This window comes from Ctenocephalides felis, unplaced genomic scaffold (assembly GCF_003426905.1).
Source record: "Ctenocephalides felis isolate EL2017-DRISC unplaced genomic scaffold, ASM342690v1 CF-g0.4_SCAFFOLD_03571, whole genome shotgun sequence".
Classification (NCBI taxonomy): domain Eukaryota; kingdom Metazoa; phylum Arthropoda; class Insecta; order Siphonaptera; family Pulicidae; genus Ctenocephalides; species Ctenocephalides felis.
In genome coordinates this window covers 69,828,744-69,972,922 of record NW_020539725.1, presented here as the reverse complement: position 1 = coordinate 69,972,922, position 144,179 = coordinate 69,828,744, and the positions used below count along the sequence as shown (strand labels likewise).

At 28.0% G+C, this 144,179-nt stretch overlaps 2 protein-coding genes across 3 annotated transcripts in view; both read right to left on the bottom strand.

Annotated features, from left to right (window-relative positions):
* Positions 1 to 3,357, bottom strand: part of LOC113386655 (probable zinc transporter protein DDB_G0282067) — a 3,386-nt gene extending 29 nt beyond the window's left edge. The window contains exons 1-2 of the mRNA XM_026624419.1: positions 3,265 to 3,357; positions 1 to 798 (exon numbers count right to left, since the gene is read on the bottom strand). The exon at positions 1 to 798 is cut by the window's left edge and continues 29 nt beyond it. Of these exons, the coding sequence (XP_026480204.1) occupies positions 1 to 798; positions 3,265 to 3,322 (856 nt within the window). The 5' untranslated portion in view covers positions 3,323 to 3,357. The remainder of the gene's footprint in view (positions 799 to 3,264) is intronic.
* A 33,406-nt stretch (positions 3,358 to 36,763) lies between these two features.
* Positions 36,764 to 119,493, bottom strand: LOC113384790 (terminal nucleotidyltransferase 5C-like). Of its 2 annotated transcripts, none has more exons than XM_026622546.1 (2): positions 119,216 to 119,493; positions 36,764 to 38,426 (listed from the first exon to the last, which is right to left on the bottom strand). In XM_026622546.1, the coding sequence occupies exons 1-2, from the start codon at positions 119,249 to 119,251 to the stop codon at positions 37,173 to 37,175; spliced, it is 1,290 nt and encodes a 429-aa protein (XP_026478331.1). In that variant the 5' UTR covers positions 119,252 to 119,493; the 3' UTR covers positions 36,764 to 37,172. The 2 variants fall into 2 exon arrangements, with proteins under 2 accessions (XP_026478331.1, XP_026478332.1); XM_026622547.1 differs by lacking the exon at positions 119,216 to 119,493 and adding an exon at positions 53,189 to 53,219.
* Between the last annotated feature and the right edge of the window lie 24,686 nt (positions 119,494 to 144,179).

Genomic DNA, 144,179 nt, shown 5'->3' with positions numbered 1-144,179 from the left:
GTTTGTCATGGTGATCGTACTTGTCGTGATGATCATACTTGTGATGATCATCATCGTGATGATCATCGTGATCGTAATGGTGATCATGATGATCATGTTTATCATAATCGTGGTGATCGTGTTTGTCGTAATCATGGTGATCATGGTGATCATGTTTATCGTAATCATGATGATCATGTTTATCATAATTGTGATGGTCGTGATGATGATCATAATCGTGGTGTTCGTGTTTGTGGTAGTCATGATGATCATCGTGATCATCGTCATCATCATCATCGTCATCATCGTGGTGATGATCGTGGTGATAGTCATGCTTGTCGTGGTCGTAATGTTTATGGTGGTCGTATACTTTAGGTTCAGGTTTTCCTACAAGTTTATGTTCACCACCAATTTCACCACCGCCTATTTGTCCTAACCCTCCTTCACTACCTTGCTGAGATTTGTCTTCACCAATACTGCCAGATTCCAATCCACCACCCAATTGTGATCCTAATCCACCGTCCAGATGAGATCCTCCTAATCCAACATTTTCTTCGGTAATTTGGCCACCGCCTAATTGAAGACCTTGATCACCGCCACTAGGTTGACTTTGGCCAAAACCTTGTGCACCACCCTCGTCTTGAGGGTTTTGACCAAGACCAAGTCCAACATCTTGTTGCAATTCTTTGCCACCAACTTGGCCTTGTTCTAATCCAATTTGTTGTCCACCAAGTTGTTCTTGGTTTCCGTCATTTTGTTGGAAAATGTCTTTGATTGCACTGTCAACGGCTGAGTTGGAATTATCTTGCTGTGCCAATGCTAAAATAAAGATTAAATGGTATAAAAAATAAAAAAATAATTTAATTAGAGTAAAGGGATTTGGATGGAGTAGAAAAAAAAATCCATATAGGGTAGCAAAATAAAATCAAAAACTATTAGTAGTAAGTATTACGGGTTGAATATTTTTAAATGCTAATTTTATTTTAGAATTGCAAAGTTCCAGAATATTTTTTTATTTGAAATTTTATAACTTATGGTTAGATAAATTATTATTATATTTCGTAGTTTGATAAAAATTATTCTGAAAATTCATCACAAAGTCACAAAAGTTTTTGTACGAAAAAGCACAATTGACTTTGTACAAATTATATTTTAAAAATATAAGGAGTATGTTAAAAATTACGTTGAAATTATTTTATTTAAAAAATGTGACATACAGAAATATTAATAAACTTTATAGTTATACTTTTCGTAGAAATTTAGAAAATTAAATCAAGAATTAGTAGTAAGGATTAAGGGTTGCAAATTTTTAAAAGCTAATTTTATTTCAGAGTCCAGAGCACCAGAATATTTTTATATTGTTAATAGCATATTTATAGTTACAAAAGTATTTGTTCAAAAAACCACAAGTGACTTTAAACCAAAAATTAAACTGTAAATGAAATAGATGATGTAAAAATATTTAAAGTTCAGTTAGAAATTCAGTTCAGATTCTTTTATTTAAGAAAATAAATTTGAGTGATATTTAAAGATATTAACAAATTTTTGAATCATACTTTTTATTGAGAGTTATTTTTCATTACGTTTTGTTAAGAGAAGTTAGGTTATTTTGTAAATGTACAATTTTGTATTGTACAAATGTACAACAGATTTTTCAAAAATAAAATCATGAGTTGGAGTAATTGTTTTAAATTTGAAATTATTAGAAATCTGAAAAAATTATAAGTCCTTAGTTAAATGTATCTAGCACAAAATATCAAATAAAAATAATTTATTTAAAGATTGGTTCAAAATGGACTAATATAGACCAAAATTGTTATATTATATATTTTATACGTAATTGCACTTTTAAAAATTATTCTATGATCGCGATCTAAATTTTATTTAGATATCTAGAATTTAAAAAAATCGCCTAATTAAAATATTGACTAATTAACAAACCAAGAAACGATATATATAAATTTAAGAAAATAATAATTAACAAATTAGGAAAGCTGGTAAATATAAATAAGGAAAATATAACATTTATCTTGATAAATTATGAGATAAATCGTTTATTTTGATGATTTGTGAGAAAATTAAACATAACTTTTAGACACGTGTTAAAATTATTTTACAAATATTAAGATAAATTTTTAAATAAGGAATTTTGGATATCTGAAAAGATACCTAAATAATATTAACAAAAAATTAAATTTCATTATAAATAGCGTATGATTAATACATTCTGATACAATATGAGACTGATTTTTGGATTTAGTATTAATATTTTTTTAATGGTTTTAAAATTTTATACTACTGTTGAAAATAAATCTCTATTTGATATAAAAAAGTGCAGTTCAAGCACAACTTTTAGAAAAATGTAAAATTTATTTTAAAAATATAAATATGATCTAACAGGAGATTTATGGATATCTGAAAGGATATCTAAATAATATTAACAAAAATTCAAGTTTCATGTTTAATAGTATGCTTAATTTATTTTGATAAAACATGAGACTGATTTTGGATTTAGGTTTAATATTTTTTATGGTTTTTAAATTTTATATTAGTTTAGGAAATTAATTACTAATTGATATAGAAAAGTACTACTTAAGCACAACTTTTAGGAACTGCTTAAATAATTTAAATATAGTAATGCCTAAATAATATTACCAAAAATTATTTATTTCAATATTATAAGTGAACTTTAGAATTAAAAGATTAGAATTTAAAGGTTAGAATTAAAAATTAAAATCTGAATCATTTTCAATATGCTACATAGAAAAGTTAAAATAAAAAACAAATATTTTTCAAATTTTGAAATAAAAAAAAATTTGCTTTCGCCAAAATTTAATTTTATTGTAACACTGACAACAAACATATTTTTTTTAAAAATAGGATGCTCTGTTTCCACAAAATCCTTAATTTTTAGCATTTTTTGCTCTGTACTCCCAAACAATGTTAATAGTATGTTTAATTTATTTTGAAATGAAAATGAAAGTGATTTTTGGATTAAGGATTAATATTTTTGTAATTGTTTTAAACCAATTTAGAAAATGAATTTATATTTGGTATGAAAAAGTGCTGTTTGAACACATCTTTCCAAAACATGTTAAAATTTATTTTAAAAATATTAGGATGAACTCCTAGATTTTTTTATACCTGAAAGGATATCTTGAATTTCAATGTTAATAGTATGAATGAAATGAAGGAGTGGAATAAAAAACTTCTAGATTTAGGCAAGAAGGTTTTCAAAATAGATGTATAAAAATATTGAATATAAATAAATAAAATAATACTTACGTATAGCAGCAGTCAAAGCACACAGTCCAAAAAAGACACAAATTAACAAACTCTTCATTTTTCTTTGAATATATAAAATTTTATCCCAACCAAAAACAAACAACTAAAAATCCTGGTGTCTATAAACAATTTTTTACTCTATGTTGTCTCCAACGACATCAATTTAAATGTGTCTATTAAAAGTCGGGCCACTTCTGTTTATATTCTCCCAACGGTTCTGTTTATGAAATACAAAAATTCTGAAAAATAAACGATATTTTACAACTATATATAGAGATACCGCGAATTGCGTTCGTCTTTTTCAATGACAAATAGTATGGGCTGAGATGGGATGGAATTATCAGAAGAAACCAGTTTCCCTCCTTTTGCAGACGGTTGAAGTTAAAAAAATATATATTTTATGTTAATGGTTCACCTGTGCGTCATACGATCTTTAGGTGTCCCATGTTACTGTAATAATAAATGGTGGCTTAGTTCACATGTAAAAGATAGATAATATGTATGAAATTTAGAGCCCAAATCTCAGATAAAATAGAAATGCTATGTTCGGGTCTATCTTCGTATGAGTTGCTGAGAATAAACTAAAATTTGTGTGCCATCAGGCGATTCAGATAAGTAGTCTAATTTCACGTATGTGCTAACAATGAGATATTTTTATCAACTAAACCAAAAAGCATAGTTTTGATTTTGAGTATCGGCTCGAGCACTAACAATACTCAAATGTCAAGATAGTATTTTTGATTTTTCATATATACTATATATATGAATACAATAATAGGCTCATAATCGACAGTTTTTTAACAGTTTATTAACTTCCCGAAGGAGAACTTTCTTTTCATAAAGAAATCCGATTTGCTAACTTTATGTTTTTTCGGCGTTTCAAGCCATTCTGAACCGATTTCAAAAATTTATAAGCCATTCGATGCATCTCGATCAGGACTATTAATTGTCAGTTTTGTGCGACGATCGGCCAAGCCGTTTCTTTATAAATCGCAGAAAAGTGAAAAATTTGTCGTCCACGTTTTATCCCACTGAATCGATTTTGAAAATTCAAAAACTATTCGTAATATATTGATTGGGAAAGATACATTTTCGTTTTCTTGTAATAAAGTGTTAAAAAAAAAATTCGACGTTTTTTTTTTTTGATGGTAGATACCATAGTCTTATAGATCAGGGGTCGGCAACCTGATTGCCGTTAAGGGCGCAAAACTAAATCTGAAACTTACCGAGGGCGCATCGGTATGAAAAAAAAAGATTTTTCATAACTTTATTATAAGTATGTGTGTGTGTATATATATATACATATATATCTTAGTATAATAAAATTCAGTACATCGAAGAGTGTGATTTAATAATACTTAATTATATACATATAATTTAGTGTGAAACTTGTGTGTCCGTATTTTCAGCTATTTTTTATAATCAGGAATATAATTAGAGTACCCTGTCCGCAAACAGTTATCTAAAAGTGTGTCATTTAACTTTGTACGGCATTTTGATTTCAAATATTTCATATTTGAAAACAAAGACTCGCAATTGTATGTTATTGCACAGTATGAGTAAATTTTTAGCGCACATTTCCTTAAAATAGGTACTTATTTTCATCGACTAAATTCCGAAACATTTTATCATTACTATGTGCTTTTAAAATATCATTTTGCAAGTTTATTATTTCTAACTCCACGTCTTCGATATTACTAATTTCGAAATACACTGAAACACTTTGCAGAAGATCATCTTCGGCAACTTTGAATGGGTTTTGTAATAAAATCCTAGAACGGGTTCTAGTGCTGCGAAAATTTTGAAATCTTGAGCAAAACTCTTCTGCCAATTTGTCTATAACTTCTAAATATGATGTAGTAGTAAAATTTTCTATATTTATTTTTAGACTTTCAATAATATGCCTTATATTTGGAAAATGTGAAATTGATTTTTGCTAAGGTTATCATACATTTACATTAACCGAGGGCGCATCTAAAGTTGATCGGGGGCGCCATGGCGCCCGCGGGCGCCGCGTTGCCGACCTCTGTTATAGATCATACTAAAACATATGGCTCTACAACAAGTCGTTTAATTTTAAAAATTCATCAAAGTTTGAGAAAATGAGTAACGTTTGACGTTTGTTAAAATTAAAATTAGATTAGATTAGAGATTAGAACGAAATTAGTACGATATTCAACAATATTCAACGAGATTCAAACGAGATTCAACTAGATCCAATGAGATTCAACCAGATTCAACGATATTCGAGCGAGATTCGAATAAGATTCAACTAGATCCAATGAAACTCGATGAGATTCAACGTGATTCAACGAGATTTAACTAGATTCATTGAGATTCAATAAAATTAGAACGACATTAGAACGATATTCGAACTATATTCAACAATATTCAAACGAGATTCAACTAGATCCAATACGATTCCACGATATTCAACGAGATTCAACAATATTCAACGAGATTAGAACGAGATTCAACAATATTCAACGAGATTGAACGAGATTCAAATGAGATTCAACTAGAATCAATTAGATTTAATGATATTTGGAGAGATTCAATGAGATTCAACATGATACAACGAAATTCAACGTAAATCAACAACGTTCAAACGAGATTCGAACGAAATTCAACAGGATTGAACGAGATTAGAACGAGATTCAACGATATTCAACGAGATTTATTGAGGTTCAGTTAGATTTAACAAGATTAGACTGAGATTTAACAATATTCTTTGTAAATCAACCGCCTATCGTAGGCCTATAATATTTTAGTGGGTTATTTTACACTATGGAATCCATTGTCAAAAAAATTTTCATCAAGATTTTCAAAAACCTTTTATGAGGATACTGTCCAGCAGATCTTTACGAAAAACGAATAATTGAGATTCGTAACACATAATGAAGAAATAAAGTTATGATTTATCCTGTATTATATAATTTCAAACAAATTATTAAAATTAAATAGAAATTAAAAACTAGCACTTACCGATACCTTGCCATTATCAATTTGCCCCATCTGAAACGAAAAGAGTTATTTTCAATAACCAAATTTTGATAGTTGTTTAAAAATATTAATAATCTTATTTTAACTAATGATAGATAATAGATCCATGTTGTTTAAATTTATGCTTTTCTTTATCACATAACGTTATACACTGAAATATTTTATTGTTCTTGTTAATTGTCCAAAAACCATTGATATTTTGAACTATCTAAAATGTTTTTTGGATTTATGGCTAATGTAATATTTTGACTAAATTGTGATTGATTGTGGTTTTGAGCAAATGAAATGTAAATCAGAAATAAATTTATCTCAAAGTTTTCAGAAACATTAACAATTGTCATTTCACACTGTTTTCTTATATTCAGAACTGACAAAATTAATTGAAAATTCTAAAATTTTAGTATTTCAAATTTTAAGTGCAATTTTTGATATCGCCTATAACCTAAGTTCGATATTAATACACATAATGAGCTAATAAAAATTAGAATTGGTTCATTAGTTTAGAAGTTCATTCTGGACCAACATCATGACACCAAATTGGCTACCAAAATTGACAATCGTTGTCTTTTTAAATTAATTGTGATATCCAAAATTTTATTAAACATCGTTTATAAGAGTAGTCAAATTATCATATTTTAATCGTTATACGCTAGATGAATGCTATAGCATCCACGTTAAGTATTTCGATTCTATTTTACGCAACATGGGAAAAGTTAAAATATGAAATATGCCTAAAGAATCTGTTAGTCATTACCTTGACAGGTTCAACATAAATTCAACATAATTGACACCAAATTTTGACTGCTATAGGTATTCTTCATCACAATAAAAGTGAATGCTCTAGCATTTACGTCCGCGAACGTGTTAAAGTATAAACCAAGCTTTACAAATTTACTACATCGTCCACTTAGACATTTTTTTGCATTCAACGATTATGTATATTTTATGTCAATGTCTAATATAATCCAGTTTACTACGAACCTATCCCACCAATTTTTGTTACAGGCAATTACTGACTACTACTACTACTACTACTACTAGTCGAATGTTGTTTTTATTGATTCAATATTTATTAGGTTTTTCCGCAGTTAGTTATCAATAGAAATAGATTGAAAAATATAAATGATACGGTTTAAAATTGCGATATTATTTAAAGTAGATGAACAGGGGATTTTTGCTGGAATTTCTGTGCAGTCATAAAATTTATACTGCGGATGGGAATTGTACGAATTTGGTTTTGTGGTCGGAGGAGATATATAAATTTACCACTAAACGATTGTTGTTTTTTCTCTAAATTAATATAGTTAAGATACCAAAAGTTATATTGTGAATAAATATTTATTTATTGAAAAAAAAACGTATAGGCATAGGAGAAACTGGCGCTGGAATAAAGAAAGAAAACCGTACAAATTTGATTTTTAATAAGTTTTTGAAACTTAGATAAATTTTGAATTTTTTTATTAACTTTCCTTAGGGTAAGTTATAGTAATCACAAAAAATCTAAAATATTTTTTTGCATATTTTTACGTTTCAAATGTTCCTGAATATTTAGGCATACCTTAGGAAAAATGGGTGTATGTGTATGTGTGTGTATCGGTGTGTATGTGTGCGGATACAAATTTTCCTCGACAATTTCGGGAACACCGATCAACCGATTTGGATAATTCAGAAACATTCGATTCGTATTGGTAAGAAGACGTGCTGATAAGTTTTTGGCGAAGGCAGGTTTAGCCGTTCCGAAAGTATGGGGCAAAAAGTGCCAAAAACAGTAACTCAGTTTATAAGAGAACGGAGCGTCCGATTTGTATAATTCAAAAAACATTTTACTTGTATTGACAAGATGAAGAACTGATTAAATTTAGGATGGCAGGTCCAGTGGTTATGGACTCTCAGTAAAAATAAGTTAAAAAAATGTCATTTGGCGGTCAAAAATGTTTATTGGACATATGTACATCAAATTATCAGATACTTTATAAAAAATTTAATAATGTGTACATTTGTGTAAATTACTCTGGGGACCGTACCAAAATTTAATAATAACTGTACGAAAAGTTCCAGCAATTTGCCTTAAGGCACGATGCCATACACCACTAGTTTTTTATTTTATTATTTTAGGACCTTACTAACTTTGAGCATTTAGCCACCTACTGCAATATATTATATTCTATGCAATATCGTTCTATTCTATACAATTTTTGACAATATATGAACATCATTCTTCAAATTGTAAATTACATGTATGCAATTTCATTAAGTGTTTACTAAAATTTTGTTTAATTGACTATGAAATTTATATAGTTATTATATTATATATATTTCATATAATTTATACTAAAATTTTGTTCAATTGATTATTAAATTTAATCATCTTGTTCGTTGATGAAACCTGAAAGTTTTGTATTAACAAAGATTTTTTTTGCTTAGAAAATTAAATGATTATATTTAAAAATGCAGCAAAACATACTAATGGGTTTAAACCCAACTTTATAAATATACATAATATCATCAAAAAGAAGATATTTATTTGTATTCTTAAAGTTTTGAAATTCAATATTTAATAAATCAAGTATTTTCTGCCAAAAACCTAAAAATTATACTCTTAAAATGTGGCAAGAAACAATCCCATGTCTAGATATTAAAAAAAAGTATTATAAAATTTAACCTTGTATAAGGCAGAATTAATAGCATAATTTGTTTAGTGTCATTACCTTTTATAATAACGAGTTCTAGAACAGTAAGCAATTATAAATTTAGGTCGATCTGGTAATTCAGAATCGTAACACAATTATTTTTCAATGTTAAATGTAATAATTATCTTGAAAAATTTAGAACAAATATTTTTACATGATTGGAAGTGTATGTTGTCCTCTGCAATAAAATAATATTGTCTCGTGAGGCAGATTTGTTTGATTATTTGAAAATATTTAAAGTAATTATTTATCATATTTATTGATTGCTGGTTATTTTTCGTTCTTGCATGTATAATTATGCCACTTCTTTAAAATGTTTATAATTTATATTGAACATTAATTAAGTCACCTGTAAGGTAAAATTTATTTGTTGATTTTAGCCACCTTTTGAAGATGACAAGTTGAATCGATTTGTTTTATCCAAAAACACTGTATTTTTACTTATAATGCTAAATTCGTATTAATTACAACTGTTCTAATTGTTATTACCAATTTATTCCACAATAATACAATATCTTAATAAATAATACATATATTATACACCAATAATTTTCTTTGCTTTGCCAAGCCACAAATTTTGCAACCCAATATTATATATAATATATATTATTTGAAACAATTGTTTAATTTTTTCTTAACAATAATAGTCATCATAATAACCATATCCTCCATACATTGGATAAGGGTCGTAATATGCGGGATAATATGGTCCTGGAGGATACCTTGGCGGAAATTTTGGATGGTGTTTTCCATCTAAAAAAATATAATATTGACTCAATTCATATCCAAAATAAATATTTATAAAATGATCATCTAATTAAGACTCAATGTATTTTTTTTCTACTATGTACTATTCCATATGGAACATCAGCAAATTTTTAGTTTATTATGGTTTATTTATAAAATAATTAGTTAAATAATTTTGGAAACAACTAATTTCTGACCAACAGTAAAGAATTTCATAAGCACTGCTTTTTACATCAATAAAGGTCATTTGCTCTAATAATTACAGTATATTTTTATATTAATTTTATTATTTTTTTGCTTTATTTTTTCTGAATTAATTGTAAATATATTAGCAATTCCAGTTTCTCTCAGCAATTGCAATAAATGAATAATCTAAATTAATGCAATAACATGCAAAAGCTTTTAAAATTACATTATAAACATAAAATAATTTTATATGCATATTTCTATATAAAAGTAATGTGATCTCAAAAGGTCAATTAGATTTGCATTCTGTTTTTTATGGTAATTATATTAATAGTACGATTATATAATTATTTTATATTGATATTATAACATTTAGTAATTAGCTGTATAAATACATAACGGTTTATAGAGTATTTACAATTAGAAAAAAATGGAAGAAAAATAATAAATCACAAAGTATTCATACATTGTGCAGAAGTTCTCAGTAATAGACAAATTGTATAGAAAATTATTAGTAAGTATTTAGAAAATAATTAGTTAAATAGCTAATTTAGTGTGCTTTAAAAAAAATTAAAAAAATGGTTGAGTTTGTAAATTTTTTTGTATTATGTTTGACTAATTTATTAGTTATTTTCTCGAATTAATTTTTTACCAGCGATCCTCGGATCGATTCTTGGCAACGATATAACATTTGAAATGTTCAGTTAGAACTTTTGAAAAAAAAAAATTTTATTGCCTTTTGATTTACACCATTTGGCCAATTATTTTAAAAATTAATTTATTAATATTGAAAAAAATTAAAGTATGAAATAGTGAGTCATGCTAATTTTATCTTCAAGTTTTTGCAGTTTGCTTTAAATCAAAATGCCACTTACAACTAGTTTAAATAATCAAATTAATAATTAGTTAGTGTACTTAAATTATTAATTAGTAATTTTTTTCTACTTACACATTGCAACCGACAAATGTACTGCAACCAAACACAAGAACACAATTGCCAAATATTTCATTTTTAACAAAATAAGAAAAATCTTGGATATATTTTTATTAAGAAAAATCAAGTAAGTATGAATTTTCAAACATCAGATCTCATATTTTATACCAAAAGTCAAAGCAAATAATTTTGGTAATTTGAATAAATTATTTTGTACGTACAAAAGATCACAAATTAAAGACAGAATTTTTTGTATGTAGAACAATATAATTAATTTTTGAATTCATTTGATATATTGTTGTTTGTATTTATTTTAAATTAAAATAACAAACACAGACAATTTTTACAAAATACAAAATTCTATTACATTGATGATACATAATCGAAACAATATAAATTAATTTTCAATTAACACATTAATTGCCACTATAGCATCAGAAAATTTTCAGTAGTAACTACATTAGACTAACCATAGTAAATTGATTAGATAATTTAGTTAGAAAAGTATCAAAAAACTTGTTTTTTTTGCAGAAAATCCTGGAACAACAATATTGTTTATGTCAGACTCGCATGGCGTTTAACGAGTTAAATATTCAATCAGTGTATTACAATATAAATCAGCTCTGTCAAAGACGTTTTTTCTATATCAAAACAATACTAAATTTTATATGACAAAATATGTAAAAAATAAAATAGAATAATAATACTTATTGCTAAAAACTTTAACACCATAATTTTCAAATTTTGTGGTAAAATTTTAAATTTTACTTTCTATTTGCAAAATTAGAATTAATAATATTTTAGTACATTTTTGCCATCACATTGCTAAATTATTTTTAATTTTAGTCATTTGTTGTAATTTATTATTAATAAAATTTAATTAAATTAAATTAAATAATTTGTTTGGGTTTAATGACATTTTTTTCTTATTCTTCGACGTCCACCATGTCTATGTCTGTCTGTAAAATGAAGATTTGGATGAAAATATAAAACAAAATCATAAATAAATTATGAAAATCCTATATATGTGTCCCAATGGGATACAACTTATTTTTGTCGACGTTTTCGGGAGCATGGATCAACCGATTCGAATATGTATCAAAAAATAAAAATATGAAATAAATTGTTTCAATATTATCTCCAAAGCAATTTAAAACAATGTCCTTTATACAGAATTAAAAAGTAGAATTAATGTAGATAAAAAAATTAGTTAATATAAAAAATTTACTGGACTATGATATAAAAATAACAAATATTGGGAGATTCTCAAACACTCAATATATAATAATATGAATATAATAATATTGTAAAACAGATAATTAATATTTATACTAACTAGCCAAAGCTGCCATCAACACAAGAATTACAAAAAATTGCTTTACGATGTTCATGAAACAAAAAAATAAAATTATACTGTGGTTTCTGATTAATTCATTAAAGCTTACTGTCAATCATAAATTTGATTAAATTAAGAATGAGACTTATCAAAATAAACATAAATTATATTAACCATAGATTTTTCCATACGCCGCTAAAAAAACAGCTGAGCTAATATTTACTGTCTGCGTTTGCAAATTTTACTATTTTGTTAGATATAAAAATATTTATTTATGGTTTTTACTATGCTAATAATTACAAACTACTTGATTAAGATTTTTGTATTATATAAACATATAGTGTAATTTTACTAGGATATATTCAAAATTTAATTTTTAGTAAGTGATGATAAAAGATATATATTTTGTCAGATGTTAATAGTAAAAAATAGTAAAGGTTATTATTATTTAAATATAAAATTACTAATTATTTTGATAAGTTTAATATTGATATGCAAGATTATGAATGCTGTAATTTACTAGGATTTATTCCAAATTTAAATATTTATTTAATAAGGGATAATGATTAAATTTGTCAGAGGGTAATAGGGAAAAAATTAGTAAAAGATATTTTTATTTGAATATAAAATTACAAATTAATTTAATAAGTTTAATAATAATATGTAAGGTTATAAATGCCCAAATATGTTTGTGCATTTGATTATTAATCCACTATATTTTCTTTTTTTTATTTATTTATAACAACCATATTCAAAATGACTCTATATGTTAAATAGCTGATGTAGTAAGGTAACTATAATTGAAATAGGTATTATAAAAAAATTAAAATTAAAAATAACCAACTATTTAAAGATAAATTTAATTATTTAATAAAATTTAAAAATAATAACTAATTTAAAATAATTACTAATACTAGTATGGTTAGGATATTTAATAGTATAATATTATGATCTTTACACGTGGTAAGTTCTAGTAGCCGCAAAAATATCTAAAATATTATTTTTACATATCTTTACGTTCCAAAACCTACTGAACATTTTAACAAACTTATAAAAAATGGATGTATGTGTATATATGAGATTAAAAATATTTGTCGACGATTTCGTGAGCACGGATCAACCGATTTGAATAATTGAAAAAGCAATCGACTCCTTTTTGAAAAAGCAATCGTTTATAGGAAGAAGTGCTGATCAGTTTTTGGTAGAAAGAATGATTTTAAATTATATGATATTCGTTCTAAATAACATTGTGAATAGAAATTTACATCTATTCGAATTCATAAATTTATAACAGTTATTTCAATATAAAAACGTTCTGACATCTTACAAAGATTTGATGAAATGATATGAATATCAGATTCAAACCACAAGATTCTCGATTTACAAGTAATTTTTGCAGATGGCAGAGTTCTGATACTATTTATACAAATAATATAATAATAATAAAAATTAACTAGTTGGAAGTGGCATTTTGCCTTAAGGTAAGTTGCATGAACTATACGTGGTCAACTTAAACAAAACCGAAAAAATACGTTAGGTTTTTTCTATTTTTACAACAGCATTTTCACTTCAAAGGGAATCTATCTTGTAATTTTTAGCATCTCTAATTTTTTAAATATATTTTTGTTTTTTGCCATTGATTCACCAACAGTTGTTGAAAGCAATTTTTTGTCAATATTTAAGACTGAATGACAATTCACCTGCTTTTTGTTTGAAGCTTTATTGTGTACGAAAAACAGAAAAAATTTTTCAAAAGAAACTAATTTTTTGGATATTTTTTAAAATAATTTTTTCATTGAATAGCTTAAATTAGCTATTCATATTCGCTAATCTGCTATATGAACAATTATATATTCTAGTATCATTAATTCTAACTAAATCCTCAAGAATGTATCTACACACATGTGCATCTTCATTACGAACACACGATTGCATTAATATTTAAATGTATTTATAAGAGTTGATTATAAGAAATAATTTATACGAGAGATTTATCTATCCGGTAACTAACTAGTTTTGCAGAATTGCAAATCTTGCTTCTGGTAGGTAGCTGGTTAAATGCTACCAGGTTCTTGCACACAAACAATAATATAAACATACTTGTTTTACTCTTCAATTATTAATAATTATTCACTTTTGGCTTTGATATGTAAGATTCAATGATATCAAATAAAAATCGATTTTTCTTTAACTATTATAATGCCAGATTTCAAACAATTTTCACTTCAACTGCAAATTCAACTGCAACTTCAATATTAGCAAATCGCAATCAAGTTAGAATTCACTTAGAATTTAATAAACTAATGTTTAGTAAAATTTAGTTATATTTTTGTCATAAAGCAGTCTGTTCGACTCAAAAGTCAATTAGAATTTGAATATGTAATGTTAAGTAAAATTTTAATATTTTATTATAACAAAGTCGTTTCACATTATATTTAATATCTAAAATTCTACATATATGAAGTTAGAATGAACGTAGATTAGAATCAGAATCAATTTATAATTAAAAGAAGTAATTTTGCATATGAACCCAGTTAGAATCAAATTAGAATCCACTTTACAGAAGGAGTCATGTTCTTATCCCCATTGGATTACTGGATTCGTATTAGATTCACATTGGATTGTTTGATGATTGTTGGGTTCTTACTAGATTTTTATAAATTCTTTACTAGAAACAGACTATTACTGGGTTCTAATTATATTAGATTGTCAAATATCTCCCTTCCGCCTTTTTGTATTAAACCAAGAGCAAAAAAGCGAAAGGGAGATATTTGACAACCTATTATTCTATTGGGTTCTCATGTTTTATTATTATTATTGTGATTTGATTTTTGTTAGATACTTATTGGATTCGAACTGACATCATTTCACCTACAAACACACATAATTTTACCATATTTGTTGTCATTCGATCCAAAATCCAATAATCTAGTTGGAATCTATAATCCAGGATTAAGCAATCCAATAATCAAGTTGAAATCTAGTTAAGAATCCACTTAAGATGTTTATTTTAGTATATTTTTAGATTCTGGTTGTAATGGGAAGTTGAATATAGTTAGAATCAAGATTGAAAATTGGATGAAATTGAAAGTGGCTATAATCGTCACATGGAATATAGATTATTTACATATAAGTAGTAGATTTTAGTATAATTTCAGGCATTGTAAAGTTAGAATTGCGTTAGAACTTTGAAATCATACACATTAACACAAAGAACTAACTAACTAGTATTTTCTGCCAGAATCTACTTATGAATTGAATATTCTAGCCCTATTTCAGTAAGAACTAAGTTAGATCCACTCCTACGGTGTGGTATGGTCTACTCTACGATGATCATAAATATAAAACTATTAAATACATTTTATCCAAAAATCCCAATTTAATTCAGATGCATTTTCAAAACCAATTCTGCAACTTGGTGCAATCACACCAGCACGTTGCCATCATGTTGCAAAATCCTTTGCAGAATTATAATAGTCACGATTTTTGTCTCATCTTGGTTAATCCAGGGATCAACAAACTTCATTAATAGTGAGTTGAAACAAAATTAATAATTTAAGAGCTGGAATTACTAAATATTGACGGCTGTGTAGGGTTATACCAGATATTACTAAATAGCTATCAAAGTTTGGAAGTAAAAGTGTCTTATAAAGGAATACTGACTCTAAATAAAAAAATGGACTACTTGTAAATGACATTTACCCTTAAGACAAGACATTACCCTTAAGACTTGCATAAACATCCTGATACCTCTTCTTCCTGATACCTCTTTTCCTGATACCTCCTTTTCCTGATACCTTCCTCTACCTCTCTTTTAATATTTCTGCTTATTTTTTAAAAATCGACATGTATAGATCTCTTTTTATAATATTTCTGCTCATTTTTTAAAAAAACGACATGTGTTGCATACTCTTATTCCAGCTTATTTTAAAAAAAATCGACATGTATAGCTCTCCTTCTGTCGCTACGAAAAATAACTTTCGTCTCGCTCGCGTATCGAAATAACCTTAAATCGAGGCATATCTCTTGAATATTCACCCGCTCATTTACATAGACTGAGTTGCTTCCTAAAAATTTACTTCACCTAATATATATTATATATATAATATATATATATATATATATATATATATTGTTGCAATTATTTATCAATCAGGCAAAAACCAGGAGCTAACTATTGACAAACTACTGGTTATCGTTTGTTATTTATTATTGTACCTTATTAAATGATCAGTAGCATCATTTTATCGTGCAATCGCATATTCTTGCAAAATGGTGAACAAAAGAAATAATTGGCAATTAATGCATATTTGCAGATCAGAAAATTGTGGTTGATTTCAACTAAATAATAATTTTCACAAACGTTTCGAGACTAGGTTTGTCTCATCATCAGTCTGTTATAATTTAAAATTTAAAATATGGAAACCTAAATAAGCATTATGTGTTATCCGTTACAAGTCGTTCGATATATATGTAACGGATATCACATAATGCTAATTTAGGTATAAATAATTTATGGTTGAACTTTAGTATTTTGCAAATTTGCTATATATGAATTTAGGACTTTTTTTTAGTTTCTTCTTCAAATATCTTTTAATTTTGGACATTATGATTAATTTGTATTAGTGAAAACTAGATAATATTTACTAATATTTTGTAAAAACTGGATATTAAATTTTTTATATAAATCCTAGCAGAAATGCAGACTTTAGGTGATAATTTGCTACATATGAATTTAAGACATTTTTTCAGTTTCTTCAAATGATTTTTAATTTTCTTCTATGACATTGCAAATTATTTTAAAAACTAGATAAAATTTACGAATACACTCGTCATAAAAAAATTACAAAATTTCGTATATCGACGTATATATTCGTCACAAGCTCGATTCGGACACAAAGTCAATTATAAATTGAGTTATTAGCAAACTGTTATAGACATTTACAAGCTACATAAAATGTTTCAACCAGATTAGATAAAATTGTTTAAATATTTAAAGTTTCATGTTTACATTTTTTTTATCTAAAAACACTATTTCATGTTATTTATTGCACAAAAAATTATAGGCTAATTCACGTCCGGTTGATAATTAAAATATTTGTAAATATCTTTTTTAAACATTTTTAAATACTAGGTCTGATTAAATAACTTTATATACAATTTTAATAAAAATTTATACAGAAAATTGTTTATGCAAAATTGGAAACATTTGCATTTGAAATTTTCTAATCCTTGTAATTAACTTTTCTCAAGATGAGTTATTGAAATAGCAAAATAATAAATAATTTTTAAATACTAGGTCTGATTAAATAACTTTATATACAATTTTAATAAAAATTTATACAGAAAATTGTTTATGCAAAATTGGAAACATTTGCATTTGAAATTTTCTAATCCTTGTAATTAACTTTTCTCAAGATGAGTTATTGAAATAGCAAAATAATAAATATTTTTACATTTCAAGGATTTTTGATCATTTCGGAATACCATAGATAAAATGCAAATAAAAATTTAATTTATGAATATATAAATAGATAAAAAATAAAACTAGTCGTGCATGTCATCGCGCCTTGAGGAAAATTGGTGAAACTTCCCGCACCAATTTCTGAGAGCTTTAAAATTTATTTAAAACTTTAGATTTTTGAGAATTGACATTTTTTTTTAAAAAAAATGACTTATTTCTTTTATATTTTGATCATTTTGAACTATTTTCAAAGCAACAAAATTTTCGAAGCAATTTAACATCAAAAATCTTGATACGGAACCCGTTTACAAAATTTGTATTTATTACTAAAATCTCTATAAAATATCTGATAATTTGATGTACATATGTCTAATAATCATTTTGGCCATTTTTTTACTATTTTATTGGATCTCCAAAACCGCTTGATCTGCCTTCTAAAAATTTAATCAGTTAATAAAAATAAAATGCTTTTTGAATCAATCTAATCGGTCGCTCCGTTATCTCAAGCACTCATTACCATTTTTGGCAAATTTTGCCCTGCAACTCCAAAACTTCTGAACCTGCCTTTGGCAAAAACTAATCAGCACGGCTCCTCATCAATACGAATCAAATGAATTTTTGTAAAAATTTGTATCCGCACATACACACAGATAAAAATGATGGGCGGAGGTTTTAGTAGGTATTTTACCCATGCGTTATAGAGTCTGACATACCCAGACAAAAGACCTAGTTTGGGACGCATAAATGCTTTTCTTCCGCGTACATCCATTTTTTCTAAAGCATACTAAAAACCTCAGAAACCTTTGAAACGTAAAGATATGCAAATATTTTCAATTTCGATTTTTTGCGATTACTATAACTCATTTTAATCATAAATTTACATTTTCCATCGATTCTCTGTCGAATAAAGTTATTCATAATCGCTTGTTCTATTATTATATTATATTAGATAAGTGTTTTGCGCGTTTATCAAGGTCAGAAGTATTAATTGGCATAAAAAAAATTATCATATTAACGCTGTTTTCGGTTTTGCGATAATAATGAATTCATGAATTTCATTCCCGGTTATCTGTTGATATACAAGTATCAAAAAACGCTTTTAGCAGATGTTGCTAAAAATAGAATTAATTTGAATGATGGAAGGATTTTCTCTATAAATGTATATTCAAAAATAATTGTAATAAATTTTCTATATATTTATTTCAAAAATTGTTATATATATAAATATTAGTGAACTCTTGCATATCATATAAAATCGAAAATGAAAATTTCTGCATATCTATACGTTTCAGAGGTTCCTGAAGAAAAAATAGATGGATGTGTGTGTGTGTGCGGATACAAATTTTCGTCGAGAATTTTGGGAACCGATTTGAATAAATCAGAAAGCATTCGATAACAATAGTGCACAATTTTTTCATTACCCATTACTGACTAATTTGCCTAATTTGTATATCGTCCTAAGTACTCCAAAGAGACAAACAGATTTCTTTCTACCAGAAATGTTTCCTTTAAGTAAATAAAGAGACCCAAAGAGAAAATTCAGGATAATGAATTAAGCAAGATAAAGGTCATTACTTCAAGTGCTGAGATCCTTGAATATTTTAACTTAAAAAGGTTGATAGGTATTATCAGTATTATCACAAAAAGAGCAATCCACTCTGATGATGTTGAGTCAAATGAGATGAGGAGGAACAACGCTCGAAAACACTCTTGATGACTATTGAGACTCTTTTACACGGGACTTAAATGCCGGTCCGATATCGAAAACAAATTGAATTAGTGGGGTGTATGGCATTGTGCCTTAAGGCAAATTGCTGGAACTTTTCATACCGTAATAAAAATCTTGGTATGGAACCCAAAAAAATTTACACAAAATGTGTACACATTATTACGTATGTCCAATAAACATTCTTGACCGCAAAATGACATTTTTTTAACTTATTTTCATTGAGAGTCCATAGCCGCTGGACCTGCCTTCCCAAAAATTTGATCAGTTCTTCATCTTGTCAATACAAGTAGAATTTTTTTTGAATTATTAAAATCGGACGATCCGTTGTTTTAAAAACTGAGTTACCGTTTTCGGCACTTTTTGCCTCATATCTTCGGAACGGCTAGACCTGCCTCCGCCAAAAACTAATCAGCACGTTTTCATATCAATAGGAACCGAATGTTTTTTGAATTATTCAAATCAGTTGATCGGTGTTCCCGAAATCGTAGACAAAAATTTGTATCCGCACACACACATACACACACACATACATCCTTTTTTTCTAAGGTATGCCAAAATGTCCAGAAAACCTTTGAAACATGAAGATATATAAAAATGTTCATTTTCGATTTTTTGCGATTACTATAACTTACCCTAAAAAAGCATTTTGCCTTGAGGCAAGTTGCAAAATTTTCCCGATTTGTGTAGTAATTGACTCAATCAACCAAATTTTTAATAAAATTCTAAATTTAAATGTTTATATAAAAATTTCAACTGTTTATTTCAAAAATAAAGTTTTCGTTTTTAATTAGATTAGATCTTATTAATTTGGATCTTACCAAGGCGATTTCCAATATAATTTTCTCAAAATTTACAAAATTATCTGTTTTAATTATATGGCACAGAAACGTGTGGTTGAATGTCCAAAAAGTGCAACCTATTATTTCAATTTTAATTAAGTTATAAAATTAATCAAAAAATAATTAAATATTTGAAATTAATTAATTAAAATTGTTCTAAATAAAATAAACTCTGATTGAATTTTGTTTAATGGTTTTTAGAACTAAAATTGGCATTAACAAGTGTGTATCTATTTTTTTTTTTGAATAAAAGTAAAAAAAAATTATATTTAAAAATGTAATATTTTTATCGAACTATCATAAAAATATTTATATTCTCATATGTGAAAATGATGCATAAATAACAAATTTTCTAAGTTATTTCAACATTTTCAGGTCAACTGTTATTTCCTTGTTCTACTAATTAAAATTAAATTAAATTTGTTTCCTATTCAAAAATTGAACATTAAATGAATTCCGTCAAAAACTGCTTTAAATCACACTAATTTATTTTGTTATTAAAGAATATTTGAACAAAAATTGGTTTTTTATATAAAATTCACAAACCGGTTAAAACCGGTTTTCTGGAAAATTTACAATTCGAAAACCGGTTTTCTGAAATGTCGGTTTTTGTATAAACCCTATTCCCAACCAATATTTTTCGATAACTTTTTGTATTAATTGGAATGTAATAAAATATTGTAGTTTTTAGACAAAAATTCTACAGTGATATTTTTCAGATACAACTTTCGAATCCCGTGCGGTTGCCTGACAATTCGTGTAAAATCGTCTTTAATTCATGATATGATGTAGTAGTAGAAAGGAAGGCTATGTGGGCCAGCCAGAACAGTCGACGAAATACACACTCATATTGGCGTTTATATCATAAGGAGATACTCCGAATAGGGGAAACCGGGGGCTAACGACACCAAGGATTAATATTGATGACAGCTTTAATATTATATGAACTTTCAAACGGCGGATGTAAAGGTTTTCAGTCTATAAATGAGCAGAGAAGTTAAACTGACACAGGTAAATTGAAACGTTTTGTGAGAAAATTTAGGGATAAGAAATTAAAATATCAATAGATACCAAGCTAGGAAAAAACACAAGACACAGTTTTTTAGCAACTTAGACACTTTCATGAGAAAACAATATAAAAATTGAATTAATACATTAAAAATTAAATAATAAAATTATGTAGTGAGCCACATGACTGACAAATTGTAAAGTAAGTAAGAGTTTAAAACAAATCACTTAAAAATAAAATTAATTAAAAAAGTGATATCAAACAGACTTACATTTGAAAAATTTTTCTTCAAAAACAACACAAAATTAGAGTTATTCACTAAACAAATTATTCATAAACTACAAACAAGAATTTTTTATTAATTTCAATTCTTGTCATTTTTAAATTAAATCATTCAGAAATTATATTATATTTTACTCAAAGATAAAAAATATCAAAGTGGGGAGTGATATTATGAATAAAAATTCAACTATTTTTGAAACATTGTTTATTATGATTGATTATTTTCATAAAACAAAGGTGTACCTATCATTCCTATTGTTATACTATTTTTCTACATTTCAATGAAGCATGATTCTGCAAAACGTTTCTGAGACCTATTCGTCTCCTGAAAAAGTAGTGTAACAAAGCCAAAATTCAAATAATTATTACAATTTTTAATATGACTTTTAAAAAATAAATTGCTTTCAAACTGTTAATATTATAACACAATCAATACGTCAACTTCTTTTAAACCAAAACTGTTCTAGTGAATAATTATTAAAAAGTTTAATGAATTAATGAACCCAGCAGTATAATAAATATGCATATAGTAGAACAAGGCGTAAAAGTCCACCGTTATTTCAAAAACAAGTTTAGTATGACATTTTTACCAATGCTATTTTAAAGAAGAGGGCAAAAAATGTATAAACATTTATTACCTTGATTCTTACAACGTTGCTAATAGCAGATAAACGGCATTGTTTAAAAATCCATAACAAAAGTATTTATTTCGTTGTTTTTTTTGGTTTTGAGCACTGTTGTTTAATTTATGACACATTGATATAATTTTAATACACTCGTATACGCCATTTAATTGTTTTATATGACGTATTTTTATTTTATAAGTTAAATTCAACTGTTGTTTGATATATAACATAAATCGATCAAAGCTCACTCATGGGTGGGGTAAACGGGACCAACTGAACTTTTACCCTGGCAAAAGTGTAAAAAATAAAACATAATAAATAAAAATTTCAAATTAATTAATAAAGATTTACAATTTACAAGAAAAATCAAATTAATAGTTCAACTATGCTTAATATGAGTATATCAAGGTTGTATACAGTGTTGTCTATGTATGAAATTTGTATTTTGCATTGGTTGAATAATGTAGCTATTATTTCCTAAAACTCCTTTAAAATTAAAAGTAAGACATTGGGTCTGCTTGCTCCCTGGCCAACCCATTTTACTAGGCATATGCGATAAAAAGAAGCAGGTGACAATTTTTTGAAAAATAGCAAAAAGAGCATATTTCTACAATAATGATTTGGCTGGGAATTTTATTGAACATAGTCAGATAGCTATTTGCTTGATATTGTTCATTACTATATAATATGTTCGGTTTTTACAGTATATTTGCTCAGAATCAAATTGGACCCTTATGCTTCGCCCTTATACGATGCGTCTCCAACCAAAGACATGCAAGACTTTGTGATGATTTTATCCGTTGTCCCCTTGTATATATATACAATATATTTATGTATATTGTATATATATATATCGTTGTTGTATAGAGTAAACCGATCGACCTTGCTTTCGTTTTTGATAAAGTCTGAAACAGGCGCTTATAATATTACGAGAGCCTGTCCCCGAGGTGTGCCTGACACGCTCGCTCCGACCAACGGCGCAGAGACTGTCATTATGCACAAGAAATATTCAACATTTTTAACGAGAATTCAGAATTCAACGATAGACATTCTAAAAAGAATCTATTTTCAGATTTTTCAATAGGTTCATACTTGAACCCCAATCTCCTGCGGTAAGGTAAAAGGATGGAGTGGACCGGTTGTTAGATTTAAGGCTGACCAAATTTGGAAATCTAAAGAAGATGTTTACAGAAGCGCACCCAATACACGTTAGATATATTATGGGATGATAGTGCTCTTAACTAGATAACTGTGGTGCTTACATCGAACAATGGGCACAAGTTTGTGTCGCCAAATCGAGCTCATGATGAGTATATTTGTCAATCACATAGTAAACTGCTGCTGATTTACTTTACTAAATTGGGCTTACTCCTGGGTAAGCAGCCAGAACGACAGGACTTGATTCAGAAGTCCTGGGTTCGATTCCACTTCAACTAGCCTATTGTCAAGCAGTACTGACAAGAATTTTCACTTGGAAATATATATATCAATATGTTTCCAATTGAAATTAGCCCTTATTTCGGAATTGCTGCACCAATAAAAATACTCTCCCTATTAGAGAACTTAAAATAATAATATATCATACGGAGATAGGACAACTATTAGAGTTGCCATCTGTCGAACAGACTAGTATTAAGTCAAATCTGCACAACAGCTTACAGAACTATTAAGTTCTGATTGATGTTCAAAAAATAAAAAATAAAATAAAAAGTTTACAAAATTGAAAAATGTTATTTCTACATTTTACTTCTTTGTTGTCATTAGTACATATTACATAAGTATTAAACTAACTAGCAGTGCATGGCATTGTGCCTTAAAACAAATTGCTGGTACTTCCTATACCATAATTAAACATTCGAGAAATAAAAATAATCATTTATCAACTCGTTGCTCCGTAGCTTTTTGCACCAGAATTTAGAAAACTCAAAAAATGATGCCGAATTAACTTGATCCAATAAATTGTATCTAATAGTAATTACCCACTGGGCTATATTTAATTATATTAAGATGGGCGTTCATTAATCACGTGAGGTTTTCAGGGGGAGGGGGGGTTGAGAAAAAATCACAAAATATTATGTGGGGGAGGGTGGGGTATAGTAAGTTATAATGTGTATTTATTTTAAACTGACTTTTTACAAAAAAATCAAACATTTTCAAAAAAAAAAACAAAAACTTTACAGTTTCATCACGTAACAAAAAATGCACGTGATGTTTGGTGGGGAAGGGGGGGTAATTTTGAATATCATCATGTATCACCAAGGGGGAAGGGAGATCAAAAAGTCCTTGAAAACATGCTCACGTAATTAATGGACACTCCCTAAAATATTTATTTATATTCTGATGGTTATTGATAAATGAAAAAAAAAAAAAGTTTATCAATGACTAATAACAATTGTTTTAGATATTTTAAAATAATTATAATAAATTCGGTAAATTTTATCGCAACTTGGAAAACGAATGAAAGGTTATTATTATTCTTATTTTGATTTATTCAACATTTAAATATTAACAAGAACTAGTTGGTTTGGTAATTAGCCTTGAGGCAAGTTACATGAACTTCCCGATATGTGTAAATAATCGACTTAATCAAAAAAGTGTAAATAATATACTTTATCAATCCTACTTTGAAAAAAAAAAACGATAATAATTTTAGCAAACTTTGACGAATTTGTAAAATTAAACTACTTGTCGTAAGGCCATAATTTACAGTAAGTTCTATAAGACCATGATGTATATCGCCAAAAAAGTTCCATGAAAATCGGCTTAAATTTTTTTTTCAACAGTTAATTACAAGAAAACGGCTCGGTAGATTTTCACCTAAAATTAATCAGCATCATTCCCAAATGATATCTTTCGAACAGTTTTTGATTTTTTAAAATCGGTTCGGTAGGATGAGCTTAAATGTGGACGAGAATTTAACACTTTTTTTCAACAGTTAATTACAAGAAAACGGCTCGGTAGATTTTCACCTAAAATTAATCAGCATCATTCCCAAATGATATCTTTCGAACAGTTTTTGATTTTTCAAAATCGGTTCGGTAGGATGAGCTTAAATGTGGACGAAAATTTAACACTTTTTTTCAACAGTTAATTACAAGAAAACGGCTCGGTAGATTTTCACCTAAAATTAATCAGCATCATTCCCAAATAATATCTTTCGAACAGTTTTTGATTTTTTAAAATCGGTTCGGTAGGATGAGCTTAAATGTCGACGAAAATTTAACACTTTTTTTCAACAGTTAATTACAAGAAAACGGCTCGGTAGATTTTCACCTAAAATTAATCAGCATCATTCCCAAATGATATCTTTCGAACAGTTTTTGATTTTTCAAAATCGGTTCGGTAGGATGAGCTTAAATGTGGACGAAAATTTGACACTTTTTTTCAACAGTTAATTACAAGAAAATGGCTCGGTAGATTTTCACCTAAAATTAATCAGCATCATTCCCAAATGATATCTTTCGAACAGTTTTTGATATTTTAAAATCGGTTCGGTAGGATGAGCTTAAATGTGGACGAGAAGTTTTTTCGAATTACAAAGAAACGGCTTGTCAGATCGTTGCACAAAACTGACAAACGATAGTCCTCACCGAAATACATCAAATGGCTTTTAAATTTCTAAAATCGGTTCAGGCGTTTTTGAGAAAACGTCGATCAAAAGTCTAATTTTGACAAATGCCAAAAAGACCATACTGATTTTTGCAAACTTTGACGAATTTTTAAAGCTGAACCAGTTGTCGTAAGGCCGTAATATTTTAGTATGATCTAGAAGACTATGGTATCTATCGTCAAAAAAATAATCATAAAAATCGTCGAAATTTTTTTTTAAAAAACTTTATTACAAGAAAACGGCCCGGCCGATCTCTACCAAAAACTAATCAGCACGATTCCCAACCAATATCTTTCGAACGGTTTTTGAATTTTCAAAATCGATTCAGAATTGCGGGCTAAAACGTAGACGAAAAATTTCTCACTTTTCTGCCATTTATAAAGAAACGGCTTGGCCGATCGTCGCACAAAACTGACAAACAATAGTCCTCGTCGAGATACATCGAATGGCTTTTAAATTTTTGAAATCGACCCAGCCGTTTTCGAGAAAATGTCGATTTACGGCAAAAAATCTGTTCACACACACACACACACACACACACACACACACACACATACTTTTTCCAAATTTGGTCTCATTCGATTCCGAATGGCTTGAAACGTCGAGAAAACATAAAATTAGCGAATCGGATTTTTTGATGAAAACATAAACTTCTCCTTCGGGAAGTTAAAAAGAACTTTAAAAACAGATCATAGATTAATATTTTAACTTTCTGTAAGGTAATGTATTGTAACCGCAAAAATATCGAAAATGAAATTTTTTATGTGTTTTTACGTTTCAGAAATTTCCGAAAATTTTGGCATACGTTAAAAAAAAATTGATGTATGTGTGTGTATGTGTGCGGATATAAATTTTCGTCGACGATTTCGGAAACACCAATCAACCGATTTGAATAGTTCAAAAAACATTCGATTGGTATTGATAAGGAGAGGTGCTGATCGGTTTTTGGCACAGGCAGGTCCAGCCGTTTCAGAGATATGGGTCAAAAAGTGTCAAAAATGGTATTTCAGTTTTTAAGATAACGGCGCGTCTGTTTTAAATAATTCAAAGAACATTTTACTTGTATTGACGAAATGAACAACTGGTGAAATTTTTGTAAAGTCAGGCCCAGCGTCTCCAAAGACCCAATAAAAAAAGAGAAAAATAATGCAAAAGTCAATTTTTTTAAAGTTTAAAAAATTCTCAAAAATCTACATTTTTCCAAGTTTTGAAAAGTTTTTTTTTAATAATTCCAGAAATTTCCCTTAAAGGACAATGCAATGCACCACTTTTCATTTATTTCAAAACTTCCTGAACACATTTTGGCAAATCTTCAAAAATCAGATCAGATTCAAATTTGAATCCAGTAGATTTGAATAAAAGCCACAGGAAAGCGTGGCCGGGTATGGTAGTATATATACATATATATATATGTATATATATATATATATATATATATATTGATATTATTTAAGAGTAAAGTTATTTTTAACTCTAATACTTTCAAAATGTTGTGTTTGCGCAAATCAAATATATGCGTTCAACGTCCCGGCACGTTTTAGAATGTCACATGAAAGTGTTTTAATAAAATAATATAAAAGCAAAAGGCATTATAATATCCATATTCGAATTTATTTATTTAGTTTCGTGGGCGATTGCATTTGCAATGGAAATATCATACTCGAGATCGATATTTCAGTTGTTCTATCTCACCAGGGAAAAAATCATATTTTACTTCTTATTCGTACATAAAACTTGTGTTGAGAAAGAATGCCACTTACACCTATTTTTAGTATCGATGTATAAAATAAATTGAGACATACGATATTTTTCATCTATCATATAATTATTATTATTACCGCCAGAATCTACTTTTAAATCATTCTGCCGACATAAAGTCGGTTCTAGTACAAAAGCAAAATATGTTAATTTTATGCTGAATTTGCTCAGTGGAAATACGTATAATTGGTTATTATAATTTATTTATAATATTTAACGGAATGTTAACCTTGTGCAATATATCATTACCATTTACAAACTTTCATCTGCTGAAGCTGTAAAAATACTCATTAAGGTAGCGAATTGTAAACTGTTTAAATATTGAAGTTAGGAAATGCAGAATATTTGGTTGCACACCTTCATAATTTTTTTAAACCAAAATAAGAATAATTACCCATGATTCATTTTTGCCCCGTATTTCCGAAACGGCTAGACCTGACTTGGCTAAAAACTAATCAGATCATCTACCCATCAATTAATCAGTTCACGATATCGTAAAAACACACAGACATACATGCATTTTTTGTTAGATTAATATTATTGAAGAAACTTTTTTAATAATAAATGAAACTGTTAACCTAAAACTTAAATGTTAAGTTTTGAATAAAAGATTATACTGATATTCTTTATATTTTTTTATATTTTTTTGATTAATGTAAACTAAAAATAGAAATCAAGACTCCGTGAAACACTTATTTGGAGTGCTTATAAAAATGTTAGGTCATTCTAAATTGATTAAGTTGTTAGTTTAATCCAATGTCAAAAAAGCAAATGTTAATATATGATACCTATCATATTTGGTGAGCTTGACATTTGATAGATTTAAAGTGTTTATTCAAATTATGAAACATAATTGCAACTTATAGAAATTCAACCAGATAACTGTGGCGCTCATATCAATTTTTTCCAAATTTTATTTTATATAACAATCGGTCACAAAATTCTGCTACATATAAATGGCAAGTATATTTGCCAAACAAAGTTAACTAGTTAATAAACAATATTAAATTTGAAGTCAGTCAGTATAACTGCAACATTTTTGGAAGAGATTTAAAAAACATATTTGTTAACCCTCTATAGGCAAATTTTTTATTTTATTTCTAAAAAAATTTGCAGAGCAAAAAATCAGTAATTATAAGCTTATCGACGCAAAAAAAAACAAAGAAATCGTTTACAAAAATTTTTGGTGTTAATGAATCATGTGTTTATCTAGTCACAGGGTTCTATGATTTTTGCACGTGTGTGTATGAAACTGTTATTTTAGGTCTGGCAAATAAAATGCAAATAAAATAAAAGTCTAGCAAAGGTAATGATAATGATAAATAATATAGTTTGTCTTAACAACGTTCCAAAATTCAGATATGCGCCATTTCACAGAAAGTTCCACAATTATCTGACTTGAAGGTCACTTGGGCCCATGGAGGGTTAATATCAAAAAAATTGAATCATTTATTAATATAGCTGTATATGTTTCAATATAAGTTAGCTCTTCCTTTCTCTTACACTTATTTTTTTATCATCCAAAGATTCCATCTGCATTTATCTCCGTTGATGTTGCATCAGATTTAGTTTCGTTACAGAAACAGCATTCCCGATGCATCTGTATCGAATGGAAAGATATATAAGCGATATATACCTAATATTGGCACAACAACACTATATACCTAATTTCGTAATTCAAACTCATCGATGAAATAGATAGATCGATAGATCGATAGATCTATCCATCGATCGATTGTATATTGCGATGTCGGGATATCCAGGTAACGTCTTCCAGTAAGCTTAATGACTATTCGTGATCTCTGCCAACGATAAAAATACAACATTTCAATTACCAGTTATGGAAAAGTAGAATCGGAGCGGAGACCAAGTCAGAGGAGAATTGGAAGATGATGGTAATAAATGAGATCTTAATTTTTCAAAATTTGAACTAAAGCAATGATATACATTCCACACTTTGGATAACTAAGGGGATCAGCTTCCAAACCAAAGGTCTTAAAAATTTGAAGATGACAAAATAAATTATTGCAAGAATTTTTATATACATGAAGATGTATCATATGTACATCAGCAAGGTAACCATGGAAGAATATTTTATTCATTCTTATTTACTAACCCATATTTACTAACCAGAGACAAGATAACTCTGACAGAACTACACCAAGACCAGATTAAAAAAAGTTCATTCTACCTTAATTTCTGTAATCTCAAAATCACCGACAATGGTCAAACGATAACGTCTGATTTCATTAATTCATCAGAAAAAGTTAAATACTGATACCAAACTAGGTGTAAGTGGCATTTTGCACCAAAGCAAGTTGCATGTACTTCCCGAGATGTGAAAAAGTCGATTACATGGATATATTAATTTTTGAACGTCAAATGATTTCATATTTTTTTAAATCTTTACCTTTATCCCTAAAATTTCACTTGTAGATCAGTTGTAAAAATCATTGTCCAGTAAAAATATACCATTAGCATCTATTTTATCCAAGTAAACTGTGATTGACAAATATACTCGTCCGGAGAATTGTCAGAACTTTGTGTATCGATGTGTATATTTGTCACGTGTATAAAACAGTGAAAACCACAAAAAACTAAAAAAATCCGTGGATAGATACCTTTAGATATTTTATATGAAAATAAAAACGGCAAAACTTTATCAAAAAATTTGTGGATACATCTATAAATCTTTAGATATTTTATATGAAAATAAAAATGGCAATACTTTGTCATAAAATCCGTGGATAGATATCTTTGGATATTTGATAAGTCCCAAATGACTAAATATGCAATTCCCCATGAAAAATCTCTAGGAAAAACATTTTTATATGACTTTTTATAAAACCACTTCTCACGGGCATATAATATTTGAAGGCGTTCGTTTCCATTATCAAACCTACGGGACAGTCTATGGTTTTTCACTCAATTCAAAACGTGTTAAAACATCACATTTTCACCAATTTTTTTCTTCCATTTTTCTCCAAATATATTTTTTTAATTTTTTTTCGAAAAGTTTTTTTGCCAAAAATTATTTTTCGATCTTGTTTTCCAATTTTTTTTTATTTGCCCTATTTTTTTTCTAAAAAACTGTTTTTTCTAAAAAAATTTTTCCCAATTTTTATTTCGAAATTTCTTTTTGTCAATGCTTATTTATACATCTAGATTTTCACTCAATTCAATCTTGTTAAAAAAATCAAAGACTATATTGCATGGTTTTTCACTCAAATCAAAACGTGTCAAAATATCTTCATTTTTCCCACACTTTCCATATTTCCCGATTTTTTTCTGAAATCATAGTTCTTCGCTAAATCATTTTTGCAATTTTTCCTGACTTGAATTTACATTGAACCAGATTTTTCTCTAAAACATCTACATCACTATTTTACTCATATTTTCCATCAGTTTCAAACTACATCATCATAATCCACATACTGCAAAACAATCTGAAACTTTTCAACAAAATAAAACAAATTTAAAACTTTTGTTGTAAATTTAAGTTTATTATGAAATAAACTCCATTATGTAAATGAACAATATAATAAATTTAATTAAATATCCAAGTAATTTGAAAAATGATTAAACTAGAATAAAAAAGTTCAACCACTCATATTTCATTAGGACAGTATAAAAAATAACAGTTTCTATTCATGATGAAATTTTCACAAAAAACGCAGTCGATATTTACAATATGAAATATAATGCCAAAATAAATTAAGGTAAAGGATGTATAATTACTTTGATTTCATTTTATTAATTTGAAAATTAAATGATTTGTCGTCGACTTAAGTACTATCAAGGATATTTTGTCAATGTAACAGAATTATATAATTTCATTTAAACACATTTTTTAATTATCTATTATAATTGTCAAAATATCCGATCTACTAATTTGCAAATTAATATTTACCCTAACAAATCATTTTCTCAAATAAATAATAATTATAATAATTACATCCAATGTCGAAAAACCAAATGTGAAATTCTAGATTGAAGAAAATTAATTTTTACTATATTTTCATATTGTTTACAAACAAATCCAAAACAAAATTTATAATTATTTAAAAAACTAAAACGAAATTGACAAGAAAGATATTTCATCGAAAATTAGACTATATACAGAATTATACTATATTAATATTAGAGGGAGAGCCAACGAAAGTGGACCATTTATTTTGGGACATTTGTATGAAATTATTTTATTTTGTTGGATGGATGTGTATATATTTATATATATATATATATATATATAATTAAAAATAAATATAAGTATATTCAAAATATTTTACTTGTATATATGAGTGCATAATTGTACATTTCTATATACATATGCATTATAAGTGAAATTTATTAAAAATAAGAAAAAAATTATCTACATTCTTATTTTCGAGAATTTTGTAAAATTATGTCAAATTCAGAGTAAAATCTAAATATAATTATAATTAGAGATTTGTAATCTCACAACAATTTATTTATTTATTGAGAATTTCATTTAATGTTTTGAAAAAAAATTATAATCTGAATAATAAATAAATAAATTGTCCAAAAATTATAGTTTAAATTTAACATAGGAATACAAAAAATATCAGATTTCTAAATTTTAGTTTGTATTTATAAAATTGTTTCAATATTTCTGCCAATAGTTTATGAGTGTTTTTTTTAGAAAATTTACTTTTTGCAACGCACCGTCTTATAAAAACAAATATCAAAATATTTTGAATTTTTTTATTTTGAATTAATTAATTAATTATTTTTTTTATAGAATTTTGTAAAATTATGTCAAATTCAGAGTAAAATCTAAATATAATTATAATTAGAGATTTGTAATCTCACAACAATTTATTTATTTATTGAGAATTTCATTTAATGTTTTGAAAAAAAAATATAATCTGAATAATAAATAAATAAATTGTCCAAAAATTATAGTTTAAATTTAACATAGGAATACAAAAAATATCAGATTTCTAAATTTCAGTTTGTATTTATAAAATTGTCTCAATATTTCTGCCAATAGTTTATGAGTGTTTTTTTTAGAAAATTTACTTTTTGCAACGCACCGTCTTATAAAAACAAATATCAAAATATTTTGAATTTTTTTATTTTGAATTAATTAATTAATTATTTTTTTTATTCGAATGTAGAGACAAAAGATCAAAAATTTTAAATACATTTGTATTTTAAATAGAGTTTTTAGTAAAATTATGTCGAATTTAATTCAATTATAATTTTTTTTTCTATATTTATTGGTGAAAAATTTAATGTTCTAAAAATCATTTATAATCTCAAAATGTAATTAATATAATATAATTTCTGGACTGCAAAAATTGCAAATATAAAAAAAATGAATTATTTTGATATAAATATATTTTATTTCAGATTGTTCATGCAAATTCTGTAGAAAATTAATTTTATTACAATTTGTTAAACGAAAGTATCAAAAATATTTTATTAAAAAAATTTCTTGTTTTTTTAAAAAAATGGATTTGTAATATTTAAAAAAATTAAATGGTCTGGCATTTCATTTGCATAAAAATAAATTAATAAGACATTAATGTGACAAAACTATCACATTTTCAATAAGCCTTTTTTTAGTTATAAAAATTTGGATTTAGAATATTTAAAAAAATTAAATGGACTGGCTTTTTCTTATCAAAACAAAAAAAACTGATTAGAAATTAATTGATGATTATTGAATTTCGTTTAATTTTAATCAACGTCTTATATCAATAATAAATAACTATTTTTCAATTTTTAAATTTGAATTTAAAGATAAATGATCTTATGATGGTTCGTGAAATACTTCATACAAAAACATTAATTGAATATTAATATTTGACAAATATAATATTTTTAAATTCAGTAGAAAATATTCGTAATTGCGTTCAAAATACCTTCATAATTATTTTCATCATTTTACGAAGTAAAATTTTAAAAATTAATTAATTTGGCATTAAATTGTCAGAATTTTGATAACAAACAAATAAATTTTCTTTAAATTTGAAAAACCGTCTTATATCAAAAATATTGCAATTTTCAAATATATACATTACATTATACATTATATTTTTACAGTAAAAAAATCGGCGAATTTTAAGCACCGTCTAATATAAAAAAAAATTTTTTTGGAAAAACTTTAATTTAAGGCCTTATCAATGATCAATAAAAACAACAATCATCAATTAAATTTTACATTAATAATAATAATTATGAAAAAATTTAATACTCAAAAAATTGCAATATTTACCAACAAAAAATTTCTAACTTTTTATTTGCAAGATGATTTGTTTGTAAGAAAAATTTGTAATTTTAACTGGATATATATTTCATACTAATTTTATTTATAATTCTTCTTGTAATATCAACATTGTATGAACTCGAGCCTTGATAAATTTATAAATATGATATAAATATTTATTGTATAAAATTAAATATATTAATATTATGATTATTATACAAAATATTCAATTTTATAACAACCGCAAATTTAGGCGCTTATTTTGAAAATTCATTATTATATTTAATAGATATATTTTGTAAGTACAACGTATCAAATTAAAGATAAATATCTTAAAAATTGAAAAATTAAAAATCACCAAAAAATTTTGTTGTATCTGACTCCAATAACTTTTTCTCAATTTTAAACTAAATAGTAACAATGTGTTACTATACCATGCATTTTGCAACTTCGCAAGGATTTTTCTTAGGAATTTTAACAATATAAATACTTCCAACAAAATTCTAGAAAATTCATCCAAAATGTCCCAAAACATGAAAGTCCATCAAATTTTCTAAACTCTCCTCTCCTATGCGTATTTATAAATGTTAAACATATATAATATACTATATGTAATCCATATATCAATATATATATGCAGTAAACCATTTTCAAATCTGCGAATATTATTCTATAATAGTTATGCATAAACAATTCCACAAATAGTTTAATACATTCACATATCTGAGATAATTTGAACTCACAAATTGAAAATATATTTATATACATATTTTATTTTATTATTTAGTTTCAATAGTAATCACATTTTTAATTATACATAACACTTTAATTTACAATTTAATTTTATAAAGAGAACATGTAGAAGTCATTATTAAAAATGATTATTTTATTTAATTAGAACTATTTACGAGTCGCTTTGGGTAAAGCGATTTTTGCCTTTTTGCTGAGGAGAAATGTAAAAATAATATAAAAATAATAATTAACAATATAGAAACTGTGTTTTTAAAAATAAATTTTTGACACAGTCTTTGAAATAAAATGACTAACACACAAAATTTGGATCTTCGTGGTAAAAAATAACAAAAATATTTAAATAACGTAGAGATGTAAAACAAAAAATTAAAAATTGCTTGCTGATGATGAATTTTAGTAATAATAAAACAAACTAGAAGTTTCATGAGCAGAATGCAAAAATCAAAATAAAAAAAAAATATTCCGATTGTCCGAAATTTTCTTATATCGAATATATTGAAATTTCCAGATATATTTATTATGCATTATATTTTTACAGTAAAAAAAATCTGCAGAGCAAAATGAGCAGAAAATTGCAGAAAATATATAAAAATTAAAACAAAGGTATTTGGTAATAGTTTGACGTATTTTGATAAAAAAAAATGGGAATAAACCATGAGAAAAAGAAAGTAGTAAATTCGTCTACATAAATTTAGAACAAAATATACTTTAGCATAATTTTCTGCTTGAAAAGAAATTTTTCAAACACTTTTGGTAAGCCAAATTGAAAAATCTACAAAGATTTGTGCTAAATTTGATAAATTACAAAATCCAAAATTTTCTTTAAACAAATTCCAAAGAAGCAATAGAAGTTGGTCTTGATTATTCAAAAACAATGTCTTTATAACCAATTTTATGAAGAAACTTAAACTTTGTGAACTGGAATGCCAGAAAAATGGAATTTGATGCAGTATAAACAGATTTTCATATAAAAATCATCTAGAGAATATTTTTATATCAAGATCGATTATTATCAAGTAAAAATTAGAACCAAGTCCTTTGGATAGTTTGGCAAATCCAATAAATCCGTTTTAAACCAAAATTTAAATAAATCTTAAAGAAAACAAGAAGTAACTTCATATGTATAAATTTGCAGTATAATGGATTATTATATAATTTTTTGTCTGGATAGAAATTTTCAACCAGGAAGAAAATTTTAGACTTTTAAATAGAAGAGACTCTAAACTATTTTTTTTCTAAAATATGGTAATAAATTGGCAAATCCAAAAAATCTCTTGATAAACAAAAAATTAAAGAAAATCATGAGGGAACCAAGAAGTAACTTCATTTGCATAAATTTTTAGTAAAAACAAACATTACATAATGTTTTGTCTGGATAGAAATTTTCAACCAAGAAAAAAAATTAGACTTTTCAATAGAATGGACCCCAAAATATTTTTTTTCTAGGCAGAAAATTTTAACCAAGTCTCGGTAAGTCTAATATACAAAAAGATTGGTACTTTTTTAACAAATTCAGAAATGGGCCTTGTTCTTCAAGAACAATATCTTCCTAACCAATTTGGCCCATGAAGTTCAAGTAACTTTACTACCATCAGCAATCAACTACAAATAAAATTCAAATTTTCTCCAAACCAGCAAAAAAGCGTCCAAAAGTCTGCAATCTACACGTATCTCTTCACATAAGCCCAAATTTTGATATATACTGTTTTTCTGAGCTTTTCAACAACAAATTTCGATCCATTCCAACACACTACATCATTATGATATAAGTTGCACGATAATTAATTTACACATATATTTTATAAAGTATAAAATTACTTAATAACAAATTGATTATAATAACATTAGAAACTTAGAATCTAAATTTTTTATCAGTAAACATCTACAAACTATGTGCACACAAGCAATTTTTTGCCATTTTTCAAAAATCGCGTTATAAATGAGCATCAGTCTATTATCAACAAACAGCGGACTAAAAAAATTGCGCTTGTTTCTGTATAAGTTTCTGATAAAAATTGGAAGATGAAAGAAATAGAATATATCCATAAATATAATCTAAATTTATTTCACAACGATAAATATAGATCTATATAAAAGACAAAGATTCAGCGTGGAATTTAATTTCAATTGAGCGTTTCACATGCTGATCTTGTATCTTTATCAACTACTTTATAAGATTTATTTATATATAATTTTGGACACATTTTTAAGGATCAAAAATACAATTTCTTTATACAATCATTGTCAAAAATGCTTTTTAAATTCTATTTACAAATGTTACTAATAAGTACAGTTTTGCATGTACTCTTAATATAACACCTAATAATATTAAAAATATTTTTTGAGCTTTTTATTTACAAGTGCCCAAGTCAAAAATCAGAAATTTATCGTCTTCCACTTGCACTGTGATTAATCACTGGAATCGTTATATATTTTTCCAAACCGTGAAGTTCTTCTTATATTATTTCCTATGATGCACATTTACACGATTTCAGGTAAAAAAAGTTGATATTACATCAATTAAGATAGCAGCAAATGCGCACACACGTAGGCACACACAAACAAAAACACTTCGATGACTTGGTGAAAAAATACGGAATATTGGCCAGATATCGAAGCGTTCCATACAGACAGATATATATTTTATTATTGAATCTCAACTAATTTATTTTAATGCTAAGTCCTATATTTAACTATTTCCTACATCTCACGAACAGGCCATCCAGTTAGTCTGGGTACACGTGCAGTAAGGGATTACTGGCGCGTAGTAGTAACCATTTGCGTATAGTAAAGCTGGTTGACCAGGTTGCTGTTGACTGAATATCCTTTGTTGTTCCTGGAACACGACATGGCAAGCTAAGGTTTCGATCAGGGATAAAGTTTGTCTACGTTCGTGTCCCATTAGACAAACAGTCGACTCTTCTACTACGCTGTGCAACAGCATCAGGTACGGGTATTTCAAAGCTTCTTCTTCAGGTCCAATGAAATGATTCAACAAATATCCTTCCAGTTTCAACCTTTGTTGACCTATGTCCGGAAAATCGATGAAGAACCGCGAGCACATATACCGCTCCAAACTTTTGATTTGTTCCCGGTGTACCGGTTGGTATCCACGTACTAGAAGATTGCAGTATTTTAGAAGACCTCCACCGCGTATTTCTTCAGGTTGCCGTGTTGCTATAAGTTTTTTGTGTAGGTGGTATAAAGCTTCTTGGAAATCTCCGTACACACTTTCGCCAACAACGGTTGGGTAAAAGTTTTCGCCCATTGGTAAATCACTGCACTCGTAGAACAAGAATAAGGAGTCCAAAGCTATTTGGAAAGAATCCACGGAGAACTCAAACTGCCTCCTCATGGTGTCGACGAATTTGAGTTCGACATTCCTGTGTCCCCTGGAGTTTCCTAAAGAGATCAAAGACCAACGGTCTCCGTCGTTATTAACCTTGACCATCTTGGCTACGTAAGCTTCTTTCAAGGAACACGACGTTATCCTTTTACGACTGACACCTTCGGGTAACAAATCAAGCAAAGATCCAAGCACAGCACTCTTAACTCTATCATAGTGTCTTCCACTGGAAAACTCCACAGCAAAAATGAGATCTAAGTCGTTGTAAGGTTGGGATTCGGTAGCCAAGACGTGTGTGGCAGCTCCTCCGTTCAGTCTGATATCCCTGACTGGCATGTCGGCTTCCAATTTGGCTCGTACCACCGACACCAGATCCCTTAGTCTGACTTCTAGAGTTGGAAAATTGCCCCTCCCGTGTATGCTCACGATGGAGTCCATGACGTCGCTCAGGCGGCGCACCTGCTCGTAGCTGAGCACCGCCGCCCTTTGGGATGGCGACGGCGAGTGCGACACCGAGGAGCTGATCGATGGTGACGGTGATGTCAGCGATGGTGACGAACAGAGCGGCGTGTCAGACATCGCGTCAGATGACTGCATGTCGTCCGAGTCCGAGCACTGGAAAGGAGAAGATAGATTTCAGTAAAGACGGAAGGAAGAAAAAATACAGTAGATAGAAAAGAATCTGGAGAGATTCTTTTCAGAAGAAGGATAAAGATTTATTCAAGCATTAAAATCAGGGCGAAGGTTACTTTAACTCATAATGGGCTGTAACTTCGCTAAATTGTTTAAAATACAATTATAAGAGAAATGTCAAAAGGCCTCATCGATCTGATGCGAGCTAAAAAATGGCACAATGTCAAAGGTAAAAAAAATTACCCTTTTGCATTTTTTAGCCAAATGGTCAGTTTTATCGCAAAATGACCCGAGACAATATTGTGGAGTATAAAATTATCTACAAAAAATGCATTAATACTTTCACGCTCAGAGCAACTGTTTTAACGATATATCACTTTGAAAAGCTAGGTCATCTTCTTCAAGCAAAACGATACGAAAAACTTGTAGTAATTTTGAATATTATGACACCCATGAATAAATTTAGTTGTTTTTTTATAATTACCGCTTTTATTTGTACCAACTCAAAGTAACAAATATTATTTTCCAATAGTTCTTTAACAAACAAAATCACAACAGACCCATGAAATAGGCCTACTGGAAAAACAACGTGGAAAACGAGCTAAGCACTCTACCTCGTAGGCGTTTAAACGTACTTTTCAAAGTGATATATCTTTAAAACGGTAGCTCTGAGCAAAAGAAGTATTAATGCATTTTTTGTAGATCCACAGTATTGTTCAGGTAATTTTGCGATAAAACTGAAAATTTAGCTAAAAATGATCATTTTTTTGCTCTTTGACATTGTACCATTTTTTTAGCTCCCATCGGATCGATAAGAACTTTTGAGATTACTTTTATAATTGTATTTCAAATTACTTTGCCAAGTTACAGCCCATTATGAGTTATAGTAAACTTAAATGCGTAAATCGACCGGGCTATTATTGTACAAATAAATACTGCTTCAGAAAAAAAATTATTAAGTGAAATATCAACAAAATGAAAAGAATGGTATTATATTTGAGCAAGATTGTTATAATTAAAATCTATATATAAAACTTCCAAAAAATAAGTTACAAGTAGTGATGTGCCGACTCGAAAAATTCCCGATTCGAATGATTCGAATCAGAAAAAAATCTGATTCGAATCATGATTCGAATCAACTCGAATCAAGTATATATATGGACAAAAAAAATCATGGATGTATTAATTTAGTAAAAGTGATCCAAATTTATAATCAAAATTGTCAGTTCAACCAATATAACCGACAAAGTAGAAATTGTAATCATAAATTACTACCAAAAAGTATATTTTGAAAATTATTAAAAATGATATAATTTTGAAGACGGCTGAAACATATCTTCAAATTAATTTACCATAATAGATTACCAAACAATTGTGCATCACTAAAGTATATAAAATAATATTTGGAATCATGGGTCGATTGTTTATTTTACTATGTAATCAGTAAAGGATCGCATCTAAACTGAGAGCTGAAAGTTAATTTAATTAATGTGAATTTGCCATTACTTACATAATTAGAAGTTAACATATTATTTACTGACTTTCTGGTGTTTAGTAATTGTTTCAAAAGAGAATTATATTGAAAGATTCCCGAAACTCGTTTCATAATTTCGAGTGGTTTATTCTGATAACATTTAAGATCTAAAACACTTAATTATTATCAAAATTGGGTATTGATATTTCACGAACAAAATCGCTCGCAGCTCTTCGTAAAATAAATAAACACGCAAGAACGACGACGCACTGTATCGCCCATACGGTTAACTCATATCGCTCGAACGGCTTGAAGTCGGGATGATTCGAATCAGAATTGAAGTCGGAACAACTCATAACGCCGCTTGATTCGAGTTGGCTCATAATAAGTCGGAATAACTCATATCGCCGCTTGATTCGGTTTGAGTCATATGAAGTCGGATGATATAGTTAGTCGATAAATGCGGTTAAAGTTATATAAAGACGATTGGAGTCGGCTGATACATTTAAGCATATTAAAGTCGGGTGGCTCGCATGATTTAATTCATTATTTATTTTTTATATTTATGATATTTATTTTTTATATTATTATAATATTGAATTAAATTAAAACATTTTTTTTATATTTATATTTATGAAAAATTTTATATTTATAAAAAATTCGTGTTAATACATATTTTATCACAGTAAATATTTCGCGGCTTGATACGAGTTGATTCGAATCAAGTAAAATCTGATTCGAATCAAGTCGTTAAAGGCTTGATTCGAATGATTCGAATCACTTGATTCGACTTGGCACATCACTAGTTACAAGTAACTAGATGCAGGTTTAGTGACAATACTATGGGTGCCAATTTTCGGATAAAATAGGTATGTTATGGTGATTCTATTTTGATAGATGCAGGTATGTTACATGTCTATAATTGTATGAATTTGTAGTAACTGCTATCAGGGTGTTTTACACATAAAATTCAACCTCCAGTAAAAATTTATCTTGAGTACAACTTTCTGATGTGTGAAACGCCTAATAGAATAGCAAATACTTAACTGGGGCCATTCTGCCGTAACAGAGCTCATAAAATAGCGTTGTCATGGCAATGCTTGTTCTTGGTATTAAAATTATAAAAATGTCTATCTATTTGCCGTGCGATAAGGCGTATTTTACATATAAATAAGCAAATAATAATCTTATGATAACTGCACCATATAGAATTCTGTTATGATAACATTATTCCTTGCTTGTTTATATGTAAAATATGCCTGATCGCACGGCAAAGAGATAAACATTTTCATAATTTTAATTACTAATAACAAGCTTAAGAGAGCGTTGCCTATTTTATGAGCTCTACTATGGCAGAATTGCCCCAAGCGAAATCAGAAATTCATATAAAGATAGACCCGTAACATAGAATTACCATAACATACCCATTTGATCCAAGAATTGGCTTCTATATGAAAAATTTTAAGACTACATCATAAACAACCATGAATATATTAAGAAATTGACTAACTACAAATGATCTACTTTTGATTTTCAAATTAAAATATGACTTTATCATTGAAGCAGGCTTAGATAGGTTATAAACATGCTTGAAATAAAATGAAGGTGAATAGTAAGAATTAGTAGAAAATAAAATAGCATTCAAGACTAAATTAATAGTGTAAGTCAAGTGCAGATGAAAATGAATGATAGTGTATCAGTGCTCAGTGTCAAGTGTGTGATTTATATACATTTTTTTAAATTTTGTCAAATGTTATTGATATGAATGTTTATTTAATAATGCTCACATGCAACAGAGATGACTAATTAGATTTTACACTAAAATATTCTATATTTGTTCTGTATTTCCATTTTCCAATTTTATCTTGATTTTGAGGCTTTGAGTATATTTTGACTAAATTGCTTATTCCACTCAAAATAATTATTTTATGTGTGTGTATGTGTGTGCAAATGTCTTTATACACATAATAAAAACACTCTATTAGTATAAAATACTAAGACAAGTGTAGTGCATGTAGAACAAATGATGAAACTTTGATTGCAATAAAAAGAATCGTGTGAAAAAAATATTCTGCGTGAGATTTTAGAACGTTTAAACTGTAAAAACAGAATTTACTGTAATAAATAATAATTACTCGCTAAGATCATAAACTTGATAAATCAATTAAATAAAATTATAATAAAATTATATAAGTGTTACTTCTAGCTTTATTCATGTTTCATCATTTGAAGATCTAATATTTCTGGTTTATTATATCTTTACAGATTTCATAAAAATCTGCCTTTCTTCTAAAAATATAAATAAGCAAAATGATATTAAATAAATATCATTAAATAGAACTTCGTGTAATACACAAACACTGTAATGCTTAATGCCATGAAGATTGTCACCTTCATGGTCGATACAATAAAACGAAAATACGTTCGAACACACTAATAAAGGGTGTTTACTTTGGCCCAAAAATTGATTAGAAACCGTTTACAGATTATCATATTTTAACCGTTACATACGAGATGAATGCTATAGCATCCACGTCAAGTATTACGCTTCTATTTAACGCAATTTGCTTACCCAAGTTAAGTAGATAGAAAAAATTAGAAAAGATAAAGTGAAACGAAAATACATAAAAAATCTTGTAAAGTTAGTCATTACCTTGACAGGTGCAATAATAACAAAAACGTAAAGTTATATAAAAAAATTCAAAATAATTGACTTTAAAATTTAAAAGCTATTCATATTCTTCTGCATCACAATAAAAATAAATGCTGTAGCATTAACGTCCACGAAGATGTTAATATTTCTTGAAACAATTTAGGTTTTTTCACATATATTTTAGCAGACAAGTTCTGACACATTTTTTAGCCAAGTATTGAAAAATCAGAACAATGAATTTATTTCAGTCCTATCCAAGATAAATCTAAAAATATCATCTAATAAACGACTTTTGTATCTATAATTAACCAGTTTGAAAATAAATCGTCATCTAAATTCTCAATCGTTGGCTTTGTGATGGAATCCGACTATTAATAGTTCCGTATCTGTCTGTTCTAGGTGTTTGACCACTTTGTAAATTATATATATATATATATATATATATATATATATATATATGTGTATGTATTGATTTCAGTGTCTGTGACCCAACTAACTTCTTCACTTGAGTCGCATTCTGTGTCAAATCCGAACCAACTTTTGCTTTTGTTCGACTTTTTCTTTCCGTAGAAAATGCGCGTTCTCGTCTCGTCATCCTGAACGTATGTAGGTACCAGTAATAAAAGAGCTGGTATAATAGATGGATTTTAATTTATTTATAAACTATATTTGTACTTTTTTGTCTCGAAAAAATCAAATCCAAATGTACCATAAGTTGCGTTTGCTAAAGTGCATCCTATCCTTGTATTTTTCTCGAGGGGAAAACTCAGAAGTGCGACTATGGACTATTAAATTCATAGTTTAACAAATCGTGTTATTGCTTAGAAATTAAATTAGGCAATTTTGTCATTATTTTTTACTGTTGTCTCAGAAATGAAAATTAATAAAACACAATAACCAAAAAATGGCCATTTTATTTTATCAAAGACACTAAAAACATCAAAACTTTTTATACTTTCAAAACTTTTTTAATTTTTTTAACGATAGTTATAATCAATACTATCATCCCGTTTCAGCTTGACGTTGAGTTCTGGGACACCATGTAGGTATATATTGTATATGTATATATAATAGTATTGGCATCATGTGTTACAGAAATGCTAACAAAAAATTTGCATTTGAGATTATTTTTGATATCTATAACTTCAAGTGGAAGTTTGATATCATGCTACTTGATATTGAGCTGGCAAAGGTTGGATTTGAGCACAGAACTAGTTTTTGCTAGCTCACGTTATTAAACTTTACAGCCCGATGTGCTTTTATTTGGTAAAATTAAAATATAACAAATTATTAAAATAAGCTATTTGCTAGTATTATTAAAAAACGTGCAATTTACCACAAAAGTCAATCAAATTCCCAGATTTAAAGGCTATTCGCTCGATTCTATATATTATATTTCAATCATTGAAACTTCTAAAAATTAAATTTCTATATAAAGTAATATAAACAACAAGTAAATAAATCGAACATTGTTTCAAATTTTCGAATAATTATCAACTTTTTGGTACTCATAGTTGGTACTCTTCCTGATAACAAAGCTATTGAAATTGTTTATTTGCATTTTCAATTTACATTTTTTTTAAGACTTTTTCATCATTTTGAATTATCTTAAAATATTGCTTGTGCAGTATGTAGTGGAGAGCCTTTTTCTAGATGATAGATTTCCAACAATTTTTTTTTCAAAGTTATTGGATTCATGGAACACTTATGAGAATCACTTGAAGAACAATTTGCTGCAGAATTTTCGATTTTAACAAAATACTACATCCTAACTTTCAACATTGAGTGATTTGCCAGTAAAATTTGCTGTAAAAATTAATGACTTTGTACAAAATCTTATTTCTTGTAATTCGCTGTACAACCTTTTCCTAATGTTCCTAAAACCAATTTTACTTCTGGAGTTTTTCAAATTGAACTTGAGATAAAAAGTTACAACAAAAACCTTTTATGATAACAAAACCTGATATAAATTTTAGTGGAATTGTATGTATCCCTATACAATATATTGGAGTAAGATTAACCAAAAAATATACTAATAATTGTTTAGTGTTGAATTTTACTGCAACTTTTCTAATAAGCCAGAAACACCGAAACTACTTCAGAACATAGCTTATAGTATTTTTTTTAAATCTTTAAAATCATCTAATCAAATATGTTATTATCTGAAAGTTATTGATATCTAGTTAAAGTCAAAGTAAAAATGAGTTATCAGAATTTGGATTGATTACGTAACTTTCCACTGAGACTCCTAATTCCTTGGAGCAACCCTAGTTTTCGGGCTTGTTTTGTTTTCTTTATTACTTTAAGTATCATCCATCAGCTCTGTATTTATAAGATTATACAGTCGTATAAGGTTCGTCCAAAGCGATTTCGAATTCATTAGTATTCTACATGAAGTGACCATCTTTCTTCTTTTGCGATAGCGGAAGAGGATTATTGAACAAAGAAAGCTAACAGCATTCTACCACAATTTCCTCATAATAGAAGAAAAATAAAGAATAGAAAAAATTCTTTATCAAATTCAAAACACTACTTAAACTAAATTTTTCCTCAACATAAAATGTGATGATTTATCAGCAATTAGAACTTGGCACGTGGAAATTGTTTTAGGTAGGTCCTAGAATGAGCAGAAGTAATGGGAAAGGTTATATATATATATATATATACAAGATACAGCAAAATGTCAAATAATTATTATGTAAATGGAAAGACAACCCACGCGCGATGCCCAACAACAGAAATGATTAGTTTTTGCATTCTAGTCGGAAAATGTGAAGGCTGCCACGAAGAAATTACTAAATTAAATTAAAGGACCAGCAAAATGTTAATTAAATCTATCTATCATTAAAAATTAATCAATAAAAATAGCCTTAATAAATTATGTTATGGATTAATATAGATCAATATTCGCGACAACAGCCAATTGCATGTATAGAGATATAATATTATACTTCTGATAATGTTTTGTGAGTAAACAATTTTGAATGATTTATTGATTTTCGATTCGAAAACAAATTGACATCCTGCTTTTGCGATTAAAATGATTTATGGAAAGGAAATTGATTAATATGCTTGTAGAAGGAACTCTATATAAAACTAATTCAATGCATCGGTAGAAAATAAACTAAAACTAGTCGTGCTTTAAGTATTTTAATTTTAAATCTAGCAAAAATTCTAAAACACAATTATTTTTTCGACATAAATAATTTTAACTGACAGTGTGCAAATTCATTTACAGAAAATTTAGTAATTTTGAAAATTTTCAAAAAAAAAATCAACATTTTCAAAAAAATCGAAGATTCAAAAAATTCAAATTTTCGAATTTTTCATTTAAAAACAAAAACTAAATTTTGAAGGATTTGAAAAAAAATGATTTCTTAGAAAAATTTGAGAATATTTCGAAAATTTCAACTAAAAAACGAATATTTTCAAAAAATTTAAATTCTCAAAATATTTAGAAAAAAGTTTTTTTTTTGAAATTCCAAAAAATTTCAAACTTCTTTAACAACTTCTGGCATACATTAAAGAAAACGATGTTTGTGTGCGTGTGTAGAATGTATGTATGTATGTGCAGATACTAATTTTCGTCGACGATTTTGAGAACACAAATTTACCAATTTTAATATTTCAAAAAACATTAGATTCGTATTGATGTGAAAACGTGAGTATTAATTTTGGTCAAGGCAGGTATAGCCACTTTGAAGATATGGGGCAAAAAGTGCCAAAAATGGTAATTAAATTTTCGGGACAACAAAGCGTCCGATTTGAATTTTGTGTTGACAAAATGAAGAACTGATTTAATTTTTGGCAAGAAAAGTTCAGCGGTTCCAAAGATCTAATAAAAAAATAAAAATGCACATCAAATTATCAAATATTTTATAGAGGTATTTATATAATACTGCTTGATATCAAGCTGGTCTTAATTAGAATCAAATCTGAAACTAGTTTGTGTTGACCCACGTTCTTAGCCCTTAGACCAAAAGAGACTCGATGAGCAATAATTTCAATAAAAATTCCTCCAATTTCTTCCACAAGACCTCTCATTACGATCAGCCCTTTGCCATTAATAAAACGCCTCATTCTGATCGATTTTCTCCTCCTTATTTCTGTGATATCGTCAGAAACGTCAAAGGAACATGTTCGATTAAGCCGCCTCCGTCGTGTTTTCGCTCAATAAAACATTGGATAAAATTCTACAGAAGAAAATATAAGAACATCATGATGATCGATTGGGAAGTTGACAAATACATGTTGTCGTATCAGTCAAGTAGAATGCCCTGCGCAATTGATGGAATCAGGTATTTATCAGATTACATGGGTAAGATAAAAAAGTACACGACCTGAGGATAAAGGGAAAAAATATTTGTTAATTAGTGGTGTATGGTATCGTGCCTTAAGGTTAATTGCTGGAGCTTCCCGTACCGTAATTAAACATTCAAAGAATAAAAATAATCAGTCAACAAAAATGTCTTTGAAAAATATTATAAAAACTAGAATTTTCAATATTTGTTCCTTGTAGACAAAATGTGAAAACTTACTAAATTAGACGGCGTTGTTTATATATGTTTGGATGGAATATATATATAAACAAAATCTAATTAAGCGGATTTATTGTTGAAATGAACATATTTAATTTCAAATGCATCAATTTTTCGTCCGCGAAATATGTGTACTGAGTTAAACAATTTTAAATATTTCATGTAATATCAACTATACAAACATAAAAAGTATTAAAAAAAATAAAAAAAAAATTACAAACGTGGGATTCGAACCCGATCAGTTTTGATTTTCTTATCTACTTCAAATTGCAGTGACGTGCCAACCAACTCAGCTATAACGACATGCTCACGCAAAACGCTATGAGCAGATGTCTAGGATTTATTCGGAAATTCTGCACTTTTTGCTCTATATCTTCGAAACGGCTGGACCTACCTATACCAAAAACTAATTACTATGTCCACACATCAATACGAATGGAATGTTTTTTTTAATCATTTAAATCGGCCACTTTGTTCTGTCATTTTTTAAATTCTTGCTCCGTATCTTCAAAACGGCTGGACCTGTCTATAATGAAAACTAATCAGTACGTCTCCACATCAATACGAATCGAATGTTTTTTTTAAATTATTCAAATCGGTTGATCGGTGATCCCGAAAACTTCGACTAAAATTTGTATGCGCACACACACACACACACATACATACATCCATTTTTTTCTAAGGTATACCAAAGTATTCAAAAACCATTGAAACGTAAACCATTTAAGGATTTTCATTTTCGATTTTTTTGCGATTACTATAACTTACCCTACGGGAAATTCAATTATTTTCTATAATTAACAGTTCATGGGAATTATTTTATTGCACAAAAACTATCTGAACGTTTCATTGTTTACTTATGCAAATGAACAAGTACAAGTGGAATTTTTGCGTAGGATTTGACTGTCTGCGTAGGTTTACAATATTGCTTCTGTAAATTGGTTTTCACATCTTTTGTTTTCCTTTTATGCAATATATTATCTATATTTACGACCAGCTGTAGAAAAAACAGTTTCTCAACAAAAGACACAACTAAACTGCGTTCAAAGAAATCGTGCTAAATAGTTAGAATTTACCAGAACTAGAATCCTTCAATTTATTTTATCAAAACTCAATTTCCCATTTCAATATAAAAAGTGAATTTTCTATCCAATGTTATTCACAATCCTTTCCACAAGGACGTTTGATATAAGTATAAAGTGGCATGACTTGTTTAGTCAAACAGGTAATTAAATATTCGTAATTAAAAATGAACTTTACGGTGCCAGGTTATGATATCATAAAAACTATTGCGTCACCGAAAGTATAAAAACATTGATTTTACAATATTGGTACCCGCTTTCTAAATTGTTGAATATTTGCTTTTTATAGGTCATAAGAATAATTAGGATTTGAATTGTAGAGTTATAACACAAAACGTGAATGTAATTGAAATAGTTGAACGGTTTAAGTAAAACTATTTGCAAACAATTTTATAAAAATTTTAGTAAAAATGATTTTCAATATGGGACCCATATTGTAAATCTACGCAACTAAGTAAGTAATATTTACGTAACACAGAATGCCAATATAGGACCCATATTGGAAAACAAAATTTATCCCACATTCAAAAATATTTACATAAATTTCTATTTATCACATATAGAGCATTTTTCTAACCTCCAAAAAATATCTAGTCACCGTACATGAATTTATATAAATTTACCTCAACTTTACCATTTCTGTTTTTTTTTTCCAAGTCGTGAATCAAGAATGCAAATACATGTTTACAAATTGTCAGAAGAACAGAACAGAGTATCAACAACCAAACAACAAAACAAGAAAAGCAACTTGTTGATGTTGGAGAAGATTCTCCGAACGAAAACAATTAACGACAAACGAGCATTGTTCGATAATTGTAAATAATTATTGTTGAACGAACAATTCGAAACGTACAGCTATTTATAAGTTTAATTTTATCAGAATGAATTGATTGGAATCAATCGATATAATATATCAATTGTGGAAATCAAAATGGGATTTTGTAAAAATGAAAAATGAAAAATTCAAATTTGCATCCGTTATTTATTAACTTACCGAAGGAGAAGTTAATGTTTTTATCAAAAAATCCGATTCGCTAATTTTATGTTTTCTCGACGTTTCAAGCCATACTGAATCGAGTGAGACCAAATTTGGAAAAAGTATGTGTGTGTATGTGTAAACAGATTTTTTGCCATAACCCGACGTTTTCTCAAAAACGGCTCGACATATTTCAAAAATTTAAAATGTATCTCGATGAGAACTATTGTTTGTCAGTTTTGTACGACGATCGGCCAAACCGTTTCTTTATAAATAGTTGAAAAGTGAAAAAATTTTCCTCCACGTTTTAGCCGGCAATTCTGAATCGATTCTGAAAATTCAAAAACCGGTCGAAAGATATTTGTTGGAAATCGTGCTGATTAGTTTTTGGAAGCTCGGCCGGGCCGTTTTCTTGTAATAAAGTATTAAAAAAAAATTTCGACGATTTTTATTATTATTTTTTTGACGGTAGATACCATAGTCTTCTAGATCATACTAAAATACTACCGCCCTACGACAACTCGTTTAGCTTTAAAAATTCGTCAAAGTTTGCAAAAATTGGTATCTTTTTTAGAATTTGTCAAAATTAGACTTTTTATCGACGTTTGCTCAAAAACGCCTGAACCGATTTCAGAAATTTAAAAACCATTCAATGTATTTAGAACAGGATTATCGTTTCTCAGTTTTGGGCAACGATTGGCCGAGCCGTTTCTTTGTAATTTGGAAAAAAGTGTTCAACTTTTCGTCCAAATTTAAGCTCATACTACCGAATTGTTTTTAAAAAATCAAAAATTAGTTTTTTTCACTTTTGTTAAAATTAAAATTAGATGATTTACTTGGTATAACAATAGAGTATTTGTTCGTTTTCAATTTTGTGTGATAAATCCACTCGAAATACTTTCAATCACTCATAAATTAATTTATATTTTATTGATTAAGTCGATTATTTACACATATCGGGAAGTTCATGCAACTTGCCTCAAGGCAAATACAAATACCAACTAGTTAAATTTTATATATATAGTCCCGTAAAATGATAGTTAACTGATAACGATATAGTAAGTTTCCAAAAACAATCAATGAAAACTATTGGTAGTTATGTATCATTTATCATATAGATCATCTTCCGTTAAAAAATTCCTGAAAATATCTCCAAGGTTGATTTTCACTTCAATGTACCTACGTCTCGGAAAATTTTCATATTGTCAGGAAATTAAGTGATAAAATTCTCAGATATGAGATTTTCTGTTTACCTTTGAGCACAAGTTAACACATGTTGTGGCACGTAAATGCGACTCATAAAAGGCAATTCTGAAGTCGTAACTTTTGAGATTTTAGATAAAACGAAAGCGTCCAAATAACATTATTATGCAGCGATTATGTCACCTAGAAAAATATTCCATTAAATGCATTCTTACATGCGATTCGATAAAAAACGGAGGAAAAAATTTTGCTTGGTCAGAGAAGTCTTAAACTGCAGGAGTGTGAGAAACTTTTGATCAATGTCGGGTCAACATTTACCAACAAATAATGAAAATTTCTGATTGCATTTTTGCGATTCTTTTCCAGCTCGATATTTATATGAATTTGTTTCCCGAACATTTCGAAATGATTTATGCAGAATCGTAAAAAACGCAGTGACCATAAATGCAAATAATAAAACCATGGTACGTGCACATAATATCAAGTGAAAAAAACAAATGCGATGAAAATGAAAAGATACGATCTACATGTGTACAAAGTAAGTTTAAGTTTAAATATTACATTTCTACACTTTTTCTTATAGTAGAAGGAAATATAATTCCCTAATATAAAGAAGAAAAGCATTAATTCTCAATAAATATACAAATTTTGACATCAGTACTTATTTTTGACAAAAATATACAAAATTATTTATAATTTTATAATTTTATACCAATACTTAGATTAATTTATTAAACCCCAAAATGTTAAGAAATTTGTGTAAGAATATAACTAGCTAAATGAACTAAATATCTAAAGCCATATAAAATAAATTAAAGAAACATAATGTGAACTATTATAATCAATTTAAAAAAAAATTGTTTAGAAATAAGCAGGAACGGTCAAAATCATTGATAAACGTTCTTATCTCTTAATAAATAATTAAATATAATATTATTAAATATTTACACATTTAAAGTGATTTTGTGCTACAATCATAGTCTCAACATTTCATAAACCACTAGATATTCCAGAATATATTTTGTTTTTTAGGTTTCAAAAATTTTAATTGAAAAAACCACTGTTTTATAAATATGATGAATATACTTGTCAATATCCAAAATTCTGCCTATTTCCCAACTGGTTAAAATGAATAACTAAATTAAAGTATATTACGTTCATTATTAAGTTGATTTTTTATTTTGTTATAAATTATTCTATGCATGTAATTAATTATTATTTTACTAAAATCATAAAAATATGAATCCATTCACGAAAAACTAATATTTTCACAAACAAGATTTATTACAATAATCAGGTACGTTTTACTGATAAAAGATAACAAAATTTGACGTCACATATTCCAGTCGTTTATATTTTATTTTCATAATGAAACGCAATGATAAAATCTTGGGAAAATGCATATAAATTATAGTAAAAATTCAAATGAATCCTATTAAGAGCATATTTAATAAAATTTAATCATTATTATAATCATATTTAATTGTAAGTTAATAGATAGTTAAACTATGTAGATTAATGCATTATTTTCAATATTTGGAACCTTTTTTGAAAAATTGAAGATAAATTTTAGATGCTCGGTTAATTTGTAATAAATGGGTACCAAAAAAGTGTTTTTGATACTCAGAATATATTTTATATTACACATCCAAAAATTCAACATCGTATCGAACACCAATGGGTGACCTTTCGACCTTTTTACCTTTAATGAACCATCAAAATTACTGAATGTTGTGTAAAAAACGATAGATTGTAATTCACAAATGTGAACAAAAAAGAAGCCGAAATTTCTCTATACCAATATTAAACCCTAATATAACCTGATGGTTTGTCCATTTTATTCAAAAATATTATTTTATATATAATATTTTTAAATAAATATTTAACTAATTCAATAAAAATTCATACACATGATAATTTCATTATTTTTAGTAAAACATACACATTTCTAATTAAATTTTATGCACTGAAAAGTTAATTCGAGAACACGATTTTACGCAAGCAAATATGTAAATTTTTTTACTGATAACTTAATTGTGTTTTTGTTCCATAATTTTGCTTTTTGTTTTATCATAAAATTAATAACCGATAAAATATTAGTTATGTAAATATTTATAGTAATATGTATGAAATAATAATAATTCATTAATAATATAAATTCATTAATAAAATTAAATCATATCAAAATTAAATTCCTTTTTTTTATTTTTTTTAATTTTGCTAATGTTAACAACTATAATTTAAATTTCATAATAATAAATTTGTATAATTCAGGAACTATTAGTAGTTGAGCATAATAGTCTCTTTAACATGATATAATTTTATATAATAATATTCCTATGTTAAATTTGTTTTACAAGAAACCGTTAGAAATGCATTGCTTGCAATTATCCCAAAATTTCCAAAAATTTAATTAGTTGAGCATGATCGTTTTCTTGACATGATGCAAATATATAATAATTTGAAAAAAAAATTAATTTTAAGAAATTAATTTTAGAAGTAAGCATTAAAATTGCATTGCTTGTAATTAGCCCAAAATTTCCAAAAATTCTATGAGTGATGATCATCTTCTTGATATGATGCAAATATATAATAATTAGAAAAAACAAATTTTAAGAACATCCGCACATACACACACGAATACATCAATTTTTTTAAAGAATGCTAAAATGTTCAGAAACCTTTGAAACGTGAAGATATCCAAAAATTTTCATTTTCCATTTTTTGCGATTTATATATGACACCCTACGGGTTGTTAATAAAAACATTTCTAATATTTAGCAAAATCACTGTCTATTATATTTTACATTACACTTACAAACTCGTAAATCGAAGAACTGCAACTGTCACTGCCCATATTTTTATAATTCCAACAAAATTTGCGCACAAAATTACCGAAACACCAAAAAATACGTTTATCATTCACCGTCACCACAAAACAACTGATTAAATTTTCCCAAACTGCGTACAAAATTAAATTTCGTCTTATCTCGGATACAGCTGAACATTTATTATTATCTTATGAAATATGAAAGATAATATTGTGAGGCGTCCGATTCTAATATAAGTTTACTTGTAAATGTGAAAGCATAAATTAAAAGATACCGTATTGCGCACGTACGAATATTCAATTACGTAGAAAAGAATTGTAATAGACAGGTGGACAGGTGTACATTTTACTCAAATAATAGACAAAAACTAGTGGGGTGCATGACATCATGCCTTAAGGCAAAGTGCTGGAACTTCCCGTACCGTAATTAAAAATTTTGGTACGGAATCTTGGAATGATATGTACGATTCAAAAAAAATTTCACTTGTATTGACGAAATGAAGAACTGATTAAATTTTTGGTAAGGAAGGACCAGCGATTTTGAAGACCCAGATAAATGCGATTAGACGGTCAAAAATAATCATTAGTCATGTGCACATAAAAGTATCAGATAATTCATAGAGATAATATTTACAGATTTTGTTTACTGCTTCGCGGCGCTTACGCGCTTCGATATTTTATCGCTAAAGCAGCAACGCAGAGTGATCGCTCTAAAAAAAAACTAAATTCTTAAAACTTTTTTTTAAATTTTAAATAAAATTTGTTATTTGTTATTTGCACCCAAGTCCTGAGAAGTGAAGTTTACCACTTTCGATTTTCGGAATTCGATTACCAAAACATTTCTAAGCAACCACAAAATGCACAAGTACATTCTACCATCACTTCATCCCAGAAGAATGTTTATTAAGGAAGATTATTATTATAAATAACACACGTATTCTAGTCTTACAGAAATGATTGCATTATATAATCAAAACGGAGACAATTACTTCGCAGAGAACATTTAGTAAATAATGTAATTAAATTTGACTTGGAGAAACTTCTCGCAATTCGTCCTGTGTTGGATAAAACAAGTATTATTCCGTGCAAAGTTTCGCAATATTAATAGTAAGATGTGATATTGCATACATTTCACAAACAAAACAATACTGAACAAATGATTTTGTATTTGTTTATCCGGAGTAATAATAATTAGACAGATGTAATTGTGATTGGAGGTGTTATTATTGTTGAAGATATATAGTGATGTGGTCAGATGCAAGGGTAGATACAATCATCAGACAGTTTTGGAATTAAGAGAAATAGATGCAAAAAATTTCACTTTCACCAAAATATAATCTTGAATTTTGGAACAATCAGACTCTTGTTTCTCAGTAATTGGGTATCATTTGATTCAGAATGACTTGATACGTTGGTTAAACATAAAATTAGCAGATCGTTTTTTTTAGCATAAACAAACTTCTCCTTCCAAAACAAATTACTTTACGAAAGTTATCCATCAATTGTACATCATCGCAAATTTGAATATCCAAGTACTGCACAATAGAAGAAGAAATACTGTTATTAAGTATTTGCAATAGTCACAGTTTGATACAAAAAGAAAGAACAAATATCTAACTATCGGTCAATAAATAATTTGTTCAATGTGCCGGAAAGATTTCAGACTAAAAATTGCGAAACGTCCATCTTAGCAAGCAAACCTAGAGAAATATGCCACTTTGATGCAACGGTTTTATATTAGTTTATCATATTAAATTTTAAATTGACATCTTCATGAATGACACACGACAAAATCATCATCATGGGCAAGGTATAAAATGGACTATTCCTAGGTCTATTCCATCATATTGATCATTGGGTCATATAGCAAAAGTCAAATCATAAATAAGTGACAGTAAAATGATGTTCAATAAAACATCTTGTTTTGTATAAATGACAATTCCTTAATTGGAAATCAAGTCAAAGATGATGTCTTTAGAAATTATGCGCAATGGAAGATGTAAATTGCGTAATACTAACTGACGTCCGAGTCAGAAGTTTAATTCACGAGGAAGTAGTTAATTATGGTATTAGGTGAGATTATCGCAAAATCTTATTTGAACGACTCAATTTGCATTTGAGAAGTACTAGATGAAGAACTATAACCAAATCTTCAACTGATTTGAATCAGAAACTATGACTTTGGTGCATACGTAAAGAAATTACAGACTAGTCTTTTGTTTGTATATGTCGTCCTCAAGATCACTAAGTTCCTGCATATGTAGCTTTAGTGTTTTATAAGAGCTACTGATCACAGTTGCCATCCACACTTTCACACAGTTGATGTCAACTAAAAATATATTTTTAGTACCCGAAACAGGTGACAAATGTGTTAAGCTCGTCAAAATTAAAATGTTAATCAAAACAGAAGTAAAAACCTTCATTAGTCAACTTTGGAGATATAGACCAAATACCAATATTTAAAAAACAAAAACAACTAATTCATCCTTTACGACCAACAATCTCTTCAGCATCGTCATGCACGACACACTTCTCACACATTTTTCCTCGGCAGCTATTACAAAATCATCAATAAAACAACCATTACACTACTAGAGCTCAATAGTTTTAATCCAAAATTAATTATCCTTCCATATAGAAACGAACGCCGATAAACGCATTCCTTCGCAAGTTTTACCATACCATAATAATACATAAACCTATTAACAGATCTCTTAACTAACGGCTTGCCAATACGAGAAGAGAGCGAGAAATCAACCGGAGGTCGTTAATAATAGACAAGAGGCTGTAGGGAGATTTTTTTCCTCCAATAGTGGCAGAAAATCCTGGGAAATTGGTAGGAAAAATGTGAATTTTGGCATTATGATACATAGCATTACGAATATTAATTTACGGAGTAGGGCAAAAAAGATTGAATATAAGTGTAACTGATCATCTAAGGGGCCATATTATTATTATACCAATTATTATTCGACATTTATAATCATCATAAATACTCCAAATCGATTTCTCACTTAAATAAGTTTGTTACCAAAAGCAATGTACAAAATCCTTACTCGATACTTTCTTCGTCCACTCCAATAATCAAAATCGTGGCTCTAAATCAATCCAACATCTGAATGATTATTCAATAGATATTCTCGGCACGTGCCAAATGGTGAGAATAACGTTTGAGAATATTTTATATCATGTTCCTGACGCATATTGTTGTACTGTTGTACCTGATCGAAGAATCAGAATCGACACATTGCTAACTTTCACTGTTGCTGATTGAGATTCAGATCCGCCAGTAAGTCAGTCAAGAAGTCAATTCGAATATAACTGATTTAGTATGAGAGCCAGTGGAAAGTAGAGAAAACCCTAAAGCCAATACGACTTTACCTAATAGAGTCGTGAGAAATCGATATTTATAACAAATCAACGAATCAGCAAAAGATTTCATACATTTTACTAATTGGTGACCCCAACATAAAACTAGTGATGCATGGCATCGTGCTTTAAGGCAAATTGCTGGAACTTCCCGTACCAGAATTAAATATTCTAGAAAAAATAGTATTTAATAATTATTGATCAATGATTAATAACAATTGTTTTAAACATTTTTAAATTGATTATTATAATCACTATATATTTTATCGTTCATAAATGTAATAATATGACGATTTTATAACTTAAAACACTTGAGAAAGTTTACATTAGCAAGAGGTGGAAAATGTATCCATTCTGAGGATATATTTTTTATGATCAGAATAACGCATTTGAAATAATTACTGTAAATTTAAAATTCATATTTAAAGTATAAAACTTTGTATATTTTTGATAATTTTGAAAAAAAAAATTTTGGAAAATTTGAAATTTGCTTGGTACGTATAAGTAAACACTAAAAATTAATAATCTTGGTACGGAACCCAACAAAATTGTTAATAAATATTTAACTTCCCGTAGGGTAAGTTATAGTACTCGCAAAAAATTGAAAATGAGCATTTTTATATATCTTTACGTTTCAGAGGTTCCTGAACATTTTGGCATACCTTAGAAAAAGTTCATGTGTGTGTGTGTGTATGTGCGGATACAATTTTTCGTCAACGATTTCGAGAACACAGATCAACCGATTTGAATGATTCAAAAAACATTCGATTCCTAATGATGAGGAGACGTGCTGATGACTTTTTGCCGAAGGCAAGTCTAGTCATTTAGAAGATACGAAGCAAAAAATGACAGAATTGGTAATTGAGTTTTTGAAAGAACCGAGCGTCCAATTTGATTGGTTCAAAAACCATTTTATTTGTATCGACCAATTGCAGAACTGATTAAATTTGGGCAGTCTTTATTTAGAATAAGAAATGAAACTTAGTTAGCAAAAGGGTTTGATATATTACTTAAATTTAGCAATTTTTTTAAAACTGAATATTATATATGTGCTAACTAAACCTTGATGCTTTGAAAAAAATTGAGATCTTGAGAAAAAAATTAAATATTTTCAATGTTATATTTTTATGTTTTTAGCAATTTGATCTTTCATCATTTTTTTGATGAAATAAAATCTAAGTATTATTTAATATTGTATTTGGATTATTTAAATTCACAGACTGACTGATACTTTTTCATTCTGTAAGTGTATTTTCCGATTTATTTTTCATTCATATTTTATATGTATACTTGCATACCCGACCACGCTTTGCTGTGGCTCTTATTAAAATTACAAAATTATTGAGAAGCAGGTCTATCGGATTCGCAAATCCAATAAAAAAGTAAAACGTGACATTAGGCGGACAAAATTGATCATTAGACATATGCACATCAAATTAACAGATATAGGCACACAGTATTACTAGTTTCCATTATTTTATACATTTTTGCAAGATTTTCTTTTTATTAATAGGAATATCTAATACCCAGTTGGTGATATATTAAATATAATTTCTAATCGCATTATGTTGAATTGCTAAAATTATGTTAACCAAAATAATCAGATCATGAGTTTAGTCTTGTCATTCTATAAATGTGACATCAGTCTCTTGATGTGGATTGGATAACGAGGTATATTGCGGTTTAAATTGTACAGATTATTGTAAGTAATTACTCAGATAAGGCTCAAATTACAGGGTTTACCAATAACAAGTTAGTTGTAAACCCTAGAATAACGATAAGAAAATGAAAGCTGCTATGAAAATATTTCTATGGTAGTTCAAATAGTTTTTGAGATATATGCATTTGTAATACACAAAAAATAGCAAATGGTTTTTAGCCAATATCTGGCTGGTAAGAGGTACCATGTCTATGTATCTATAAATTAATTTGGAAATTATTTGCAGGTATGTAAATGCCCTATCATCAATTTGAACTCCTATTACCTAAGTACCAAAATTCATTTCTAAATAAATACAAATACAGTTTTGTTTAAACTTTGCCATTTAACAAAGCATCCATAAATCTCCAAAGAATGCGAATCGAATTTATTGAAAATAAAATCTCTCATGCAAATTAAATCATGACTAATAAGGATATCAAAGCATGACAAAATGCCATTTATCACATTGATTATTGCATTCTGTACAAGTTTTACGTTGTTTATTTCAATAGCAAACATTATAATAAAATTGATGAACCATTAAAGAGGTTTCGGTGTCAAATCATCGGTCGTTATTCATTTTTCACACGACAGAAGACTCACAGATTTCTTGACCTGTTTTGAGGAGAAGTGAAACGTCTGGCGAATATGAAAAAAATTGCAGAACTATATTTTTAATAGAATTATGATATACTTGAATCTTGGATCTAGGACTACATTATTTAATGGTTAAATGCAGTATTGAATTTTTTTGGTCTTAAAATGTTTGCACAATGATACTAAGTAAAAGCCGATGTCAAATGAGTAAATATCATAGAAAAGGCATTTTGTTGTCAAAGCATACAAAGTTAAGCTATTGTCCACAACACTGTTGCAAGATTAAGAAACGCTAATGGTTTTTACTGATGTTCCACGAAAGTGTTAAAGTTAGTTGAAGATTAGACAATATTCAATTGAATTTTATCCTGTTAAAATATTTCAATTATCATTATTATTCATCTGATTCGCAATCGGCAATAATCGACCAATTGACATTTTCACTCACATCGCATGACAAAAACCAGTTCCTAGAAAAGTGGAGACTTGGAATAATGTTATAAGAAACATTCAAAGTACGATTGCGATGAAAAACAGGTAATAATTGGGTAATAATAACTGGCGATGTAGTAAAACTGAACCGATAATAAAAAAACACTAGAGAACGACAAGCAGTCTGCTATTACGAAGGAACGAGATTTTATTAAACCAGTGGAATGGATTTAAACTTAGTTCATTTATATTTAGCTTAAAAAAGAAAATAGGTGACAAAAATCAACTATTCTCTATACATTTTATTTTCAATAAGAAACTTTTCCAAATTGGTGACCCCGACATTGAACAAATATTTTTGATGATTTCTATAAACTTTGAGTAAAACTTTTTCAGAATCTGATTTTGTACGACTTGTGAGTTTAGATAAAAAAATCAACTATTTATTAATTTTTTTCTATATAGCCCTGACCTTAATAAATCGTTGGTATTTAATTCACTGCAAGTGCAAAATGCAGTTCGTCGCAGTAGTTGCTACATTTACTGAATGTATGTCACCTAGTAATAAGTAGTAATAGGTCTATAGGCGACGATTAAATTATATTATTGCACTGCATTACTCCCAATTAATTGAATCAAAACATACATGAAGCAATTCACTTTAACATATCAAACGCAGTAGAACTTACATCATGCTAAACTCTATCTATTAAGGTAACGAAACTTTTGATTGAACATTAACAAATAATGAAAAATTTATATAAAGAAACTATTATTGGTAATTTTATAACCAATGAATTGAATACGCTCCATTCAAAAATAGAAGTCAATAACAAACCCAAAAAATAAAGGATTTTTTTGTCAATCGAAATTTTATAAAACTAAAAGATATTGTGCATTTTTGAATTTTTTGCACCACTTTTTATGATTGCATAGTGTGAATAGTAATATTTTAACTTCATATATTTCCTTTAAATTTGAAATAACAATTTAAAAAAAAAACAGTAACAAGAAAACCATTGTTCGAATTTAATTCAATTTAAAGAATTTTTATTCTGTCTTCAGAACAATCGTATTTATCGTAAAAAAATTCATTCAAAAGAATCAAAATATTCATTTAAATTTTATACTATTTCTATTGCCATTACATCAATTTTAATTCTTTCCCCACTCCATAGAGAGCGCCACTAACTGTAGCACGTAAATTTACCTTTAGGTTAAATTTTAGATAAGAATTATATGAATATATATTAAATTAAAGATAAGCCTGATTATTTTGAAGAAATGAAATAAGAACAAAATGTATGGAAATATTCAAAACGTTTAATTTTTATTAACTTCCCGTAGGGTAAGTTATTGTAATGGGCCGAAAATCGGAATTGAAAATTTTTACATTTCTCGACGTTTTGAAGGTTTCTGAACGTTTTGGCATACCTCAGAAATAATGGATGTGTGTGTGTGTGTGTGTGTGTGTGTGTGTGTGTGTGTGTGTATGTATGTGTGGATACAAATTTCCAGTCACGTTTTAGGGCGCACGGATCAACCGATTTGAATGGTTCAAAAAACATTCGATTCCTATTGATTGGGAAAAGAGCTGATTAGTTTTTGGCAAAGGCAGGTCCAGCCGTTTCGGAGATACGGAGCAAAGAGTGCAGAAAATAGAAATCGAATTTTTGAGCGAACGGAGTATCCGATTTGAATGATCTAAAAAACATTCAATTAGTAATGATTGGGAGAAGTGTTTATCAGTTTTTGGCAAAGGCAGGCCCAGCCATTTCGAAGATACGGAGCTAATTATGTAAGAAATGGCAGTTTTTGAGAGAACTAAGCGTCCGATTTAAATGATTCAAAGATCTTTCTGCTTGTCTTAACAAAATAATTGATTTTGGAATTTTTTTTTTTTTTTTTTTTTTTTTTTTTTTTTTTTTTTTTTTTAGTATTTTGTATATCGAAAATATTTCAGATTTTATTTTTAATTCTGACTATAGTTCTAATATACTTTAGAAATAATTTCAACTCTGCAATTCGGTTTATATAATTCTTATAAATATTAGACAATGTTACAATATTTATAATAATATATTTGAAAACATTCAATATTCCTCGAACATTTCGTTACGGTGCGGGAAGTTCCAGCAATTTGCCTCAAGGCACGATGCCATAATTGCCTCAAGACAGAATTCCACTTACAGCTAGTTTATTTTATATTTTTGTGAAAATATTTGTGATTTAGTTGGAAATATATTCTAACGTGCATACTTTTTCATTTAATTTGTTCAAATTAATCACGTTTATCTTTTATATATTATATATTTATATAAATCTTATCTAGAATTAAACCTAAAAGTAAATTTACGTGCTACACTTGGTGGCGCTCCTAGGGAGTGAGCCAAGAATTAAAATTTAAGTAATGCAAAAAGGTTTTTACAAGAAATGATCTTTTTCCTCCACATAAAAAATATATATGCATAACATGTGGATGTGTGTAATAATGATTTTTTATGTTAAAATATATGAATAAAATCTTGGAAAGTATGATATTCAATAAACAGAATGTATTACTAATGATGTATCATAATCTTATGATGGCAATAATTATAGTCGAAACTACAGTATGATAAAAATTAATTGTATGCATATCGGTGTTGGGATAGATGAATATTGATCATGCACTTACCAAAAGCATTATGCGTAATCAATTGCATGATTTATATAATTGTAGAATAAATCACTCACCTGGAACAAAAAAATATATATTAAAAATTATCGTAATAAGATCTATTATAAATATTACGAAGTAGTCTTGAAATAGTACATAAACTATTTCTATATATCTATTTAAATACATAATTTTTCTTTAATTTTAAATTGATTTATAAAATTTTAGTTAAAAACTTTTAATATATATACTTATACAGACCCTGTACTAAAATTAATTCGTATCAAAATGAAAAAAAAATACAAAAACAGCATCAAAATATTGTAGTTTACTATAAAAAATTTTATTCACAATATTTGAGAAAAATTATCAAAATAAAACATTCAAAAAATGTATATATTTCAAATGCAAATACATTCAAAGAATGTATCTAAATTTATAATTTATCTGAAACTGGTCAGAATATTTTGTATTTTCGTACTGAGTTTTTTTAATCCTACAGGTTTCCTCGTTGTTTACTTTAGGACAAATGTAAAAATCTCAATATAATAAAAAAAACAGTTTTTTAATGTACCTACTGGTTATGAAATAAATCTTATAACAATATTCCTCCAACTATTAATTTTTTATTGCTGAATACATATTTGTATAAACATTTCCATCAATAATTTTATTAATGAATCTCTTAGCGTATCTCAATTATCGATTAAAATATTCAATATATAATATCAATATTATTTCATTGTATAAATTATTAATAAAGCAACTTTCTAATTCTTTCCAAACACACGTATCAAACATTGCATGTATATATTGCTAATCGACTTTTAAAATCTTAAATATTAATTACAAGTAAGGTGTAAAGGTCAGAAAATGTTATGTAAAATTTAGAATAATTATTAAATAATATCTTAATTTAAATTCATTATAAGTTTTTTTAATTATGGAAACAAAATTGTTTTAAATTCACTTTGCTAAATTGTAGAAGTTTCATTAGATTGCGAACACGACAGAGGTCGTTACTTCAATTTTAATTGTTTTCCCACTCCCTAGGGGCGCCACCAAATGTAGCACGTAAATTTACCTCTGGTTTCAATTTTAGATAAGATTTATATGAAATATATACTATAAAAAATAAACGGAATTAATTTGAACAAATGAGAAAAAAAGAAAGTATACTCTCAAATAAATCACAAATGTTTTTACAAAATATATAATGAAAAAATAAATGTTTAAATATATCCATACAATTTTTCTAATTACATTTCTTTAAATTAATCAGGTTTATCTTTCCAATATTATGTATTTCTGTAGATCTTATCTTAGAATTAAACCTGAGAGTAAATTTACGTGCTACAGTTAGTGGCGCACTCCATGGAGTGGGAAAGCTATTAAAATTGAAGTAATAGCATTAGAAATAGTTTAAAATTTAAATGAGTAAATTTTTTAACGATAGATATGATTGTTCTGGAGACAGAATAAAAATTCTTTAGATATAATTAAAGACGAACAATGGTTTTCATGTTCGATACAAGTCGAATTAATATCGAAGAATGTCAATTGCTGATTTGACACAAAAATTTCAAATAAATATCATAAAATTCCTAAAAATTATTTGATAAAGACAGTTTTTGTATAAAAAATATATTGGCACCAATTTGTATAATTCACTGTGTAGACTTTTTTAGTGGTTTTTAGGGGGAGGGGGGTGGTAAAAATAAAAAGCTTCCTTCAAAATATACCAATTTATTTTAGTGTTGCTTGTTTCGCGATCTTCATGGCAAGAGAGTTTATTTTATATATTTTTTTATTAACAAGAATTTAAAATGACGGATACATGTTTATGGCGTGTGAAAACACCATTACCAATATCATCAATAATAATGGCGGGATATTTGAATTGCGAAGGTACATATTACATTATATATAAATTTTAGTAATATAATTTTATCCAGAGGGGTTAGACAAAGAATCACTAAATATTATGTTGGGGGAGGAGAGGTATAGTACGATATCAGATGTATTTATGTTCTACGTAATTTTTTTTAAAAAAATTATCATTTTTCCTCACTCTTCTTGAAAAACTAATGGGCCAAATTTATCGTAAAATAGACAACTTTTTATGGCAAGGCTATGTACGCTGTGGTTTCCATATAAAATGACACTAAAAACTGTCAGATATTTGCTGTGCGATCAGAGGTTTTACACATAACATCTAGCTTCACTCATATGTTATGACATATCACAAAAACGAACTGATGATAAAATTCTTTCTTTGGCTGTACAGCAACCACGTATTTGGACTGTTTTTAGTACCATTTTATATGAAAAAACGCAGCGTAACATAGCCTTGCCATAACATTGTTCTATTTTACGACATAAATCTGATTTGTATCCAAACAATCAGTAAAATACAAAAACAAATATTAAGCCAAACACGAACTCGATATTTTATCTACAAGTTGTGTTTCTCGTCCATTGCCCGCGAAATTTGAAACTCCCGCCATATTTATATATTTTCCGTACACACCTCGTATTATCAGTGTAAACCGAGCCTAAGGCTTGTTAAAATACGTAACAATGTTTTTGTGTCACATACATTTCGAATATTACGAACAAAAGCGAATGTTGTATCAAATATCGAACAGACAACTGGTAAGTCGAATACGTTCGTTCCAGTGTTGAATTTCATTAACATATCTGTATCAATATTATATTATGTCGTTAAACCAGTTTCCTTTCAAATACACGAAACGATTGGAATCATTTGAAAAACAACAAAACATTTTTTGACCGATAACGTAATACGATTTTACGATTCTTGACACCAAAGTGTGTCAGGTAAATAATTATAATAAATTAGTAAAAATAATTAAAACACACAGGGCTGGTTGGAAAAAATATAGAGAATGCTTTAATACTACGTCATCCAAAGTTAATTTCAACTATCTGAAACCTGTTCACCATTAAAGACATCCAATTATTTTCCAAAGACGTTACGAGAAATCTTACATGTTTTTCTGCCGACTATCGGTTTTTTGTCGTACAAAGAAGCTACTGATGTATATTTCATATCATAATATAATGATTGCAAATGAAAATTGCACCCAGATAAGTGCATCAGGAAGCAAATCTTACCTTATACTTGAGTAATTGGCATATTTATGAAAATTTATATATGCAATTGCAGAGAGAGATCTCACATGGATTATACTTGTATATAGTAAAAGATATAATATTATCAATTTTTATCTCATCTGTTCCTCTGTCAATTTCACCCACACAATAATTTATCCATTTGGCCAAATATTTGACCATTACATTATCGATTGGATAATGAAATTCCAATAATTTTAAACATTAACAGAGCATGTCCAATTACAATTCAACATCTTTATTTCCTAAAATAAACATATGACATCTGCATGAAATTTTGTTTGAATAACCAAGTGATTAAATAAAAAATATATCGCTTTCAAATACGCAAGAAGTCTAGATAAATATAAATTATATATGTGCGTTTGGCTGTTCAAATAATAAAATAATTAAATGAGAAAGTTGGGAAAATATTTAACAAAAGTATGTAGAGATGACGTCTGGAGGAATTAAGTTGTTTGAGGAACAAATGCATTGGATGATAAAATTTTGCAGAAACAGGAACAGATATGATGGAAAATTCGTTTCTATTGAAAAACTGTATTAATACCTTTATATCTTTTCAAAAAAAGAAACTTTTTGCTATGAATATAGAAGAGTTTCTTCCTTCTACAACTAAACGGTGCTTTATGATGTGGGATAGGCAGGTGTTATTCATTGTTAAGTTTTTCACCTGGAAGTTTAAGTACTTCCTTAAACACCTTAAGTAATTTATAAACGATTTATAAGAAAAATACATTAAAGATAATTTAATATATGGATGTGCAATATACGCGCCTCGAGATCAATTTCTAACGGTTATCTGCAAATGGATTTATAGGGAAAAAAATTGATAACTTGTTATGTAATCACTTTTTGTGAATTATTATACATCATTTAATATTAAACGGTTATTAAACAAGCGTGAAATTTGTATATGTGTGAAATATTATATTTTATGGTAGAGAGATTTAGAGAAAGGATTGATCTGTAATATGTAAAATCTCATGATATATACAAAAACAATTACATCAGGGCATGATATAAAAATGCATTATTTTTCATTTGAATCAAAAATTAAATGCCATAAAATTTCGATAATACGAGACACTCACGTCTGTCGGACATGCACAAAATTTATATTATAATTCAAATAAAAAAGATATTATTGATTGTCTATGATCTATATCTATATCAACTAGTATTATGCATATTTGATTCAAATTGAAAACCCTTCATAATATGATAATTTCTACATAAAAATAAATCAACTAATTATGTTTTGGCACCATTAATTATTGACTTAATAAACTCCCAAAACTCAACGTCAAACTAAAACTTGATGAAAAAATATATAGAGAAAAATTCTATGCAATTGGAAAATTATAAGCTTTAATGGATTTGATTTTTAATTTTTGGTTAATTTAGGTAATTTTTGTTATTAAAGCTTTGGAACCCTAACCGTAAATAATATTGCTAAGATGATCACAATAAAAACTAATGACATAATCGCCCCAAGTTTCCCAGAATTTGGATTTTCTGTGGAACTAGGAATTTAAAATTAGCATAATTGGTCGACTTGGAACATGGCTTTCCTTCAAATAAAATGTTTTAAAGTGTCTTGGCAAGTTCCATCAGGAGTTAGTGCATTTATTCAGGATTGTAAAATGGTAAAATACTCGACAGTTGCATAATAAAAAGAACTGAGTAAAAAATAAAAACTTAGAGATTCACCAATTTTCCACATCATGAAAAAACAAAATATATCAAATTACTGAAAATGAATACAATTGTTGAGAAACAAATGTAATAATAAAGAGGTCTTGGTTAAGTAGGATAGTTAAATACAAAACGTTTAGTCTTTTCAATAAAATAATACAATTTCTATAAAAAATTATTCCAAATAAATTACAACTTTGGCCTATCAATATTTTCTCTTCCTAGAGCTTTTATTAGTTAACTTTGTTCTTTCAAAATTTTAGTAATAAAGAAATTTCTTGAGTATGTACATGTAGTTTTTGTATTAATTGTGACTATTTTTAATGAATCGTTTACATTGAATGATATTCAAAATAAATTTTCACTCAACGCTCATATATATGGCTTTGTGAAAATATTTCAAGAACTTTATGAATCACAAAGAACTATTTTTCAAATACGCAACAATTTGGCATTTTTTCAAGATCGGCTGACATTCTAGTCAAAACATACGATTACCAGGTAACATGTAAATATAGCGAAACAATGCGAATATTTTAAGATTTTAGTCTTAAATCCTATTCGACAATATTGAGAACCACACAATGACGTCCTAGAATTTTCCTCGTATTTTTTTCCAAAAAACCAATTCATATGAAGATAGATGCATAACTTAGCTTAACCATGACATTTATATTTTATCCCAGAATTGGCTTGATGCGACATTTAAATAGTCATATAACGTTCTTCAATTTGTACGTCAATTTGAAAAAAATCAAAAGTCTATTACAATCTCGGTTCTTGCCCATTTCAAAAATATCAATTCTTGCAGTATCTAAAGTACAAAATCAACTTTGGTTGTTCAAGCGAAACTTACTTTTAATAAACTTATTTATAATAACTTTTACTTGATATAATGAACAACAAAGAACGGTTACAAATTTCACGGTCTGTCAGTAAGACGGACGCTGCACTTTCTACAGATCTACTTTTCCGTATTTACTTAGAAATTGTTAATTTTTCTTTCAAATAATCTTATTGAAATCATTAAAAAACACATAGGTAAGTAAAAAGATATACTCCAAGTGAAATTTTATTTTTCATGCGTAAAAAGCATGAAATGAATAGGTAAAAATGAATTTTGGACTAGCAATTCAAGGGTAAGCGGTCCGCCATCTAACTTTTGCAGCCATTTTGAATTTTTGGCATCCATTTTGATTTTGTAGGCAGCCATTTGCATTTACCTTATAAACCAAAACTATTCTTTCAAATAAAATTGGAAAATTTTCTGTTTATTATAATATTTTCAAAAAAAAAAGTTATTTGGCGGATCCTAGATAATTAGAAGCTTTGAATGCCTTAAATACTAATTACTGATAAATTACAAACTGAAGTGTTTATCATAACTTCAAATTTCCATAATAAATACCGTATTATTTTAATCTATATATACAATAATCTCTTTTTACGATAATTCAAACAAAAAACAATCCATTTTCGCATGCTCTACTAATTATAACAAGACTTATCCTTATCGCGACAAGAAGCTAATTTAAATATTCCATATGTGATAAGGCCCAAAAATTTAAATAAAACCACAAAAAATTTCACCACAAAATTTCATTATCATGTTTACACTGTCAAGCAGGTTTGATGAGTTTATTATCAGAGCGTTTTTTGGTATTTGTTTGAGGTTTTTATGGCCTCAGTAAAATATAGATGAAAAAACGCAGGTTGGAACTCACACAAGTGAATTATATTAAATATTAGTGTGCTATAATTTTGTTACAAACAAGAGTCACTTATTATATAATGAGCAATGTACTCCAAGAAAGTTTCTATCATAGTTTTGGCTTCCAAGTTATTTGAAGCCACTTTAACTTTAGGTTCAGATTGCGATTTTCGTATGTAGGTACTTTCATACAAATTTCCCAGCAAAACTCGAACAAGCGAATAATATGAAATTCACATATATAATTCAGTCTAGAATGCGCACAGAATTTCTTATGCAATGTTTGTTGTGTTTTCTATATTGTCTTCATTGTTTTCAACAAATCCGTTCTCATAATGCAAAGTGCTGACTGACAGAATATTTTCCTTTAGACGTAGGTACATGTGTAAACACGTGTTTGCAAATGGAAAACAAAATTATTAGAATAAAATAATAATAATTAAAGATGAACAATGAGAAATTTTTGAGGTGCGTAGAAAAATAAGAAATTTGCTAGCTAATTTTACTGGACGTATTTTAAATAAGCTAGTGCACCAACTTTCCCAAAAATTGGCTCAAACTAGAAGTAGATATCAAAATTAGATTAGTCAGTTAACTGTGATTAACGAATATACTAGTCATGAAAAAATGGCAAAATTTTGTGAATTGACGAGTATTCTCGTCATGCATATAAAACAGTGACCATAAATGGTATTTAAATTAAATTTTCAATGTCAAGTATTCGAGAATAATTCGAGACTACACACTGTAGTTGTACGTGCCATTTCATCTTAAGGCAAGTTTTATAGATGTAATACATTTAATCAATAAAAATAATCACATGAGTTCAAATTTTGCAAAAACTCATTTCGATCACATTATTCATGAGTCTAGTCAATTTTGCACAATATTTGGTACATTGAACTCTAAAGTTAAATCGAGCAATTGCTTTAATATTTGAGAATAAATTATGTATACATATTTCCAGACTCACAATCAGTCTACATTTTCCAAACTTGTTGACATTTAGTAGGTACCTACTGTGCAGATCCCACGTTAAGATAAATTTTCCTTTTATATTTGATAAATTAGTTTTAACTGCCTCTTGCAAAAAAGATAAATATCGTTTATCAATATTATCTTTAATATTATTATCAATATAATAAAATATCGTTTTGTAATTTATCTCAAGATTTATTCGAACATAATGAAAAGTAAAAATTAAAACTAAACAAAAATAAAAGTAGTGGTAATTTAGTTTTTTTTGCTATGTTATGCTTTAACTGTTTCAATTCATTTGAGAATTATACTGAACTTTCCCTTCGCGCCAAGGCGTTCCTCAAGGTTCTATTATAAGTCCTAATATTAAATACTTTCATTGTGTAAGATATATTATATATCAGGCATTATTTAACTAAATATAAAAGCCATAAAAATAAGATAATAGTTTGACCTACAACAGATTATTATAGTGATGCAGTATGACATGAATGCTATAGCATTCAAAATTATTATTTTTTTTTTAATTTGGTTTTATATAACCTTACGTTTTTGTAATTATTATGCATGTCAAGGTAATGACTAACTGATTCTTCAGGTATTTTTGTGTTTTTTTATCAATTCCTGTAGTCTTTAATTAGCTTAGGCAACACATGGCGTAAAATACATGCTTAATTTTTGACGTGGATGCCATAGAATTCATAGTATATAACGATTAAAATATGATAATCTGACTATTCTCATACTGTATAATCGAATTTTGGATATTACAACGAATTTAACAATCAATTTATGTACCTTGATAAAAATTATAATGTCCGCAAACGTGTTAATCAATTTCGGTTACAAGCCGGACCTGGTATCGTTACATTGTCCCATCGGTCGTAAACTTTTAATTTCACCTCAGAAACTAAAACTCTGATGTATTCTCACTTGTATTATGAAGCCGAGACCAAAGACGTGCGTGCACGAGGCGCTCTTGCTTGTAGTATGCTAATCAGTCACTAGTCGCCAGTTCCTCGCCCAAATCGGGTCATGTGAATTACTAATTAAAAGCGTAAACCACTGAATTTTTTAAGACCTGTTTTGTCGATTAGAGCGAAGCGTTACTTATGAACCAAGCCCAATTTTGATCACAATAAAATCTGGCAATTAGCGAAATCATTCACAAAACGTTTCGACCCAATTCCAACATTAAAAGTCGGAAACGAGTCTTTTGTTACTGACAAAGATAAAGCCAATCTTTTAGCTGATAACTTTCAAAACATACATAATATCAACATCAATATAGGTTCAATTACTTTCAGTAATAGAATTAAATCTATTGTAGACAATTTTATTAAATTTAATCACTCAAAAGATTTTGACATATTACATACAACTCCCAAAGAAATTAAACATATTATCAAACATAAGAAAAACAGCAGTTCACCGGGATCTGACCTTATTACCAATACTGTATTAAAAAATTTAAATAGAAAACCAATAATACTTTTATCAAAAATTACAAACGCAATTATGAAATTTAACTATTTTCCAGTTGTATGGAAAACCTCCAAAGTTATTCCTATTAAAAAACCTCTCAAAGATGCTGACTTACCGTTAAATTATAGGCCAATCAGTCTACTAAGTTGCATTAGTAAAATAATAGAAAAGGTCATTTATATCAGACTGTCCAATTTTTTAATTTCCAATAATATTATTCACTATCACCAATATGGATTTAAAAATAATCACTCAACCATTCATCCCATATCCATCCTAATTCAGCAGTCAATTCTAAAATTTAATAGAAGAAGAAACACTGGGATGATCCTATTGGATATTGAGAAAGCCTTTGATACTGTTTGGTTAGACGGCCTCATTTACAAAATGATTAAATGGAACTTTCCTGTAGGACTTATAAAATTAACTAAAAGCTACTTGGAAAACAGATCTTTTCAAGTACACTTAAAAGATCAAATTTCTGCAACAAAATCCATTTCATCAGGAGTACCTCAAGGAAGTATTCTTGGGCCAGTGCTATTTTCTATCTTTATATCAGATTTACCTACAGCACCAAGTACCAATTTACTAACATTCGCAGACGACACTGTTATATACACATCCGCTAAGTCCGACAGAACTATCATAATCAGACTACAAGAACACCTGAATGCAATAATGGATTACGCTAATAGATGGAAAATTCGACTAAATATTCCCAAATCAGAAGCAATCTTATTCACTAAAAGAAGAAAATCACCTGTTCCTCAATCCTACATACACATAAACGGCAATAATATATTATGGAGAGACAAAGTTAAGTATCTGGGCTTAGTAATGGATAGAAAACTCAATTTCAACGACCATATCAAATGCAAAATTAATCATGCTAATAGATTATTATATTTATTGTACCCCCTACTAAAATTTAGCAGCAATATTGATCTAAAGATTAAGAGAAGGCTTTATCTTGCAATGGTACGATCAACTTTAACCTATGGAGCCCCTGCGTGGTGTATGGTCAATAAACAAAACATAAATAAATTACAAATTATACAAAATAAAGCATTGAGAATGATACTCGGAATAAAGAGAAACCCTATCAGTCATCATTATGTATCCAATCGCTATCTACACAACCGACTGAATATACCATTTATATATGAAATTATAAAAAAGCAAGCAAGGAAATTTTTTGAAAAATGCAAACTTAGTAATAACCCAACTATTACAGAAATTGGATCTGTAACTCAAGATATGTTTTTGGTACAACAATTACAACCTACCGACAGTCATTCTAAAATAAATAACACTATAAGACACCTTCAAAAATCAACAATGTAATATGGTTTTTTGTGATTTTTTTTCCATTATTTATTTAATTTATTTAATTTATACAATCAATAATCTTTCAAATAATATATATCAAAGAATTGTATTAGTATCAGATGATAGGTATACAAAATCTTATATACTCACTCTTTCTTTTATGTAATATAATATGGAACAAATAAATCTTTTCAAACAAACAAACAAACTTATGAACCAAGTTTTCTTTCAATCCACCAGCAATAGAAATGGATTACGTCAGAACCAAAACTGAATTTCGAACCTATAACTCATCACAAGAAAAGTTTTTTCGAACAATGAAAAAAAAAAAATAACCATGATCTCCATACATTAACCATCGTTGTCGAGGAAATTTTAACCATGAGCGTGGCTAGTGCTCCACCAAAGTTTGAAGTAGCTCCCAAATGTGACAACAAAAATAATTAATTTCAACTAATAAACGAGACAATGTAAATTCATTCTCTGTATGTTATTATGTAAACATATGGTTTGTGTCCATTACGATTGTTTATATCGTGCGTGAGTTTGTCGAAGTGAGTTTTGTCGATTATTATTTATTCTCTGGCAGTAAAAGATATCGAGATAATATATGATCGGCGCATGTTTCACTTCGCTTTGCTTTTATACAGTCGTTTGCCTTGAGATAGCTCTCTTGTACAGTAGAAAATACCAAGATGAAAGGTGCACGCGGATACTCAGGTCTAAACTAACTCTAAAGCCACATCCGAACCCAACAGCATTGACATAGAAAATCGACAAATACGTTTATAGAATTATCACATGACTAACCTCCAACTCCATTCATTACATGTGTGATAAATTGTGAAATTTATTGTTGCTATCGATTTTTCAGAGAAAGGGATAATTATAATTGATGTTGGTTTGTGGAGCAAACAAACAAATACTCGATAAAAAAGGTTAATAATAATAACACTTAAGTAATTGATAGTACATACCTACAATATATAAACCATCTACCTGCAAAAATAATGCCAAAATAAAATGAGTAAAATTATATAATCAATCCTTCCTACATAGTCGAATATGGGACTTATATGAAAACCTTGAGGAACACCAAATGTCATTTATCAAAAAAGTAACTACGCATGATTCAATTAGTTATTTGTCCATAAATGACAAAAATACTCGTCATGGAGAGTTGGCAGAATTTTATGCATTGGCGTGTATACTCGTCATGCGTATAGAACAGTGAACATTTCTTGTTAAAATACAAAATTTTGGGAAAAAAATATTTTCTCATATGTCAAGTTGTTTAAAAAATTTGGAGTCTACTTGAAAAATCTATAAACTTACTCACATAATTGAATATGGGACTTACATACCAACCTTGGGAAACACCATATGTCATTTATCAACAAAGTAACTATGTATAATTTAACCAGTCAACTGGGATTAACGAATATACTCGTCATGAAAAGGTAGAAAAATGTTGTGTATTGACGTGTATACTCGTCATGCATATAAAATAGTAAATATTACATATTAAAATTGAAACTTTGATTAAAAAAGTAATCACTATATGTCTTTTCCCTTTCGTTTCGATTTTGATTTTTTGGGATATTTTGTACATGTAGTCTAGCCAATTTTGCACAAAGCTTGGTACATTGAACTCTAAAGGTAAATCGAGCGATCGCTTTAATATTTATGAAAATAAAATATGTATTCATATTTCCAGACTCACAATCAGTCTACATTTTCCAAAGTTGTTGACATTTAGTAGGTACTGTGCAGATCCCACGTTAAGATAAATATTTCTTTTTTGTATTTGATACATTGGCTGTCTTCAACTGCCTCTTGTAAAAAAGACAAATTACAAAAGATTTTTTTTCGCATTATTTATCCTGGTAATAGGTAAACAAAATACTATTATACCAGGATGATCATTTTCTGGATTGGCATTCGATTTGAACAATCTAAGTATCCAACTTTGCAAGTTTGGTCATTCTAAGTTTCAACAATTTGCTGATGGAATAGGTGTAATTATTAAAGAAAAAACTGAAATTGATTTGCCTCACCAATCAAAATTGGCAAAGAGTGAAAGTAGTACATTTCAAAAAATTTATAACCCATATGATCAGTTTCGTCACCGATAAACCACAAACAACTAAATAATTTATTGAAATGCAAACTATGTATTACATCAATATTTTATTTATAACCTTAACCTTCCTAATTATTTTTGCAGGCTAATAATAATAAAATTATTTGTTATCCAAAATGCAATTATAAATTAAAATAATATTTCAATTTTTTTCTAATCTTTTTGCAGTAAACTCATCCTAGCAGAACGACTACGTTCACGCAACATTTGAATAACAAATTACACAGATCAACTTTATTTATTACAATTTATCATTAATATCCGGCTTGAAGGGACAATTTCATCGAGTTTTCCTCCAACTTTCTCTATAAATTCACGTATAATTATAACCTGTCGTTAAAATGATCTGTTCCGTGAGAACAAACCTCAATCAGCAAACATTCAAGCGTTTTAATAAATATATAAATAGTTTCTAAACAACCTCAAACACACAATTTCATTTTAAAAGTTCACACAGATTTTATGAATAATAATCCTATTTGTTTGCAAAAATGAATCGTTAACGACATTATGCGGATGGAATGGTTAAATCGCACGTGACAACAAATGTCAATATGTTATTAATTTAACGGTTGTCGTTATTGGATTATTTAAAATATACGCAGTAATATAAAATTATTTTTTTATACTATTAATGAAATAATAGGCATTGTTGATAAATACAGGAAGGCAGAGAGACATTTGTGTGCTTAGTACAAATTTTGGTATGATTACAAAGTAGAATAAAGATTTAGTAGATGAATGAAAAGTATGTCAAAAATAAACAATATCATGGCTATTTTTTCATTGGCTTTAAAGAATCAACTAAAGTTTTGAAATATTTCAAGTATTAAATAAAGGTAAGCCATTTGAACAATCAAACAAAAATATCCGGTACGCATGTCTAATTAAAAACATTTAAAGACGTACAAGACTGAAACATACAAATTAGCTGCTTGACTCTGTAAAATATTCTTATTTGTAAAATATTTTACAAGAATAGTCTTACGAATTTATGTTCCAAAATGGTTAAAGTAAGCTAATTGTGCAAAAAGTGGAAGACATTTTTTCCTCATGAAGAAAATTTTAAAAAATTATACTGGCCGAAAAAAAACATACCACATTTTTCTTTGGTGGAGTGCTTGTCAAACCAACATAAATATTTGGAAAAGGTCACAAAATAAAATTCTAAAAAAAAATACTAAAGGCTCCAAAGTATGTCCCAAAATGGCTGATCCAATAAGACTCTAATCTATACACATAGTATCAGAAAAAAATTAGAAGACTCGATCCCAGTACAACTTGCGAAAGACTTGCTTTTCTGAAATATCCCCAAAAGACTTAAACAAATTGACGCATTAGATTTATTATTAATTGTTTAGCATGTCCATACCATCTATCCGGGTAAATTTTCAAAACACTTCAGTTCAAAATTCCTGTATGTCTTTCCAGATAGCTTATAATTATATGGAAAAAAGAAAAAATCAAAAAATCTCCTTATGATTTATTTAAAGTCCGGTAACAAGTAACCATCCTTAGTTTTTATTAACTTCTTAATTAAAGTTAGTAATCGCAGAAAAAAAACAAAAATGAAATTTTTTGCATATCTTCACGTTTTGTAGGTTTCTGAACATTTTGGCATACCTTAGAAAAAATGGATGTATGTGTGTGTGTGTGGTTGTGTGTGTGTATGTATGTTTGGATACAATTTTTCGTCTACAATTTCGGGCGCACGAATCAACCGATTTGAATGATTCAAAAAACATTCGATTCCTATTGATCGGAAAACGTACTGATTTGTTTTTAGCAAAGGCAGGTCCAGCTGTTTCAAAGATACGGAGTAAAAAAAGCCAAAAACGGTAATTCAGTTTTTGAGAGAACGGAGTACCCGATTTGAATGATTCAAAAAACCATTTTACTTGTATGAAATAAAAAATTGATGAAATTTTTTTAGTAAGGCAGGTTTAGCGGGTTTGGAGATACAGAGGAAAAAGTAAATAAAAAAGATATTTGGCGGTCAAAAATGAAAATTAGGCATATGCACATTAAATTATCAAATATTTGGTAAAATGTTTAAAAATTAGTAATAATTTTGTTACAATTTTATCGGGTTCAAGCATTTGGTTACAAGTTATACGGTTCAAGCAAATTTCAAAATTTTCAGAAAAAAAATGTCTATATTTTCAAAAATATACAAAATTTTATACTTCAAATATGAATTTTAAATTCACAATTCAGTTTGAAAATGTATATATTTCAAATGCGTTATTCTGATCGTAAGAAATATATCCTCAGATGGATTTATTCGGCACCTCTTGCTAATATAAACTTTCTCAAGTGTTTTAAGCAATAAGATGGTCACTGTAGATTTTATGAACTATAAATATATAATGATTATAATTATTTATTTGAAAATGGTTGAAACAATAGCTATTAATCATTCATTGGTTACTGATTTTTTTCCTCGTATATTTAATTCTGATATGGGAAGTACCAACAATTTACCTTAAGGCACGATTCCACTACTAGATTTTATTTTGCTTAAACTGGATGTAGATTCAAGATCCATCATTTTGTATTTTGGAACAATTGGTTGATGTGAATATGATGACCAAGCTACTAAAAAAGTCATGTGAAACTTTCACCTAAAAATCCAAATTATCTCCAAATATCCTTCCTTATGTATGCCAATCAATCGACCAGAGTGCTTTTACAGGCCACCCAGTCATCCATCTATCCATTACATTTGACCGAGTGGCCGAATAGAACAAGAATTGAACTGAAGATGAAAAAGTGAAATCTAGCGAAACGGCATTGAACTTACATATAACATATATCGCTGTTACATATGTTGCCTGACGTCACACACAATGTAAGCGAGGTCATCATATGACACATTGTGTTAGATGGTAGATTATTCGTTCGTGCTAGTAGTAGTTCTGATACTGATATAAATAAGTCGGCATCTATTTATTTATAGGTCGAGATTAGTCGTAGAGGAGTAGTTGTGCGAAGTATTTAAATTAAATTGTTTATATAGTTGATAATAGTCGAGGTATAAATAAAACAATTAGCGGTGTGGATAACAACAGTTAGGTAGACGAGAGATGGTAATAAGTAATAAGTATAATAAGGAACCAGCTCTCTAATCATTAATAAACCTACAAAATGCAAAAACGTCAAACAAACATAGACCTTACCCTACATAGACTACTAGTCTAGCGCCAAATAAGTGTCAAAAGATAAAAGGGGACTATGACTCACTCGCTGAACGAGCGTTGCCGACAACCGTGGACACTTCCGACTCATCAAATGTCATATGTCATATGTCACGTACTTGTCATAAAATTAAATCTTTTGTTTGAAATTGTTAAAATATTGTGAAGAAAAAAATCAGCGCATGTAGTGTAACACTGGTTTCTGGAACACTTCCCGTCTGCATAGACCTTATAATTTTTAAACCTATTTTAACAGGTGGATTCGATTTTAGACAGAGCAAATATTGGTAATATGATTTCTTACAAAATTACTAGTCCACAAAATTTCCATTATTAAAACAAAATTATCACAGATAATAATTGAATTACATCCAGTATTATGATTACATCAAGATTGAATAATTGAATTACATCAAGTAATAATAATAAATATGATTAGTATAATTTCTTACAAAATTATTTGTCATCACAATTGCCTTTATATTATTAAAATGAAGCATATGACATATGACATTCCATGAAGAGTTTCACGATTGTCGGCAAAGCTCGTTCAGCAAGTGACGTCACAGCCTCCTAACTTTATACACTTCATAAAATGGAAAACATATGGTGACTAGCAGTCCATGTAGTGTAAACTCTATGCAGATAACACATACGTGAAGTTAGGTTTTCTGAATGTTGACATAAATAGCATGACATAGGAATAAAATAAAAGAAAAATCATGTGTGTGAGTAGATTATATATTGTGAGAGACAAATAATGACATATAAAAGTTAATATTGTAGAGAGTGTAATTAGAGACAATATGCGACTAATTGGAGATGAAGTGTGTTAATAGAGACGAAAGAAATTAACAAATCAGAACTACTACCAACTCTTACGAATATGGACCCGTAACATAGAATGCCCTAACATTTTTACTCTATCCGAAAATTCGCCTTTAAACCTTTTTTGATACAATGATTTTTCGATAGGAATCAGAGTACACTATGAGTTGTGTTTACAGTCCTACATTTCTAACTGAGAATTTCTTGACTCAAAGTACCCCAGGGTTCAATTACCCTTCTTTTTTATATGTGAACCCTACAGATTAAATCGACCATAAGAGGCGATTTTCCCTTGACATTATATTTGAGATCTTTAACCTCAAGTGAAAATTTGATATCACATTGCTTGATATCGAGCTGACCTTAGGTGAAGTCTTACTTAAAGACTAACTGGTGATTATCCTTCTTTTTTATATGTAAACCCTCTAGATCAAATAGCCCACGTAAAGCTATTTGTACTTGATATTATATTTGAGATCTACAACCTCAAGTAAAAATTAGATATCACACTGCTTGATATCGAGCTGACTTAACATGAAATCGAACCTGAAACTAAATAGTAAACTAGATTAAATTATAAGATGCAATCCTGCTTTCTGGGGAATTTTTGACATTTTTTTATAAAAATTGATATTATTTATTCAAAATAATAAAACAAGTGTGTAAAGCCCTTTCGAACATATCTGCAGAAAAAGTTTAATTATCATTAGATAATGACAACCAACGGGTTGCCTTGTAAAAAATTAATCGAATTACAATATTATACATTTGTTAAATAAATATAGATGTGATTATATTATTAAAAATGATTATTATTATTAGGAATATCAAATTATGTAAACAATAACAATTATGATAAAAATTATGAATAAATGTTTATGTTAGATAAAATATTCTATAATAATATTAAAACATTTTCGATTACTTCGACATTATAAATTAATGACTAATGTAATTATAATTTTCGATTTGCAATACATACGGATTTCCCAAAAAAAATCTGTAATAAAATTATTTATCAACGACGCGCAAATAAAATAAATATCCAATTAACAAGTTAAAACACCATTATATTCTTCTAATGCAGAATAAACAAAATTTCTTTTTGCAAAATTACGTAATATATTTGCATTGGACTGAGAACACAATTATTGTTATATTGATAAAAAATATTATCCGTTCGCGTAAAATAGAAACATGTGGCGGAAAACATTAATTTTTTTAATGCAAAACCATAATTATAATAACGATAATACTTAGAAAAAAATTTAGAGTGCTTCGTTGATATAGACATTATTTTTTGCACTTCCGAGATAATTACAGGTAAATGTACTGCGTTAACATCTCTGCTATAAATAATATATTGACAGTGTAAAAGATAAAATGACACCAGAAAAATTGTTAAGTTGACACATGGTAACTTTGGATGATGATTAAAAAATTTAAATTTAAAAATATATCAAAGAAATTTTTGCTAAAATTCCTACAAAAACCTTATTTTTTACGTCACACATGGACATGGTCCTTCATACATTTTTCTATTCCTCCTACCAAATCGTCCAAAAAAGCTCATTTGGCGCTTTCTATCGTCAGACACATATGACTGACACGTAGATTAACATGTTAATATCTATCTATATCTTTACTTTTGTGTTCAATAAAATTTCAATAACAATTATCGATTCAAAACGCGCAATTACATCGGTTGCACCTATATCATGATACTTTGACCTGTGTTTACAATGATGATGCCATCATCATCATTTTCACGCATAATAACAATTTATCTATTAAACATTAACTAAGTATTAAAATTTCAATTGCAATAACTTTAATGTGTGGCGGACTTAGCTCAGAGGTAGCATGTCCGACTCACATGCCGGAGATCGTTGGTTCGATCCCTGGCGCTTCCAATTGTAAAATATCAAAAATGTGTTAGAATTTCAATTGTAAGATGTATGTAAAAAAAGGTTAGAATGTATAAGGTATTAGAATGTATAAAAATTGAATTAGCATTGAAAATAAAGAAAAATGAAATAGTGGAAAAGTAGTAAGAAGATTAAAAAAGGGAAGAATGAAGATAAGTTGAGCTATGTAGAAGAATAGGATTTATGTGAAGAAGATAAGTTGAAAGAAAGTATATAGTATAAGAAAAATAGAATCTATATATAAATTGAATTTGATATAAAAATTAGTATAGAATGTAAATAAATGTTGTAGATGGCTAAATGCTCAGAGTAAGCGAAGCCAAATAAAAATTATAAAAAAAAAAAAAAACTTTAATGTCGAAAGAATCGTTAAAATCTTTGAAGAATTGTAAGCGATTGTATGTGAATCTTATTAGAAATAGATTGGATGGATAATGGTCAGACTTGAATGGTAAAGGATAAATTTTGTATGAAAAAATTATAAAAGTTGGTAGTAATCTTTATTTAAATAAGATACAACATTTCTATGAAAAATGGCGTGAAATGTAACATCAATTATATGAATTGCATTTACAAAAATTTTATTTCATTAGTTCGATTTGCAATCAAATGCATCCTTAATAATTTTTTTCCAATAAATATTCCAAAACCAAATGCGTCATTGAGTTTATTACGTATTTATATACACATAGTTTCTTTCGATTGTGTCTTATTGATGATAACTTATGCGCATTTTAAATTAAATAACGAATTTAAACAAGTTTTTATAATAGACACGATATGAAAAAAAGATATAGACAAATATGTGAACGGAGAAATCGGAGCAGATTTTCGAGAATATCATTGAAATAAATTTATGTTAATGTAAAATAAGGAAATAAATTTGGGTATTTTAGTAGTGAGCATTGAGATTGATTTTATGTAGGTAATAAAATTATTTTTGCAAAAATTAAGGTGAGTATAAATTATCTAATTGTAAGTATCAATATAATTTTATTCATTTGTCAGAAGTTTTTAGTACTTAAAATGACTTGAGAAAGATCATGATCGTGATCACAAAAAAATGTTATTATACTCTCAATTTTATTCCCTCTAAAAGCTTGTAAATAAAATTATAACCTAAAAACAAAACACACTCATGTGTGTTTAATATGTGTTATTTATCTTTTAATTTTAGTTTCAAGAATGATAGTTCAAAACATTTAAATTTGTTTACAATCAATCATCATTGAGGAATATCAAAAGTGAATATCAGATATTGTGGGACCGAGAACACTACTCTGTGGAACGCCCGATTGTATTGTTATTAAAAAAAAAAAAATATTTATCATAATTAGAAAAGGAAATTTACAGTTAATATAAAAATGAAATTGAATTAGATAAAATATGAATAAACTCATATTTTTAATTATATTAGATTTTATAAACAAGAATAGTTCTTAAGCGAAAATTGTTTGTATTGCTCAAAAAATGAAATATTTTTAACAATGCTACTCATGTTGGTAAGTTTTTAGCAAAAAAGGAAAAACAATTAATACCTCAATATTTTTTTAAGATCATTATTGATAAATTATTCAATTAAAATTTTTCTTTGTTTCATTTTTCTCGACACATTTTTAACTAAATTATCCATTGAGGTTACCGTGGCGATGAACGTGTTAAAAATTAGAGAACGAAAAGTCTTCTGACGATAATTTTATCACATACTTGTAAAATAAATCTCTGCAATTTCTTTACCAATTAAAGAATGTAAAATATTGATTTTGTACTTTTTAATTATTTGTTTGTTCCCAAAACAAGTTCGAATAAACGCAATACATGTGGTATCATGGAATGCAGTAATATCTCATGTACAAATATTGCCTCGGGGTTAAAAATCATAAATTAACATTCACGGATCACTGAAATGTTTTTTCGGCATTTTTATGCAACATTGTAGAATAAATAGATAGTGCTATAAAATTTAAAAAAAATGTGTATATTTATCTGGGTAAAAAAATACTAATCAATAAAAATAGTCTTTTTGTCACATATTGGATAAACAAATTTCATGATAAATTATATAAAGTATACAAAGATATTTTTATTATTTTTTTGCAATAATAAAATAGCAATCAGAAACCAAAAAAATATAAGCTATAGTAACGTTCAGAACTTAAGCAATAGAAGTGAAATTCTATAAAAATATTCTTTTTTCTACAATAATTGAATAGCAATCAAAAAAAAAAATCTATAAGCTCTTGTGTTGATTATTAGAACTCCAGTAACAGTACTGGAAGAAAATAATTTAAACAAAAAAAAAATATATGACAGGTAATAAATTTCCTCACCCACGTTGCTAATGATGTCCTATTTATCTCTCTCTCTCTCTTTAGGGCAAATAAATTTTCTATATAAATATAAAATTTTCTCTAACAATATTTAGGGCCTGAATTTTCACCATCCAAACTGAAGACTGATTTTTATAAAGTCACGAACAAAAACTGTTTTCATATATTTCAATTACCATAAGTGAGTACTATTTACAATAATTTTAAATTGTTTATTCGCAAACCAGTGTTACTTGTTTTTGCAATGTTTTTTTCCAATTTTCGTTAATATGAATTTCGAAGAATCATTACTAGTAAAATTCATAACAGGATGTCAAAAGAAATGAATTGAATTATATTATTTGTTTTGTTATTCGAATTATTTCGTAGTATTTGTTCGTAAAAAAATTGACGTTCCGGTTATATCATAGAACATTTAATATTTTGCATATATGAATATATATATATATATATATATATATATATATATATATATATTATTTAATGTTATTTATATTTTTATACAAGGTCAGCACGACAATCGCACAACGTAATATGATTTGCGAATTTGGTGTTATATTTCTGATTTTTTATCTGTTTCTGTATTTTTTGTAGGATGAAATGGATTTTGGACAATATGTTTAACAAGTTGTCAATTGAAGTAAAAAACATTCACATATTTTTAAAATACTGAACTTTTTATATGACCGAAGTATTTGTTATGAACTTCCTATTTGTGACGAGCAAAATTTTGACTACAAGTTCCTTTGAGTACAGTAGAAGTTAAGAAATTTTGTCTCTATATTTGTTAATATATTTTATTGTCATTTATCAGGTAAAATATTCATTTTTTTATTTATTAGAAAAATAGTATTAGTAATAAATTCTCTATTTGTGACGAGCAAAAGTTTGATTACATTTTTTTTGAGTACAGTACAAGTTCATGAATTTTGTCTCTATATTTATTAAAATTTATGATTATATATTTTATTAGCATTTATCAGGTAAAAAATTCATTTTTTTTATTAACAGTATTTGTAATAAATATTTCATTTAAGAAAATTTGTCTGAAAAGTTAATATCAGATTTAATTCACAAAAAGTAAAAATATTTTATTGTACCTTGTACAAAAAATTATTAGTATATTTTTCTTAATTTATTTAAAAAAAAACAGTCAATCTAGTGAACAAAATTTCCAATTTGTGAGCAACATAATTTTATTGGATGTTTTATCGAATTTACTACTCAAAGGTTAGAATTTACTTTCAATATTTACATATTTACGTATTTACAATACTTTCAAATATTATCAAATTCCTATAAATTTATTGTATTCAAAAAACTTAAACAATTGTTTTAATAAATTTTCTCTAGATTTTGGTTTCTGTTACTATAGAAAAACAGACAAGGCCAGTTGTTTTAAATCAATATTTTTATTAATATGAAATAAATAATTTTTACAAGAACAAATGCATGAAAAGGATGTTTCAAAATACGTTTTTATTTATTGTTACTGAATTTTTATTATCAGTATTTGTAGATCGTTTTTTCCATTTATCAGTTTTTTTTATATTGCGTCGAATTTTTTTATTATTCAATATTTTGCACAAAAAGCACATATTGTTATATTTGCACGATTGGTTTTAACAAGAGATTGTTTCGACGTCGCCAATTGTCTAAACACTTGTTCCAACAATTGCATAATAATAAATTTTATAAACAAATACGACATTCTTCTGAATCTCCCAATGTCATTTTCTGAAAATATTTTTTCAAATTAATTTTCAAAACGATCTAAATCTAAATGTAAATGAAGCATCCTTGGGCGAAAAGTAAAGAATTTTATTCTAAAGAAAATTACAATAAAGTTTGTTATTCTCTTTAATAAACAAATCGTTTTTTTGTTTACTAGAGGTAAAGTTTACTCTATTTGAACACAAGAGTTTTTGTGCTATTTGTCTTGAAGGTCGGTATTGTAAAAAACTAGAACGAGGTATTTTAATTATTTTAATGTTTTATAATATTATAAAATTTTCCTTGAGTTTTTGCATTGAACAGACGAAATAAATGGGAAATATTCCACCCAGAGGAATAAATTTTCATACGTTGTGGTAATGATTGTTCATTTGCATTTATATTAAATATTTATATTTATATTCACTTTTGATAGAAATTATATTTTCCGGACTAGTCCTTTACAATTTTTACAAATTTAATTATTATAGCAAGGTTTAATTTTTATTACTTGGTAACAAATTAGATTTGTGCGTCATCCATTCATTACAAATTAATTTATTGAAAAGCATTTCGAATTCACCGCGTCATGAAATAATTATAGTCCAAAGCAAATTCAGCATCAAATCAGCAAATTTATAAAATGTTTAAAATTGACCGAAAAGATCGATCATTTACCTCTTGTTTTTATATACAGCGATATTTTATTGATAAACTTATTTATTGATAGAAATATTTATTGATAAAATCGTATCAATGACTTTTGCTAGTCAACTTTTGAACTTTTGTAATCGCTCGCGTGTTTTTGGATTAATGTTAATCTAATACAAAATATTTAATGATAGAAGCAAAATATTATTTTTGATATAGTTACATACATACAAAGATATCGTTTCAATTTTCCACCAAGTATTTTTGATTTTGAATCTATTTCCCCGCCATACATCGATGCACAATCGTTACAATTCATTACGAAATGAATTACTACTATTACCATCCATGTTCCAAGATAAATCTCAATTTATCTAATATTTACTTTATCATTTATTTTATTTATTGTCAATAAACGTCGAGGCATAGGCCTTTTGTAAAATACGGAAATCCATAACTTTCTTGATCGCAATCACTTTTCATAGAAATTCTACACAGTGGCATCAAAACATATAATCAATTGATAGCTATATAATTAGTTACACGTTGCACATTCACTTACATAAAGGATTTACTCGAATTTGATAGCTCACCTTTCTAAAACTTAGAAAGAATCTCGTATTAAGATACTATATTGTTATAAGGAATACTTACTACATATAACTAACACGTTGTATATAATCTAACTTACAATTAGATCGAGATATCACACAATCCTGAATCGATTTTGAAATATCAAAACTGTCCGAAAAATACTGGTTGGGAATGATACTTATTAGTTTTAGGAAAAGATTCACCCAAAAGTTTGTCGATTTTTATGAAACTTTTGTTGACGATAGATATCAAATCATTATAGAACATACTGAAATATTACGACAACACGACTAGTAGTTTAATTTTTAAAATTCACCAAAGTTTAAGAAAATAAAATGCTCAAAACTTGTGATGTGATAACCATGGGGTAATAGAAAAATAAAATGTAGCTATTATTGTTCAGATTTTTTAAGTAAAACTTCTTCAGACGCAACTAGAGTGTAAATCCGTACAAATGCAACGGAAGTCCGTTACGCATGAACTGTTCGTCATTTGCTCTCGATGAGATCATTTCTATACGTGTCGATTTTGATTAGTCGTCGTTATGTAAATAGAGATCTGTCGTTGTATGCGTACCGGCATCAATGTTGTATGCGTATCAATATCAACAAAGAAATCGGCATAGATAAATAAACATTCTAGAGTTACATCGTAGTACAAATCTTGGTTTAATGAAAAATGTCTGAATCAGAAGAATATTTTACCCTGTTCTTGAAAATAATAAAACAAATCAAACATTTGTGTCGTGTACTAAATGTAAGCTCAATGATTAGTAATGATTTCTATATTATTCGTAGTTTCTATAAATCTTTGAAGTTATTAAAATTGAAAATATTTTTAGGCAAGACAGATATTACCCCTGCTCAAAGAATGAGATTGTATCGCCAGCGAAAAAGTAAAAAAAAAATACAAGCAGTCAATGAATGTATGTTAATTTTAATTACATGAAGTTCTTCAAACATAATTACATGATGAGTGAAGTTGTAAAAACTAAAATATTTCTTTAGACGTTGTTTAACATAATCCACTGTGTGAACGAATATTATAGAATTAATTAATCAGCACTTATTTCAATTATCTAATGAAGGTCCAAGTCCTAAATGCTAATTACAATGACAAACCGATTTCATATTTGAAGTATGACTTTAATTACATTATTGTTTTTGAATATTATACATATTTTTAATGCTATTATAAATATATAATTTATAATTTATCATTATATAAATGTGTAAAATGGTCGACACTAATAAATGTGTGCATCACGAGTGTTACCATATTACTAATAAACATTATTCAAAATTGTTATATGATGTACAGTAGCAAATAAGTTTTACTTCAATCGCGTTTGAACCTTACGCGCACTCTTTTTTTATTAAATATATGAAGACTAAATGTACCAGGAGAAACCGATTCCCTAGAATTCTCTCATTGCTTAAAAATAATTGATTTATACTAGATGAATAAAACAGAACTAATAAGTTTAATTCAAGAAGAAATACGATGTCTTCAATCATTCAAGTAAAAGGTGTTGGCCATAAATAATTGCTTCTTAAGAAAATTATGTAAGACTGGATTTTATAGTGACCAATGATTGAAGAATTAAACGCCAAAGTTGAATTTATATGAACTGTGAATTGGACGATTCACTCATTATACCAACTTACATAATATATATATATATATATATATATATATATATTCCCTTTCAAATTTTCACTTCTCCAAGTGAAAGGAAGGCACTTCTATCTCTCTTCGAAGACTCACAAATGTTAAAACATGATTTGAAGACGAGCTCTCAGAGAATGTATTCTTGTAATAATAAATAAATAAAAATTGTTAATAACAATCTACAGCATTTCCGGCACCCGGAGAGCAATATAAATACTACTTTGTAACCTACCATTAGGTCTTTATGGTCTTTTAATGAGTATAGTTTAAGGTTTTCAGCATCTTGAGGATCAATGGACCAAAAATTGAATGATAAAAGATAGATGAAGTTTGAATTATTAAGATATGTTTCATTTACTTTGACATAATTTTTTAAGTGTAAATATAAAAATGACAGCGCACAGAAAATTTACTTTTTAATACTTTCCACTAGCGAATTCCAAGATTTATATGAATTTTGGCGCCGGAGCGGCAGCATCCGACTCGAAAGGGTTAGTATTAATGATTTTTATTAACTTAGGTTAAGTTATAGTAATCCCGAAAAAATCGAAAATGAGAATAAAAAAAATTCTAAATGTTTTGGCATATATTAGAAAAAAATGGTATATGTTTCGTAGACGATTTGGAGAGCATGGATCACCTTTTTTTTTTAATTCTATGTTGATATTGAAATGTATGAATAAAATCCTAGAAAGCATAACATCAAGTAAAAAATAGTAGGGAAACAATTGTTTTATTTTGAAGTCGAAAAGTATTAATTAAATATGGGAGAGCAATAGCATCAAGTAAAAATGAAAAATAAAAACATTAAAGTATTATTATTACAGGCGTTTTGAAATATAATTTTATGTCAATCATCAGTGCATACGAGAAAATTTATATAGAAAGCAGGAATTCGCCTTAGATACATCATTTACTCTAGTTGCAAAAAAAACAAAATGATAAATTTAATAAATAATCATTAATTCTATGTCGATTTTCTGTCATTGAGTGACAACTCATGAAATTGTAACAGACTAATAATTAGCACGTTACTAAATTTAATAGAGTTTTATAATCCATTTCTTAAAATTTGCCTTTTTAACTATTTTGTATACGAGGGGCATGTAAAAATGCCCCTACTCGTAAATCGTACTAGACAAATTGTTTAAACATAACTAATTCCTAAAAGTCCCAAATTAATTATATATCCAATTATTATTTGTTGATAGTATCAATATTTCAATTGTCGTTAATGATAAATATATTTGTCTCTAAAATTTTAATATAAAATTCGAGAAAATAAATTTGGTCATTCACCTGATAAATTTCTGTTTCTAATGTAGTTTTTTTTTCTAAGCAGTGACAATTTCTAAGAAGTCATAAATAAACTACTTTAGAAATATATTCAAAGTAACAGAACAAAAAATAAAAATAAGAAATGTTTTAAATGAGTTATTCTGACTAAAGTATTTTCGTCCAAATGCTGGAGAGTATATATGTAATTACTTGTCATTTCTATTTCTAGATGTACTTTGAAGAGAAAAAAATGTTGTATATATAACTAAGAGAATTTTTCCAGATATAATATTTGTTTCACTTCAAAATATATCTAAAAATAATAAAATCAATGATAGTTTCCAATTTAATATCCATAACATTTGTAAAAACCACGTAAGACAATAATCATGTTATATAAATAAATAAAATTAATATCAAAAGTAAATTGCATTAATTTAGGTGCAAAAATAAAATAATATTATAAATTATCTCTGATGATGAGTTAATTTTGCCTTAGATTTAGTTTGAAAAACAATAGTGTCATAAAAAAATAATTTAATAGAAATATACGTGAGTTTAAAGAGGTCTTATATTTACCTTATATAAGAATATGGTCTTATATATACATAAAATATGATTAACAAACCAGTTTCGAAAACTTTTCCAACAAATACCATTGCTCTGATATGTCGAATTTAATAGCAAACTCACCTGAAATAAAAAAGAAAAATATATTAATATCATTAATAATATGAAAAATCAATAAATTATTACAAAATTATGAACAACCTAATAAATCTATGAAAAAGATCATTCGAATCAATAATATAATATTCTGAAAGTGTTTTAAAACAGATTTGATAAAAAATTCCTTATCAATTATTATTTGCCTAAAAAAATATAACATCTAAAAAAATAATATTTAATTTAATAATAAATTAAAACCCAACTGACATATTTGAAATTTTATTACCGTATGTGATTTTTTATCCATAATTTATTTATTTTGTTATATTAAAAATGATTCAATTGTTGACGAAATAGCATATGGATAGAATAATAAAAGAATAATATGTGTGAGTAGAGATAAATATTGTAGAGAGTGTAATTAGAGACAAACGAATAATTAGAGGTGAGGTGTGTTAATAGAGACGATACAAGTTAAATTTTTTTTTTATAAGGACATAAGAAAAATCGCATTCACTTTCTTACATTTTTGAATATCGATATCAAGATCGACCAGTGGTGACAATGATTTCAAAAGTAAAATAAAGAAAGCTTATAAGGAAATTGAAGATGGAAGATATTGAAGAGATATTTAAAAACATTTAAATATAGGGCTTATAAATGTAGAATGAAATATAGATAAATGATATGCATATATAAAATATGAAAATTGTATCATAATCTCTTATACTAGATTCCCCACAGCCTGGCTGAGATATGAAAATATTATGTCAATAAAGGAACAAAAAATCTAAGGTAATTATATAAATATAATATACAAGGAAAAATAAGGATTAATTAAAAAAACATAATTGCAACAGTCTCAAGTCAGTTACGATGAAATATAGGTTTTTTTATCAAAAGTGGTCAAGTACTCATATCATAACCCATCACATGATACAAAACGTTGAGTACCGATACACATACTTTCTCTTCAATCAAAAATCTAAAAATATAATTCTTTATGAATAATAAATAAATCATATTCCAAAATATTCCACATAATAATCTTTTACCATTCTCGTCCCTAATAGGCTTAACATAACACGATAACCTACCGTCGATTTCAGGCCATCATCGTTGTTGTTATTTGTAGTTAAAGGTCGAGCTGATCGATCATCATCGTAGGAAAAACGATACTTTGATATTATATTACAGACAAGAACTTAGAAATAGCTTGATCTTAGCATATGACACATTCCTTATGCATTTTCCATCACGTTTCAAAACAAAACCCAGAATAGAATCATTGGGCCCAAGACAGACGGACGATGGTCAAGAATTGGATAAGTGGGTAATAGATTCTAAGGAAAAACTAAATGAAGAAAGTTATGAGAAATAAAAGTACTCAGTCTAAATTTAGCATACAGAGTTTGCCGAACTCGATATCAAGCCTAAACGAGGAAGGAAAAAAATTATCCTTCAAAGTTTGAAAATTATGAGCCCATAGAGGTTGCACCAGGAGTCTTGGTGAAGTCTTCTTGCCAATTGGTTTGTTTGGGCTTTTAATTAGATATTGATGTACTTCCTTTCATATGAGGTTGATATATCTCGATTTCGATCCCAAGACCTTGTTTTTACAAAGTCGGATATGACTAAAAATTCGCTTTAGTGTGAATAGTTCCCATCGGATAGATCACGACCGCGGGCTATTCAAGCTGATGACCTTTGTATACACAACCTATGAATATTTACACGTTTGGTATTCGTTGAATAAACTCGTAAAACATTATAATTGCATATCGAAGTATTTTTAGTTTTGTCATTTAATTAATTAACTCATTTGCCTTGCAATTTAGAGGCGAGTTAAGCACAATGCCTCGAAAAAGGACTAAGCTAGTGGTGCATGGCATCGTGCCTTAAGGTAAATTGCTGGTACTTCCCGTACCAAAAACTGAATTATGCAATAAACTTTGCAAAACTTTGAAATAATTTGATTTTTGATTTTTTGAGAAATTTTTGAAAAAAATTGACTTTTTTGAAAAACTTGATTTTTTTTATATCTTGATTTTTTTGTATATTAATTATTTTTGAAATTTGATTTAAGATACATCGTACTTCTAGAAGCTTACTTAATGTATAGTATAATAAATCCTAGTGTATTCAGTGATCCTGCTTTTTTCCTTCTGATTAACTATTCTCTGGTGAAGTTTATTGGAAAAAAAGAAAATAAATGATAAAATTTATATTATCACGATTAGGTAAATTTTTCAAAAAAATTTTTTAATCGAGAATACAGAAGAATACAGTTCATTGATAATTTGATATAAATCATTTATATGGCACATTTCGTCCTTGACAATCGATAGTACTTTTAAAATACTTCTATAATATGTGTCACAGGTGTGTGCATTGAAATGCATATGAACTTTATCACTTTAGTCAGGAAAATGAACAAAAATTTATTCAAAAACTTTTGCATTAATCAAATCAGTGCACAAATTAATAAAAAAATCCAAATATTTAATACATATCAAAGAAATAATTATTATTGACAATGAAACTTCAACAATTAGTTTAAATTTAGAATACATGTGAAAGCATAACCTTCAACTAATATTTCTGAAAATTTAAATTTATTTTTTGGATCAGAGCCAACATGAGAGTATAACTAGCAAAATTGATAGATTGATGGACAGATATTACATATGTAAGTTTGCCAAAGTAATTAGAATAACAATTGTAAAGAAATAAATTTTACCAAAAATTTGAAGTTGATTTTTTTTACATTATTCTTCTACGTTGTCCAATACAATAAATATAACTAACATTGAATAAAAAGACAATCTAGACTTAACTTTGATTAAATACTAAATTTACTAAAATTCTGTCTTATGAAAAATAGAAGTTTAGTATTTAATGGTAATAAAGACTTATTTTGCTAATTTAGAATCTGTTTTAGTAATATTGAATCTACGAGTATACTGTATAAAAAAATTCAAGAGATTTTTCTACTTATAGGTTCTGGTATTTTAATACTGTGTTTAAAATTGAAAATGTTCAAATATACTAGAGGTGAATTTAGGTTTGCTACATTTGTGTACAGTGTATTTAAAAAATAGTGCATTGAGCTAATTATGGGTTATAAAAATATTTCAAGTGTAATAAATCAAAGTTAATCCTTTGCGCATTAATTTAAATCGTTTCCATTTCTTGTACGAATTTGTGATTTACAAATTGGTCCATCAGTACTATGTCTAGTATACATAAATGCTTTTATTACTTCCGATTAGTTCCAACTGAAATAGTATTAACAATTGTTTCAACTTTCATTCAACTGTTTATGGCCATGATAATTCTTACGCTCGAAATGTGGGACAAACCTAATAAAGGTGAAATCAAATACCTTAGATTTTTTTTCAATAGTAACAAAGCAAATATTTTGTAGTTATGTATATAAATTCAGTAATTGTAAATAGGTAAATGTTAAGACATTTTGTAAATTAGTATACTCTAAATAAAATATTAAAATTACTATTGAGCTTTCATATTACCTGTGAGAGTATCAGTTCACCTTAGATTTTTTGTAGAAAATTTTCCTATACTGGATAGAATATAAAAATAGTTACAAATCATAAGTAAATAATATAATATATGCTAGAGGTTACTTTTAGTGTTATTAATTCCTACAAATTTCATTTGAACAGTCCGAATTTGTTAATTTAGGTTTTATCAAATTAGTGGCTCTAAAAATAAACAACACTCAGCACATATGATATTTTTATTTACATTTTTTTAATACACAAAGTTTTGATTATTTTAGTTAATTATTATTACAAAATCAGGTATGTCCAGGTACAAATTTTCACAAAAAATAGTTTTATTTTTTTTCTGATGATTGGATTTTCTGTTTCTGAGTGTTGCTCATAAAAAAACTAATATAAACAAGAAAGTTGATTGTAAGATGTGTGAAAAGTTGTAAACGTGAAAGGTCAGAAAGAAAAACTCGACAAATGTTCTGAATACAAAATAAAACGTAAAACCAGCTTCCGTTTAACAAAACTCTTCCTTGCTATTGTTAAGGAAAAAAGTATTTGCTAGCATTTTGTTGTACTATTGCAGCATCTGTTAATGTAATAAATTTACCTTTGAATCAATAACTATTAGTTTGATAACTTACTTTCTTAAGTTTCAATCATCTTCATCAGAAGTGTACTTGGGTATTGTCAGAATCAAATTCATCAAAATTTCAAAATACTATTGCTCTTTATTTATTTATATTAGCTAAATAAAATAAAAGCTTAAAAAAGCCCATCTACAGTCAGTATTTCATTCATACATTTTTTTTATCTAAACGTGAACTATGTATTGAAATTTCAAATTATTTTATCAGTTCCTAGAAAGCATTCATTATGAACAACAGAATAGATAAAAAGCCTAATAAAATCATACATCCAACTATAATATTTAATATTTTTTAAATAAAAATAAATAAATAAATTCGTGCAACATTTCTAAGCATAAAAACGTTATAAATCTATATTAGTTAGTTCTCAAAAAGTAATGAATTATTTTAAGTTACTATTAAATTTATATCATTTACCATTAAATTTATTTTACCATGATTTATAGAGTTAACTCTTGAATAAAATTCAGTTTTTTCAGCTTTTTGGAATCAAATCAAATAACTTTCTCGGTGTAATGTTTTGTATCATTGAATTAAATCGAAGGAAAGGCGTTGCTTATTTATCTCTTTGGCGGAAATGCAATACGGATGCGGAAATATATTAGCAAATCAAATTATTTATATTATATAATCATCAAATTCTGCCTAAATAGAGTAAAATATAGTAAAACTCTATTAAGACTGTTTGAGTAAGAAAAACGTCTTAAGCGAGAAGGCATATTATGCGGGATAGGAAAAAACTGCTTCAAAATTATTCTTTGAAGAGTGGCGTATTTTATGGATTGAGCATGATCGTCTTAAAAGAGTTCTTGGGTATACCCTATAACAAATAGATTTCAACAATTTCAATAATAGCAAAATAATTAATACAATAATTAATTGTATGATGTTAATAATCGATTAAACGATGCCATGCACTACTCCAAAAAATAAAAAATGTTAAACTTTGAAACTCGTTCTCTATTATTTACTAAATAATTTTATAATGTTGCCCAAAGATAATCAATCATGCAAAGAATTTAAACAATTTTTCTTGTTTATCAAAAGCAACCGGAAAAGGAAATATTATTTCTGATGATAATAAATGAATGATACAAACACGCTACAAGAAATATGATTTGCTAAAGACAAAAAAAACTTAAAGTAATATGATATTACTGTGAGCAAAACAACAATCTCATATATGAAATTAAAAGCTTCTTAACGTTTCACTAAATATTAATTTCCTGTTAGAAGTAATGTAAATAGAAAAAATCTTTTGCACTTGAGTAATTTCATTTTCATAACATATAATTATCTATTTTTATAAAATAAAAAATGAATATTAGAAGAAAACTGAGAATGCGTTGTTATGCTTATTTGAGTAAATTGAATAATAATTAGAAAGCAATAAATATAAAATTAAAGTAGTTGTAAGTGGCATATTACCTCAAGGCAAGTTGCATGAACTTCCAGAAAAATGGAAATAATCGACTTGGTAAATAAATATTAATAAATTAATTTACGAGTGATTTATAGGTATACCGAGTTGCTGTAGGGTTACTTACAATGTTAACAATTATTGCAGAGTTTTTAATTTCAAACATTTTTTTATTACATTATTAAAGAATGAATACGTGCTAAATACATACATTAAGAATTTTTAAAAGCACAGCTAATTAATCAAAATTTTGATTATTTTTAAAATTTGAGTCACTTTTCGTAGGACTATAATATTTTAGTATGTTCACAAAGACCACATACTCTATTGCCATACAAATATCCATTAAAATCGCCGATAAATATTTTTTTGAACAATCAATTACAAAGAAACGGCTGGGCTGATCTTGGCCCAAAACTATTCAGCATGGTTTCAAAATAATATTTATTGGAACGTTTTTGAATTTTCAAAATCCTTTCAACAATTTTGGCTAAAACGTGGATGAAAAATTCTGTACTTTTTGATAAGTCTAAAGAAACGGCTCAACCAAAAACTAACAAACTCGAGTGCTTATCAAGTTTATTCGAATGGCATTTAAATTTTTAAAATCGATTCAGCAGTTTTTGACAAAATGTCGATTTTTAACCAATGTCAAAAAAACGCTGCTCATTTCGTCAAACTTTGATGAATTTTTAAAATTAAACGGCTTGTCTTAGGGACGTAATATTTCAGTATGTTCTATAAGACCATGGTATCTATCGTCAAAAAAAGTTTCCTATTTACCAAAAAACGGCCTGGAGGACCTCTACCCAACCAATATAACTTTCGTACAGCTTTTAAAAAATGGATTTAAGATTTTTTTTTAAAAAAATCTAAATATTGAAAATTTTGAAAATAATATTTTTTAAGACAATATGCTGAGTGTAAATACATTTAAAGAGATTATCTCCTATGAGATATTAATTTTTTTTAGCATTTTTTTTAAGATCGAATGGACATTTTTTTCAATCTTGAGGTAGGAATTTTCTCACTCAATTCTTTTAAATATTTGTTTGCGTCACATTTAAGATTTTGAGTTAAAATGTGGATAAACAATTTCACGAATTTCTGCTAATTGCAAAGAAACGGCTTGGCCGATCTTTGAACAAAACTGAGAAGCATCCTCATCGAGTTACACACACCTCATCAAATGGCATAATAAATTTTTGAAATCGTTTTAAACTTTTTTGAGAAAACGATGACAAAAGGTCAAAAATCGGATCACATACACGCACACACATACTTTTTTCCAAACTTGGTCTCAATCGCTTCAGAATGACTTGAAACTTCGAGAAAACATAAAACTAGGAAATCAGTTTTTTGACAAACACAAATTTCGATAAATTTGTAGTTTACGATTGAGTACCAAAAATGGCATTTACATCCTCAATCAGGAAATAACGAAATTACATCACCAGAAACTTAATATTTATATGAATTAAGCCACGGTTAACATTTAACCAGTTGTTAATTCAAAATTTATTACCACTGATTCTCATCTCGGGGTCTTTCAGAATTTCGCATATCGAATCTATTAATGCAAAGTTCTTTAAAACTCTTAAAAAAATCAATTTTTCGTCCATTTCATTGCATAAATCACTCAATAAACACGTCGACCTTCGCGTAAGTCACGTGCCAATGCGCAAATGTGTGCGATCGACGATGAGGTACTGTTTTCTGTGCGAATGTGTGTTTTTTCGCTCATGAATTGTGTCTATTTTGTCTTAAATTAGAGGTAGACAAATTTAGGTCCGGGGGATTCAAGATCCACGAGAAACTTCAATCGTAATTGGAAGGTGAGATTTTTTTTTAGGATTTAAATGAAACTGTGACACGATAAATTTTGGAGTCTGAAATAACTAACTAAAATATTATAGGCCTGTGATAAGCGGTTAAATTATCAAAATTCATCAAAGTTTAGAATTTCGCTTTTGCGGTTGAAGGATTCTAATCAGAATAGTTTTTGAATACAATTTATATATAACGTGGTGTTTCGAAACATAGTTTCATAATCCAATAAATAAATAATTTAGAATTCAGACAAGAAGTAAAATTATGTATTAAAAAGTAAGACTCATAAAGTAAGATAAATTTGGTACTCATACTTTTAATATTATTTGAACATCAAAATCTAGATAGGTATTTAATGTGGCTCCTAAAATTTAATATTTGGCCATCACTGCCCGTGCACATCATAGTGAGAGAACGTGGGCGAAAGAACAGTCTAGTAACAAGACGATTTTTTATTTTTAGAAATCTAAATACCGTCGAGAAAATTTCTGTAACTCCTGACGCCGCGGGAGATATAGACAGCACGAAGAGAATATTTACAACGACTCTACTCTCCTCAAAGATCTTCCGCATTTTAGTAAAGTTTCATAAAAAATATCACATATTTAAAAAATTAAATTGCAAATTAATTTATATAGGAAAAACGAGCCAGAATTAAATGGAAAAATCACAACAACCCAAAAATGACTAAAAAAAATCCTAGACAATTCAAAACTATGCTCACGAACCAAATTAAAACTTTAAACAACGATAGAAACTTTTTTAACCTGACTGTACTTCAATTTGAAGAAAATTTATACAAAAGACGAATTTGCGAAGGATCATTTTCAACGATTTATAACGATAGAACTATGAATAAAAGACATGAACTCAACATGATCTATGCTAGTTCCACACATGTGAGAATTTTATATTTTATATCTTAATTTTTTTTAAATAATCCTTTCAGTATTATAAATTCAATATGATAAAAATATACATTAAATTTTAAGACAATATGCTGGTCAATAGACAATATCTTGGCTCAATTTTTTACATTTTATTTAAGATCGTATGGCCATTTTTTTTAAATTTTTGTTTTAATTGAGTAGGAGGTTCCTTACTCAATTCTTTTAAATATTTGTTGGGGTGACCTGGTTATTTATAACACATTTATTTAATAAAATTAATGAAAATTAACCACATTAAACGAAAATGATCACAATTTTACCAAAGCTCTAAGTTGCACTTAAAAACTCATAACAAGGATTTTTTGCCTATTTTTTCATGATAGTTACGATCAATACTACTACCCCATTTAGAATGCACGTTGAGTTCTGGGACACCCTGTATTTAAATATATAATAAGTGGAAAGAATATTAACTGGGAAATATGAACACTTGCGCATTATTTTTCGTACTTTTTGTCTTAACTTCAAGGCAATAAATTCAATTAGATAAGTGGTAGCATAATTCCTTTATTATGTGTATTTAATATATGTGCCTATTTATTCATACTATTTCTATATTAATCTCCCATTAATTCTTTATTAGTTATAAACAATTTAAAACCATATATTATCCCGAACAAGATCTTCTGCACGATATGTTAATCAGTTAATCTGTTGATCAATCTAATAATTATTAGCTAGTTGATTATCAATTGAAATAAACTCAACGCTTACATAAATAAATAGTCATTACTTGGAATAGTCGAGGTGCGCAAAACAACTCACTCACTATATAATATCCGTAGAACGATTCATATTAACGAGCTTAATTGTTTCTAATTATTATTATTAGAAAACAATGATTTGCTATTCATAGTGTACACGTGTCTGGTAAAGGATGGAAGTGATCTTATGATAGTTCTTAAGAAAAATCTCTGAATATTTTTCCCTGAATCTAGTTGGAGTTTATTTTACGGAGCTGCCCTAGGGCAGTTCCACCCATTTTTTGCACCAATTAATTGTTTGACTGATGAAGGAAACAGAAGTAGGTTATCTTGACGAAATAGATGTATCTCCAAAAATAATTCAGTTTTTGAACAATCCTCTCATATAGATATTCTTGAATAGTTGAATAGTAGAATTTTTAAAAATCGAAAAACCAAAAATCCTTTTCTCTTTTTTGGTGTCCAATATAAAGTGCGTTCGACTCTGAATATTTCGTCGTCTTACATGTTGATTGCAATGCAGTATATAATGCACATAGTATGATTTATTGGAACGCTGGCCTAATTCACGTCATAGAATTGTGTACTGTGCAGATTTATCACATGTAATGCTCGATTTAAGCGTTCTCGCTTCTATTTTATTATGTCAGTTTAACAATCAATTGGACAAGAACCTACTAACTTATCGTCCAAGGGAGAATAAATATAAAATCTATGATGTATAGAGGCGAAACGTTGTAACTTGAGTTTAAAATCAGCGAGCGAAACTGTAAATTTTAGAACTCTGCAAGCAATTAATTGGTAATAATAATGGGTAGTACTGCCCTAGAGCAGGTCCGTGGGATGAACTCAAACTCGATTTAGTTTTTGATAAGATACCCATGATTTCTGAACTTTTACTGAACCGATTTACTTAAAGTTTCTACTTGAAAGACTCCTCATCAGTATTAACAATTTTTACAATTTTTATAAAAATTGAAAATACCAGAAAAAGTAGTACTCAACTATATGGTAAGTTACAGTAATCGCCCAAAAATGCAAATTTTACATTTCTTCACGTTTCAGAGGTTTCTGAACATTTTGGCATACTTCAGAAAAGAAAAGTGATATGTGTGTCTATATTTGTGGATACAATTTTCTGTCCACGATTTTGGGTGGAAGGATCAACCGATTTGAATTATACAAAAAGGACTCAATTCCTATTGAAAGGGAGACGTGCTGATTAGTTTCTAACGAAGGCAGGTCCAGCAGTTTCAAAGATAGGGAGCGAAAAGAGCAAAAAATAGCAGTTTTTGAGAAAACAAATCATCTGATAGGAATGATTGAGAAAACATTAAATTCGTAATGATCAGAAGACGTAGAGATTAGTTTTTCGCAAAGACAGGCCCAGCCGTATCAGAGATAAATCTTTTTGAATATCGAATATAATTCGGATCATTTTTTTATTCTAGTTCGAATTCCTCAAATTAAGTTTATATAATTCTTACAAATATGAGATAAGTTTCTTCATTCTAACTCCGCATAATCAAGTTTTATTTATTTACTTTTCATGTAAACATATATAAACGTCGTCATCCAATTTGTGTGCTCTTATATTTTCTCCACAAAATGAAAATAATGAAAGTATCAGTATTTATAATAAACAATTTGGAAACATTTAAAATTTCTGGCGTAAAATTTTTGCTCATCTAACCAGAAACCTTGACAGAAATCCTGTTATAAGAAATATAGGGTCTGCCATCTAACTTTTGCAGCCATTTTGAATCTTTAGCATCCATTTTGATTTTTTGGCATCCATTTTGATTTTTTGGCAACCATTTAGGAGTAAGACTGCCATTTGCATTTCCCTTACAAACCAAAACTATCATTTCAAATTTAAAAAAATCAGTAGTTTTTTTTATAGAATTTTCAAAAAAAAAGTTATTTGGCGGACCCTATACTAGCGTCGTGTACACCCAGCATTAGTGAACATTGTTTACGGGAATTTTATATTTCATTACGGGAAGTTCCAGCAATTTGCATAAGACACGATGTCATGCACCACTAGTTGCATCTTGCCTTAAGGCAAAATGCCATTTCCAACTAGTTTTTTTATTCAGTCGGATCTGTTCCACAAACCGCGTCGAAATCAGGTCCGAAGGCAAACAATAATATGAACTATATTTATTCATTGTTCGCAATATGCGTACACAACAACGCACCTTGTACATTGGTTTCGCATTACTATCAGACAACAATTATAAATATATTCACTAACCAAAACTATCACTTGCGTACGCGAATATTAAATAATAGCCATTTTGACATACGACACGAAATCAAACCTACGACGACGTAGTAGTAGACACAGGAACGATTTCATTGGATAGAGATAAAATTTCAACTATTTTTGTTCATTTTATAGAATTCACTTTACATTCTATCAATTGGAAAAAAATATTTTATAACTAAAGTTTAAATACATAGAGATAAATACATAGGCATACCATAGGGTGTAGACAGATAAACTGCTGGATAGACAAACTTATATACATTGGTAAACAAGTAAGCAGGTGGGCAGGTAGACAGGTATTTTTTTTTTATTTCACCATATAATTTACAACTGTCTTTAGTCGACATCTAGTAAATTTAAAGATAATATAATAAGATTCCATATGGCAAATAATTTGACAATAGTAGAAGTAGCCAGTGTTACTTCTACTTCAAATAGATAAATAGGTAGACAGACAGACTGGTAGATATGCAAACAGATAGGGAGATAAATTAACAGGTGAATCATAAATAATTAAAAAATACATTATTGATTAAATGGGTTTTTTACATTTATTTGACTAGATCATGCATCTATAGCTCCCCCAACTAGTGAAATTTAATTTCAATACCAATAGCTGAAACTAAGCAAACCGCATATCCAATAACAACAATAGAGCAATTGAATATAATTGCAAAATTAATAAGTACATCGAGAGCATATTATGAAATAATTTTTCGCAATAAATGTCAAATCTGTATTATAATAAACTCGAACGCACGCGAACAATATAGAGCATTCCGGAAAACAGACAATAAAATAAATAAAATCCACTCTCAAGCAGAAAATAAAAATAAAAATATCGAATTTAAATTGGAAAATGGAATTGAAAACCATAACTCGGTATGTATGAATTAAATTCTGATTCTTACACATGTTCCTATAAATCATTATTTAATAACCTCCCCTTTTATTTTAAGGTTTTATTTCTTACACATATATTTATTACAACGTGCTATTATTTTAATTTTTTTTTTTTTAATATCAGGACTTGCTTAAAAATCATAATGATAAAATATTTGTCACAATTATCGCAAAATGTGTTAAATTTACAAACATATACTATAAATATTGAATAAAAATTAATCAAATAACATTTAATATAAGAAAACAATTTCATTAAATTTATGAAATAATTTTATATATCATATTTCTTCACCCACTCTACACATCTTTTATTACACTTTTCTGTGTGTAGAAATTATGTAAAACTACGTGAGAAATGATAAAATTATTTTGCAACTATATAAAGTAAACTGTAAGGTGTTCTGTTTTAATAAAATAGGTAGCAGCAATAAAAGAATGTAGAGAGAATCATGCACAAATAAAAATTTCATTTTATGCTTTATACTACTGTATAAAAAATACAACAAAAATGTGCTTATAATAATTATTATTATATTATATAATGATAATTGATTTAGATTATATATCGCAAGTATGAGTCTTATATCAATAAATTCATTCTAGCATGAACGCAAAATTCTGATTAATAAAACGCACTATTTGATGTAAACTGTTAATAATAATAATAATAAATAAATATATTTCAGTAAATATAAATAGGTACATAATATTTCTTATTTAGTTCGGATTTTCACCCGTAGGTATATTATCCATCATATATGGTGAAACAATAGTTTATATTTGAAATATTAAAGTTGTGACAAAAAAAGGGGAAGGAAGATTTTCCTCCCAAAAAATCACATAGCAATATTTATAATAAAAGATAATTACACAAAAAAGGATGTAAACTGTTTGAGTATTAGTGGAATTTAAAAATGCATTTGCCGAATTTCATACAAGTATTCCTGAGTAGAAATATAGCTTCTAATCTCGAAAGTAGAAACCTTACACCGCGCGCGGTTTATTTTCCAAAACCTAAATTATAATTGAACCACTTCTCATAGGCATATAATATTTTAATGTATTCGGTTTGACTATCAACTTTTTCACCAAGCGAGAATATAGTACAGTGATTCCCAAAGTGGTTTCAAGGGGTCCATGGTAGGAAAAACAAAATTTGGGGGTCCACGAAATGAAAATGGGGGTCCACGGCATATTTAGAAATTATTTAAACTTTAAATGTTAGTATTGAGCGCGGAGCCAGCTACCCATCGACCACGCATATCTCAGAGACTATTTATTGTACCAACTTTAAATTTTGGGCACAATCTTGCTAAAGTATAGTGACAATGCGCGCTAGCCACCAATCAACCTCGCATATCTGAAAAACTATTGAATGTTTCAACTCTAAATTTTTGTCAAATATTTAGTAAAGTGTAGTAACAATGTATGTCAAATTTCATCAAAATCGAATTATGCATTTTTGAAAACGTACAATCTGTTTCAATACCAGTAGTGAGAGCGTAGCCACCCATCGACCTCGCATATCTTAAAAACTATTGATTATACCAACTTTAAATTTTGAACACATTATAGGTAAAGTATAATAACAATGTGGGTCAAGTTTTATCAAAATCGAATTATGCATTTTTGAAAACGTACAATCTGCTTCAATACCAGCATTGAGAGCGAAGCCAGCCGCCGATCAACCACGCATATCTTCAAAACTATTGACTGATTCAACTTTAAATTTTAGTCAAATATTTAGTAAAGTGTAGTAACAATGTATGTCAAGTTTTATCAAAATCGAATAATGCATTTTGAAAAACAAACAATCTGTTTCAATATTAGTATTGAGAGCGAAGCCAGCCACCCATAGACCTCGCATATCTTAAAAACTATTGAATGGCCAACTTTAAATTTTGGTCACAAAAATTAAAAACAAGAAAAATATGAATTGGGCTCCGAATTGCTTCCATTTTTACCATATTCTCTAGATCTGTTCCCCAGCGACCATATACCGATCTCAGATCTCTCCAATTATGGCATCATGCCTTAAGGCAAATTGCTGGAACTTCCCGTACCGTAACGAAATGTGCAAAGTTGGAATTATTTGTAAAGTATATTAGAACTATAGTCAGAATTAAAAATAAAATCTGAATTATTTTCGATATACAAAAAATTAAAAAAAAAAAAAGTTGAATTTTTTTTTTCCAAAATCAATTATTTTGTTAAGACAAGCAGAAAGTTTTTTAAATCATTTAAATCGGACGCTTAGTTCTCTCAAAAACTGCTATTTTTCACATATTTAGCTCCGTATCTTCAAAATGGCTGGGCCTGCCTTTGCCAAAAACTAATCAGCTCTTTTCCCTATCAATAGGAATCGAATGTTTTTTGAACCATTCAAATCGGTTGATCCGTGCGCCCGAAAACGTGACTGGAAATTTGTATCCATACATACATACACACACACACATACATCCATTTTTTTCTGAGGTATGCCAAAATGTTCAGAAACCTTTAAAACGTCGAGAAATGTAAAAAATTTCAATTCCGATTTTCGGCCCATTACAATAACTTACCCTACGGAAAGTAAAAAAGATGCTTGCTGTGAAGAAACTTTTACCAATTTATGAAATGATAGCTGAATTTTGTGGCAAGGTTCGTTATAATCGTTATATCGTCCAAGAAAGCATAAAAAAAATTGCCAAAAAATTGTATTTGTTAGTTATCATACGGATTTATTGAGTGATGTGAAATATATCGTTTTCTGATGGGTAGTTGTAATTTCAGTATCAAGCATTGCAAAGATACTATTTAAATCTATATTTATGAGAACGCGGCGCAATCCGGGCCGAAAATTGATTTCATAAAAACCAGCGATTGTTCCGGCGAAACTGGTACGAGAGGTCACTTTAATATAGAGGGTCCATAACAAAACAAAAAACATTGTAAGGGGTCCACGGCACAAACAAGTTTGGGAACCTATGATATAGCCTGTCTAGTAGTATTTTTCTAAATAGCATCCCATTAATTTTCAGTAACCATTCGTAAATTTACTTTGAATTCTGAATCTACTACCTTTTCTGGAAAAAGGTATCTCGATATTCTCCATTCGTGTTCTCCATTGTTAAGGTAACTTTATGGCCCGTGCCTCGTAGTCATAACCCGCGGAGCATAGAATATTCTGTGGGCCGTGGCTCATGGCTCGTGCCATGGCACCGCACGCCACTCCGCCGTTTCATCTATACGGATCGGTGACTCCGAATTCATTTATAAACACATTTCCGGTCTATATATTCTTTTTAATATCTGTCTGTGGATACCTACTTATTATAGGCAATATATGATATTGGTAGGAAATAATTAAGTAATTTTATAGAATACAGGACCTTAACTTTAATGCAATGGTACATTTCTTACCAATCAGTCGTGGGTGAAGCTGCATGTTAAATAAACAAAATCATAAACAAGTCTACAAATACTTCGAGCCTAATTAATTACTGCTACTTGCTTCGAGTAATGCTGAGATAATTACTACTAACAATATTAGTTACAACTAAATTAGCCAACTTCTTGGTTGCCATACATTCAACTAAAACAATTACTGAATATCGTAGTATGATAGATTGCAAATGTGATTAATCATAGAACAAAAAAATGGAAAAAAATCTATAGGGCTATATTGTCAGTGGTTGTATATTTCTGAACTAAAATTGAACTAAAAGCTATAATTCAGCATTATAAAAAACCATCTGCTCGACAGGAACGCTTGATTGAAATCGTACTGACAAATGCTTTGTTGAGTTCTATTTATATTGAATCCGTTAATTATGATTGACAAATATACTCGTCATGAAAATGTGGCAGAATTAAAAATTTTGTATAAAACTAAATATATTCTGAAATGTGAAGCTGTTTAGTATATTCTGATGCTAGATAGCTAGGTGCTAGATATGACTGTATAAAATAAATAGTTATAAGTGGTATTTTACCTTGAGGAAAGTTACATGAATTTCTTGAGTAAACTGGTTAATCTAAATCTACAGGATTTATATAATTTTATCATGGATAATGCGCTTATGAGTCAGCTCTAGATATTAAAAAAATCCAATTTGTGCTAAAATAGGCATAAATTTTTAGAATGATCATTTATTGTAAAAAGAAAAAAAAATGAAATTCACGTAAAAATAGAAATTAAAACAAAAACAACAGCTCTTTCATTAGTGTAATATATTTCATTAAAGCAATCAATATAAATGAAAGTGTAAAAGCACGTTCAAAAATATATTGTAAAAAAACAACTAATTGATTACTTTCTGTTAATTTTAAGTTACTCATTTACAAAAATTAATATTAGCAAAAAAAAAAAAAGAAAAATCACTATGAAGATTCAAAATCGTATCAAATGAGCCTCAATAATATAAATAACAAAAATGCAAACGCCAACAAAATGAAAATATTCATAATAAAATATGAACACTGTAATACGATATTAAAAAATTCCGTTGCGCGTATTGCAAATTATTATTTTACATATTTGTGATGTGGTAAAAATTCAAAGTTTTTGTTAGATTATATAAGAGAAAACTATTATGAATTTGGTAAAAAACGTCTTGATAGAAGAAATTAAAAAAAAAATATAAATAAAGTAAGGTTTCCGAATTATTTAATAATAATTTCACGCTAATATCAAAAAATATTCCACGAAACTCGAGTTAATTTAAGAATTACGTTTTTCTCCAAATAGAATTAATGATCATTGAAATTAAAAAAAAACGATTTTCGATTAAACTGTCGAATTTGGAACATATGATCAATTCAAAATTACTATGACTTTTTTGTTAAGAGTAACAATACTTCATATGATCCAGTTTAATATTTTTTTATCCAATTTCCAACCTGTCACTAGTGTTAAACTGAATAGACGTGTGACAGTTTTCTAAATATTTTTCGTTGAGAATTTTCTTCGTAAATTCATGTGAGAATTTTGCTGCTGAAATAAAAAGCAAATTTGAATAAAATCAATATGTTGCCGCCGTCGAACAAGATTCTAACGTAGGCATTATTCGAATTGGGTAACATCATATATATATATAAAAGTAAATAATGTTATTTTTTTAAAAATTCTTGTTATAAATTTGAAAAACATTTTTTTATTGTTAGTCTATTGGCTTAAATAGAAGAAATAAACAAATTGGGAAACTTGTTCCATACAAAATACTCATGTTCCTATGTGAGGAAAAAAATATACATTTGATTTTACTACTTAATAGTAATAATTAAAATAATTTGGGCCCAAAATTTATCAAATTTTTCGCTATTTCGATCGTCCAAAAAATTACTAAATGCAAGCAATTGTTTGAATCGTTTGAGCAAAATTTAACGAGTTCAGTAACTGAGTCCAATTTGCATTAAAATATGTAAAAATATATAAAGTCTCTTTTTGTTTCCTCAAAGTGTACACTAATAACATAGTATTTACGCTAAAACATACTTTATCGCTTTAGTGCCCACGTTAATATCGAGTAAATGCAATTTTATGGCGGTGATTTTGCAGTTTCTTAGAAACCACTTTGAACAAAAACGTCAATTAAACTCATTACTTATGTAACAACTCTGTATCAATAAATATTAGACTCAGACTAATTGGAAAATTCTTTGTTTATAGTATTTAACTATAATTAATAATGAAGAAGAACGTCGTAAATAGAATTATAATCTCTGATGAGTCTTCCAAGTCTTCTGTGTCAAAATATCATTTTTAAATTAATTAAAATTCAAAAGTAAGTAGACACAATTTACACATAAATTGGTTTTTTAATATTTCAACTAGTAAAGATTTTACCCATATATTAATAAGGTTACTCATGCAATTAAAATAAAAATTTATGTATTGATTTAGTTCCAAGTTCCATTAACTGTCTCTGCAATAATAGATTAAAATCTACCAATTTTTTGCAGCACATTGATTTTACTGAATTTAAAAAAAAAATTAAAATCCAGATTTTTTTTAAAGTATTTTATTAAAAGTTTTATGATGCGATTTAATAACCCATTCTTGTGGGTATGTAACTACTTTCATTACATTTTCTCCTCTATATTTTCTATTCCCTACCTCAACAAATTTTCTATTTTCTATTTTTTATTATTATTTACATACAAATTCGCAAACCGTATATTTCGTAAATTTATTGCTTGTGCAACCATGGCAAATATTTATTTTGCCGAAATCTATATGCATAGCAAATGCAAATATATAAATAATAGAATATTGTATGTTTAGGGATACTGAAGCTCAAATTCCACATTCGTATTTACATTGAATTATGATTGAAACAATGACTGAATACGAAATATTTTTTGCATCAGTGAAACGAAGAAAACAAAATGTGGGCGTAATAAATTAAAAATGAAAATGAATTATATTGCGAAACAACGACTTAATTACATATATAAAAATATAAAAATAAAATAAATATTATTTAATTTTTTTTATACTAGTTGCACCCGCAACTTGGTTTCTGCATTTTTATTTTAAATACCCTTCATTTTCAGTTTTTTTCTAAATTTATTGAAAAATTTCGTCATATACAATATTTGATTTACCATTTATTTCGTGGACTAATACAAAAAACCCTTTTACCCTTTTTCGTGTTTTTAGAGAGATTTCACTTTTATTTAGTCAAAACTTATAGATGTCTACTTTAAAAATGCAAAATCCACCTTATAAATATTTATCTTCACAGAAAAACCATAAACTTCACTAATTAAATAAAATAACCAATAAATAATTGATCAATTTCATTGCAACCCTGAATATTGTACATAGATGTACCTACCTACTAATTAATAATTATTATAAAAGCAAAATATAGTAGAAATGCGATAAAATTAAAATGAGGTAAAAATGATGAACTAGAAAAGCAATTAGATTCACATTTTTAACTATTTCGGTTGTAATCCAATTATAAAGGGCAAAGCTCCAGAATTTTTTGGGGGTTTTATCTAAACGGATATAATTTCAGTAACAAGATTTAGATTCTATGCAATTAAAGAAGAAAAAAATAGATTTAAACCCTTTTTGGTATTGACAATATATGTATTACATGGGTCATCAAGAAAAATCAGAATTTAAATAAATTACTCAAAAAATCCGAAAAATTTATTACATGCATCTATATTTTTTAAATTAAAAAATGGAATCAATTTCAAGACTGGCCCAAATCTTGGCTGTTAATTTTCATACACTAAAACTGTGCTACTTTAGTTAGCAGTTTAATTTGATAACAATTTAAATATTTTATTCAAAAACTCCAAGAATTGAATACACAAACTATTTTTTATCAATATTTTCAAAATAAATCATCAAGGCTCTATTAATTAAATTTAATCAGAACGTCAATTGATATTTATAAATAATACAAACACATGACGGTGAATCACAATTTATTGGGAAAACCATATTATTACTATGGATTATTTATTCAACAGTATAAAAAGTACAAGGAAAAAGATTTTTAAACAGTCAATTATTTATTGAAAAATATTTGTACTGGATTATAACTCGATATTATTCATTGCATTGATATCTGATTTATAATATGTACGTTTATTTGAATTACCTCCGAAAAGGACTTAAATTGCTATTAAAAATAATTATTATAAATCTTCAAATTAAATCTAGGAACTTATATAAGAAATATTAAGTATTTAAAAATCAGGCCGGATTAATATTTAAATGTCTTTAATATAATATTAAACATTTTTAATAATCTGTTTGAAAACATTTGAAAATCCTAGAAAGGCTATAGTTCATGAAGTTTAAGATTGCACTATTAATACCAAGTAAGTTCTTCCAGATAACATTGTACTTTTACACAGATAACTTTTTTATGCCATTTTTCTTTTCCTTATCTCAACATTTTTTTATTGTTAACTAAACACACATTTCTTTTATAAATCACTCAATTTATCAATAACTCAGCAGTAATCTTATCTCAGAAACTGACAATATATGCAAAATAATTGCGCATACAAATAATATAAAGGCGAGCATATATATTGTCATGCTGAATGGATAATTTGCTAACGTAAATTCATTTACATTTGCATTTATTTATATATTATTCTGTGGAATAACACTCTGAACTTTTATTTATATCAAACCATAAAACAAGATACTATTGTAGATGTGTAATATAAAACTTTCTGTTTATATGTGTTTGCGAGATGAAATATACTCGGGATTTCTTTGGAAAACGTCCGCCTTTTACCTTTATGTAATAAATATTGAATTGAATTGCCAAACAAGCAAAAATAATATATATATATATATATATATATATATATATATATATATATTTCACAATTAAAACAACCTAATAAATGGATAAATTTTTAACCCATTTTCTGAAGTCCCTTTATTTCATTCAACTACTTATTTATACTAATAGAAATAAATAGAAACGTATATTTGTAAATTATTATCTGTGTGCAATAAAGCCCATAAATGCCTAAAAACTTTCATATTAATGATTCTTTAATAAAACTATTAATCAATCTTTTATGTTGCAAAATTTTCAAATTCTTCAAGCGCTAATTTCGAAACAACACTTGAATTGCACAAACAAAATATTAATATTTGTTCCACATGTGAATTTTGCAATTAAACTTTGTAATATAATATGCAAATGAGATAATAGAACGATTGTATTTGTTTATTATTGAATGGAGAGAAAATGTCATAAAAATTATGGAATTTCAACAGATAGATTAATCAATGATAAATGATTTATGGGAAAATTTAGGATTCTTAGACTAATTTATTTTACCAATAAAATCTTTCAAGATTTATAAATGCTGCTAAATTAGTATTGTTTTCCAGTGATGTCTTTTAATCAGCTAAATAAATCTTTAACGGTCATTAATCAAACTAATTGTAATGAATGGACGGAAATTAATCTTCCAAAGAAACGATGAAAAACTTACTTAGAAAAGAAATTATCAGTACAAAATTAAGTATAAAAATAGATTTTCAAAAGAACTGAATACTAAAAACGTAATTACTAACGTAAGTCAATGGCCCTAGAGATATATATGGGTCTTAGAGAAAATTCTTAAAAGAGATGAAAATATGTTGCAGAGAATCGTAAAAATTATTTTCATAATAAGTATATGTATAATATGTTATCAAATAAAAATAAATAACCTTTCTATACAAAATTAATTAGGTCAAAAATACTAATATCGGGAGAATTTAAAGTAAGGTAAAGCACGAAGGTCCAAGTAGACTTTTAGCAAAATATGTGCATTATATAAAAAAATTGCAAAGCAATTGAATAACATATAGCTAAAAATTGTGCTTAGGTATCGTAAACTAAATAACGCTACTCAAAACAAAGAAAATATGAAGTAACTACTGCTTAACAAATTGTGAATGTCTCCATACAATAATGGAAAGATTGTAGTCCAAATAAAAAAACATAATAAAATACTTTAACTAGTGGGGTGCATGGCATCGTGTCTTAAGGCAAATTGCTGGAACTTCCCCTATCGTAATTTACAAAAAAAATTACACAAAATGTGTACACATTTTTAAAATCTCTATAAAATATCTATTAATTTGATGTGCATAAGTCCAATGAACATTTTTGACCGCCAAATGACATTTTTTTAACTAATTTTTATCGAGAGTCCATAATGGCTTGACCTGCCTTACCAAAAATTTAATCAGTTTTTCATCTTGTCAATACAAGTAAAGTGCTTTTTGAATTATTCAAATCACACACACACGCACACATACATACCTCAATTTTTTTAAGGTACGCCAGAATGTTCAGAAACCTTTGAAACGTGGAGATATAAAAAAAAATTCATTTCCGATTTTTTTTGCAATTACTATAACTTGCCCTAAGGGAAGTTAATAATATAGATATTTATTTTGGAAAACTATGCTTTTGCTGAACGTAACTTCATCTTCACTTTTCAGTCTTTTTTACGGATCATGTGGTTTGTAAATGTACCTTAAGAAGGCGTTAAAGATCATTGAAAAACATTGGCTTTATTCAGAAACGAGTTTCCGTCCAGTAAAAGCAACTATCGTTACAGATATCCAGATACGACCGACTAACTAAAGTATACATTATTGTGATATTTATTCATTTATATATGTAGTTCACATATGAGCGGATTCAAACTTTCCTTTTGCATAATATCTGAGAGATTGCATGGTGCGCGTAATAACTCAAGGACGTTCGTTCGAATCTACAATATGTACTACTCTCTTGTACTGAACTATGTATGCAATTGGTGCAGTTGCAGCGGTTTTGCACTATGTGGGTATTGCATCTGCATCTACAAATGCATCTGATGATGTCTCCTTTGTGTTTACACATTGTACAAGAAGATAGACGATCTCTCTATTTAACCAGGGGTTGGTAATCGATACTTATGGTCAACGTATAATTGGATATTAACACTTACGGGACGGCACCGATTTCAAAACAATCTACTGTACCGGCTGTAAACTTGAATTCATTGTGTATGTTATGCAATTTGTTTGATAAAAATTTGTGGTCATTGAAGGACATACATTTATAATATTAATTTATTTTGATCATTTTATAAAGAATGGTGACGTTAAAAGCAATTTCCAAAATGCATAGCTGGATGATTTTGACATGTTTTACAATAAAATGTTGTTCGCCGCCTCGCTCCTGGTGCTTTTCTGTCGGAACAGACAATACACTCCCTTTTTCTTTCTCTCGCATTTAGAATATGCCACTGATTAGTCAGTATATTTGTTCATTTTTTGTTGCCATAAACTTTATGGCATAAAGGTTTGTTTTTTCTATTATATTGTCTAATCATTCATTTGTAAAATATAAAGTAAAATCTTTTGGATGTTTTATATTGCTTGGTATTTGTATTCGGGGTGTTTGTTGATGTATGACAAAATCGATTATTGAAGGAAAATCTGCACATTCGCTAATGTCTTTCCACTCTTCATTTAATTTGTCGAACTTCTTCTTTTTGTTGGTCGGATAATATCATCATCACATTCATCACTATCTTCGGTGTGAATAGTAATTTCGTAAAATTTGTCTGTATAAATGTCTATTTGAAACTCATCTTCACTACTGCTCAATTAACAAAATTTACCAGTCGTTTTGCCATGTTTCAAATCGCTCGGTCGTTTTAAATATTAAAAAAAAGACTATATAGCAAAGAAAAAGATACTACTAAAATAACTTAAAATTATTTTCAAAATACAACACTGTTTACACTACATGTAATTTATTCAACTTTTCGATGCAAACTAGTTGATGACTCAGCTGAGTCATTGTTTATAAAATAGCCTGTGCCTCACAGAGTATGTTTGTCCATTCAGGTGGACAGCCGTCCCTAAAGAGTTAATATGTATAGCCAAAAGTAATGTTCATTATTAAACCACTTCTCACATGCCTATTATATTTTAAGGAGTTCATTTTGACTATCAACTGAATCAATACACAAAGTTTTACAAAGTTTACAAATATAAGATTGATATATTATTTTTTGAGAAATATAGATGGAAACTGTACCGTTGTTATATAATATTAGTTTATATAAAGAATTTTATCACTATATAATCTTTAACGAAACTTTTTTATCGACCTTAAATTTTAAGGCTTTTTAAAAATTGATATAAAATCATCATTAAATTCACTTCACTTTTTCATCTGATTAATTTTTATTGCCAATACAATATTGATTTCGACTATTTCATTTGTTTTTTATGCAAAATAATTAAAATAGCTAATTTTATTATTCAAAAATTATATACAATGTATTATAATTTATAGTTTCTCATATTTTACAAAACTATTTTTGTTTTGTTTTTTATGGGCAAAATATTAATAAAATTATGCAGAAAAAATACTAATATATTTCCTAGAACCAGTTCGACATATATTATAATTATGTTTTTATATATTATTGAAAAATATTTGTTTGTATTAAAAAAGTTAAATATTGCACAATATTTATCCGAATTAATATAGACTTTTGTTCTAATTGTTATGTAATCAATTTTGATAAAAAAATATTGTATACGGTGTTATGTAATTGTTTTTAGAGGAAATTTTAGCAACAAATATACTGGATATTTGGCAAGTGTGAAAATTTTTGAAAAATATGATAGAATGAAATTATTTCAGGAAAAAATACGTAAAAAGTTTGTAATAAGTCTGAAGTTTGATTTTATAAGACGATCTCCCAATTCTAATTTTTTATAAAAATTGAATTTGTTAAAAAAATCTATTAGATGGTACGTAAATATTTTTAAAGAAAATTTTGGTAATATGCAGAATTTTCGAAATATGTTTCACAAGTGTAAACAAAATTGAAAAATGGTTTGATGCCATACGTATTTATATGTTTATATAGAACATATTTTTAAGTATAACTATTTATTTCTAATGATATTTAATTATTTTTTTATATTAAAACCCAATAGGTTAATGTAAAATCCAAAGTCATATGATCAATAAACAAGAAGCAAATTTTAGTAAGAAAGGGAAGGATATTATAAAAAAAATTGGATGTGAATTAGTGCTTCATTTGTTACCACATACAAAATCATAAATTCGTTTTGTTCAAATAAATTCTTAACAAAAAATAACGTTGATGTCCTCTTTAAAGGAATTATTTCCTCTATCCACTTGACAACCAAAAACTCGCTTACCCGTATTAATTACAATTAAATAATTTATGGTTTCAATTTCACATATTTCATAATTATGCACATGATTATTATTGAATCAATAATATTCGATAAAAGTAGTTCGCAATTGATAGCAATTAATTTTGTAACAGAACCACAAAAATTACAACAGACAAAACCGAACAAAAGTTCAATGGCCACGAAATGAAACCAGCACTCCAGTTTCAAATGTAACAATCGATTCAGAATTACATACTTTTGTTTTAATTGAATTATATACATATATACATGTGCATGTACATACATACACATCCACACATATACAATAAAACAACACCTACACACATCAACAAAATCAACAAAAATTTATAACAATATCAACAAAAATTTTCTGGTCTATATCGAATTATTATTTTAAACAAATTTTTGCTTTGATAAGCAAAAATTGCCAAATTTACTTTACCCAGTTAATTGTAATTGACGAATATATGAGTCATGGAGAAGTTGCAAAATTTTGTGTGATGACGTGTATATACGTCATGCGTATAAAACTGTGAATATTTTCTATTTAAACTATTTTTTTTAAAAAAACGAAATATTTTTTGGAGTGTCAAATTGTTCAGAATATATTGAAGCTATTCCTGTATAAAATAAGTAGTCGTAAGTGGCATTTTGCCTTAAGGCAAGTTGCATGAACTCAAATGTGTAAATAATATACTTGATAATTAGGTATTAACATTATTTGAAAATTTTAAAACAAATCATGTTCTTACGTTTATAAATACTCATTAAAACTTAAATTGTTTATAAAAGTATGCATTAAAAATTATAATTGATAATTTTTAGTTTTAGGTGTAGGTATATTAAAAAAAAAACAAAAAAATGATACAATGTCGAGGTTGTTTCTAAGTTTGAAAAACAATTCATATTGCCAAAGAATGTAATAATTATAAATAAAAAAATATAAAAAGAATTTTACAAAATACTCATTAAAAATTAAATTGTTCTTTATTAAAGTGTACACTAAGAATTATTTTTTATAATTTAGAGGTTTAAAATTAAAGATTTTAAAATTTTGAAATAATATCGAGGTTGTATATATACGTTTGAAGAAAAGTTGATATTCCCAAAACGTTGAAATAATTATGAATAAAAATATTGATAAAAAAATGATTCAGTATTACAAAGATATATATTCGTATATATTTTTTCATTTCGGTTTGTCGTAATAATATCTGAATCTCTAAAATAAATAAAATTAACGACCGTGCAAAATTTTAGCAATAAAAGCAATGATATAAAAAGATATTCAATATGAAATCGTTCTGCACTTTTTGTTTCCCAATAAAAATTATTATTTCGTTCCATTCGTGTCTAAAAAAAAAAATCGTGCCTAAAAAAATTTATTAACCCCCACTATATTTTTTTATTCTGACATTTTTCTCGTAGTTTTAAAATATAAATATGTTTAGAATTGCTTGTAACATAAGAAATGAAAAAATTACGTTTCACTGTACTTGAAAATTTTTATCATAAATTAATATAAAAATGGCTTTAAAAATTATTTTCTTGACCTTAATTGTAACTGTTTCCAAACTTCAATATATATTTCTTACTAAACTTAGAATACTATACTAATATATATTTGATAGGTTAATAAATTATACTCAACAATTAAATTAAAAATAGCGTTCACTAACCACATGTATTATCTGTAAAAGTAGCTGAATGTACTTATTGTATAGTTCGCTACGTAAAATAAAATATTAAAATATATATAAGTCTATGTGGTAATGTATTAAAATTTGTATTTACTATATTTCAACAAAATTTAGTTATTTTTGTTAAAAATTAATTTGACTAATAATTTAAATTAAAATTAATGTCTACTAATCACATTGTTAGATAACCTCGTTTAAATTTTTGAATGAACTTGGTTTGTGACAAATGCGCCGTCTCTTCAATTTTCGGATGTGTTCGTATAAAACGTGTGTCCATGTGTGGGCGTCAAAACCACACATCCAAAATTATACATAAATACATATATACATACATATACAAATTTATATATGTATATATACATACAAATATAAATTTTCTCCTGTGTCTGTGTCAGTGTCTGTCTGCTGACTTGTTGAATCCCGGATCTGTGCGATCTTCAATGTGTTCGTGCGAATCAATATGTTCTCGTATCTAAGTAGTTTATATAGGTGAAATTCGAAATGTTGTATCGTTTGCCATATGGAAGAGTCGTTCGAGACTTTTGTTATTGCAAAAACGTAATTTGTTATTAACAATTGTCTTTTTATGACGTGCGCATGTGGAATAATGGAAATGATAGGTGGAAATTCGAAAATAGTGAGACGTGCTAAAGTAAATAAAATTTGTGTTAATCCGTAATCTGATTATTAACTTTTCATCAAAAATCGAAGTTGAAAATGTTTTCGTATCTTTACGTTTCAGAGGTTTCTGAACATTTTGATATACATCAGAAAAAATGAACGGTGTTTGTGTGTGTGGATACAATTATTCGTTAACGATTTCGGGCGTACAGAACAACTGATTTTAATTATTCAAAACACATTCGATTCCTATTGATAGGGAGATGTGCTCATTACTTTTTGGATACTTCAAATGAATAATTTTAACCTTACAATTCAGATTATATAATTTTTATAAATATTATCCTTCATTTGAAATCTGATTGAGTTTTGTTTATTAACTTTTCATGTAAACATATATAAGCGTCGTCATCATATTCACGTGCTTTTATATTTTGTCTATAAAATACGAATAATGAAAGTCACAGTATTTATAATAATCTATTTGAAAACATTTCCAGCAATTTTTAAGGCACGTTGCCATATACTACCAGTTTTTTTTATTATTTTTTTTTCATTAAAATTACAATATGTCTTGATAATTTTCAGTGAAAAATATATAAGGTTGAACACAGTCATAATTAAGGTCAAGAAAATGATCTTTTAATGTCATTTTTATATTTTAACTGAGAGTACGAATTATAATAAAATTTATACAACGTAACATAATTCTAAGACTTATATGAATGATTTAAAAAAAAAATTAAAATTTCATTAAATCTAAATTTTGAATTCAGTTTCGAATCTGTCCCGACACAAGGCAAAATGTTTTTGTAAAATTTATACATTTTTTTGTAAATTTTGACTTAAACTACCAAATTCATACTTTGTTGTTGAATTACAATTGCAGTTGTAATTGGATTACTGATTATTATGAAAAAAAATGTTTAAAATACAAAACGGCAATAAGACCCTGTCCAATTTTATCAAATCAAAACATGATTTTAAAAAATTACATGGATTGGATTTAAGAATGTACCATCACTTTCACGTGTTCTTGAAGGCACAAACAAATTCAAATTTAAATATAAAATACAAAAGCAAATGTGTGGCAAATTCAAATATAGAACGGTTGTTTAAAAAAATAAATACGAAATTTGAAATGTAACTTTAGCAATAAAGTAAAAATAAAACGACAATAACCTAAAATAAAACAAAATAAAAACATAATCTCAATCACAGAAATTAACTCCCAAAATTTACTTAGAATTCACAAAAAATCCATTGGAAGACTCGCATCACGTTAAAAGCAACACATTTACGTAAGAATTGTGTTAAATTATATTACACAATGAAATTAACACAATTTTATTAAAAATTCACTTGAATTACATTTTGTTGATATATTCAACATTTAAAAGAAACAATTTAAAAAAAAACAATTCTATTTCACATAATTAATATTGTAAGAAATTAACTACCCGCAGGGTAAGTATACACAAAAACATTAAAATTACGTAACAATTATGCTAATTTATAGAACACGATGAAGTTCATAAATTTTTAATAAAATTCAAGTATTTTTTGGTACCACAAAAACATTTTGGAAGCATAAAAGAATCACAACAAAATTGCAAGGCAAAATGTCTTAATTTGGAAAAAAATATTTGGCGTGTTTTCGGAACTAATTTCAAAACCTAATTTTTTTCGTTTTTAGAAACTTATTTTGATTAGTACGAAATAGTAAAACGAACACTAGTTGTATAGTACTTTAATAAGAGGTAAACCATTGGCGTTTTCCTTTTAAAAAAACACTAATGATTATCCAATCACTTAATGTTTATTATTGTAAACCACATTAATTCAGTAATAATTTCTGAACTAATAATATTTCAAAAGAAAATTTTGAGAAAGTAACAGCACCAATTTGATTTCACCAAACAAATGGTTTAAGAAAAAACATCGCATTTACGTAACAAATACGTTAAATAATAGAACACGATGAAATTAGCACAATTTTCACAAAATTCGCGCTAGTGAAATTCACCTGATATCACAAAAATATCTTTAAGACAAAAACGACTCATAAATTGCAAAGTTGAATCAAATTCAAAAAGACAATACTTGGCGCCATGTTTTTTTCCAAAATTTATTTCAAAAACTAACTTTATTTATGCTACGTGTGAGCCATATTCTCGTCGATTATAAAGAACAAAATTATTTTTGCATCACTTTTCACAGTGCACAAAAATGTAGGATCTTTTTACACAAAACCACAAAAAACTCACTCAACCACCTCGAATGCAAATTTACGGAAATTGTTTGAATAATCACGAAACCAAGAAAATTACATAGCACAAAGCAATTTATATAATTAATTGATAAATTAATAATCACTATTAATTTACCACTTTTATATTTTTTTACAATTTTGTATAAAAAATATATTTTTAATACACGGCGCTACGCACTTGTCCTTTACGACCATATTGAACATGAACACATTATCCAACACCCACATTTTGTCGGCAGAAGAATTATGACACAATTCTTGAACTATCATTCATTTAGGCACCACATTTGGGCAAAATTACTTAACTAAAACTTAAAATAAACTAAAAAATTTTTTTTTAATCGCACTCACCTCGACGGAAATGGGGCAACTCCAAGCTGAGATCATTAAAACTATCACCAATAACACACTATCACAAAATAGATCCTAAATTAGGCTTTTTGGTAAATCCTAAAATAGGTTTTGGAATCAATCCTGAAAACGATGGTTAATTTTACTGATTATTTAACATTTATAACACTGAAGGAAATGACTGAGAAAATGTAGTTTCCGGCGGACACTCCGGCCGATGGTTGGTCACACTGTACACTAAAGGTTTTTATTTTTTCACCAATTACGCGCCAAATTTTCGTTCGAGTATTAAATTATTATTTTTTTTTTAAACACTTTGAAATATTTCGGGAGCAAAAACACGTCTTTATGCTTTTGCGGTTCGGCAAGAACTGACTGAAGAATGAAGTAACAAGTGATTTCGTTGTATGGGACAGAACGAGATGCATGTATGGGGTTGAGAGAGATGGATAGTGATAGGCAGGGGCGGACTGGTGGAAAATTCTGGAAAATTGTTTAGATTTTCTTATTTATTTATGAATTTTGCGGTTTCTTTGTGGAAAATTATACTGTGGGTTAATATAGATTTATTTATATATGTAAAATAAATTGATTATCTTTTTACGGTTTCTTTCAGGAAAAACCATTCAGGGGGTCAATTTAGACTTATTTTGATATTTAAAATAAATTATCTAGTTGCAACTTGCCTAAAGCCAAAACCCATTATTTAAAAAGTTTAATAACTTTCATTTTCAAAATTTTCTTAAGTATTATGATTTTTTTTTTTTGAAAACTTTTAAAAGTATCTTAAGTATTTTGATTTTTTTAACATTTTCAAAAATGTTGAAAACATTCAAAATTTAGCTCTTCTGTTCAGAGTCATTAAACTTTTTTCTATTGCATGAGAGATACAAAAGGCGTCCCAGAACTCAACGTCAATTGTGGTAACTATCATGAAAAATTTAGAAAAAAAATCCGTGTAGTTCAAAGGTCAGTGAATTTTTTTCTATTGCATGGAAGATGTAAATATTAAGGGTGTCCCAGAACTCAACGTCAAGTCAAGAAAAATTTAGAAAAAAAATTCCGTGTAGTTCAAAGGTCAGTGAATTTTTTTTGTATTACATGGAAGATGTAAATATGAAGGGTGTCCCAGAACTCAACGTCAAGTATAGTAACTATCATGAAAATTTTAGAAAAAAAATTCCATGTAGTTCAAAGACAGTGAATTTTTTTCTATTGCATGAAAGATGTAAATTTGGAAGGTGTCCCAGAACTCAACATCAAGTATAGTAACTATCTTGAAAAATTTAAAAAAAATCCTGAGTTCAATACAAGAAGACAAGAAGCCAATATGAGAAATATTAAACAAAATCATCTAAATCGTTTGATCTGTGCTCTTGAAATCGTTACAAAAATTTGTATCCGCACATACATACATACACACACATACATAATTTTTTTTCAAGATATGCCAAAATGCCATTTGAACATTTCGAGTTAGAAATCCTACTGGAAATTAATAAATTAAAATAAAACATTGATTAAAATATTAGCTAATAATAATTATAATGAATGATATTAATTACGGAATACTGGAATATTGTGGATTTTTTTCAATAATTTACATGTCTATGTAGCACTAAAAAAATATACTATGGTTCAATGACAGGTGTAATTACAGGTAATATTATATTTTAACAAACTTAAAAATGCTTTTTTTATGATATTTGGGAAATGATGTAAAATGAAGCAGTCATTAAAATGTTGCATTTTACATACAATCTTATAAATTTACACAATGTTGTCAATTATCAAATTGTGTAAATTTAAATGATATGTTTTTAATCTGATTGCTATTTAATTATTATATCACAAATACGATTTTCAGTAAAAAACAAATTTCTTGGAGAAGTTAAAAATATACAAATTCGTAATTTTATATCAATATTTCATTCAAGCAAAAATTCTTCAATATTTAAATTACTTATTTATTATTTTAAAAAAATGTATAATTCATATGTATATTTATGTAAATTGCACTGCTAATATCAAATCCATAAGGAATTTATTATTTTCAAAACAAAGTAAAATTTAGCCCTGCTTTCGAAACTCTTTACAAAATATAGTAGTCTGGTTATGTAATATTATTGAAGTCTAACAAATTGAGCATTTTGGATCGAGTTTAGGACACATCAAATTCGCAAAGTTCTCAAAATGCTAGATAGATATAAATAAAAATCATAAAATCAAACTTAAGCTGAGAATTCAAGAAATTCAAAAATTTAACGTTTAAGTCATCATACATATTAGATCCTACATAGTTCCCATTAGATTCTACATAAAATCTAATTGGAACGTAAAAAGAATTGTGAGATTCAACTATTTAGACAAAATGTGCAACCTACTGTTCATTTCAAAAATGAAATTTTCAATTGATTGATGTCTAATTAAAACATACTTATAATATCTGCAATTGTATAAATTAAATTAAATTTTTTTAATCATTTTATTTTATATTTAGAATCTTATTAGAATCATTTAGGCGCACGGTGAAACTCTAAAGTTTGATGATTTTTTATAATTCAACAACCAACTATCGTAAGCCTATAATATTTTAAATAATGTATAAAAAATATTAAATAATTATATCAAAATCTATAGTCATACAAAAAATCTGCAAAATCGTCAAAAAAAATTGATGACTTGCATTCGAAATAATTTATTTTTATACCTAAACTTCTACTTTGGAAAGTTAAAAATCAGTAAAAAAAAATGTACATGTAAATTACTATGTATTCAAAACAAAAATGTAGAACGTATAGTTCAAATTGCAATCAAACCTAACTAATAAATAAAAAGAAGAACAGGATCGAGTCAATCTGTTTTTTTTTTGTACAGTATTTTTTGGAACAAATTAAAAAAAATTGTTTCAAAACCAACTTGGTAATTTTTTTAATTTGATCTAAATATATTATTTAATAACTAAAATAATAGTGAAATAATAAGAATGCACTGACACAGTTTTAACAGCGCCGCATGACCGCATAATAGAAGTCAACATACACCAACAATTATGGTTCTGGTGACGTTTCACCAGGTACCCAGAAACGCTATTGGTTGACCAGCAAGTCTTCAACCAATCATCGTATAAGAATCTAAACTTTATACCATCTGGCTTATTTTTGATTTAGACGAAAGTATTCTTCGCAACCAGAACGGAGTACATACACTCAACGATATGACTAAAGGTACGTCATGGTAAGTTTCTTGTGCTGTGGTTGGTGAAGAAATTCCTCAGGAGCCTATAAGCGTCGAGGGAACCAGGACAAAATTTATTTTGTGATAGTATGTAATCCGCGAAAGTAGTGTTTCACTAGTAGCGAATGTGTTCTACATACGTAGATGATGATGATGAGAGCGGTTGAATAGTACATCCTTGAAGAAGGTTGCTAATTTTCCAATGGAAAACTTGAAAATATCAGATTTGATCTAATAATTCTGGTGCATAAGAGAAATAACTTTCTGTACCGTAATTAAAAATCTTGGTACGAAACCCTAAAAAATTACTTAAAATATGAATACACATTATTAAAATCTCTATACAATATCTTATATTTTAGTGTTCATATGCCCAATAAACGTTTTTTACCGCCAAATGACATTTTTTAAAGTTATTTTTCCCTTCCCAAAAATTTAATCAGGTTTTCATCACAAGTAAAATGTTTAAAATTATTAAAATCGGACGCACGGTTCTCTTAAGAACTGAGTTAGCGTTTTTGGCACTTTTTGTGCTAAACCTGCCTTCGCCAAAAACTAATCAGCACGTCGCCTTATCAACGAATCGAATGTTTTTTTAATTATTCAAATCGGTTGATCGGTGTTCCCGAAATCTTCGACGAAAATTTGTATCCGCACACACACACACATAAACACACACATATATCAATTTTCTCAGGTCATATAGGATAGGATATTGTTTTATGACCAAACATAATTAATAAAATTAAATTATCAATAAAACGTTAATATTACAAATGATGACAAAATGCACGTTTACCGTCAATAAAGTATAAGCGAGGATTCAGTTGATTTTTTTAAATTTCAAAATTTATCAAAAAACCTAACAACCATCAGATTATATTACTATTAATATATTGATTCTATATCCAATATGAATAATGTTAGATTCATGAAAAACCTCACATCCTATATAGATTTATATATTTTTTTGAGAACCATTCAGTTACTTTCAGTCGGAAATGAAATAATATTTGCTCAGAATGCCAGGTTCAATTTTATGAAGATTATTTTATTAATATTAAAATTTTCATTATTGTCTCCATTTTCATTCAACCGGCAAAATGAATGAACTCGAACAACGCCTACGATTTTACTGTTTGAATTAATGATATATGTGAAAGATAAAGCATTTTGTCAGCCAGTCAGTAAAATTAGAAATTTTTAATTAAATTATTTTAATGATTAATAAATTTTAATAATTGAAATTTCATAGACTCGACAGGTTTAAGAATACTTTCGAAAGGAATACTGATAATCCTTTGAACTTCACCTCTTTAAATACTTTTTATGACAATTTTAAGATTAACGTATATTTAATAAATACCTGATTTTAGTAGACGTTTCATCCTCAATCCGGTGGCAGCAGTTGACATAGACACATCTGAAAAAATGTGGTATTTTTTGTGATAAAAGTATTAAATGTAATAGTAAACACAAAATAATAATTTAGTTATTTAGTATAATTATGTATGAACTAATGTCATGAGGCTAACTTTTTTTCAATATTTAGTATTATTTATAAGTCGCTGAACCAGTCGCTGACACAGTGTGGGTTGTCAAAAAATGATTTGATTTGTATTTTGATTAGTATGGGGCTGTATGTTGTAGGAATGTCACATGAAATGTTGAAGTGATGTTGTATTGATGTCAACTAAAAAAATTAGTTTAGTGATATTTATAAATACTTGGAAAAAAAAATTCTGTACATTCTTATATACATCCACACATCTTATATACAATTAAACGGATAGATTTCATTTTATTCTAAGGTATGGCAAAATGCTCAGAAGGTCTTGGAATGTGACAACGATTTTTACTTGAACATATAGATAGCAATATGGTTCAAAGTGAAATTCAAAGCACCAATAAAAATGTCAGCTCTCTTAGATAAAATCTAATATTGAAAAATCACCAAATTTGGATATGGATGATGGTTCCATCTAAGAATGAAGTTAGGAGAAGTTTCAGCTCTAACAGCTTATAGAACATAAGGTTTTGGATTACTGTTAAAAATATATAAAAAAGGTCTTGGAATGTGAAGATTCTTCTGCGTTTTTCAATAAATTACTTCATGGCAAGTAAAAATTTATAATTGTTGTTTTAACTATTAAAGAATGTTCATGAATCTCTTCAATTTCAAACTGTATTTGCGAATCTATTTATTACGTAGGTGTCTTCATTGCGTTTACGTTCGTATCGGACAGTCAGAGCCTCTCACTTTGATAACAGTCCGAGGCATGGGTAGACAACATTTTAACTTCCCAAAGGAGAAAAAAATCCGTTTTGCTCATTTTATGTTTTCTCCACATTTTAATTCATTCTGAATCAAATGTGACCAAACTAAGCTCACTAAACCCAAACTAAGCTCATACAATAAGCTACTTTTATATAAAACTTTATTCAAACCAATTTGGAGCTATGGAATACAATTGTGGGGCAGTGCTCTTAAAACTAATATGGAAATAATACAGAAATTTTAAAACAAATTTTTGAAAATTGTCTTAGGAGCACCAAAATATATCACGAACTGACTATTTCATCTCGACACGATCACATCTACCATAAAAAAGTAATAACAAAAACAGGAAATAAATTTGGAAACAAGCTTATCAGTCACCCAAATTCACTAGAAAACTCCTTAATAACAAAAAACTTTCGACGAAGGTTGAAAAGAAAAGCGCCACTGGATTTAAGTCATGAGTTTTCCTGATAAAGATTGAAATAACTTAGTCATTGTTTATAAGAAATTATTTATCTGTAAATAGTTAAAATTATATCATTATCAGTAAAATATTGTTCTTATTATAACGAATGGGAAAACAACTATTGAGTTGTTTTTCCAATATGTCCATTTAGTATACAATGTCCCTTTACGGCTGACAATTGTAAATTCCCCAAATTTATTAAATGTCCTTAACTGGACAGTTGTAAATAAAATAGAAAATAAAAAAAATGACATGAGAATTAAATAACTGGTTAAATAAATAAATATTTGAAATCAATCAATAAATGTTTCAAACCACTATCATGCAACTATCCACAACACATACCAAACACCATACAGCAATATAATATTATACATCGGCATAGTAGATGCAATATATAGACATAATATTGAAAGTAGCTTTTGTTGTAGATATTTCTTGTTGTGTTGTGGGTATGATATTATACAGCGAGCTGTGCTGAATTCATTGAACAGTCCTTAGACTGAACCCGAAAGGTCAAGGGTTAACGCCGACTAAAACGGGCGCTAAATCTGGGAAAATGCGATGGCTCAAATTGATGCGCGGGGGTTGTTAGGAAATGGGTCAGGATGTTACTTTACTTCATTAAAGCAAATAAAAGAGATGGATAAATAAATATATGAACTAGTTGTAAGTGGCATTTTGCCTTAAAGCAAGATATTTATTTATTTACTTTATCAACAAGAGTTGAGAAAATGCTATTTAGGTGGAATATTTAACTCTTGTTTCGGTAATAAAAATTTTGAGTAAAAAATAATCAATACGATTTCTGTAATTATATGAACTATATTTACCATATTTCATTTCACCTTTTTATGGTTCTAATTTTTTTTTTATTTGAGTGACAACAAGCTTCAGTGAACAACCCAAACCCAAACCAAATTGGTGACCCCGACGTGATACAAGTGAAAGTATCATTATAGAACCATTGATTATTGGAACTATTATTAATTGACAGTATTCGAATTTTTCCAATAGAGAAAATAGCAAGCAACATTGCTAAAGTTGATTTGATTGGTTTTCTATTTTAAAATGGTGCAAAGACAAAGACATCATGTAGGGATCATTATTAAACCATTGGTTATTAGAACTTTTCCAGTAGAGATAATGGCAAGCAACATTGCTAATAGTTGATTTGGTTGGTTTTCTAAATTAAAATGGTGACAAAGACAAAGATATCATGTAGGAATCATTATTGAACCATTGGTTAATGGAACTATTATTTATTAACAGTTGACTAAATAATGCTAAATCTATCAGTGGAATTTTTCCAGTGGAGAAAATGGCAAGAAACATTGTTAATAGTTGATTTGATTGACAAAGACTTATGATACTAATTACGTTTTTTTCTAAAAAAGATACTGAAATCATCGTGTAATTTTGATCATGAAAAATCAGGGGTCGTCACTATCTTGAAAATTATATTATTTTGATAAAATTGTTGCATTACATCAATGTTAGATGTATTGGCATAACCACAAATTTCAATTATTCAAATATTTTCGTTCAAAAAAAATATTCCAATTCAATTCAAAAATGCGTTTGGTGTTGTAAGTCATATTGAAATATTATTGAGCATTGAGAATTTGATGAAGTTGTGAATTTTGTCATGAAATTTCTTTTCCAGCGGATAATAAGTCTCATACTTGAAAAAGAGATAGCACACATCAACTTCTTTGAAATAGTATTTTCTAAAATATTTTTTGTTCGTATTATCTTTTTCCACCGATTTACCATTGCAATTAGATTTCTTGTTATCAAGTGTCCCTATAAGGAAATAATACTACATGGTCTGTTCTAGGTATGTTCCTGTTTCACAAATCCAATAACACTTTGCAGTTTGCTCCAGATATACACGTTAAATATTCGACTATAGCTAGTACAAAAAACTATAGGGACATATAGCTACATGTAGGCAATGTGCTAGAGTGCAGTTAAATTTTATATGAACTTAGATGCAAACACACGCGAATGTATTCAGATTAGATGAAAACTTACTGCACTGTAGTGCAAGGTGTTGTAAAGTATTTTATTCTAGTATTCATTGGTCCAGAAAAATCTAATGGAAAAATTATTGATACATTCAGATTTTTATTTTGATTCAATTGAAAGTTTCTGGATTTTTCTTTCTAAAATATATCAATTTAAGTTCCACAATCCAAACTCTCAACGAGTCACCTACTTCTGTAATAAAATAAATTGTGAAACCTCCAAAAAGAGTGTGAATTGATTCACCATACATTTATCATCTAAAACTCGCGTATTTTGTGAAACTCTCCAACTGCAAAATATTATATACAATATGAAATATATTTATTTGCAGTATTTGCTTTCGCTTTTAGATTTATTGCATTATAAGCATCTAATTGGATACCGTTGATGATGTAACAGACCGTATAGTACGGTACAGTTAATAAATACAAATAATAAAGTTCAAATTAATAATGTTATGATGTAAAAACGACTTTTTTATGGTCGCTTTTAATGAGAGAAAAAATATGTCACGAACAAAAAACGCGATTGCTAGGTATGATATAATGGTGATATTGTATTAGACCATGGAAACATCGACACGACTTTAATAATGAATTAAAAGCGAAGATTTTAAATTGTCTACCAAAATTTTTTTTCAGATTTATTGCATTATTGAAATTATGTCATAAAAATCTATAAAAAATGCTTAGACAGTGTTTAGACAGTCTAGAAAATTTTCTCCACATACTGGTATAAGGATCCTCAAAGTGAAGATCCAGAAAATCATAAAAAAATTGTATTGTTGAATATATGTTGTAACAAAATAAAAAAGCTGCTTGGAACATCTGCACATCTTTCTCCCAACGTATAAATGAGATTAAACTCTAACATAAATTTTGGTTGAGTTTGCATATATGGACACGAATTTCTCATCTATTACTACTGATTCGATATTTTCTGATATAATTTTTGCCCAATCCCTTGGTTCAAATCGTGTCAAATAATTTATGACAATCGCTTCTGATCGAGTAACATATTTCAAAAAAATGTAGTAAAGTAAATATTTGCAGAAATTCTTTAATACAACTTTTATTTGACATTCAAATGCTCCATAACATATGCATATTGACTGACCATTCACATACCACACATATGTAATATAACACTGTTGAAAGAGGCATAGTAATAGGGGAATAGGGGGTGATTCAGGACACATGTAATAATATGAGTTTCTGGGTTCTTGTCCAATTTAATCCAATGGCATTTGAATTTGTGAAATCGGTGCATTAGTTTTTGAGTAAACCTGGACGAAAGGTCATTTATGGGCTCACGATTCAGAATTATTGGAAAAGTGGAAATGTCTAGAAATCATGAAGTCAGCAAACCAGATTTTCTGGCAAAAACAAATAGCTTTTTCTGCGAGTTGCAATTACACCAACGACTTAATTAAAACATTTATTCCCCATAAAAAGTGCAAATTAAACAAACTTTTTCTACCACAGCAATTAAAAAAGGTCAAATCTACCTGACAGTTTCGCAAATATGAATTTACGGTCATTCTACACTATTTCAGCAAGCGTAATAAAGTTAAATTAATTTTTTTACTGCAGAGCAAACAATAAAAAAAATTAATGAATTTTTTGCACTATGACAAACACTATTTAGACTCGTGCGCAGAGTAAATAATAAACGAGGCGAGGTTATGAAGATGAAAGTGAAGTAGGTCAATAGCCGAAATACTTAGAAGATTTTTTTTTGATAGTGATGGTTTTAAGTAAGAGTTTTATTTAAGGAATTTTTGTTAAATATTTTTTGCACATCATACTTTCTCATTAGAAGATTACACGAACTAATGGTTAATGGAAATTTTTATTCTTGACGTTGGTTTTGTAATGACGTTAGTGTATCAAAATTTTGAGAATAACATTGTATCATAATAAAAAAATACAACAAAAAATTGATATATTTTATAAAATAAATATTTAATTAGGAAGAAGAAACCAGAAACTTTGATTGGAGTACCTATCAAAGTTAATACTAGTAGCTACAACTTTCAGAGATTTTTTTGCTATCAATTTGGAAGCAATTGAGCCCTTGGAAACAAAGAAATTTGGAAATGTACATATCGAGATCCCCCCTAATATATATTTATATATATATATATATATATATATCATTTATTGCCCTTTGAACTTTCTGCTTACGATGAAAAATAACGCAATTTCTACAAGACATTTACATATCATAAAATATAATTCATAGCATTTGTAATATACCTTTGAGATAATAAATACAACAAAAAAACTGTCTGCGATTCATCTTCGCAATATTGAAAATTACTTTACATATGATTCGAAATGAGAAAAAAAACTTCAAGACTGATTAACGGCACTTTTTCGCTATCAAGGTTCTTTGAGATTCGTACAAGTGCGATTTGTTATGATTTTAATGATGGTAAGGCTTCGTTTACACCATAAAATTTTATTATAGAAATCTGGATACAAAAGTATTAGTTTATTGAAGTAATTAGCTTGATCTATATATACCATATACTACAAAATACATTGTAATTCGAGTCCTGAGCAATTTTTCAAAAAATACTAAAGTGAATTCGAAAATCTCTGAGTGCAAAATGCATATGTAATATTGTTGTTTGAAAAAAAATAGAGGTAAACCAGGAATGTTCTAATGATAGGGATGATCAAGTCAAGTATAATTTTTAAGATCCTAACAATGATTTTTGAAATTTTTGCAAAAGTGCAAAATGCAATGAGATAAATCCAGTGAACTGGTTACCCATGCCAAAATTAGGATGGTGAATTTTAAATTTGATGAGTGCTTTATATCTGTGAACATTTTTTTTTGAAGAAAAAGGAATAAATCTGTTGCCAGAATTTATCTGATGTCTGAGGCCAAGAATCGACATTTTTACAGATCCTAAAATGATTTTTTTCTCTAAAAACCATTCCCTTCATATTACAAATACCTATTGTTACTAATTATATGTGATGTTATACAAACCCAGACATTTTTGGTTATACCTGAGTATTTCTTAGCTATGAATTATTTTTTGTCGTCTCTGATACTGCTCTTTTTTTCAGAAAAGCTTTTAAACTTTTTAGAAATTTCTGCGAATCATTGGACCTCAGGTTTTGCAGATGCTCTGGTCTAAACAAACACTTAATATCAAGTTCCATAAAATCAAGACATAAAATTAATTCAACATTACATCATTTATATATTTCTTGTTAGTTATTTAGTTATCTTTGGAAATTATGAATGTAATTCCAATCTAATATTATAAATATAAATATAAATAAAACAATCTTACATAAGTGCTTAATGCATTCAAATAAAGATTTATGATCATCCAATTTGATCATTATAACTTACCCTATGCAAGGTATTATATTTATTTAAAAAATCTTCTTCGCCCCTGTCAAATCAATATATCAACAATCGATTCACCGTTACACCGCTTTTTCTTTCGTTAGCAAACAGATCAAGAATTTTTATCGATAATTTATACGCATATATATATATAGATTTATATAATATATATATATATATATATATATAATGTATACAAATTACATATATTTGTTCTCTTTGACCCATTGTTGTGTGTCCCAAATAATATCTCAGGCACTGTGTCAATGGCTTTACAAATACTCTCAAAACAGTTATCAGTTCTCATAAGTTATAAAAACTTCTTACTGGATCAAAAGAATAATCGACCTTGGCATCGATATATAATATAAGCAGGTGAAAAAATGACGATTTTTTATTGTCGGGTACTTGAAATTTGGTTAAGGTTAATAATGATCATTAACTGCAAAATACATGCGGTATGGTATTCATATCTTTATTTGACCGCAAGATAAAGAGGTACAGGATTTGTTAATTAATCATATATAAGCCTTTTTAATTACTGTAACAATATTTCCAAAAGCAAAAAAAAAAGAGTGCAAGTAAGGATCACATGCGATTGAAGTAAAACTTATTTGCTACTGTACAAGGTAGCAAATTTAAGTTAAGTAAAAATAGATACATCATATAATAATTTTGAATAATGTTTGTTAGTAATATGGTAACACTCGTAGTGCACACATTTATTAGTGTCAACCATTATACACATTTATATAATAATAAATTATAAATTATATATTTATATATAATTAGCATTAAAAATATGTATAATATTTAAAAACAATAATGAAATTAAAGTCATACTTCATATATGACATGATCGGTTTGTCATTGTAATTAGCATATAGAAATGAACCTTTATTAGAGAAATGAAGTAATTGCTGATTAATAAATTCTATAATATTCGTTCACATAGTGGATTATGTTAAACAACGTCTAAACAAATATTGTTTTCGCTACTTCACTCATCATCTAATAATTGTGTTTGAAGAACTTCATGTAATTAAAATTAACATACATTCATTGACTGATGGTATTTTTTTTTACTTTTTTGCTTGCGATATAATGTCATTCTTTGAACAGCTAAAGTTTGACTAAAAAATATTGTCCATTTCAATAACTTCAAAGATTTATAGAAACTACGAATAATATAGAAAATATTTCAATAAACTTATGTTTCATACACGGCACAAATGCTGCATTTGTTTTATTATTTTCATTATAATTATTTGCGGGGGACAGGGTAAAATATCCTTCTGATTCAGACATTTTTCATTAAATCAAAATTTGTACTACGTTGTAACTTTAAAATGTTTATTGATCTATGCCGATTTCCTTGTTGATATCGTTAAGCATACAACGATGATGCCGGTACGCATACAACGACAGATCTCTATTCACATACGCGACGACTAATCACAATCGACCCGTATATAAATGATATCATCGAGAGCGAATGACGAATCATTTGCACTCGACTCTGCCGTAATGCACTTTTGTTGCATTTGTGCGGATATACATTCTAGTCGCGCCTAAAGAAGTTTTACTTCAACAACTTTTTATATTTATTTATTATTATCAATTCCTCTCTGTAGTTTATCTGAGTCAATATAAATTGTCGATTGCGATTTTGGTTTCGCGTCGAATCGCCGATAATGTTTGCAAAGTGTATTATTAATGAACATTAAGCCTTCGGTCGATCGAAATGATTTTCATTTGCCAATGAAAGTACCATACTTCTCAGTACATGCGAGATTTGCGAAACACCAAATAGCATCCATCTGCTGCTGCTGCAATTTGATCAAACACTATTGCAACAGGTTGCATATTGATCGACTTTATATGGAAATGAAAATTGAAAAGTAAATGGGGAAGAGGAATAATTCACTCTGAAATTTGGCAACGGAATTGGAATTAGGATATAGATTGCCTACTGCTCCATCAACTTTAATAAATGATGAAGTATGCAAAATTTTTGGTATGAATAAAGTTTTGGCATGTCCAAGAAAAGAAGCTTCCTATTTCCAACGAAACAATTACTTTGATTATATATTTTAGAAATAATCTCAAGTAAATTCGCTTTTCATGGATATTGTTGCGACACATACACGTCAACACTATTAGGTATACATATCTAACATGTGGGGTGTCCCAGAACTCAACGTCAAGCCCAAACGGGGTATAATATTGATCGTAACGTAAAATCACAAAAAAAATTAAAAAAGAAGTCTATATATTCAAACCCGATATTTAGTTATCTCAAAAATTGCCATTTTTTGCACATTTAGCTCTGTATCTTCGAAACGGCTGGATCTGCCATTACAAAAGTCTAATCACCACTTCTCCCAATCATTACAAATCGAATGCTTTTGGATCATTCAAATGGGTTAATCCGTTCTCTTAAAAACTATCATTTTTAGCACTTTTTGCTCCATATCTCCACATTTTGCGGATTCTCATATATATTTTAACTTCGTACTTATATTAGCTAATTAAAATCATGTATTTCATTTTACGATTTTACAGAATTATAAATTCCATTACATTACGATTGTAAAAGCACATAAATGCGCATAAATGAAATTTATGCCGTGTTTTTTCACAAAGTTCAAATGTTGACGTCATCGGCTTTCTTTGTATTGCAATATTACGATAAAATGTACTTAATAGATTAAAATTTAACCGATATTTAAATAAAATCGACATTTAAGTGCTCGCATATCGTTTTTATGCGAATAAAACATGCAATTTACATCCACTGAAGAAATAAATAGAACAAAAATACAAATGCAGTACAATGCAAACACGATGTACTTATTAATGATGATGAAAAAGTGAGTTAAATATGCAATTTTATTGCATCTGATATAGTGTACAGGGTTTTGAAACTGAAAATGAAATGTATAAGGTGTCCCAGAACTCAACGTCAAGCAGAAATGGAGTGACATCTGTCATATTTACCTATCATAGAAATAATAGATTAACGTCTCGCTAATGATTTATTACCTAATTTTGAACTTTTATATTATTTTTTATATATTGCGAATGATTATATTCATTCCATAGAAACCATATATTTTAGATTTTTTATTATTACCATTTTTATTGGGAATCTTCGCCCACTGACATTGAATTTATCGCCGCGGTTTATATTTGTTTCAATATAGTTCTTTGAATTTTATTTGTATATTGAATCGCGCGTTTTTGTGTTTATCGATGCCATTTGTTTTCACTACTATTTTATTTTTATTTTTATTATATAGATCTTGTTAAACGAATTTACCAAATAAGAAAGGAGCTAGTATGCAGCTATGAGAAATATATCCAGACTATACAGAACAAGGCACTGAGACTAGCACTAGACAAATCGATTCTACTATTCAACAAAATTAGTTGACTATATAAAACAGCTCACAGAAATTTTTTACCTGAAATGTAAAAATCACGAAAAAATCATTGAGGATCTACAATATCAAACATGCCATGCCAAACTATATCCTGATCGACCCAAAGCAAACATAGGCACACACTATCATTAATAATGTGTTTTATATATTTTTTCTGAGAAAATATCAAATTTTTTCTTTTTTTGTCATGTGTGCTTCATTTATTGTATATTTTAAAAACTTATTAAAAACTAAAAGGTCTATATGAAAATGTCAAAATGTGATGTATATATAATTTAATATATTTAATGAAAAATATGTTTTTAACTGAAAAAACAATTAGAAACATATCAATAATAATAAAGTTTTCAATAAACAAAAAGGACGTGATGAAAAGACTAATTATTTTAGGAGAGATAACTAAAACTCCAGTTAATATTATTATAAGATTCATGTTCCCAGTATTTGTTTAGAAAAATCATTATGAAGTTTATATCAATTACAAAGTTTTAAATAATTTCTAGATAAATAATTTGCGTTGGCCTTCAGGCGTTTTCAAAGTGGGCGATTTGACTTTCATTAATTTTATGACCAGACAGAATGTCGCCTTATGCATAATATTATTTTTCATTATTTTAAATTTAAATTCGCATACTTAATTAAATAAAATATACAGCAGTTTTTATTAGAATTTATTTCCGTTATGATCTTGAACTAGTTCAGAGTTTTTTGATAGTCCATTATCACAATAAATAACACACATCAAATAAACAACTATCTGACTATGTTCAGAAAAACTCAATGCCAATTAAATATTGTAAAAATATATTTTTATTGCTGTTTTTCAAAAATTTGTCATTGTCATTTGTATATGAAAAAACTGTTAGATCCAATTAAAAAATAGCAAGATAAAATATAAAACAATTGAATATCGTGTACTTAATAATCTCTCGTACTGAACCAATAAAAAAAACAAACAACCAAAGAAATACTTTTATTGTTGATTTTCAAACATTGGCGTTTATCTCCTGATAGCGACGTCATAAAAATTAAAATGATGGCTAATTTTACACATATTTCCCTCTACTTTCAAATATTGTTGTTAAAACAATCCCTTTTAACTTTCCGTAGGGTAAGTTATTGTAATCGACCAAAAATTGAAATTGAAATTTTTTGCATTCTTTCACGTTTTGAAGGTTTCTGAACATTTTGGCATGCCTCAGAAAAAATGGATGTGTGTGTGTATGCATGGATACAATTTTTGATCACGTTTTCGGGCGCACGGATCAACCAATTTGAATTGTTCAAAAGCATTCTATTCCTATTGGTAGGAAGACTTGTTGATTAGTTCTTGCCAAAAGCAGGTCCAGCCCTTTCGGAGATACGGAGCAAAAAGTGCAGAAATTAGAAATTGAGTTTTTGAGAGAACTAAGCATCCGATTGGGATGATTTAAAAAACTTTCGAAACAAAACAACAAAACGACAAAACGAATGATTTTGGAAAAAGATTTTTTTTTTTAATTTTCAAAATGTATTTTTTTTTTTTACTAAATTTTATTTTTCGAATATTTCAATATGGTATGGCAAGTTCCAGCAATTTGCCTCAATGCACGTTGCCATATACCACTAGTTTTACTTGTTTTTGAGATATCACTTGACTGAAAACCTGAAGACAGTATGGTGAAAGCATTTTCTTCCAGGCTACGCCACTTTAACCAATAAATTGAACATTTACGTGGGTTTCTCAATCCGTAATCGATTTTCCAACTATTTCCAATGTAGCACATGGGTCTTCGGTTGATTTTTTTGTGCATTAGTAAGTAATAATTTGGTTCGAATGACGCACAAACGCTGTTATCTTCCGAGTCCACACGCAGCGAGCGCTGCTGTCGTCATTCAGAGAGGATAATTCATCTGAACGTGGGCGAGGTGTATGTAATGTGGTGTATATAATCGAAAGGCATTTTCGCAGGATTGTATTTATGCATTGTAGTACAGTTTTATACGTCTATGAGAGGATTATGGAGAGTAAATTTGGCTGGAGTTGGATTTGGCAACAGTAAATAATTTTTGTTTCTCAAGTCACAAGTATAAACAACAAATTCTCCGTATCTTTGTAGTGGCTGCACCTGCCTGCGCCAAAAACTAAGCAGCACGTCTCCCCATTAGTAAGAATCGAATATATTTTTAGTTAGTTAAGTCGAATCATTGAAACAGCTCATAGAATCTTTATGTCCTGATCGCTTTTCAAATAATAAAGAAGACTATTACTGTTTTGATTAGCAAAATAAATTGATATAAAAAATAAATAAAAACTGAAAAATAAATATTGTCCCAGGTCGATATTTCTCTACATATAGTACATTTATAATTTTTATCTAACCCCAGCCGTCGTGTTCATTCAGGTGTAGGATAAAATCGATTTGCGGTACTATCCCTCAGTCGAGACATAAATGAAAGTATTTATCAGCAGAATAAATAGAATCTGTGACAACCATATACGAAGTAGGTACTCCCACGGAAAATGAGATTTCAATTATGAGCAGATAATATTATGTGTCGGAGAAGATTAACGTGAGAATTATGTGAATTCCTATTTATTTCGTGAATGGATGGCTGGATAGAGATTTGTCTGGATATTTGAAACATAATTATAAAGTACTAATCAATTTGGGTATAATTTGATGAACAGTCGTTTGATCAGTTGGTCGTTTTACTTCGAAGACCATTTATTTCGAAGGCCAGCCGAAATATTTTTTTTTATAAACTTATTTCCAAAAAAATTATATATTTATATAAATTTATTATTATCAACCTCATTGATGTATTTATATCAAAAATTGTAAAACCATGCTTGAATTCGCATACTATGTTATATCCGTTTCCTTTAAACAATCTTGGTTATTTGATAATATTTCGGATATTTCCTGTGTTAGACGAAATCGTTTTATATTTCCTAACGTATTTAGAATTTGATTTTATATAGCCTTACGTTGCTGTAAATATATACATGTCAAAGTAATGACTAATTGATTCTTTAATAATTTTTGTATTAACTTACCTTTTTCGTAGTAGTCACTAATTAGCTTGGACAAGCACGTTGCGTAAAATAGAAGAGTAATACTTAACGCGAATGATATAGCATTCATAGTATATAACGAGTAATATATGATGATATGACTACCCTCATGTTTAATCAAATTTTGGATATAACAACCAATTTAAAAATAAAATGACTGTCAATTTTGTCATCATGTCATCAACGCTTATTTCCAGGTTTATCGTGAGGCATAATTTCATAATTGATATTATTAGAATGAAACTACTATAAATGTAATAAATTTCCCTTATCTCATATATTTCCTTACATCAGCAATATCTTTATTTCCCTCTGCTCTTGAACTTGTCCACTTTTACAGCTTCTCCGAGAGGCTCGTTGATACACTTCCTCCATATACATATATTTATTCTTATATATGTAACGCATATTATGTGTCAAGAAGCATTTTATTATACTTCGCTCGTAAAACGATTAACCCACAAGGCGATGGCATTTTCTGAATAAAACGGTTAACATCAACCAGCACCACCATATAGACTTTTGCCAACAGATTTCAATATAAAAACACATTATCGCTCCCGAGGCATAAAGATGCTGTACTAAAATATCTTAGGAATTTTGTTGTTTTCATTAAACTTCAATGAAGGTATTCTGCGACCGTGTTTGATGGTAAGATAAAGATATATCAATGTGATAAAAATGATATAGGGTTTGTCTTACATGGTAGTATATCGGTAAATTGTATGGAAATCGCAGGGAGAAGTAAAAACATTGGTTTGATATTATTTGTGAAAGTTTTTGGAATAAAATGTTTGTTTTCTTTATGTCGCCACATGACTCTATAATAAGAGTTTGTAGGTAGAGATAGGTATATAGGTTCAACCCTATGACTTTTGAAGGACAACTTAATTCATATTTGGTATATTTTATTATTAGTATTTTTCTAGTACTTTTGATATACTTTTCAATTGATGCAGCAATGCCGGAAACTATTTTTTGGCATTTGGAGTTTTCTTATGCTATTTTCACTCACCAGCATATTTAAGATCTGTAGTTTCAAGTAAAAATGATCATTACTGCTGCTATATTGAACAGTAGTAATAGAACAGTCTCAATTATCTCGTGATTGACAATAAAAGTATGCAAAAAAAAAAAAAAAAAAAATTATCTCGTGGTGAGTAATATCGAACCTTGGGTTACAAGACCAAAGTTCCTACCACTGGCCTCGAAAAATCCCTTCTTAAAATTTCAAACACATTATTTGTACCTCATTGGCGCAATTGCTGTAAACTTCCTTACCAGTTACCAGAGATTTTAATTTTCTATTCCTAAACCTTTAATTCCCTGTACTCTACTCATTCAGCTCTTTACATCCATTGTAACATTTTTGACCCAGTTTTTCCTGCACCAAGCAGAATCGGCTTATCCGTGAAAATCTGCCAGCTGCGGGTAGAACGTCCTCTTTCTACGCGCTAATATAAGGGAAACCTTTGTTGCGCACATTCCCTTTCGAATGTAGAGGAAAATGTACGAGAAACACATTTCGGAAAATGTATGTGTGTGTAACACAGTGTTGAACATCGTTTAAAATCAGATTTATAGAGTAAAGACAAAATTTAAAATATGATAGTATTAAACTAAATTATGTTTTAAATGTTATATCGTTCATTAAATATGTGATAAATTTTTAAGGATTTTTGGTCCTGATATTTGAACTTAACACATCGCGCATATTTTGAAAGTTTTGGATTTTTTTTTTGACAATTTTATTTTTTTTCTAAAACAATGTGATGTTTTGTTATATTTGGAATTACATATTTGAAAATATTATATTTGCACTATTTTTATAACTTAAAGATATTTTGAATTTTGATATACTAGAGCATAATTCTGTCATCCCTGCGAATAAGTGGATAAGTCAATTTTCACTATTTTGCACGGCTTAATTTCAAAGTTTCATTACTCGTGTAATATCGCGTATTTGGAACTAATGGTTTAAATTTTATTCAAAGTGCTTTATTAACTCTTATTCCTAATCAATAGTTTTTTAATTTAATAACTATTTTCAAACAAATAGCTAATACCGCAATTTAAAATATTTTTGCCGAAATTCGACTTAACCACTTATTCACTGAAATAGCAGAATTATTTGTTGATATAAATCTTTTTAACGATTTTAACGAAACTTTGTGAAATAACATACTAATACATTGGTTTCCAACATTTTTTGCATCGTGCTCCACCGCTCTAATAAGACAATTTGTTGCGTCCCCCTTAATTTTTTTAACAATTTAATTTACTCAACTAATATCATCAGGCTACAAATTAATATGCAATACTATGTCACATGTGCATAAAAAGTAATAAATTTTTGCTTATTTTTTAATATCATTACAAAAATTTTGGGTTATTTTCAAAATAAGTATTTTAGAAACAGATGTACGCGCCCTCTTGAGGAACTCGCCTCACAGGTTGGAAACCGCTGTACTAATATATTATAAGCCTACGATCAACGATTGAATTATAAAAATTCATCAAAATTCCGAAATTTGGAGTCCGAAATGGATGAAATAAAATATGTTAAACAAAAACAATAATTTATACAATTGCAGATATCATGATAATGTCTGAAATGCATCAATTGAACATCGTACTTATTATTTTTCAGTGAAATGAAAATATTATTTTTAAAATGAACAGCAGTACTTTTTTCCTAGATATCTGAATCTCAATTCTTACTGATTAAGTTCATCATGAAAACGTATCAGAGAAGTTCATGCAAAATACTACTAACTAAATAGAATTTTTCTTATAGTTATTCAGGCAAAATGCTACTACTAACTAGATAGATTTTTTTATAGAGTTATTCAGGCAAAATGCTACTAATAACTAGATAGAATTTTTCTGATCGTAATCATTTTTAATTTGGCGCAACAATGCCAAGGAAAGAAATATTCTGGCTTGAAAATATATTTTTATCTGCATTTTGAAGTAAAAACAGATATCACTACAGGATGATGTATCGAACCAGAAACCTAGCCTTCGTTAGAGCTTACCAGAAAAAGTTGTCAGGTAAGCTCTAACGAAGTTTTTAAGTTTTTTAATAATGAAATAGACTTGCCTTTATTAGAATTTTTGACAGGAATAAATATAAATAATAAAATGAAAGAATTGATTGTTTCAATGAATGTTTTTGCAATAAATATATTAATTTTGACTCGTTTTTATATGGTAGGAGTTTTTTTTTAACTTTGAATATATGAGGGTATAAATATTTTTATTATAGCGAAATGAAGAGCAGCTATCGATTTGCAACAGGTTTTCATCTATATAGTACAATTTGTGGTATACTTGTCATTTTCAATTTTTTCAGGTTTTATTCACTAATTTAAGGCTCGCCTGTAGGTAAGCGGTTGAGAGCGACGGGAATTGTTTCAGAGGTCAGGCAACAGTGACAACGATTTTAACTTGGAACTATAAATAGCAATATGTTTCCAAGTGAAAATAGCCTTCACCCGGCATTGTTGCACCATATACTTGCCCTATTCCAGAGATTGTAATAAAAAAAATTATCATACAGAGATGTGACAACTGTTTCGGTTGCCATCTGTAATAAAAACAAACGTAGTTTGTAAGATATTGATCACAACAGCTCATAGAACCCATAAGTTCCGATCGCTGTTCAAATAAAAAAATAAATAAAAATAAAAAATTCACTAATTTGAAAACCGGTATCGAACCAGAAACCTAGGGTTACAAAGCCAAACAATTTACCATAAATTTATGAAAAAGCCCATTACTACATAAACAGTGCTCTTACTACCAACAAGTGCTGATAAACTATGATAAATAATTTATGGAATTCAAAATATAATACAAGTTGCGGTTTCTGCACAACCTATACGACCACCTGTTGACTGTATCCTCACACCAAATATATATTCATATGCACTCGTATACATATATGTATAAATAATATTTTTCCACTACGTCCATGTCGCGCTTAGCCAGCTAGCGCCGGCGCCAATCTCTCTCAACCCCCAATTTGCTTTGGAGGGTTTCGACTAGACCTCCCCTGTCATCCAGCCCAAGTTTTGCCGCCTGCGTCGCCCGCGTCGGCAGCGCCGCATCTCGGCGCCTGCTCGTGTTTATCTCGGGCAGACGACGACACCGCTGACGTCATTTGGCGGAAAACGCGTGGGCGACGCTGAATTTTCATGGAAAAATGTAAATACACACACACACTCATACATGCACACAGATACATAGTGAAAATAATATACACATAGTACGGAATCTCTGGTCTTTTATATCACGGATTAATATGAACTCATTAAGAGCAAATGTCCTAATATGGATAACAATGATTTTTTACCATCGCGAACGAGAAATTTCTGTTTTGTCCAAAAATCCGATTTTCTTACTAATTTTATATTTTCTCATTTACATTTCAAGTAAATTTGAGTCGTTTGGGGTAAAAATTGGAACAAGCATATGTATTTGTGTATTTTAGACAAAATTAGACTTTTTTCCAACGACTGCACCGATCTTCAAGAACCATTTGCTAAAATTAAAAACAAATCATCCACGTTTTTGCCAAATATTTGAAAATTTAAAAACCGTTTGAAAAAGACTGGTTTGACGTCGTTTCTTTGTTTTTAATTATTCTCTTAACAAAATTTTGACGATTTTGACGAAACTGTGTATCATAGAGTTCATGATCTTAACGAACATCTTGAAATATTATGTACGAGAAATAATTTCATTATAAAAATTCAAAATGTTTCAAATAATGAGCATCGCCAAAACTTCAAAATTCTATCGTGATAATTTTAAAAGTTACTCTATTTCAAATCTCAAGAAGATTATTCAACTTTCGTTAAGGCAAAATTCCTCTTACGAACTTGCTAATTAAGTTAAGGTGAAATTTTGAATCTACACTACATATTACTTATTTTTCTATTTTTTATTATTTATTATCAATTTGAATATAGATAAATAAAAATGAACTTTCCACTAAAATTTAGATTTGCTCAAAAGATTCGATTACGGTGATTCTTCATTAAAACTTATCTGTAATATATTTAATTTTGACAATTTTTATGTATGGATGTAGTTTGTATGTCTTAGCCATCATTTACCAATAGGGATTATCCGGGTTTTAAAAACCGTTTTTTATGGTAGGTTTTATGGAATTGGAAATCAGGTTATAGTGGAAAATTCAATTAGTGAATAACACATGAAAAAATATAAAATTACAAGTATACTTGTATACTTGTATGAGTATAATTGTACCATATTGATGAAAACTTGTTTAAAATCAATAGCTGTTCTTCGTTTCGCTATAATATTTATATCCTCATATGGTCTAAGTTAAAAAAAAACTCCTATCATATAATATCACATAATAATATAAAAGCGAGTCAAAGTTAATATGTTTATTACAAAAACATTCCTTGAAACAATCAATTCTTTCCTTTTATTTCGACAAGAATTTTGTTAGAGCCAAGAATTCTAATAAAGGCAAGTCTATTTCATTATTAAAAAACTTAAAAACTTCGTTAGAGCTTACACTGAAAACTTTTTTTACATCAAAGCTTGTTGTTTTCTGTTTAATCCACTCTAGAGGTTTTGAAAGCTTTATGTGTAAAATGCGGTTTTCAGCATTATGCTCGAAATCTTGTAGATAATATAATAAAAAGGGAATATAATTTGCTTATTTGCAAGGTTTACTTATCTGTTTTTAATATCTGTTTATCAGAAATGAATCAGAAAATTACAACAGCATCTTTATATGACCAAGAAAATAATTAACTGTCAAATGCAAACTGGAAAAGCATAAATTTAATTCGTCTTTCACTTAGAAGTATCAAATTGAGTTAAATAATCAAAACAAATGACGCAAAAAGCATTTGAACTCATTTATAAACATGATAAAAATAATCTCATTACCATGAAATTTTCTCGGCTTTTCATTTTCTACGATTTCTTTTTTCATGCTTGTATTAGTCGACGAATGCAGATTTAGACTTGTTGGTAAGGGAGGGAGAAAATATTTACTGGTCTGATTTCATTTTTATCTATTTTCTGAAATCTTTGTAATGTATGTATGACGTTATGTAAATGTTTGTAGAAATAAATAATTTGTAAATAATTTAAGGCAACTTGCTAGAACTTCAAGTACCAAAAACTTTTTTTTTAAAGACAAAAATGTGTATCCGCATACACACACTAACACGTATGAGTGTATACACATACATACTTCAATTTTTTCTAAGGCATGCCAATATGTTCAAAAACCTCTGAAACGTAAAGATACGCATAAATTTTCATTACTATGGGATAAATAAATTTATGTTCTGACAATATCCTAAATCAAAAGGTGTAAATGCCAAACTCGCTCATGCGCGCCTTGCATCATAAATATATGTGTATATTTATATGTATATATGTATATATATATATATATATATAAATATAGAATCATAAATGTATATTTTACGAAAAAGACGCGCAATATTTTCCCGCGTACGATTTTCACGCGCAAAAACAAATGTTGGCGACGCAATATCAAAATCATCGTCTTCCCTAAATATATTTGCAAGTCGGAAGAGAAATCTGTGGGCGTTCGTAATAATAAAAAACATATTCATATCTGAAGGAAATAAAAGATTCATTTGAGGAAAACAATTTGTCTCAATTGTTTCGCATTTGGCGCATGTAAAATACATACGCAATTTTATAAGGCGCCTGGATTAATTTCTGAGATTGGCAAAACATCTATATTTCGTAACCGTAGTTGATAATGCAATTACAATTTTTGAAGTAAAACTTTTTTAGGCACGACTAGGGTGTCTGTACAAATGCAACGGAAGAGCGTTACGGCAGAGTCGAGTGCCAATGATTCGTCATTTGCTCGCGATAATATCATTTCTATACGGGTTGATTGTGATTAGTCGTCGTGTATGTGAATAGAGACCTGTCGTTGTAAGCGTACCGGCATCAGCGTTGTATGCGTACCGATATCAACAAGGAAATCGGCATAGCTAAATAAACATTTTAAAGTTACATCGTAGTAAAAATCTTGATGT

Coding starts and splice junctions, on each gene's coding strand:
- LOC113384790 (XM_026622546.1), bottom strand. CDS start 119,251: ATGATCTCAGCTTGGAGTTGCCCCATTTCCGTCGAG. Junction 38,427..119,215: donor GTTGCCCCATTTCCGTCGAG/GTGAGTGCGATT, acceptor TCTCCTTTCCAG/TGCTCGGACTCGGACGACAT.